Source organism: Pleuronectes platessa, chromosome 11, assembly GCF_947347685.1.
Source record: "Pleuronectes platessa chromosome 11, fPlePla1.1, whole genome shotgun sequence".
In the NCBI taxonomy this organism is placed as follows: domain Eukaryota; kingdom Metazoa; phylum Chordata; class Actinopteri; order Pleuronectiformes; family Pleuronectidae; genus Pleuronectes; species Pleuronectes platessa.
In genome coordinates, this window is record NC_070636.1 from 26,522,020 (window position 1) to 26,643,915 (window position 121,896).

The following is a 121,896-nucleotide window of genomic DNA, read 5'->3' on the forward strand; positions in this document are numbered from 1 at the left end:
CACTTCCAGGAGTTTTTCCTGACAATAATCCATCAATTCATTGACCTTCAGTTGTTCTTCAATATTTACCATTATCAATGCTGCTAAAATCTTTATCTTGATGATGTTCTCCTTTACACTTGACATCTATTGCACTACTGTCCGTCCTGGGAGAGGGATCCCTCACATGTGCCTCTCTCTGAGATTTCTATGTTCTTTTTACCCAGTTAAAAGTTTTTTGGGGTAGTTTTTCCTTACTCTTGTTGAGGGTTAAGGGCAGAGGATGTCACACCATGTTAAAGCCCTATGAGAAAAATTGTGTATGTGAATATGGGCTATAAAAATAAACTTTGATTGATAAGTGACAGGGTAGCTTGTTTCTGTTTTCTTCAGGGAGGCTTTTCGCATCGTGTCTTGAGATGACATGAATTCAGAAAGTTTCCTCTTATAAAACTCAGGTGGCTTATCAACATGACTTTCATGTTTTCTCTGGAAATACCGCAGATGATGTGCTGGCTTCATGCAACTGTTGGCTAATCTCTCTCCACAGAAAAAAACACAAAGTGTAAATAACCTAATCTATGTGATTGTTAATATTGTTGAAGTGTCTTTCTGTTATTTTATTGGGAAATATTTGCTCGCTTTAAGGTCACACAATTTCATTTCCGTTTTGCATGAACGTTTTCGCATTGAGCCCTTGTTCAGCGTGCATGATGTATAGCATATAGCTTAAAACTGTCAGACTCTCCTTATGTATAAATACCAGTGAACTACAAAAGTCTAACTAATGAAATATTTGAACTATGAACAGAATGAAAACTATATTTGCTTATATATCATATCCCCATAAAATTCATAATATGTAGTATACATCATCATGTCGTGCAGTATTTATAAAATGCAATTATATTTGTATGCTATTATATGAAATATCTGAATACAGTTTTGAGATTTTTAAGGCAATTTCTCTTTTGAATTGACCATCTTAAATTCGGTCATATTTGTTGATGCAACAAAAATATACATGGATTCTGCATTTTTCCCACATTTGTACAGAACCAACAATGGCTACATTCATTCTTAGACAGAACCAGTTGCCCCACCAAGCCGTTCTTATGAACATTTGCATGTGACAGTGAAAACTTCACAGAGTGAATCTTTTAGAAGAACTGACTACTCAATTCAAGGATGAAGCAGTGTGAAGTTCTTCACCGGTGAGCTGGAAATCCAGAAGATGTATGATGATCTTAAACCAACAACATGAAAGGTGTTAAAGCTGATCATGGCGTCTCCAGATTCTCCAGCAGAGAATCAAAGTTTGCGTTTTTTAAATCAGTACATAAGGGGATTGGATGAAATAGGCCTCCGGAAGCTGTTGAGATTTGTGACTGGGTCTGTTGTTATCTGGATTAAGGAAATTAAAGTCACACATGCACATACATGTGGCCTAACTTTGGAGCTGCCGTCAACTTCAACTTCACTAAACTGTTTCTAACAAATGGTTGATGAACATTCGATTAATGCACTTGAAGGACTACTTAACCAAAAAAATTTGCTAATTTTTTTACTGCTTTTGTATATTTTTCCTCTAAATATACCAGTTCAGTACAGTTTTGTAGACAATTTGACACTCTTTAACTTGTACAAAAGACATAATCCTCTAAAATGTTTATATGATGTTGTTGGCAGGAAGTCTTTTGTGTATTTTCTTGTGTTAGGGTGTCCAAGATTTTACACTGAAGTAGAGTCAACAGCCCTAACGCAACAGCCTGGGCTACATACTACTACTTTCAAAATTCTTGAATTAATTAAAAAAGGTTTTAATCTATTGTCAGTGGCATTGCTGACACTTTACGGAGCATCTGTTCAACACTGTGATTCTATATAAAAAAAACTAGACATATAAACAAATTGAGTTTGTGTTCAAACTAAATATGTCTTTACTGCGGATAATTACCAGAAATGGTATTTGACTATTTACTGTAATCATGTATTTGTTGTGAAACTGGTGTATCCTGTCTTAAACAGCAGAATCCTGACTTTGGATAACTGCATTGGATAAAATCCAATCTAATTTACTACAGAGAATCTTTTAAGTAGACATTTCCCTGTTAGTTATTGTTGTGATCAGATACGGCTGCATGTTGTATACACTAGGTGGCAGCAGTTGTTAAATATGAGTAATTAAAGAAGCAGAAAAGATTAGAGTAAGAAGACAATAAGATGCACATATATGTTGCTTAGGGCATTGTATAATAAAGTTACGTGGGACTTAAACTCAGCCTTCAAAACACAAACTTAACAGTTATGAGCGCTTGTATTGTGAAAAGTTTGTGATCAAACATGGGTTAATTCAAAAAGAAAAAAAATGTAGGCATACTTTAATTAGTGTTGAAATTAGGCTTTATTTGTTGATGGTGACATTGTAGCCACACTGCAAATGAATAAAATATTAGGACGAGAGACCACATTTTATTAGGCTGAATAAGCAAAATTGGCCTGCTTTTATTTAAACTTCTCCAAGATAGTTGACTTATCACCAGCAAATTATAGACAATATATTTCAACTACTAACATCATCTCTACATCACCAAATTCATGTAATTCTTTGGTGGCAATTAAAATAACTCGATGAGAAAAAGACAAACAGAAAGATATTTCCTAAATGCTTAAATAGTTAATTAAACACTAAATCACAGAGGAGAAATGAAACTGTTGCACTGCTCTGTATTACCAGGTGTGGCTGATGCCAAACACCACTGGACCGTGGCCAGAAGTGTGGGTGTTTGAAGGCTTCAGCTCATAGACACCCGTCCTAAGATATTATAACCTGTTTGATTTATGGATGATTATGCAAGGTGAACCAAAGTGTGTCAGACCCAAACGGTTATGGTCCATAGGTCCACCATGAGGACAAATTTGCCATTTTTGGCAATGACAAAATGTGAGACGTTTATTTTCAAAACTGCCCTAGTTATCTTGTAGAGTTGTATAATTTTTCCATAATGATGAATGAAAAGAGATTTTAACTACATTTACTGAACTACTGTAGCCTACTTAAGATACAATTTAGGATCTTGTTCTTGTTTTACTTCAATATTTGCATTTAGGCTATTTTGTGCTACTTTATTATTTTACTCCCCTACATCTCAGAGGCAAATACTGTCAACTGAATTTGTTTTGGTTAGTTCCTTTCCAGATTCAAAACCATCTAATGGCAAAACTATCTGAAAAAACAACCCCTCTCTCACCCACCAAGCAGAAAAACAACACCGGCGCCCCAGGGAGATGTACCAAGGAAAAGTGACGTGTGGCCCCAGCGCTTCGAGTGAGGAGGGCCAACTGGACCTAGATGAGGACGAGACCTGAGAGAGAACAGCACGACGGTGACACAGGATCCCCACTGTGGTCAGAGGACAATCCATGTCTTCCAGGCGATGACAAGCACGCCATATCCCCCACAACACAGCAATTAGGAGCTGGAAATCTCCAACAGTGTCACTCATGTTCCCAAACACTGACGTGTTTACTGACCTTCAGTTACTTAAACAACAATCCTTCTAACTCAGCTCAACTCTTTTTCTTAAACAATCAACATAACATCACAGTGAACATCAACATTTACTACCAGTCCTTTATAGTATTCTGGGTATTTTTTGGTATTAAATCTTTTTTTAAAAGACCGCCTGTGATGCTTAATTTTTTTAACAATGGAATTAACTTTTTTATTTCCGGTAATATAGAAAAATAACCTCACACACGTGTAACATTACACCATAGACAAAACAATGTATTAAAACTTTAAATTATAGGCTACATTTCAAAAGCAAAAACAATTTTTCTTACCTCTATTACTTCGAGACATGTGAATTGTATCAGACTTTTGTTTAGGAAGACACCTGAGAAGTGGCCAGACTCTTTTGAATCTGCAAAAAAGTCCATCCAGAACTGTGCAAATTTAATTCCTTAGGAATCCCCACCAGTGCTAAATCCGTTGGTCATGATTGCTTGCGCCATACAAATAGCATCTGTTTGAAAATGATTATATGTTCTCTGTCCCTTGGTCTGATCTTATTCAAGTAGCAGTCCCATTTCTTGATCACACCTGATCAATAAAGTATCCAGCAATTAACTTTAAATCACTACTTGTAGAGCCTGCAGTAAAGTGAGCCGTCATGTGTGAAGCCAGCCGCCCCTTGGGCTTTTGTTGCGTGTCTACTGGTGCCTTATACTGTAAAGCGGTATAGATAGTTGGAGCACCTAAAAATTACGAAAACACAACTATAGCAGTTAGAACTGACTAATGTTGGTCTTCAAACCACCGTCACAGGGAAATAAATAGAATTTGAATCATCAATACATGCGACTGTCGCATTGATTAATAATTTTCAAGAGTTTTGCTTTTATGTGTGATTAGTAGTTAACGATAAACGATTTATTTACTTTTCAATTATGAGTCACCTCTGGATGAATAACGCATTCTCACTCGTTTGCATTCTCAGTCGGTAGAGTTGACCCGAAACAATATCTACAGCGCCATGCTGCGACATTTTGACGAAGCAACATTTACTATCATTTCGAATAGTAGATGGGAATCATTGCTAATTCACAGAATAAAAATATACACTTTGTTTGCTCTGACATTGTCTCCTCCTTAGCTAAGTCCCGTTGTGCCTTATCCCAGCTCACCCCTCTCTTCTCCTGAGGTTGTACCATTCTCTGCTGTTTTCAGCCATTTGGCTTCGGTAGTCAGCAGATTATAAAAATAAAAATGTAATGTTCTTTGTTTTTCACGAAGAGAGAGAAGCGCATAGGTCACGTGTCCTCAGCCTCCTGACTCACGATTACCTGTAATTCATACGAATTCTAGTGCATTACTTTTCGTTGCACATATCACTGTGAACATTTTATGTAAATCGAATGAACAAAGCTTCATTCCTGTTGCCAGTAGGTGGCGCCATCAGTATTACATACAGACTAATAGATCTGTTCAAGTAGGGACTCTGATGTAGCGTGAGCAATTTTTTGTCGATTGAACAATGTTACAACAAATACATTTTCACACTGATCAATAGGTAGTGCTATGACCCTGCACTTATTTTAATATATGGAGTTGGTCAGGTCAGGATTGTGAGTATAGGTCCGAAGTTGGGGGCCGGTTGGATAATGCATAGCAGATACAAAGTGCTTCCTGTTTCATGGCGAATCAGTAGGTGGCGCTATGACAGGCTGTTCTGATTATCTGACAGACGTTTTGTGGTGATAGTACAATGAAGAGTGGAGTTATGACAACATCCTGTCCTTTGGCGAAGGATGATCCTTCAATGTGTGAACGAGCTCTTCAGCCCTGGGGAAGAAAATTTGTGCCTTGGGCCCATGGTTTTACACTGCCCTGTAGTGACCAATATTGCAGCTGCCGCTCAACCACCTTGATTTGATTCATCAACCTTTAATGCCACACCAGGATCAGACTGTGTGAAAAGAACGCAAAATTCGAGGTAGTTTATATAGCTCCATCATGTTGCGATGACATTCCCAGAAGTTGAAGTTAATCTGATGAAAGCCCTACGACAAGTTCGTCAAAGTAAAATGTATAAAATGGCCAAAATGGCGGGCTTCCTGTTGTGTCTAGCATATCTATTTTGTTTGTTATGTAAAGACACATGGCCCTACCGATTTTTTGTATTTGTGGGCCGATCGTAGTGCCGGGGCTGCAGTTTAGGGGGCGCGGTGGTGGACTAGTGGCAGAAAGCTGGACTATGGGCAGAGAATCCAACGGTGATCTCTGGTTCGACTCCACGGAGTGACAACACAAAAACATACCTGAACGGACAACACCTGGAACTATTCCCCACTGTCTAAGTGCCTACCACACCCCACTGTCTAAGTGCTCCTGAGCAAGGCACATTACTCCCCCAATTCCTGCTCCCCGGGCGCTGTGAATGGCTGCCCACTGCTCTGTGTGTCCTCCTGTGTTCACCAGATGGGACAAAAGCAGACAACAAATTTCCCCCCATTTTCATGTTGTGTGTGTGTGCAATAAATATCTCATATAGTCAGTTATTTTGCCATTTTGCCCATTCCTTAAAACCATATGAATGTCTGCAGGGGGGGGGCTGTTAATACACAAATGTAGTTTGAGTGAGGATGAACCTTGAACACCGAAGTTACAGGAATTTCATGTGTCACTGCAAGTTGATGAACTTTAACGCCATGCTACTAATATAGCATTTGACGAAAAGTCACAGTAATCTTATGCCTTCATTATAAATGTCTTAAAGGGGACATATTATGCCCATTTCACCACATTTGATATGGTTCCTTGGGGTCTTAATGAAATGTCTGTAACATTTTTTGGTAAAAATACCACAAGGATCATTTAAACAGCACCTTTTTACTCTGTCTAAAACAGCCCTCCTGAGATCAAGCTGTTTTGAGGGCCCCGCCCCCCTCTCAGCCCGCCCGCATCTTACCCCACCCCCTTTCACCCCTCCCCCCTCTCATGGAGGTGTAGGACATAACGTTTTTTACCTCCATTAATTAGCCTGTGTGTTTGAATGTGTTCTCACTACAGAATGCATTCAACATCTATAGGGCAGATTATGGGCCTTTATGTCTAAGAGGAATAGAGCAGTAAGTTTTTTTTTTTTTTATGCATGAGATATCATTCATTTCTGCAATACAAATATGACTGAGGAATAAAATACATAAATTACTCTTCCCTGTGTATTACTTTGCTAACTGCTCATCTTACACGTGTCAATTGTTAACATGTTACATATCAAACATTAAAAGCACACAACTGTTTCTATAAACTTTTATTGTCAGAAAGATTGCTAGAAAGAATGCCACAGAGCTTTTAAAAAATAGTTATTAAATGTACTGGCTGGGACAGAGGTAATAAATACAAAAAATACCAAGTATAATGAAAACATTGATTTCAAAAATACAATTTGTGCCATCAGTAGCCATACTGTAAACAAAGGAACACTTTATATTTGTGTGTCACCTTTATTCTCTAAATACAATGTGAACTTTGCTCAGCCGTTACAGGTATTTGTCGTAGAGAAGCTTTGTTAGCTGGTGTTGAGGCTATCTGGGCCAGAGAATCAGGGTGGTCCTGCCCTCCTGCTCGGTGCTCCAGATACGCAGAGTGTTCCCTGATGCTCAGGGAAGTTATACAGGGTTCAGACCTGCCCTTGATTGAAACTCGACACATAGCTGGCTATAACTTCCTGCTTGTCAGGTTTCTCATACTTAGCAGAGAGGTCCTCAGGTTTTGAGATCTTCAGCAACTCATTCACATATGGGGCCGGGTCCGGAAAAACCTGGTGAAAGATGAGGTCCAACAGGTTATCCACATGCTCTGTAATACAAATTGAGGGGAACATTTTGCACTTTTTGTATTTATTATTTTCTTTTTATAATTATTTTATTCTATTTATCGTGAAGACGATAAATAAATGGTCTTTAAATCGTGAAGACAATTTAAAGACAGCAGTTAATCGATATGTTATTTATGTTTCACATACTGTTTGTACACTGTTTGGCTTTTAAATAGAGCCTGTGAGAATCACGGAAGGTTGCATCTGCTTTCACTGGCTTTTCTGTGCACTCGCCCTTCTTATATATTACATCTGTCCCCCGCCGACACACAGGACACACCTCAAACAGCTCCAGGAGGCAGTTTTCATAGACAATATATGTGGGTGTCTTATGAACAGGGTTGGGAGATTCCATTCTATTAGAACGACAAAGATTTCACCAAAAGGCTGCAACAGCTAAAAAAGTGTAGGATGGTAATCTATCTGATTATTGAAATGTTTAGATTAAATATTGAGTCACTCACGTCACATCTGCTGACTCAGTCAAGACTGTGATCGAGTCATCAGGATCATATATAGCATCCTGTGGCTCTCCGAAGTCCATACTGCAACAACTTGGGTTGTCCTGTCCCTCCTCCAAGCGAGGTCTCTTACAGCTGAGGTCCCAACACCGACATCAGTGCAGCACAGTTTTCTGTGTGCCTATGATAAAACAGATAAAGTATCCATGGAGTCACAACAAATGAGATTCTGTTACAACTTTAACACGGAGACACAATCAATGACATGATGAAGTAACTGAGGGTAAACCAACCTGTACTTTTGTAGTGAGGTCGCAGTGTTTTCATAGAAAGCTGCGTGCCATGTGTGCGCATCTTTGGTGGGTCCGTCTGGCATGCTACGTGATGTAGCCTAGCACCGTGAACATATGTGCTTGCCTGAACACCAAAAGCAGCAATGTTATTCATGTTTGTACTACTGTCATGCATACAAGGATACAAGGGTACATTTCCCCAACTAGGGCTGGTAATGAATAATCGTTCTAGTCCCGCACATTATGACAACAACATCCTCCGGTATCTTGAACGAGCGCTTGTAGCAGCAGCTGTAGCTGGAAGTTAGGTTCGTGAGTGTTGTGCTCTCCACGCTCTTTCCCTCCGTCCGCTCGCGTGTCCTCCCTGGATTACTGTGCCGCCGATTTTTTCCCACGGCAGCACTGGGCTGGAAGTTAGCTACAGCGCCAGTAGCAACCTTAGCAGCTACTGACGGCCGGCGGCCGCGGCAGCTACGGCCGGCCGGTGGCAGTGGCAGCTACTGGCGGCCGGCCGGCGGCCGCGGCAGCTACAGACGGACGGCAACCGTGGCAGCTACTGACGGCCGGCGCAGCTACTGGCGGCCGGCGGCCGCAGCTAACTTCCAGCCACAGCAGCTACTAGGCACACACCAGCGGAGTGGGGGAAAGCGCGTGGAGAGCACAACACTCATGAACCTGCCGTGCGAACACCGTTCGACGCCGTCTTCTCGCTAAGACTCGCCAGCCGTCCTCGATTAATTGTTCAATAACGTTATTAACAGTCGAACATGAAAACTCCTGTAAAGTCTCTACCTATCCCCCACCACTACATACTAGCCCCCCACCCCCTCACACACGGCACAATATGCTAACGGCACTAGCCTCCACACAAAATGTCTAAAAGAAGCAAATACCAGAATTATTTAAAAAAAATACTTACATTTCCCTCGTCTTCAGTATTGCGATGGAAAGATGGCACCGACCCCTCTTTCAATAACAACCTTTTAGAGAATCCAGCGTTATATTGGCCCAGGTTGATGAAACAGTCCGATTCAAAGTGGTGGCAGGAACGTTGCCATCATATATGAACTCAATCCATCTCAATCTTGTGTCTTCTGAAGCTGGAGTCACATGAAGACATTTGTGCAGCCGACCACTGAGCATCTCGGTTGTCGAAATTGATTCATGCTGCTGTTAGCTTATCCAAGTGTTTCCAAGGCCAAGGCTTGCAAGAATAAAATGGCGGACACCAGTGGACCGAGCTTCTATAAAGTGGGAGGGTCCATCTAGGGGTGGGTCGAGTGGTAGTGGGGGAGTGCATAGAGCAATGGGGGAATGTACTAAATGGGCATTTTTCGACTATGACGTCTATTTCGGTGGAAATTCCATTGGACGCACTTTAGCACATAGTTTCTGAAATAGAGGAACCACAACAAATCGCGGGAGTAATTTTTTTCCAGAGTTTTTGGGACGGTAGACATGCCAGATACCCAAACTAATGTGTAGAAGCACTACAAAAGTGGAATTTTCATAATATGTCCCCTTTAAGACCCGTTTGACAGTTTGACATGGTTGAGGTCAGCGGATGAGGAGGAATACATCCAAGTGTAAGACATACAAAAATCAAAACATTTTCCTGTTGCCACCAGGCGCTATGATCTTAAGTCATCATTTCTGTGTAGATGTCATTAGGCCGGGACTCCTGTCTTACATGTCTAGTTTGGACACAATCAGATCCATGTATGTCTGAGATACACAACCTTGTGTTTCGAAGGCGTGTCATCAAACTTTGACGCCACGGTCACACGGTATGACAAAAACACCAAATTTGAGGTAGTTTATATCTCCATCTTGCTGAGATGACATTCATCTTAATATGAAGTTGATCTGATGAAAGCCCTGGGACAAGTTCGTCAAAGTAAAAAAGTGCAAAATGGCCAAAATGGCCACTAAATCAAAAATGGCAGGCTTCCTGTTGTGTTTTTCACAATGCACTTATAAACTTTTTTGTGTCTCTGGTCATGATTCACAGGTCTACAGATTTTTGTGAAGATCGGTGAAAGCTAACTGAGGGGCTCCTCCTTACATGGAGCTGTTGAGCCATTTTGCCACGCCCATTTCAAATTACTCCAGAATACAATTACTTTTTGGGGTTTTGAATTCCCTGCTAACTTTGGTGAGAACTTGAGCATTTCTAGGCCCTGGTAAAGCCCAAAAGGGAAATAAAAATCCTTCAAAATACAATAGGGCCTCCCACCGTCGGTGCTCGGGCCCTGACTATAGAAAAATATGAATGGAATTTAAATAAACTGAAAATAAAGTAATACAGTTACTATCACTTTCCTCTGATGCTAACGTAAAGATTTTCAGTAGAAATTCAAACCATAGAATACACTTTACAAACCTGATTCTTCAATATCTGAAGAGCCATTTTTTGTCAACATTAATAACTGTGCCTTTTTTACTTTTGATGAAATGTAACAATACGTACCAAAGAGGATGTTTTCTCTGCAGTGGGTCTCTCCTCACTTTGCCATCTGTCACTTGGGTATCTCCTGAATTGCGCTAGAGAATGTAATACATAATAGTTGTATTAAAAAATGACATATTACACATCACAGTTATTGTTAACAACATGTATTAAGTATTTCATTACAAAAATTTGTTAATCAAAATTTCTATCAATAAATAATCAAAGTGTTGTATTCACCTGGCCCAAAAAAAATATGTTTTTTGAATAGAAGTAAAAATGAAAGATGAATTACCTTCTCGTGATCAAGGATCACGAGAAGGTAATTCACGGAGCTTCACACGATTAACCAGTGTATTGGAAACCTACAAAACTTGCAGACATTTTTCCAAAAAACAGCTGGACTGTGCACACTGTAGTCCTTTATATTTGCAACGGTTTCAGAAAATGTATACATAGTTGATACTATTTCTTCCAGGCTTCTTTTCAGGCGTCGTGCCTTTGAAATTAAATAAGGCAATAAAGCATTTACATGACCAAATGTTTTGAAGCAGTAAAGGATGTTGTGTCAGTGAAATATAAGCTATTTAAAAACATAATGACTGGTAATGCTATAGTATTATAAAAAGTAAATACTTTTTATATTGTTTGAATGTATTTTGCGTAATACTTGACTTTCTAAAGTTGGTTAAAGTACAGAATCTGAAAACAAAATAAATAAGTAAACATAAAAAAAAAAACATGATGCAGTGAGCATGTTCAGGACTGTAGCTCATGTTTAATTTGATATAATATTCTAAGAGATATATTTCAAACACAAATAAAAGAAAGTAATACAAACAGGAATGTCCAGAAAAAACATTCTCCACATTTTTTTACAATCATCCCAAAGCTATGTATGACCCAGGCTATGGAAGCGTCATCCGAATCCACAGGTAGCATTTGGAAAACGAATCGGCTACTTGTTTCATTTTCAACTTATTAGACGTTACCTTTGCTAGCAAGAGCTACCATGTACAACGTCAGTATATCACCTAATGGCGTAATAGGAAGTGGACGCTGTTAAATGTTTGGCTATAAAATTGAAACTTCGGAGTGAAATAGCGACATTGTTTTCCAATGTCGACTCTGCTCTCCTTCACATAAACTTTTTTAAAAGACACGGCTGATTGGATTCTTATCTGTCCTTTTCACTTGGCCTACTCATCTTTTCAGAATGATAGTAGCCTACCTGCTCAACAATAACTTGAAACATTAATTGCCTAGATGCATATACTGTATTAATCCCTCACTATCCAAGTTTACTGTCGTTTTCCCAATTTATCCGCCTTACGTGTCCTCACCACTAATCACTCGGGGTCAGCAGACTGTCGCGAGAAGTGATTGCGTTAGCCAATGCCATTGTGCGTAAGACCATCCCCTGCCAAATTTAGCTGGTCCACTATCCTAATTATTTTTTTTAAAACAAACTTTTATCAAATTTGTGCAGGGAGGGGCGAGCGGAGCTGTTCAGCAACAAGGTGCTGAAACTTTACAAAATCACGCTAACTGTCTATCAGTGCAAGCCCAGGAGTAATGTCACGACTCTGAGCATGCATTACCATGGCTATCTCCAATCAGAATCAGAAAGTATTTATTGCCAAGTAGGTTTACACCTACCTAGAATTTTCTTTGGTATATAGGTGCATACAATGAACATAAAACATAAAAACACAATAAGTACGTCACATAAGAAAAACTAAAATATATACAAGACATAAAAAGTTAAATAAAAAGTAAAATGCAAAAAAGGAGAGAAATGTGGATGTGCAATATGCATTGTGCAATGTACTGTTATGTGTGTTAATGTAAAACAGACTTGGGGCAGGATGAGTGTCCAAGTCAGGTGGGGGTCCCGGGCTTTGTTGATAAGGCCAACTGCAGCCGGGAAGAAGCTGGTTTTGTGGCGAGAGGTTGTGGTCCTGATGGACCGCAGCCTCCTGCCGGAGGGAAGCACCTTGAAGAGTTTGTTACACAGGTGGGAAGGATAGGCTACAATCTTGCCTGCACGCCTCAGGGTCCTAGAGGCAAACAGGTCCTGTGGAGATGGCAGATTGCAGAAAATCACCTTCTCAGAAGAACGGATGATACGCTGCAGTCTGCCTTTGTCATTGGCAGTGGCAGCAGCGAACCAGATGGAGATGGAGGAGGTGAGGATGGATTCGATGATGCAGGTGTAGAAGTGCACCATCATTGTCTTTGGCAGGTTGAACTTCTTCAGCTGCCGCAGGAAGTACATCCTCTGTTGACCTCTTTTGGTGAGGGAGCTGATGTTCAGCTCCCACTTGAGGTCCTGGGAGATGATGGTGCCCAGAGGGCGTAAGGACTCCGCAGTGACAACTGGGGAGTCTCCCACTGTTTTCAGAGTATTGAGCTCCAGGTTGTTCTGATCACACCAGGTCACCAGATGGTTAATCTCCCACCTGTAGGCGGTCTCATCCCCACCAGAGATGAGCCCAATGAGGGTGGTGTCGTCCGCAAACTTAAGGAGTTTGACGGACTGGTGACTGGAGGTGCAGCTGTTGGTAAACAGGGAGAAGAGTAGAGGGAAAAGAACACAGCCTTGAGGGGAACCGGTGCTTATTGTCCTGGAATCGGAGACATCCTCCCCAGCCTCACGTGTTGCCTCATGTCAGACAGGAAGTCAGTGATCCACCTGCACGATGGTGGTGAAGGCAGAGCTGAAGTCCACAAACAGGATCCTGGCGTAGGTTCCTGAGGAGTCCAGGTAATTGAGGATGAAGTGAAGGGCCATGTTTACTGCATCGTCTACAGACCTGTTGGCTCTGTAGGCAAACTGCAGGGGGTCCAGGATAGGGTCAGGGATGGCTTTGAGGTGACACAGCACAAGGCGCTCAAATGCCTTCATCACCACAGAGGTCAGGGCGACAGGTCTGTAATCGTTGAGTCCAGTGATCTTTGTTTTTTTGGTGACAGGGATGATGTTGGAGGTCTTGAAGCAGGCTGGTACGTGGCAGGTCTCCAGTGAAGTGTTAAAAATGGCTGTGAACACCGGAGACAGCTGATCAGCACAGTGTTTCAGGATTGATGGAGAGACAGAGTCTGGCCCGGCTGCTTTGCGGGGGTTCTGTCTCCTGAAGAGTCTGTTAATGCCCTCTCCAGGATGGAGAGAGACACTGTGGTAGGGGAGGAGGGAAGGGGCTCTGAGGTGGGAAGTTGTGGAAAGGCGCAGGCCTTTGCTGTGGTTGGGGAGGTTCAGCTGATGGGCTGGAGGGTGATGTCACGGGGGATGGTGTCAGGACTGTCCCATTGCCTATCAAAGCGACAGAAAAACTCATTCAAGTTGTTGGACAGGCTTGAGTCGTTAGTGGAGTGGGGGGCTCTAGGCTTACAATTTGTAATCAGCCTAAAGGCCTATGTATGGTACTCCGAGTCCGTTACGGATGGATGGATCGGAGGGACTCTTTTTCATTCATGGTTCTCCGAACTTCGGGTGCTGAAAACCATTTAAGCCTGAAACATGCTTCTGCGTTTTCACGGGCCCGTAAGCGCAAGAGCCCTTCCGGGTCCCTTACGTGCTTATGTATCCCTTCTTACGTGCTGACGGGCGTCGACCCACTTTTCTAAAATTTACGGCAAAGCTCCGCAAGCTCACTCAGCCCGCAAGGCTGTGATTGGTATGCTCTACATCCCGTCTGGAGCTGCATTTCCGGTTTCATGCCCCATAATACAGGCAGAAACAACGGGAGATTTAGAAGAATGAATATGGACCAAATAGAAGAGCGTTTGGCAGAAGAGATCCGAAAGTATGTCCACTTGTATAACCCGTCACTGACTTGCGTATTTGTCCGCCTGAAAAAGGCTACAAGGAGCCGCAGTAGCTATGTAAATAAACAATCGATGAAGAAGAAAGAAGGCGTCTCTCAGGTCGTCTTCGACAAAAAGCATTACTCCGCCTAGTGTTCTGGCGCGGAATTGCTTTGTAAGACGCGCAACGGTTGGGGAAGCATGAATGACAACGGGTCTTGCGCCACAGCGGCGTGAAAAGACGCAGACGCAGTCGCAGAAGCATGTTTCAGGCTTTACCGCCAGAACAGTAGGTGGTGCAACAGAAGACGAGTTTAGAGAAGCCTACCTCATGGTGTATGTAGAAGAAGTCCACGATTGTTTATTTACCTCCTCCCAGCTTTCCTCACACACAGTGAACGATGGAAACTAACAGAAAAAGGCTGTTGATGAAGTTGGAGCTGCTTGACATGGAAGAGGACTTGCTTGGCACGAGCTTAGAGAATCGTAGTTGACTCTGAACATGCGTAGAAAGGATGGGGTTTAGCTGAAATAAAGTGAGACCCAGCGGGTCAAAATGCTTATGTCATCGTTTCTTAACGCAGCGGTTCCCCGGTCTTGTTTCCGAACTGTGTTGCTAATTCAGTATCATGAAAGCCGTGGAATTAAAGTCGTGACAGCGGGGTTTTGCACTGTTACCACCGCAGTGGCCGATATGACAGGGCGTTATAACCGTATGTGACCGTACACACCGTTATTGCTCTAACCAGCCACCGTAAGCCGGACCACTCCGCTGGCTTAACACACTTGTCACATTAATCGTAGAATCGTAGTTGTGTTTGGGTTTATTGTGCTATAGGGAATGAAACACGAAGTTTGAGGTCCGGAAATGTGAGATTCCGGAAATTATGTCATTTGGAGCGGGCGCTCCACGGCGGCGAAGCCGTTCCCATGTGGCCGTGCCCGTCAAAACGGAAAGCATACATAGGCCTTAAGCCCTCTCCAGACAGAGGCAGAGTCATTGGCTGAGAACTGGTGATGGAGTTTCTCAGAGTACAGACGTTTTGCTCCTCTCACCTCCTTGCTAAACCTGTATTTTGACTCTTTAAACCTGACTCTGACTCCACTCCTGAACGCCTCTTCCTTCTCCAACCTTAACTTCAGGGGTTAATTTGTGCCGGATCCTGCCGGAACAGGATACAGCACCTCTTGGTTTTGGCCTGCCCGTGTTCCGGGACTTATTTGGGCTGATCCGGTACCTCTCGTATAGAAAAAAATATTAATACAGAGCTGCCAACTCTCACGCTTTCGGCGTGTGACACACATCCAATTTCTCACGCCAAAAAAAAAAGTCATTTCTTACAAGTGGCCAATACGTCGATCGCGAAGGCAGAGTGGGCCGGCGCCGCCACGCCCACCCCCCCCTGACAAGAGGTCCGCTACATCGTCCAGGGCTGGGGGTGGCGGCGGCGGCTAAAGACACACCGCCGCTGATGTGACGTTTTGTAATAAATCTCTAATTTGATTTTTGTGTTTGCAACTTGTGTTTCTGCTTGCGCGGCTATATTTTGGTCACCCCCGACAAAATCTCACTCCAAGGTTTTTTGAAAAGTTGGCAGCTCTGTTAATATTAAAAAAATGTTAAAAAAATGTATAAAATAAAACAATATTCATATAATAATTTACAGAACAAATCCCATGAATTTCATGTTGTTTATTAAGATAAAACGACGTAATTTGAAAGACTCGGAGATCTGTTGTTGATGCACCCCGCTTCGCAGACAAAAACTTTTGAAATTTGCCGCATCTGGTGAGCAAGCAGCAGAGAGGAACAAAGAGTTACCTGTTCAATGCAAACATGTCAAAAAGACAGTTGAATTTACTGTCCTTTTTCAAAAAGAAGGAAGAGTTGCATGACGCTTCGAAACGAGTTTGAAAAGCCTCGACAAACGGCGGCAAGGGCAGTTGCAGCGGTCATGTTGACGAGCAAAACCGGCTGCAGCAGGAGACTAGCGCCGCAACCGCTAGCCAGCTTCACCGACAGCTAGCCAAGCCAGGGCAGGAGGCCGGTACCGCGGCAGCAGCAGGTCAGGTGCCCCGCCAGCTGGAGCGGGAGCTAGCTACAGCGCCAGCAGTCACAGACACACGCAGTAAAACCCGAAACAGGGAGGAGGATGAGAATCCGGACATGGTCTTGATGTGGGGTGTTTTGGACAACTATATATGGTGAGCATACTGTCTATTAATAGGCCGCCGTGCCAATCTTTAAATAATAATAATGGAAGATTTATGTGATTTATTTGAACTTTTATTTGTTATGTTTTACAAGTTAGATCTATGTTGAGAAATTAATTGCTGACTGTAAGTCCCACCTGTGTTGATGTGGGCATTTGCCTGTGCTGTGCAGTATAGCCTAAAATAATTGTAAATTATTGTCATAAAATTTATACCATGGATATTATTTGAAATTAAGGCTTGTAAGTCCCACAGCATTGTCAGTGGGCATTTGCATGTTTTTTTCAGCACTGTTTTCTGTATGCGTTCCGGGACCTGTGCCCGTCTCGTCATCCCTCTTGTCATATGTACTTTGCGTTCCGGCACCTTGTGATTTACAAATTAAGCACTGCTTAACTTTTTGAGTTTGGCTGTGAACAAGGGTTTGTCATTATTGTAAATCACCCTGCTGCGTGATGGAACACAGTTGTCCTCACAGAAGCTGATATAAGAATTCACAGTGTCTATGTACTCATCCAGACTATTAGTAGCAGTCCTGAACACCTCCCAATCTGTACACTCCAAGCACGCCTGAAGATCCTCCACAGCTTCACTGGTCCACTGCTTTGACGTCCTCACAACAGGTTTGCAGAGTTTAAATTTCTGCCTGTATGCAGGAATCAAATGGACCATGACACGATCCGAGAGTCCCATGTCCGTGTGGCGGTCCGCTCTGAAAAGTTGGAAGCCAGCTAGCTGCAGCGCAGAGTCCGGTATCGATCCACACAGCCACGTCTCCGTGAAGCACAAAACGGAAGATGAGGAGAAGTCTCTGTTTTTACTAACTAGTAGCTGGAGTTCGTCCAGCTTGTTGCAAAGTGAGCGCACGTTGGAGAGGAATATTCCTTGAAGCGGTGTGCGATTAATTAATCTATAATCTCTCTTCCTCAAGGTGGCACGCATAGACACCCCGTTGTAGTATTTTATAACATGCTGGATGCGTGACAACGTCCCTATGGGGACTTCATGCTTCAACTGGCCCAAGAGCTGCGCGCAGAGCGGATGGCACTACTCGTGTCATTGCCCCTCGCTGGTACAGAGGAGCGGAGGAGAATGACCTGCATGGTGAAGGCCCAATGCAAACAAAACACCACCCAAATATGCTAATATCTTTTTCTAATAGGCCTTCAGAGCGAAAACAAGTCCTTTTTCCGATTTTCGTTTTTTCGTTTCAAAAGCACTGGACAACACAACAAGGATAAGCACAAATTACAAATCAGACATTAACTATCAGCTGGGCACGTGAGTGGGCACTCACAACCTCTCAAGTAATATTTTTAATGAGCTTCCAAATATGGTTACATTAAAGGGGACATATTATGCCCATTTTACCACAGTTGATAGTGTTCCTTGGGGTCTTAATCAATCAATCAATCAATCAAATTTTATTTGTATAGCCCGTATTCACAAATTACAATTCATCTCATAGGGCTTTAACAGGGTGTGACATCCTCTGTCCTTAACCCTCAGCAAGAGTAAGGAAAAACTACTTAAAACCCTTTTAACAGGGTAAAAATACGTAGAAACCTCAGAGAGAGCCACATGTGAGGGATCCCTCTCCCAGGACGGACAGAAGTGCAATAGATGCCACGTGCAGGAAAACATCATCAAGATTAAAATCTTCAAGATTAAAGATTAAAGTCTCTAGCAGCATTTGGGTTAGGGTTGGGGTCCATGGTCAGCAGTCCATGGTCAGCAACCATCCAGACCAGACGCCACTCCAGTCCTCAGTCACCGTCCACCGCCGCCCACCAGGACCCATCACGAGCCACTACCGCGGTCCTGGTCCACCGCCCGTGCCCAATGCCAACGCGACACAGGGTCCGCCACCAGCACCACGATCAGCCCACATTAGGGATGGGCGTTCGATTAAATTGTCTTCGTCGATCGTCGGGAGAGTTAATGATGAATTTTCGATTAATCATTCATATTTTCAAGTTCAAAAATTCCCTATTTATAAGCTACATTAAAATGCAGTGGGAAAAAAGGCGTGTTTCCTCATTGAGATCTTTATTACAAGATGAACAAAATATGCGCTACCCTCGTTTTTTTTCCCTCCAAAATAAAATAATAATAATATAAAAAAACATAATGTTAAACAACAAATATATAATACTTAGGTCTGACAGGTTTTGCCAAATGTAACTCAAAACTATCAAACAAGGTACCGAGTCGAGAAAGCTTCATAAAAATAACCAGTAACTCAGATACAACTTCAGCACCAGCCTACGGATTTGTGTTGAGAAAGATGAGCATGATAACATGCTCTGGGGTCAGACGCGAACGCAGCCTGGTGACCGTCAGTCCAGCCGCCGTAAAACTCGCTCTGAGGGGACTGACGTCGCCGTGATACACAGGTAGCTCCGTGCTAACTTGGCTAGCCTGGCCGCGGCTCGTTTCAGACAACGCAGGCTCCTCGTCTCCCCCAGCCTCTGGGATAGCTTCGCAGTGTTGGCAGTGAACCAAGTCATTTTTTAACTCAAAATGGTCCCATGCAACACTTCGCCGTGACCTCTTCATGTTTACTTTGGAAATGGAACTACACGGTAACTCGCAGCCAGTCGCAGGTAACTGAGTAGGACTGTGGCGTTTTTTTCAAACACTGCCCCCCGTGGTCAAATGTGTAATTAGCGAATTCCTCGATGAAAAAATTATTTCATCGAGGAAATTCTTAATGATCAATTAATCGATCGTCGATTAATTATGCCCATCCCTAGCCCACATAACTCAGAATCCGCCACACTGGATCCAACACTGCGACCCCCGGTGCGCGATCCACAAACCACAATCCATGGTGCGGCCACAGAGGCCCTGGATCAATGGGTGATAAAGCAAAGGGATTCCGGGGAAGGGGGATAGGGATGGAGAAGAGGAAGGAGAAGCTGGAAAGAGAAGCTTCGTGTGTCATGTGTCATAAAATAAAAAAAGTTACGTTCTTCCGCACTAATTAGCTCTAACTATAAGCTTTATCAAAAAGGAAGGTTTTGAGCCTACTCTTAAATGAAAAGATGGTATCTGCCTCCCGAACTGAAAGTGGTAGATGATTCCACAGCCGAGGGGCTTGATGGCTGAAAGCTCTGGCTCCTACTCTACTTTTAGAGACTTTAGGGACGACAAGTAGGCTTGAATTCTGGGAGCGGAGTGCTCTAGTGGGTTTATAAGGTACTAACAGCTCTTTGAGGTAAAAAGGCGCTATATTATTAAGGGCCTTGAAGGTGAGGAGAAGAATTTTTAATTCTATTCTAGATTTAACTGAAAGCCAGTGTAGTGATGCTAATACTGGAGAAATGTGCTATCTTCTCTTTGTTCTCGTCAGGACACGTGCTGCGGCATTTTGGACAAGCTGTAGAGTCTTTAACGACTTACTGCTGGAGCCTGATAATAAGGAATTACAATAGTCCAGTCTCGATGTAACAAAGGCGTGGACTAGTTTTTCTGCATCTTTTTGTGAAAGGACATGTCTAATTTTTTTAATATTACGCAAGTGGAAAAAAGCGGTCCTACAAATTTGTTTTAAGTGACTATTAAAGGATAAATCAGGATCGAAGATCACTCCCAAGTTCCTGACTGTTTCATTGGAAGCAAGGGCAATGTCGTCTAGCGCAGCTATATCATTAGATAATGTATCTCTAAGGTGTTTGGGGCCAAGTATTATAACCTCTGTTTTGTCTGAGTTTAATAAGAGAAAATTGCGGGTCATCCAGGTTTTTATGTCCTTGAGACATGTTCGAAGTTTAGTTAATTGATTACTTTGTTCAGGTTTTATTGACAAATATAACTGGGTGTCATCCGCATAGCAGTGGAAATATATCGAGTGTGTCCTGATAATGTTTCCTAGTGGAAGCATAAATAATGAGAATAAAATTGGGCCGAGCACAGAGCCCTGTGGAACACCATGGTTAACTTTGGTGCGCACAGATGACTCATCATTAATTTGCACGAATTGGGAGCGATCAGAAAAATACGATTTAAACCAGTTAAGGGCGGTTCCATTAATGTTAATTAACTGTTTGAGTCTTTGTAATAAAATTTGATGGTCAATTGTGTCGAATGCTGCACTGAGATCTAACAGAACGAGGACAGACACAAGTCCCTGATCTGAGGCTATTAAAAGGTCATTAGTGACTTTTGCCAAGGCTGTCTCTGTACTATGATTGGCTCTAAACCCCGACTGAAAGTCTTCATATATATTATTTTCCTGGTGAAACTCACACAGCTGATTGGCTACAACTTTTTCTAAGGTTTTAGACATGAAGGGGAGATTAGATATTGGCCTGTAATTGGCTAAAACCTCTGGGTCTAGAGTGGGTTTTTTGAGTAGGGGTTTGATGACAGCTATTTTAAAAGACTGTGGTACATAACCTGATGATCAATCAATCAATCAATCAAATTTGATTTGTATAGCCCATATTCACAAATTACAATTCATCTCATAGAGCTTTAACAGGGTGTGACATCCTCTGTCCTTAACCCTCAGCAAGAGTAAGGAAAAACTACTAAAAACCCTTTTAACAGGGTAAAAATACGTAGAAACCTCAGAGAGAGCCACATGTGAGGGATCCCTCTCCCAGGACGGACAGAAGTGCAATAGATGCCACGTGTAGGAGAACATCATCAATAATCAAAGTCTCTAACAGCATTTGATGAGGGTAGACATCCCGAAGGACAACCCCAACATGATATGCCAAGCAGTCCCGCTGCAATCACAGTCCATGGTCATCAACCATCCAGACCACGATCCACCATCCAGACCAGACGCCACTCCAGTCCTCAGTCACCGTCCACCGCCGCCCACCAGGACCCATCACGAGCCACCACCGCGGTCCTGGTCCACCGCCCGTGCCCAATGCCAACACGACACAGGGTCCGCCACCAGCACCACGATCAGCCAACATGACTCAGAATCCGCCACACTGGATCCAACACCGCGATCCACAAACCGCAATCCATGGTGTAGCCACAGAGGCCCTGGATCTGCGGGTGATGAATCAAAGGGATTCCGGGGGAAGGGGGATAGGGATGGAGAAGAGGAAGGAGAAGCTGGAAAGAGAAGCTCTGTGTGTCATGTGTAATAAAATAGAACAAGTAACGTTCTGGCGCACTAATTAGCTCTAACTATAAGCTTTATCAAAAAGGAAGGTTTTGAGCCTACTCTTAAACGAAAAGATGGTGTCTGCCTCCCGAACTGAAAGTGATAGATTATTCCACAGCCGAGGGGCTTGATGGCTAAAAGCTCTGGCTCCTACTCTACTTTTAGAGACTTTAGGGACGACAAGTAGGCTTGAATTCTGGGAGCGGAGTGCTCTAGTGGGTTTATAAGGTACTAACAGCTCTTTAAGGTAAAAAGGCGCTATATTATTAAGGGCCTTGAAGGTGAGGAATAGAATTTTAAATTCTATTCTAGATATTAACTGGAAGCCAGTGTAGCGACGCTAATACTGGAGAAATGTGCTCTCTTCTCTTTGTTCTCGTCAGGACACGTTCTGCGGCATTTTGGACAAGCTGTAGAGTCTTTAACGACTTACTGCTGGAGCCTGATAATAATGAATTACAATAGTCCAGTCTCGATGTAACAAAGGCGTGGACTAGTTTTTCTGCATCTTTTTGTGAAAGGACATGTCTGATTTTTGAAATATTACGCAAGTGGAAAAAAGCGGTCCTAGAAATTTGTTTTAAGTGAGAATTAAAGGATAAATCAGGATCAAAGATCACTCCCAAGTTCCTGACTGTTTCATTGGAAGCAAGGGCAATGTCGTCTAGCGCCATTGGGAAAAAATTTTGGCCCGACCGGGCCAATCAGATTGTCAGGGCGGGCTTTATACGATGATTGACAGATGATCAACGGTGACGTAATCAACCACGTCATCAAAGTACGCTTGGGTTGAATTCGTTTTCAACAAACATCAACAAACATGCCTGCCGCTGGAGAGCTGAGCTCGGTAGATGCTGCGATTGACTCTGTTTTAGAAGAAATCGACAGCGCATTAATTTTGAAAGATGAACAGAGAAACGCTATCAAGGCATTTGTTAATCGCAAAGATGTGTTTGCCGTCCTTCCTACGGGATTCGGGAAAAGTTTAATTTATCAGCTGGCCCCGATGGTTGCGAAGAAGATGGGACACAATGACAACCCAGTGGTCATTGTGGTTTCTCCTTTGGTCGCACTCATGGAGGACCAAGTGAAAGAGGCGACCGAAATGGGCATCACGGCGATGCAACTCGGCGTGCACGACGAGGTGGACATTACGAGCGGTCGTTGCCAGCTCCTTTTCGGAAGCCCGGAATCCTGGCTGCTGAACAAGAAGTGGAGGGACATGCTAGGCTCCGATGTTTTTCAAGCCAACGTAATGGGTATCGTCGTGGATGAAGTTCATCTTACTTACAAATGGTAAGAGAAAGTCTTCACTGTCTGACTTAGTAAATAACTCACGATGTCGTGATATGAATCAAATGTTGTAAACATAGTATCATAGGTGTCGATGTAAGTTCGCTAACTCAGACTTAGTACAATCATAACGTTAGTCTCATTGTAGCGAAATAACTGAACAAATAACAGTTCAAACATTCATAACAATCTACTCTTGTATTTCTTTCAGGGGTCAGGCTGCAAAAGGGCAGACACCATTTCGCGAGAGCTTCGCCGAGGTTGGGAGAACTTAGATCCCTAGTTAAAGCTGGTAAGTTTGTACAAAACAATAGACTTTTTGCATGTTCAGTCTTCGATGTTTTTTACACTTAGTGTAATTCACCACCTTACTTGAAATCGGTTGCATAGTTACAGGAACGTAGTCCACTTCTAAACAGTTCTACAAACCACTCCCCCCCAAAACCGTTTTTTAACCATTTGCATTCGCACTGGCCAAGTGGCCATAGAAAGTGGTTGCCCATTCAGTTGCAAATTGACCATTCATTGGGGTGTTGCTTTGTATGTACCCACACACCATACCCGTACTGGTAGTCACTGTACCCCTTATAAGTGATGTATTCTTTTGAGATGTCAGTACGGTCATCAAAAAGGAATACATTTCACTTTTTACATCTTTTATATCTTTTTATTAAGATATGTTTATGTCTAACTAAATGTTACTTTGTATAAATATTGGAAAAAGTGAGTAAATAAGAAGTAAATAAAACTTATGTGTGTTGTATTTATTGTGTTTAATGTTTCTATGTTTGCACCAATAACTAGAGCAAATTCCTGGTAGGTGTGAACCTACTTGGCAATAAATATCTTTTGATTCTGATAAATGATACTAATGATCATTTCTTATTTTACTGTTACTTATTGGTTGCTTATTGTACTGCCATTTTTTCCAGGTACACCTGTGCTGGCATTGACTGCTTCTGCTGATCGGCAATCCAGAGCCAGGGTTATGAAGCAGCTGCAGATGGACAATCCAACCATTTTTGCTCTGAGCCCAAACAGAACAAACATCAGACTGTGTCTGATTAAAGTACCTGCCCATACACTGGACTGCCTAGACTGGATTGTGAGGGATGTTAAAGAAAAAGGCATCTCCATATTGCCAGTAATTATCTACTGCAAAACTGTGAAGGCAGTTGGCAGAGTGTTCTGCCATTTGAAGGGGGAACTCAGTGAAGATTCCTGGGTTGACCTCAGAATAAGAACAGAGTGCTGTCATCTCTGAGTGGACAGGGTAGCTGCAGAGTTGTCGTGGCAACAACAGCTCTTGGGATGGGCTTACATTTTCCCAACGTTACACACATTGTGATGTATGGGTTACCAGATGATGTGGAAGCAATGGTTCAGCAGGTCGGGAGGGCAGGCAGAGGTGGGTTGCAGGCACATGCGATTGTTTATGCTGTCAAACAGCCTACAAAGCTTGACCCAGCAGTTAAGACAGTACTTGAGACTGGAGTCTCTAGTTGTCTGCGGAGAGCTTTGTACTGCAATTTCGAGGAACACATCACATCTGTAGATCCAGGACATCTGTGCTGCACCCACTGCCATTCTGTTTGTTCTTGTGAACCTGAAGGTTGTGGGGAGCCAATCCCCAAATATGAACACTTTCAAGGGGAGGTTTCATCACCTGACAAACACAGAATGGTCACACCTGAGGACAAACTTTTGATCGGGGAACTGTTACAGACCTACAGGAGCAGTTTACTTCGGGACCATACAAACATACGACTTTACACAGTCGACACAGCCTGCACTGGTTTTGGAGATGAACTCATTGATGCGGTTTTAGCACAATGTACACAGATATTTGACCTGAACTTCATTATCCATAATCTCCCTATATTCAAACTGGAACATGCAAAAGAAATACTAAGAATTATGCATGAGGTTTTTGATGACATCGAACAGAGTCAAACTAATTTGTTTGATGACAGTGTTGTTCAGGATGACCGTGTTCAGGTTGACATATTCTACACTGGTTACTTTGATGAAGAGGATGAGAATGATGTGATACAATCATCACAAAGTAGCTTGGAATCAGGCTTGTCAATGTTGATTATCTCAGACTAGCTTCAAATTCAGCCTCAAACTTCTAGCTTCAGGGTCCTGTTGTTGTGCAAAAGCTTTTTTTATCTCTGTTATATTAATACTTTTGAATAAAATTTACATTGTTTATACTTTTCTACTGGTTGGTTTTTTTTGCATTTTAAAAGATAAACAATGAGACATATGTCAATAAAGATTTTTAATATCTCCACATAAATAGGTAATGTTTAAACATATATTTTGGACATATAACCAATAAGAAAACACACTAAAATAATGGTTTCAAGAATGTGGACACTAAAAGACACTTATATTAAAAAATAAATCAAGAATTATTTACAATGTCACTTATGAAAAAAGTATTTACAAATGTAATGCCATCAACATCACCATTCCACATAACTATTTAAATAGGGACATTTCTCCAGTCTTTCACTTTGGACTTCATCCATTGCCATAATTCCCTGTAATTCAGCTTTACCAATAAGTTTTTCTTGAAATTTGGGAATGCTTGAAACTGTCTGCCTGGGTGATTTTCGAAAAGTCAAGTCCCTGAAAACGTTGACCAGGGTTAAAATGTCCTCCTGTTCTCGAGCTACATGGTGAATGCCAGTCGGCCTTGTCCGCTCCAGCTCTATGTCTGTTTTGTCCATCAGCTCTTTGAGGATGCCAATGGTCTTACTGATTCTGGCTGCTGACATTTCTGACAGGTTTGGTCCCAAGCCACTCATAAATGATTTCAGAAAATTGTTCAGGTGTTCCAGATGGAGGTCAAGAGGAATATTTTCCCCCTTTCCCCCTCTACCATTCCAAAACCTGTTCCATATCAAACTGTGTGCCATGCGTGGGGACAGTGTGACGTTAACCTGCAGTGTTAGTAGGAAGGTGCTATAGGCATAATGGCCATGTCCATACGCTTTATAGAAAAGCAGGGCAACTTTATAAAGTCTCATTAGCCTCTCACCATCCCCTTCTCTTACTGCGTCCTGCATGTTTAGCAGGAAGAAGCCAAAGCCAAGTCTAGCTTCTGTGTGTTGTTTTTGGTGATCTTGGTCTGCTGGACTTGCATGTTCTGGAGAAGAGTCTAATGGAGCCACAAGATTGTGTTTCTTTCTCTCATGTGTTTCCCTTGCCTTGACGTACATATACACATTGCCACACCCGTCCGCACGACACGGAAACTGCTGCCTCTGCCTTTGCTGTGTCGAAGGCTGCCTTTGACTTGCAGCTTCTGTGACGCCTGTCATCATGACAAAGGTGTCCACAACCTGTCCAACACACTCATGCAGCCAGCTCCTCTTCAGTTCTGGCAATCCGTAGTTGACATCCACTGGGACAAACCCATCTGGATTTTCTGTTAGCACACAGAATAAAATGTTGAACTTCTCACCACCAGTAGTGTAAATGCAGATTTAAGTCAAATAATATTGGGTACTAACTTTTATCAAAGTGAATTACAATTTTAACAATTAACCTTAATAGTAGTAACAAATAGATACATGTATTTATGTGGTAAATGCTAGTTCTCAACTATGAATGTGATGCCAAGTGCCAATTTACCTGTGACATCCTCCAACCCAAAGTGCTCCATTGCAGCAGCTAGGAAGAGTGCAGTTGTGTCTTTATGCACAAATTCCTTATAGGCATTGTAAGCTGCATGGGGACCTTGTTTTGCATTGCTGCACCTATGTAACAGAAATATGTAGTTTAGCGAATGGCTGACATAGTTTTCTCAGTGTTATTCTGTCCATCTCTCACAGACATTTACATTTATAAATTTAGTAAACAACTTCATCCAAACTCATTTATTGTTACATAATTATAAGGTCAATTATATAACAAGGGTAATGAAATAGGGCATTGAACCCACAACTTTTTTGCATGCCGAACCGGTCCGTAACCTCTACGCTACCACTACTTTGCTCACGCACACACACACACACACGTTTAAAACAGTCTTTCACAAGCTTTATAACTAATAATTGTACAGTATGTATTCATGGTATTGCAGACGTTGTACCTCAACTTCGTCATGTTGGCAAGAAGTGTGCCATGGTCTTTTGAGGATGCACCATCATAGAAAATCCGATGATAGATCTTAATCAACATTGAAGACTTGTGATTAACAAAGGATAAACATAACTTGACACACAAGCACTTGAAGTAATCTATCCAACAAAATCATCTAAAGTAGTGGTGTGATACTTTCATTTTGTTACTAATCAACATTCTTCTATAGTTTGTTACTCACTTCAAAGAGGTTTCTGATGGCATGCCAGTCCTCAAACTTAAAGATGAGACCTTCCAGTCGGTCTTCCTTTGTAGCACCATCTGAGAAGGCCCACTGTATGTTTCTGCAGTTCCCCTCAGTCAGCCGGTCACCTCCTACTAATACAGTTGACACCCCGTCCGGTCCCTTTGGCACATACCTAAATGGAGTACACACAAACAAGTTTCAATAATGCCCTTCTCCTGCCAAAGACTGACAGTGGAGCCTGATTATATTCTTACTCTTTCTGAAGGTGGCGAAGTGTGTCCACCAAATCTGACGTTTTGTTCTCGTCTTTGAAGAGCAGTCCCAGAGGGTACTTTGAGAAAAAAAAAATGAAGTGACATTGCAGTAATGTTTGAGTTGAAAGTATGTGTATTTAGTTGTTTTTTGGCAGATTTAACTCATTACTTACATCAGTGGAGCACTTAGCCATGTCCTCTGTATATTGATGTGGCATGTGGTGAACCACTAATTTCTTGAAGGGTTTAAAAACAGCCAGGTACTGGGTTAGGGTGCGGCTCCCAAGAACAATGAACTCACGTCGCATATAGTCCTGGGTTTCTAGTCCGGGGAGTGAGTTGCAAAGGTAGTACTGAAGGATGTCACGGTCCGGTTTGTCATTGCTAAGGTGATATGTTGTGATTCTATCTTGGACTGCAATATGATGAATCCAGTGTATTGATTTGTTGCTGTGGAGGGTAGACTGATGATGTGCACGCATGAAAAAGTCCAAATTGTCAAATATTATGGAATATGTTGGTGGAGGAGGGGGACGTGTGATCGGAAAAACCGAGGAGCTGAAGCCCAGCTCTGCTGCTTCGGGGTCACATTATCTGTTGAAAGGCAGCGTAGCTATTTCAGAGTCATTTATGCTTTGAGCCATTTCATCTGCTGGAAAAGAAAAAAAGTAAAAACAATTACGAGACTTATTATTATTAATGAAAAGATAGACACATAACATTCAAGATGACACAGCATGTGATGCGTTTGTTGTGTTACTATATATCAGTCATTTGTCATCTCACCTGACAAGTGAATCTCTTCCATGCTTTCACGAACTGTGTTAGGTGGCCCCTTCGGATCACTTGTGCTGTGGTCTTCGCTGGTGTCCACTCTCTGACCAACATCAATGTTCTCTTCCACTTCAGAGTTCAGGAAAACTTCATTCTGGACCTTTAACATTTTTAGAGAATCCCCACATAGGAGTGCCAACTCCTTCTGCTTCTCTACAGAATTTTTGTAATTTGTTGTTATGGCCATTTTGCTAAGCCTTTCAAACACTGCTTTTTTCGCCCCACCATGATGTAGAATACTACATAGGTAGTATGCAAAGGCTGACAGGCGTGCTTCTCTCCCTCTCAAAGCAATGGAAGCTGCTGCACAAGTTGCAGTTTGAGAGTGGTTGGTGACAGTTGTGAGAATTGAGAAAAGGAATGGTGAAAAACATTTTAGGTCTGCCTCCAAGCTGGTAAACGAAAAGGCTTTCAGATCATCCAGAGATGACTTCCACAGGATGAAACCGTTGATTGGATTACAGATATGCTTGCATTCGTTGCTTATTAGCTCCAGGATATGAACCTTTATTTCCTCAACTAGGTGTTTATGCTTCAACATTAACTTTGCAGCTGTTGTCCATTTTTTTTTGTAAATGCTGTTCACTATTGAGGCTTCTTCTGAATGACATACCTTCCCAACAGTCTGTGATGGGTAATGGGTGAAAACCTGAAATACAAGATCATTTATCAGTGTGAATAAATACAGTATAGCCTAATAAGTATAATATGCATTGACAATACATAGGAATATACACACTGTTAATACAATAAACACGACTCACTATACGACACACAAGGTTATTGTCATAGTCATATCATAAGAAGTATAAATGTATCAACAACAAGCTTACCTCTGTAATGCTTCTTCGCGTTGTGGTACCGGTTGGAGTTGACGGATTGGGGCAGAACTTCTTCAGAGCTCTGGGCGTCTTGGAGGGAGTAGGCCCCCGCTCTCTTTTCTCTGATGACTCAGATGAACACGCTTCTTCAGCCTGGTCTCCTTCGTCGTCTGTCCATTGTTTAAACACGGGAAGGTCGCGTTCCAACCGTGTTATCAAGTTCTTACAGGGCCGACAAATGCGACACGATCTGTTCGATGTGTTGTGGAGTCGTAATCCCAAACGGAGAACTTGTTCGTTCGTGCGTTCACCTTTATTGTTCTTCTCAAAAATGCTGGCCGAGTTGGTAAGTTGTCCGTGTATCCGTAAATTCTTTTTACAAAACCGGCAAAAATCGTTCATCTTCTTCTTCTACTCCTTCCAGTGTGCGTGCAGTTAAGCTCTGTTGAAAACACCTGTGCGTCGCTTAGCATACGTCACATACTACGTTGCTCTGATTGGTTGTAGGTCTATCCAATTGAGCGAAGAGGAATTTTACTTCCTGGTCAGTTGAAACACGCCCCATAATTTTTTCCCAATGGAGCGACTCCAGACCGAACTGCCCGACCAAAAATGTTGTGTGCGGGGCTAAAGGCCGAATTATACTCGTGTTGCACGGACGCACGCATGCACGCAAGACACGCAACACGCCCCTTTCGTGCCCTCTGCGGGCTTGCGTGCGTCCGCCAATTTTTCTAACTACACGACAAAACGACGCGAGCCTCACGCAGCCCGCAAGGCTTGTGATTGGTCTGCTTACTACATCCCGTCCGGAGTCTAGTTTCCGGTTTCATGCCCCACAATACGCGGAAATCACGGAAGATTTAGAAGAACGAATATGGAACAAATAGAAGAGCACTTGGCAGAAGAGATCCGAAAGTATGACCACTTGTATAACCCGTCACTGACTGGCCGATTTGTCCGCCAGAAATAGGCTATTAGGAGCCGGAGTGGCGATGTAAATAAAGATTCGACGAAGAAGAAGACGTCTCTTCTTTGTGTGTTTTGTTTTCGAAACAAAACGTTACTCCGCCTAGTGTTCTGGCGGTGAATTGCGTTGCAACATGCGCAACACGTGAGTGAAGCATAAACCAAAACGAGTCCGTTGATGCAGCTGCGTGGCCTTCCGCGGATGCAGTCGCAGGACTATAATTAGGCCTTAAGTTTGTCTGGCATCCAGGCTAACTCCAGACCGAACTGCCCGACCAAAAATGTTGTGGGCGGGGCTAAGTTCGTCTGGCATCCAGGCTAACTCCAGACCGAACTGCCCGACCAAAAATGTTGTGGGCGGGGCTAAGTTCGTCTGGCATCCAGGCTAGTGGAAAGTATGTTTTTTCACAAAAATTTGTTTATTGCATGTAAAAGTAAATTTTCTTGCTTTGAACTTAATCAACTGTTGTGTCAAAACAAATTGAATCGGGTAGAAAAACTTATATCATACATGTTGGTGAACTTCCAACATATAAAACCATGTGATTGATGCTAGCTGAAGATTAGCCTGAATTGATAAGAGATGTTGATTTTCTAAAATTGTGGCTTCGTGGTAAATTGGGACAAATGCTGTGGGGTAAAGTGGGACAGTGTCTCACTTTACCCCACCATGAAGCACAAGTTAAGTTTAGTCTTAAACATATTTTAGTGTTATATTACATTATATATGTTTTATTTTTAATGTCATAAACATTGTAGAAAAGCCATCATGCCAAGAAACTACACCAGGAAAACAACCTGGGGCCAAACACCCCTCGCAGAGATGGAGAGTGCAGCCGCTGAGGTCATGCAAGGAAAGAAGTCCTTAAGAAAAGCTGGAAGGGAAAGAAATATTGATAAGACAACCCTCAAAAGATTCATAAAGAAAAAGGGAAAGTCAAATCAGCCTGGGGTGCAGTAGCTGAGGTAAAGAGAATATTCACAGATGAGATGGAGGAGGAGCTTGCCAAACACTTGAAACAACTAGCTGACCAGTTCCATGGCCTTGCTCCAGTTAAGTGCCGTGAACTGGCATTTGAATACGCAGAGAAAAACAATATCCCTGTCCCTGCCAATTGAACAGAGAAACAATGTGCCGGTAAGCTAGGGTGTGCAAGAGATCACATGAATCATAATAATCATAAATGTGCTTAATTGACCAATCCCCATGATTCTGTTACTAGTCCGATATTAGTGGTTGTCAATCTAGCTGTCGGGATTTTAACTATGGTAGTTTTAGAGTGGAAAAAGTAAGTGGACTCTTGGGATACAAGACCACTTTTTTTAAAACAATCATATTTTCACTGCCCTTTGTCCTGAAGACATTCTGATCATTTCCATTGCTGGAAAACATCCTGAATTAATGGGAAATGTACAAATTTTACTGATATATCAGTTAAGCTCGCCTAGAGGGGAGCAAATGTAAAAAATGTCCCACATTACCCCGCTCTCCCCTACTGCTGTAAATACGTGCACAAGCCACCATTCCAGAAAGTGCTGCAATTTTAAACACAAACTAGCAGCAAGATAGCGGTAGCTCCCCACAAACAGCTGTTTTCTATTATACCTGCAGCTTCTACCGGGGCGACACACAAACACAGAAGCTAGCGTTAGCTCGCTGCTGCTACCCGTAAACAAACACCGACACGTCCCCGGAAAAAACACCAACACGTCCACCAGAAGCGAGCCCGCGGACATCACCCAGCAAGCCCGAGCTGAGGAGGGGGCTGTGGCTCGTAACTTACCCCGACCGCAGGCTCCGTTTCCTCCCCCTCTCACCCTGCTCCCCGGCTGGTTATCGTCCCCCCTCGGCTAGCTCCCCAGCTAACACCCGCCGCCTCAAGTTGAGGAGGCTGCTGTGGCTCGTAATTTTCCCTGGTCTCCTCCTCTGCCAGATCTCCGCCTCCAGAGGGGGGGGGGGGGGGGGGTATGCCATGTAGACCGACTGTGACGTCAATTCTGGTCGTATTCCCATTCGACGCAGTCTAGCGTATAGTTTCTGACATAGAGGAACCACAACAAATTGCAGGAGGTTTTTTTTCAAGAGTTTTTGGGACGGTAGACATGCCAGATACCCAAATTAACGTGTAGAAGCACTACAAAAGGGGAATTTTCATAATATGTCCCCTTTAAGAATACATTGATCCATTTTCACAAACTTGCCCTTAATTTTTTCATTTACTTTGCTCTAGAAAATACACGTAAATTTATCTCAGCATAGTCAGAGACTCTACAAACAGGAATCCACTGGAAATTACTCATAACTTACTAAGGAATATTTTTAATCAGCTTCCAAATATAGTTACAATATGTATACATTGGTCCATTTTCACTGACTTGCCCTTTAATTTTGTCATTTATTCTGCAGTAAAAATACACAAAACTTAATCTAAGCATTGTCTGACACAACAGGAACCGGAACACACTAGAAATGACTCATAACCTATTAAGTATTATTTTTAATTAGCTTCCAAATATGGTTACACTATGTATACATTGGCCCATTTCACAGATTTGCCCTTTCATTTTCTCAGTTATTCTGACGTAAAAATACACAAAATCTTACGCCGGTGATCTTTTAATCCATGTAGATCAAAAACAACTATCTTAAACAACAACTTAAGTATGTCAGGGTGTAGTGCATTGTTACATTGTGTGCTCTTGTTTTTTTAGTTCTTGAGAAAAAAATATTAAAATCTAGCACTCAAATATCAAATCAATGCATTTATTAGGCCAATAAATGAATCAGCATATTTAAAGCTTACAGTAAATCATTACATCACAGTGAAATCCTTATTCTGCCACCACAGCAAAGTTATCAAACTGAGCCAGTTCAAATGAGTGTGTTCCAATTGCAGCCCAGCCATTGTTTGGAGTGAGAACCACAGCGTTCTTCCACAGTGGGTATCCATTCAGCTGCCCTGACGCATACTGGCCCTGCAGGACAGAGGGAGCACAGTGACAAGTTACAATGGACAATCTGCTTGCTCAGCCAGACATGCACAAGCAGCTCAAAGTGTCATGTATTTTATGCAACATGAACTTTTTACAAGACAAGCTCCAAACATCACAATTATTTCAGAAAGAGTACATTTAACACAGGTGGGATGAGGAGAGAGGTTGGCAAAGTACCTCAGAGAGAAATTGTCAAATGTAAAACATTTTGACCTGATCCGTCAAATGATAGGTAGAGCAGAGCTCATACCTCCACAGTAGGGACTCTTGCAATACCGCAGGCTGAAGTTTCTGGACCTCAATTGTAGCAAATTCACAAGATTAGATAAAAAAGTAGCATTTATATTACATTACATTTAGCTGACGCATTTATCCAAAGCAACTCACAATAAGTGCAGCAAGTTCCTAAAATTCAGCTTCCAGTAATCCATTTCATTAGGTGGCGCTAATATGAAAACCATAGGGTCCCGTAACTGCAGCCTCAGTTTGTAGCCTAATTATTACTTGATAAACTGGTGAAAATGTAGAAAAAAATATAATTGAGGTTATAATATCACTGATCACATCACAGCACATGCTCGGATTACACATCATTATATTGCTACTGGCTGACATGATAGGTGGCACAATGCCTATGAAACAACAGTGAGATTTTATCAGCGGCTGTGGCTGAGGGGCGGTTGTGGCTGAGGGGTAGAGCGGTCATCCTCCAATCTGAATGTCGGCAGTTAGATCCCCAGTCTTCCCCATCTGCATGCCGCAGTGTCCCTTGGCAAGATGCTGAACCCCGAATTGCCCCTCATAGAACAACAAAGTGCTGCTAATAGATGCACTGTATGAATGTGTGTGTGAATGGGTGAATGTAAAACTGTACTGTAAAGAGCTTTGAATGGTCATCAAGACTAGAAAAGCGCTCTATAGATACAAAACCATTTACCATTTATGTCAACTTACATTTTACAGATTTATGAATGACTGCACACTCTAGGGCTGTCCGTTTTTACTAATATAAAGTTCAAACTGATATAGTATGACAACATTTTTTCAATATATTCAAAGCCAAAGTACTTTAAAACCTCTATGATGTTCTGGTTGCCTGATTGTCAGCTAGCCTTTTCCATTTTAAAAGCAGAACAATGTAACATTAGTGACTTACTTCACTGATAGGTCAAGAGGGCATGCATTTGGTTAAGGTGACAAGTGAACGACCTCTGCTGGATCAGGAGACAAGCTATAGTCCAGGCAAAGTAGCGTTTTACAACCGACTAATTGTAAAATAATATTTTTCAGCATAGATTATTTCTATGGAGGTGTCCAGAAAAACCCACTAAAAGTCCTTAGAAATCCTAGTTAAGGAAATATGTTTAATTCTCATCAACCTGTGCCAATAAGGCCAGGCAACAATACATCCCAATGGGGCTATGTTTTTCCTTTACTCTTATCAAAATGAAACTTTACACAATGAAAGTAACAATGAAAAGTAAAAAATGTTGTATTACAAGTTTCTTTGAAAATGAATTTTAATATGCAAATGAGCTATACACTAATCGAATATGCCCAAAATACACTCCAATAGGCTTAATTTTTTCCTTTACTCCTACCACAATAAAACTTTGCATAGTAAAAGTATACACGAAAATTTACTTTTTCTGTATTACAAGTTTCTTTTGAAATGAATTTGAATATGCACATGAGCTCCACACTTATTGAATATGTCCCAGTTTGTATAGGCAGAAACACCATTCATATGTATTAAAAATACATCGGCCCAATCTTCATCCAATCATCCCACTGCCAATGGGTGATGGCAAAGCTGCTTTTAGACTGGCCTCTAACCTAAAAACTGTCTGGCTTGGTAGTACCTGCCAGGGGTATAACCCCCTCCGGTATAGTCTTCAGGGTCACGGAGGCAGTCTTTTGGGTCCATACATTCACTGCCCCCTTTCCACTCCATCATTTGGTAAAAGACCCGAAGATTATGGAACTTTGCAGCTGTTGATGTTGGAGGGAGAGTTTGAGGTTCCACTGGAGATGAGTTCTGAGTTACTTTATCACAGAATCGCCTGTATCTCAGCATATCCAGTGATTCATCTTTTTCACCCCCATACAGTGATACTAGAGCTATTTCACCTGCTGCAATGATGATGCCTTTTCCCACATTTTCCTGTGACTGGCTGGACACCTTAGCTTGTTCGAGAAAGCTAGTGTCATTCTTTATTCTTTCGTGGTGGGGAGGCTTGTGTGCCTCCGTGAACCTGAAGACTATAGCGGCGGGGGTTATACCCCTGGCAGGTACTATCAAGCCAGGCAGTTTTCAGGTTAGAAACCAGTCTAAAAGCAGCTTTGCCATCACCAATTGGTAGTAGGATGATTGGATGAAGATTGGGCCGATGTATTTGTCATACATATTAATGGTGTTTCTGCCTATGCAAATTAGGACATTCAATAAGTGTGGAGCTCATGTGCATATTCAAATTAATTTAAAAAGAAACTTTTCATGTATACTTTTAGCATGTAAAGTTTTATTGCGGTAGGAGTAAAGGAAAAAATTAAGCCTATTTGGGTGTATATTGGGCATATTAGATTAGTGTATAGCTCATTTGCATATTCAAATTAATGTTAGAAGGAAAAAATTTGCCCCATCGGGGTGTATTGTTGCCTGGCCTTATTGGCAGACATTGATGAGAATTAAACATATTTCCTCAACTAGGATTTCTCAGGACTTTTAGTGTGTTGTTCTGGACACCTCATAGAGTTTATCTATGCTGAAAAAAATTATTTTACAATTAGATTTTTGGCTCCAAAATGAGTTACTTTGCCTGGACTACTACTTCAGAAGCTCTTATGCGGTTCTAGACTGTATTTAACAGGTCACGTTCAAATTGATGTTCAAACTTCTAAAAAAAAAATGATAGCCATACAGATTAATGTATGACTCCAGCAGCAGTACAAGCTGCAGCACAACAACTCTTGACACAATTACTATAGATAATAGCAAGTAAACCTAGAGTATGACAGTGATTTCAGCGAGGTTGACATCAGATACATGACTGGTTGACATCAGTGACATATGGTGTGCTTGCTAAGGGTTCAAATCTTTTTCAGCACTATCAGGTCCAGAGCCTCACACATTCATGAGGATGTCACAAAGTCATCAGTGACAGACAGTATTAAAGCAGAATACAAAGCTATGGTATCAAACAGAAAGAGCCATCAGCCAAGTTGCAGATATTAAATAGCAACTTTACACAAAAATTACTTGGAACGTTTTCATCACATTGTATTATCCACATTTGAAAGAACTGTGAAATAAAGGTTTTTATAAAGATGTAAAATCTTCACTTACTTTCACAGTGAGTGACAAGGTGTACCAACCATATGTTCGTGTACCAGACTGACCCTCTGCAAGTACAGTCTGACCAGCTGTTGACAACAGTGAACAAAGTAGGTCCATCAAACACATGTGGAATTCAAGTAATTGGGGGACTGATATATATTTGGAAATTTCCATTTAATATTTTTATGTGGAGACATTGTCAACATTGCTTTGCATTTTTAGTATGAGTATGTCTAATGAAGCAAAGAGTGATGCTACTGACCAATATCGTTGGTAACTTTGTAGGTGCCATCTGCAAACACCCAGAAGAAGACTCCGTTAGCGCTGCGGACTGACTGCCCTCCTTTGTCCACTCTGGCTGCTATGAAAACACCACTAGTAATACTCTCCATGAAGACATCACATGTAACCGTCAGGTTCTGCCTGTAATATAAACAGATTCAAGTCTGGGATGTGACACAGTCAGGTTGCCATATTTGTATAGGTCAACAGGTATTAGAAATGTACACTCAACAAAAAAACGTAAGGGAAGACATTTATTTTCACTCCCATTTTTTCACAAGTCAAAAGCAAAGATCTCAGTTTCTTCTGTGCACACTAAAGGCTTATTTCACACAGATCTGTTGTAAGCTGTATTATTGAGCACTTCACCATTGCTATGATAATCCATCTACCTGACAAGTGAGGTATATCAGGATGCTTACTAAAGAGCATGATTATTGCATAGTTGTGCCTTGAACTGGTCCAATAAAAGGCGACTACATGGCTGTAGCTTAGGGAATGTGTGTATTAGAGTATGGTCAGGCATAAGCTAGGGACAACAAACACATGTGCTTTTTATGGAAATGTGATTGCACAAGATACTGTGATGAGATCCTTAGGGCCATTGTCGTGCCATTAAACCGCCCCCATCACCGCATGTTGCAGCAGGATAATGCACAGCCCCACGTTGCAAGGATCTGCACACAATTCCTGGAAGCTAAAAACATCCCAGGTCTTCTATTCATTTATTCATTTATATTTTTGTGTACATTAAATTAGCATCATCTCACCACAAATAATCTCCTATGACGCTGACGGTCTGGTCAGCATCAGTCGCCCATGTGACAGGTCTCTCAGTAAGAACCTGTCGCAAGGTGAAGATGTGAGGTCCAGGGTCAGTCAGATTGATGTAGTATTCAAACACGCCTGTTTGGTCAGCAAAGTCTGGAGCTTCAGTGAATGGTGGGTTTCCTACAGGATGTTAATACAAAGATAGTACAAAGCAATGGTTTACAAAATATAGTTTATGATGTGGGTACATTGCCAGACCTAATGCCTTTCAATGAATTTTCCACTGCTACGCTTAAGTTCAATATTTCCTGCACCTGCAAAGACTCTGAAAAGAGTCTGAAAATCATCTATTTGAGGCAAATTAAGTAATGTGTAGAAGTTCCATCATTATTTGGGTTCGGTTTATTATACTTACGAACATTAAAGTTATCCTTGTAGACTTTAGGGAAGCGTGCTGAAGGAGGTGGGTTTGGGTAACTGCCTTTTCGTCCGGTTGTAATGGTAGTTACTGTGTAGACCTCATCTTCAGCCACATTTAATGTGAATGATCCATCTAATAACTAAAATTGTCAAAGTTGTAAAAGACAAATTAGACCTTTTTAAATTCTTAGCTCAGTGTATTTCCGGCAAGAAGATTGCAGGTTCAGATGATTCTGAACTGTGCCTTTACCTTTACAGGAGTAAGCTTCTGAAAAAAGACAGACTTTTTTGTCTTGAAGTTAAACTGTGACCGCCAAACTTGCAACTCCTTGATATAGGCCTGAGAAAAAGAAGTAACCTTGAATAAGAAAAAAATAATCACTCAATAACTGTTTTAGCACTTTGATGAGAAACTCAGAGAAACATACAAAGGTTCCCTTCAGCTGGAAAGTTGCATTCTGGGAGGTCACGTTGAATTGAGGAAGTGGAGGTCTTATGCACACTGAATGATCCCGAGTCTGTGAAGGAAAAATCCAATTATGCAGAGTAAGAGCAGTGTTATAATTTTTTCTCATATAGATATTTTAAATCTGGATATGCCAGTTTGACTGCTGTTTTATTTTACAATTGCTTTTTTAAAGAAACTTCCACTTCAAAAGACCTTTATTGTTTATTTGAAATAATATACATCAGACATTTGCCCATTTGAAAATAATTAAAATGTTGTACCTAAATGTGCATCTAGCTCACAATACAGCAGCCAGGTTTGTCTGTCACTAACAGGAGCCAGTGTAGCAACAGCTGAAAAGGGTGGATGCATGTTGTCATGTTTTCTTTGAGAATGAAAACATAAAGCTTTCACACCATGTTTTAACATTTTGCAACTTTTTATTCCTTAACTTTTGTCTCACACACCCAATGTTGTCTGTTGTCCACATCTTTCCGCCTTTTCATGTGTGGTACAAAATGATTTAACCACATCTTGATGCAGAACCTCAGGGAATCACCATGCACAGTATTAAGAATACTTTTTGTGGTAATTGTCAGACTTCCTGTCGCAAAAGTGAGTTTTGATGACACAACATCATGTGTTGATGAAAGTAAATGTGTTTGGGGTTCAGTGGTTTGCTGTGGTGGTGAAACTTGCTGGAACCAATGATGATTAGTAAAATTTGTTTTAAAGTCGCAGTGATGTTAGAATTAATGGTTATTAGTTGAATTAGGTTAATAATTTTGATTGTGACATTATGACTTCTGGGAGGGACTGATGTATTGCTTTATTATTATATGTATTGTCATAAATTCAGCTAATGGAACTTTCTAACATGGTCACATATCATGAAGGCATGCTATGATTCTGAGTTACTTGTTTCTGAGGTTCTCAGGCTTTGTAAGTGCTATTCCATGTGTTAGGATCATTTGTCCCCCTCTTTGGATTGATCTTTGACCTATCGTAAAGTATCTGACCTGCTAAGGAAGGATCAAAGATTTGGCGGGAGACTTCAACTTGAAGTTACTAAAAACATGTCCAAATTTAGGCATAGACCCTATGTGCTACGTCATTGTATCTATAGTTCTGTTGTAAACACCTCCTCTTTAAAAGATCTTGCCTGGCGGAGGCGAGCCAGATTTTCACTATCTGGCCTTTGTGATTTCTCCGGGCATACCATGGAGCCCGTCTGACCTGTGAAACTTCTGTGTAATAAATTCTGTTATGCTGCAAGTTCTGGGTCCGCGTCTCCTCTCTTCAAACACCAACTTCGACAAGACACTGCTGCTTCAAAGATACGACAGTATTAAGCTAAAAACCTGAGAGCTGAGCTTCCTTTAAACCCTATGGCTCTGCAGACTTCCTTCTGTGAACAGCTACACCCTTAAAAACTTATTTTTAAAGTGATTACTTCAAATCAAAGAACAATGATGTCAAAACATTTTAAAGATAAAAGTTAAAAAAATGTGTTAAATAGGAAAGCCTAACTTGCCATAGTTTCCACGACAACAGTGAGGTTTCCACTTCCATCAGTAAGTGCAACATAACTTCCCCCTTGTGCAAGATGTCCAACAGTCTGCAGGTAAGTCCACCCTGGCTGGGTGAACTGTGTGGTGTGGGCTATAAGGGAAACAACAGCATGAAATGATCAAGTAATTATTAAAGCATTTCAGAAAAATAAGGGCTAAAAGAAAACACTTGATTTTGATGATATTCTTTTCAGAACCAAAAGTATTTTCTAAGGTGCCACAACATTCAGAGGTCCTGTAACTGTCCCCTATCCGCAGTAGCTTTTCTTATCAGCTTCATTTCAGTTATTTAGAATCTGCATCAAACCTGTGATCCAGATTGGAGATTCCACCACGTAGTTGCCACTCCATGGCTCCTCAGCCGTCATCAGCCCATCTCTGCCAAATGGAAGTTCCTGATAGTAGCTGGCCACCAGGTTCCAGGAGATGGTGCTGAAAGAAGATACACTATCAGGGACCTGACAGCTCACTCCTCATCTCACTACAGTTGGTAATTCTTAGTCTGCTTATGATTTTTAAATTAAATATTTTCTCTTTCTGTGATCAAAAAGTTCACGAATTCATGTTGTTAATATTTTGAAAATGAAAGAATAACTTATTTAGGCATACTGGCGAGTAGATGAGTGAATTTTTTTTTTTTTGTTGATCTATACCTTTAGAGTTCATCACACACGTTTGCTAAATTACAAAGAGTTGCTTATGGGTTTTCTTACGCCGTCATGTGACCATTGACGTAGTTCTGGTTGAGGATGCGAGCCCAGCAGCCTCCTCCAACCTCATCGTTGAAGGTGCTGTAGTCCTCGGACGACCAGAGCTTCTTCTGCGTCTTCAGGGCGTCCGTCACTGTGTTGGTGCCTGGGTAATGAGCCCTAGAAGTCACACACATTCAACACACAAGGTATTTAATGTATTGTATACATTCATGAGTTTCCCATTTTGGAAATTAAACATCTGTGCTCAGGAACACAAACTGGTTGATATTAGATGTGGTCTAATCAACCACTCAATAGTCCCAGAGGTAAAATCCATAAATTAACATCTCCACTGGGAGATGAAGGCAGACACAGGATTTAAGTTCAAATTGCTGAAACTTTTTATTTGACATTTGAGATCTGAGCTTGTTTAAATGATAAGCAAAATACTTATGACACTACTAAAGACAATCATCAGAGGTATCAGACAGTGGATAAACCATCTTATTCAAACAGACTCAAGACTAAAACCTTGCGTCACCTGAACAGTTTTTTCCCCATGGCAGTGGGGCTCACAAACAAGCCCCCTGCATCACACTGACTCTGCTGACCCCCCCCCAGCACATAATTTATATCTCTATATTATTGGCATTATGACCAATCTATGCACCTTAGAACCGCACGAAACTCTTACTGTATATATTGTTGTTCAATATTGTTGTAGTTTTTATATTGTTGTTTTAAATTGTTGTTTGTATATCGTTGTTTTTTATACAGTGCACCAACCACACCAAGGCAATTCCTGTATGTGCAAATATACATGGCAATAAAAATAATTCTGATTCTGATTCTGAACATATTGAAACTTCAACAGCTATTGAAGTGTAATATCTGACGAACGATCAGGGTGACTATAAATCCATACTTTCTGTACTTATTAAACTGTAATGAAAGCTTTTCAGTGAGCTGATAGATGAAATTTGTATATTAAGGTGGTGTGTGTGAGTCAAGTAAAAACATAAAGCGAAGGAGGTTGTCTCGAATATTGATTTGCATTTACAGTAGCCAATAGAGGTGAGCATCTTCACTTTGTGCACTACTTTGCTGTAATTTGCAAATTCAGGTTTTCGATAAAAAAAATAATCTGACTAGAACATGAGTGCTATGACAGTGGACAGTGCTCTCCACACTGATTTTACATTAATTCCGTTTAGAATTGTGTGCTGCAAATAAGGCTTAAAAGGACAAACTCTGATTTTAGCCTTTACTGTATCAAGGTGCCCCCCGCCCCCCTAGCAGCGCCACTGCACTGAGGCGTATTACTCCACAGGTCATCAAGTGAGTCTGCTCCTCTGATGTTATCTAATCACTCACACTTGGAACTTATCTGTGATGTTGGCTCTTGACTCCAGATCGTTCTGGTCACTTTAACCCTGATGTCCTAGCTGTGCGAATCACGTAATGTGTTGTGTTGTGTCAAGCAGGAGAATGTGTGTGCACGGTGTGTTTAAACACATGTCTCATAATCGCAACAGTTAATCAAACCAACACAATGTAAACGTCAGAAGGAAGATAAGGCAGACTCTGCCACAGGACAACCAGACCTTTAATGAGCGTCTGGTCCTCAAGCAGCGCTGGTTATAATTATGCATCGGCGGGACATCGCTAAAACAATGAACGTAGCAAAAAACATGAATCAATTATGCTCTGTCTTTGCATCGAAGAATCGAGAAATTTCCACACCTCTAGTAGGAGCACTGAATGTGCAGAGAGTTGACATTAACTAATAGTTCAACATGTACAGTGCCTTGCATAAGTATTCACCCCCTTTGGACTTTTCTACATTTTGTCATGGTATAACCACAGATTAAAATTTATTTCATCGTGAGTTTATGTAATGGACCAACACAAAATAGTGCATCATTTGGAAGTGGGGGGAAATATTACATGGATTTCACAATTATTTACAAATAAAAATCTGAAAAGTGTTGAGTGCATATGTATTCACCCCCTTTACTGTAAAACCCCTAACAAAGATCTGGTGCGACCAATTGCATTCACAAGTCACATTTGCAAGTCACATAATTAGTAAATAGGGTCCACCTGTCTGCAATTTAATCTCAGTATAAATACACCTGTTCTGTGACGGACTCAGAGTTTGTTGGAGATCATTACTGAACAAACAGCATCATGAAGACCAAGGAGCTCACCAAACAGGTCAGGGATAAAGTTGTGGAGAAATATGAAGCAGGGTTAGGTTATAAAAAAATATCCAGAGCTTTGAACATCTCTCTGAGCACCATAAAATCCATCATAAGAAAATGGAAAGAATATGGCACAACCGCAAACCTACCAAGAGGAGGCCGTCCACCCAAACTGAAGAGTCGGACAAAGAGAAAATTAATCAGAGAAGCAACCAGGAGGCCCATGGTTACTCTGGAGGAGTTGCAGAGATCCACAGCTGAGGTGGGAGAATCTGTCCACAGGACAACTATTAGTCATCTACTCCACAAATCTGGCCTTTATGGAAGAGTGGCAAGAAGAAAGCCATTGTTGAAAGGGATCCATAAAAAATCCCGTTTGGAGTTTGCCAGAAGCCATGTGGGAGACACAGCAAACATGTGGAAGAAGGTGCTCTGGTCAGATGAGACCAAAATTGAACTTTTTGGCCTCAATGCAAAACGCTATGTGTGGCGAAAACCCAACACTGCCCATCACCCTGAGCACACCATCCCAACAGTGAAACATGGTGGTGGTAGCATCATGCTGTGGGGATGCTTCTCTTCAGCAGGTACAGGGAAACTGGTCAGAATAGAGGGAACGATAGCAGGACAATGACCCTAAACATACAGCCAGAGCTACAAAGGAATGGTTTGGATTAAAGAATGTTAATGTCTTAAAATGGCCCAGTCAAAGCCCAGACCTCAATCCAATAGAGAATCTATGGCAAGACTTGAAGATTGCGGTTCACAGACGGTCTTCATCCAATCTGACTGAGCTTCATCTTTTTTGCCAAGAAGAATGGACAAACCTTTCCATCTCTAGATGTGCAAAGCTGGTAGAGACATACCCCAAAAGACTTGCAGCTGTAATTGCAGCGAAAGGGGGTTCTACCAAGTATTGACACAGGGTGGTGAATACTTATGCACCCAACAGATGTCAACTTTTTTGTTCTCATTATTGTTTGTGTCACAATAACATTTATTTTGCACCTCCAAAGTACTATGCATGTTTTGTTGATCAAACGGGAAAAAGTTTATTTAAGTCTATTTGAATTCCAGTTAGTAACAGTACATAATGGGAAAAAGTTCAAGGGGGGTGAATACTTATGCAAGGCACTGTAAATTCATTACGATAGCCATCTCTGTATCATTGAGGACTTCTCACCACCACATTTGACTAGGCCTAAGAGCTGAACTACTAAATTGGACAGCATAGGTCCCTGTCCACTGGTCGCTAACTTTTTGACTCAGTTAAATTCCAGAAAGCATTATCATTGGGCGCATTTTAGAATATAGGACAAAATCTTCTGCACAATTTAAGTTATCAACTAACAGTAGTTGTTAGCAGTTGTTAGCGACCACCAGCCAAGTTTGGGACACAATATCACTTGTGCATGTTAGCATCATCAAGTGTTTTGGCCTTGTAAACAACGATACAGGCTTAACTTGAGGATAAACTGAAGTTAAGGGTAAAGGCCAATGTATGCTTCTCCGTTTAAATGAACACGGACAGATAGGACCGCCCTCTCCAACGTGGAACGCCCTCTGCGTGCCTCTCCGCGGCTCCTCGCAGAGCTTTTCGTGCAGCTCTCATTTTTCTAACTACACGTCGAAATGGCGGACAGCCCACGGATAGCCCTAGGCTGTGATTGGTCCGCTAACGCCAGCATTTCGGAATGGAAACTTCCTGTTCCATTCCCTACATCACAATAAACCAAAATCACAACTACGACTCTATGATTAATGTGACAAGTGTGTTAAGCCAGCGGCGTTGTCCGGCTGACGGTGGCTGGTTAGAGCACTTACGGCATGTGTCACATGAGGTTATAACGAACTTTCATAACGGGGCTAGCGGGCTAACCACCATGCTAACTGCGGTGGGAACAGCGCAAAAACCCGCTGACTTTAATCCCACGGCTGTCATGACACTGTTTCTCAAACACCGTCAGGTTAGAAGCAAACACTTGGTAGTAGTTAGTATCGGGTGTCCCTGCTGACTGTGTGTGGAAGCTGGGGGGAAGCTAGCTGCCTCCGTGTAGCTTCAAGCTGTTGCAGCTGTTGAATTAGCAACGCAGTTTGGAAACAAGACCGGGGAACCGCTGCGCTAAGACACGATAACAAAAGCATTTTGACCCGCTGGGTGTCACTTTATTCAGCAAAAACTGTAGCGTCATCAACATCCTTTTTCTGTTAGTTGCCATCGTTCACTGTGTGTGAGGAGCCGGGAGGACGTAAATAAACCAGCGTGGACTTCTTCTATATACCTCATGAGGTAGGCTTCTCTAAGCTCGACTTCCGTTGAGCCATCTACTGTTCTGGCGGTGAATTGTTTTCGGAACAAAAAGGCTCGTAGAACTATGAATCAAAAAGGGTCCGTCCGCTCCGCCCGTCCGTCCTTCCGCAACGGACTCGGAGAAGCATACTGAGGCCTTGAATCTGAATGACTACTGGCTTGTATGGAAGTACTATGTAAGCCATGTGGCCCGCTGAGTAGATCAGACATCTAGTAGGGTCAGGAACCTCAATTCCGTGACCATTCTCTGGCTAATATGTTTTGACGACTGATTTGACTTCTTTACACCTTTTGTAAAAACATTTGGCCCCCATTTCCCTCGCAAAAATGTCGGCCTTTTTCGCTAGAGGGCCGAATCAGAAATGGCAGCCAGCACCATCTTGTAAAAGTAACTTTTTTACCAGAGCACCTAGAATAATGTATGAATACAATTTTTTATTTAATTTGGCCATAAGGATTGTGATTCTGACATAATTTTGCCATTTAGACATCCTGTTGACCCCAAAATCCAAGATGGCCACCATCCGGGAGAGCAAAAATGTAAAGTTTTATACACAAATCAGCCCCCAGGTGTCCAGGAGATTGGTGATGTATGGCCTTTTTACATTACTTATTATGGAAGGACAAAAACAAAGAATATCAGAAATAAGTTTTATTTAATAACTGTTACGAAAAACACTTGAAACATGCCAATAAGAATTCTTTGTACCCCAATAATTTTACCTTTTGGTCATTAAAAAAAGACATAAAATTGTAAATTACAGGATGCTTTCATATTGTTAAATGCTACACATTATTCTAACATTCAAACTGGTGAATAATAAGGACATTGATATATATGATTAGTCCGAATCAGAGCATTCTGCCTCACTAGAATCTAAATCACCACAATCCGATGAATCCCATCACCTACTCTGCACATCATCATTTTCTTTTCATCACAATCATACTCGCTCTCATCTTCCTCGCTGTGTTCAACTGGCCTTGATGCAGGTAGATGAGTTGGAAGAGCAGGTCGTGTGTAGCAGACAGGGCGACAATGACCATCCAGCAACTCCCATCCATGTCTTATTGGTAAGGGGTTGTGCTTCAGGGAGGGATGGCGTACTAGATATGCCAAGTAGTTGGCACGGAGGCAGTGTTGGCGTAAGCTATCTTCATCTGGGGGTAGACAGATGAATGATTTATTTTTCATGCTCTTCCACTTCACTGCACGGGCCTCAGCCATGGTGCTACTCTTGTGGTCACCATATATGACATGTCTGAACTTGAATAGCTCCTGTAACACCTCCTCCTCAAGGTCAAGGCTATCTCCGCACTGTGAGAACTGTTAGCATCACAACCTGTCATACAGTGCAGCTGCACAATGCAGTCTGCCAGTTCGTGAGTTACCAGATCACTGCAGACTGTCGTCTCCTCCTTTCTCTTGATGTAGAGCATACCAGGCAGTTGCTTTGAGATAAACGCTGCTGCGACATAGGCATCAGTATCAGCAGATTCAATTACAACAGGTCCACTATAGCCTGACTCTCGCAGCACTGCGTAAGTGGAGAAGAGGATGGTGTCTGCCTCAGATGCATCAGATGGCGGTGGTCGAGTGGCAGAAACTTGGACTATGGGCAGAGAAGGTCTCTGGTTCGTCTCCGGTTCGACTCCACGGAGAGACAACAAAAGACGAACCTGGATTGATCTGTCCAAAAATCCAAGAGTCTCCCTGCCCTGTCTAGTGCCCCTGAGCAAGGCACCTCACTCCCCCAACATCTGCTCCCCGAGCGCCGTACATGGTCGCTCACTGCTCTGTGTGTCCTGCACCAGATGGGTAAAAAGCAGAGATTAATTTTCCCTACCTGCATGAGTGTGCCTTTGCATGTCTGTGCATGTGTTTGGGACGAATAAATGGATCTTAATCTTAATCTTAAATGCATCGGTTGCTGGGTTGACAAGTTAGTAGAGTGGGAGCCAACAGAGTAAACAATCTCTGCATCAACAGTTTGTACAATGTCGGTCAGGTAGCTGCATATACATTTTTGTAGACGCCCATTGTTACTAAAACTACAAAGCAGCGTGTTATATGCTCTGGCAGAGGGAAATGGATCATCCAATTTCATGTAGGTGTTGGGGATATGTGCTTTACCCTGTGCCCGCAGGTCTCTCTCATCATCTTTAGTTGAGTTTGCTGTATCGTATGGGTCATTCACACAGATGATATGATCAGCACGACGACGGCGGGCAAGGATGATAGATACTAGCTTGTAGACATAGTCTGACCACGTGTATGGTGTGCTATCTGTCTTCTGTCGGTATTCTGTTGATGGTGTAGCCATTCTCCAGACCATTCCTATGTCGATGAGAGCATTGTATGGTTCCTGTAGATTTACAGATTGCAGACACAGCTTCTAGAGGAGTTGGCTCTTCTGTGTCTTCATGTATGTGCTGTTGTAGTTAAATAAGGCCACACATTCCTTGACAACACCATGTTCAAACAACTCAGGGAGGTCCATAAGTTGACTGACCTCAACCAGGTTGATAACTGCATTCAAAGCGCTTCGCTCTATCCCAGCAGCTCTAACTTTGAGGCCCTCTCCAGGTTTCTCCTTGCCTGGCTCCTTTCCAAATGTCAGTTTTTTGCTCAGAGGGACAGGTGCATAGAGGGATTTATTCTTACTGAACACCCGCTCTTGCAAGAAGCATGTCAACTTCTCTTCTCCTGCAGCATGGGCTGTGTTGAAGTCTGCAACAAGCGCATCAGAAGCAGGCGTGGCTGACTGCAGGGTGTGGAGTGTAGGTGAGGCTGGGTTAAAAAATGTTATGTCTTTTTTTAATGACCAAAAGGTAAAATTATTGGGGTACAATGATTTCTTATTGGCATGGAGTGCTTTTCGTTCCTTTCTTAAGTTAGTTATTAAATAAAACTTATTTCTGCTATTCTTTGTTTTTGTCCTTCCATAATAAGTAATGTATAAAGGCGATACATCACCCATCTCCTGGACACCTGGGGACTGATTTGTGTATACAACTTTACATTTTTGCTCTCCCGGATGGTGGCCATCTTGGATTTTGGGGTCAACAGGATGTCTTATGGGCAAAATGATGTCAGAATCACAATCCTCATGCTCAATTTGCCACAAAAAGTGTATTCATACAATATTCTAGGTGCTCTGGTTAAAAAGTTAATTTGTGTATAAAAAATTCTCCTGGAACCGTCACCTTATCGTGGTGGAGAGGTTTGCGTGTCCCTGTGAACCTGAGGGCTGTGTTGTCTTGAGCCTTGTGCTCCTGGTAGGGTCTCTCATGGCAGAGTGGTCTCAGGTGAGGGGCCAGACTAAGAATGGTTCAAAAACCCTCAATGAATATCGACGGAAGAGGAGATGTGACCCGGCCCGGAGGAAGCCCGGGGCCCCCGTCTGGAGCTAGGCCCAGACGGAGGGCTCGATGGCGAGCGCCTGGTGGCCGGGTTTGCCACGGAGCCCGGTCGGGCACAGCCCGAACAAACTACGTGGCACCCCCCCTCTCTTCATCTCATGGGCCCACCACCTGTGGGAAGACCCGTTGGGGTCAGGTGCGCAGCCACATGGGTGGCAGCGAAGGTCAGGGGTCTCGACGGACCAGACCCGGGCGGCAGAAGCTGGCTCTGGGGACGTGGAACGTCACCTCGCTGTGGGGAAAGGAACCGGAGCTTGTGAGGGAGGTGGAGCGCTACCAGTTAGATCTGGTGGGGCTTACCTCCACGCACAGTCTCGGCTCTGGTACCGTACTCCTGGATAAGGGTTGGACTCTATTCTTCTCCGGAGTTGCCAAGGGCGTGAGGCGCCGGGCGGGTGTGGGGATACTCATAAATCCCCGGCTGAGCGCCGCGGTGTTGGAGTTTACCCCGGTAGACGAGAGGGTCGCCTCCCTGCGCCTAAGGGTTGTAGGGGGGAAAACTCTGACTGTTGTTTGTGCGTATGCACCAAACAGCAGCTCAGAGTACTCGGCCTTCTTGGAGACCCTGAATGGAGTCCTGCATGGGGCTCCAGTAGGGGACTCCGTAGTTCTGCTGGGTGACTTCAACGCCCACGTGGGCAACGATGGAGATACCTGGAGAGGCGTGGTGGGGAGGAACGGCCTCCCTGATCTGAACCCGAGCGGTCGTTTGTTATTGGACTTCTGTGCTAGTCATGGATTATCCATAACAAACACCATGTTCGAACATAAGGGTGCTCATAAGTGTACCTGGTACCAGAGTACCCTAGGCCGAAGATCAATGATCGATTTTGTGATCGTGTCATCTGATCTGAGGCCGCATGTTTTGGACACTCGGGTAAAGAGAGGGGCGGAACTGTCAACCGACCACCATCTGGTTGTGAGTTGGATAAGGGAATGGGGGAAATTTCCGGATAGACCTGGTAAGCCCAAACGAGTAGTGCGGGTGAACTGGGAACGTCTGGAGGAGGCCCCCGTCCTAGGTATCTTCAACTCACACCTCCGGCGGAGTTTTTCTGGCATTCCTGTGGAGGTTGGGGACATTGAGCCGGAGTGGGCAGTGTTCAAAGCCTCCATTGCTGAAGCTGCGGCGGCTAGCTGTGGCCTCAGGGTCTTAGGTTCCTCAAGGGGCGGTAACCCTCGGACACCGTGGTGGACACCGGTGGTCAGGGAAGCCGTCCGATTGAAGAAGGAGGCCCGGGATATGATATCCTGGAGGACTCCTGACTCGGTTGTAGGGTACCGACAGGCCCGAAGGGCTGCAGCTGCTGCCGTGTCGGAGGCTAAGCAGCGGGTGTGGGAGAAGTTCGGAGAGGTCATGGAGAAGGACTTTCGGTCGGCACCAAAGTGTTTCTGGAAGACTATCCGGCACCTCAGGAGGGGGAAACGGGGAACCATCCAAGCTGTGTACAGTAAGGATGGGACTCTGTTGACCTCAACTGAGGAGGTCGTCGGACGTTGGAAGGAACACTTTGAGGAACTCCTGAATCCGAATAACACGCCCTCTATGTTGGAGGCAGAGCTCGAGGTTGATGGTGTTTCGTCGTCAATTTCCCTGGTGGAGGTCACTGAGGTAGTCAAACATCTCCGCAGTGGCAAAGCCCCAGGGATTGATGAGATCCAGCCAGAAATGCTAAAGGCTCTGGGTGTTGAGGGGCTGTCATGGTTGACACGCCTATTCAACATCGCGTGGGAGTCGGGTACAGTGCCAAAGGAGTGGCAAACCGGGGTGGTGGTTCCCCTGTTCAAAAAGGGGGACCAGAGAGTGTGTACCAATTATCGGGGTATCACACTTCTCAGCCTCCCTGGTAAAGTCTACTCCAAGGTGCTGGAAAGGAGGGTTCGGCCGATCGTCGAACCTCAGATTGAAGAGGAACAATGCGGTTTTCGCCCCGGACGTGGAACTACGGACCAGCTCTTCACTCTCGCAAGGATCCTGGAGGGGGCCTGGGAGTATGCCCATCCGGTCCACTTGTGTTTTGTGGATCTGGAGAAGGCGTATGACCGGGTCCCCCGGGAGAAACTGTGGGAGGTGCTGCGGGAGTATGGGGTAAGGGGGTCTCTCCTCAGGGCCATCCAATCTCTGTACTCCCAAAGCGAGAGCTGTGTTCGGGTCCTCGGCAGCCAGTCAGTTTCGTTCTCAGTGGGTGCTGGTCTACGCCAGGGCTGCGCCTTGTCACCAATCCTGTTTGTGATATACATGGACAGGATATCGAGGCGTAGTCGTGGTGGGGAGGGGTTGCAGTTCGGTGGTCTGAGGATCTCGTCACTGCTTTTTGCGGATGATGTGGTCCTCATTGGATCATCGGCTTGTGACCTTCAGCACTCACTGGATCGGCTGGCGGCCGAGTGTGAAGCGGCTGGGATGAGGATCAGCACCGCTAAATCTGAGGCCATGACTCTTAGCAGGAAACCGATGGATTGCTTACTCCGGGTAGGAAATGAGTCCTTAGCCCAAGTGAAGGAGTTCAAGTACCTCGGGGTCTTGTTCGCGAGTGAAGGTACTATGGAGCGTGAGATTGGCCGGAGAATCGGAGCAGCGGAGGCGGTATTGCGTTCGCTTTACCGCACCGTTGTAACGAAAAGAGAGCTGAGCCGCAAGGCAAAGCTCTCATTCTACCGGTCGATCTTCGTTCCTATCCTCACCTATGGTCATGAGGGCTGGGTGATGACCGAAAGGACGAGATCGCGGGTACAAGCGGCCGAGATGAGTTTTCTCAGAAGGGTGGCTGGCGTCTCCCTTAGGGATAGGGTGAGAAGCTCAGTCATCCATCCGTGAGGGACTCGGATTAGAGCCGCTGCTCCTTTACTTAGAAAGGAGTCAGCTGAGGTGGTTCGGGCATCTGGTAAGGATGCCCACTGGGCGCCTCCCTTGGGAGGTGTTTCAGGCACGTCCAGTGGGGAGGAGACCTCGGGGAAGACCCAGGACTAGGTGGAGAGATTATATCTCAACACTGGCCTGGGAACGCCTCGGGATCCCCCCGTCAGAGCTGGTCAATGTGGCCCGGGAAAGGGAAGTCTGGGGCCCCCTGCTTGAGCTGCTCCCCCCGCGACCCGACCCCGGATAAGCGGATGACGATGAGATGAGAAAAATTACATTTTCGCTCTACCAGATGGTGGCCATCTCGGATTTTCGGGGTCAAGATGATGCCTAAATGGCTAAATGATGTCAGAATCACAATCCACATGGTCAATTTGCCACAAAAAGTGTATTCATACATTATTCTAGGTGCTCTGTTTAAAAAAATGACTTTTCGAGATAGTGACGGCTGCCATTTTGGATTCGGCCCTCTAGCGAAAATGCCGACATTTTTGCGAAGGACATGGGGGCTAAATTTTGTTTAAATGGTCTATAGATGTTAAATCAGTCATCAAAACATATTAGCCAGAGAATGGTCACGGAATTGAGGTTCCTGACCCTAGTAATCATTACCTCTTTGCCTTTTAAACTAAAAGCTGTCCCATTTTAGACATAAACAGGATGGAGAATATCCCTTGTATGTTCTAACGCACTAATTAATGCCTACCACCAGTTGATGGTAGCGGATGTTAATGACCACCTGCGATTGTTAGGGACATATCTTCAGTTGTGTACCTTAGTGTCATCAGGTGTTTCGGCCTTTTAATTACAAGACACTCTCCTAAGGCAGCTCCACCACAGGTTGATCAGACCTGGGTGCATGTCGCTAGCATCTTGGGGCCCTGTTGGGATCTTTCCTCCTGATCCCGAGCCATTTGCTGCTGGTTCTGCATGTGCGATGTATTGTTTATGGCAGGGGTGTCCAAACTACGGCCCGCGGGCCAACTAAGGCCCGCCATACATTTTTGGCCCGCATCAATGTCTTAAAATATAATATATTAAAAATATATATATTATATATATATATATATATATATTATATATATTATATATATATATATATTTTTTTTTTTAAACTAACAATTTAGTATCACTTAAATATAGCACTTTATTTTGGACGAAATTTTACTTTCTTGATTCTTGTTGTTCTGGGTTTGTACCCTCGGGGGTTGATGCACTTAAGGCCGGCGCATGCTTCTGCGTTTTCAGAGACATCCAAGAAGGGGTACGCTCAAGAGCCCCTTGCGTGCCCCTTCTGTGCTTGCGTGCGTTGCCCAATTTTTTTAACTATACCACAAAGCTACGCAAGCCTCACGCAGCCCGCAAGGCTGTGATTGGTCCGCTTACTACAGCCTTTCAGGAGTCACATTTCCAGTTTCATGCCTCATGATACCGGCAGAAACCACGGAAGATTTAGAAGAACGAATAGGGACCAAATAGAAGAGCGTTTGGCCGAAGAGGTCCGAAAGTATGACCACTTGTATAACCCTTCATTGACGGAATACAAGGACACGCAGATGGCTTGCAATTCGTGGAAGGACATCTCGGCTAACGTCGGTTATCAGGTCGATGAAGGTACAAAGCTGTGGAGAAAGATCAGGGACAAATTTGTCCTCCAGAAAAAGTAATAAAGTAATAAACAGTCGACGACGACTGCCACACACAAAGAAGGCGTCTCTAAGGTCGTCTTCGACAAAAAACATTACTCCACCTAGTGTTCTGGCGGTGAATTGCTTTGCAACAAGCGCAACCCTTGGAGAACCATAAATTAAAACAAGTCCATCAATACAACTGGGTGATAAGTTGCAGCCGCAGTTGCAGAACCATGCGCCGGCCTTTACTGTAAGTCGCTTTGGATAAAGGCGTCAGCTAAATGAAATGTAATATAATGGACTATGGCCCACTGTATTGCACTTCTCAGCCCTGACTTGCCAGCTACCCCTCAGAACGCCGCCAAGCCCCCCCACCCTGAGCGACGCGGTTGAGTCGCGCTGTCATTAGGCCGCTCCAGGGCAGGGGGCGTTGCGACGTGAGTGGCCCAACCTTCAGATTTTTTTCTGTATGTGGCCCTCGGGACAAAAAGTTTGGACACCCCTGGTTTATGGTCTGCTACAGGGCTTGTCTGTGGAATGACAAATATATTTGGATGTTGCATTAAAACCCCTGCAGACAATCTTCACCGGGAAAACTATGCTTTCCAACCATGTTGCTCTGCCTCAAATGCATTTATGGACACTTGGATGACAACACGTGAGCAGTATGGAGACGTGTCATGTTTTTTCTGTTGTTTTACTACGTCTGAAGAATCAGTCACTAGTTACTTCAATTGTATTGGTTTTGACTGCAACAATGTTTACCCCTGAAACTCCGAAAGTGTTTAGTGGACTCAAACATTTTACCAACTCCTCATCGGCATAGTGGTGAGTAGATAAGTGCATTTTCATTTTTGGGTGAACTATCCCTTTAACTAGGTGTGATATCCACTGTCTTTTATCCTTTGACATAAGATGTTGCTATCTATGTTAATACTGTAATATTTTTCTATTTTGTACAAGTGCGTATGTTCAACAGCCTACACACATGCACACCATCAGTAACAGTTATAGCCTAAAGGGAGGCTCTAACCAAATACCACATTGATGACCTGCTCATGTCTGAGTGTACAACACAGAATGCACTGAATTTGAATTTATTACATTAATAAATTGTCTCACATATAAACAGCTATCGCTTTGAAAATCCTGCAACAATGCAACAATTCATCATCAATTACTAGTATGAATCTGTAAACTGTTAAATTACTATTAAATCACTTAGTTGTTGCTACAACATTTTATTAACACTTAAAATTGTATAATTACATTTCAATAATTCATAAAAAAGTCTGGATTGGCACACGGATATTTGATGTCAGTCCAAGTAAATTATCTCAGTATCAGGACCAAACAGTGATAACAGATCAGACTAGTCACAACTCTAGTTAACACCACTAAGGATTTTTTTTTTTTTTTAGTTTTCATGTCATGTTCTGTCTGTCTGTTAGTTGACAGCATTACACAAAAACAATTTAATGAATTACCACTAAACATGGAGGGAGGTTGTTGTAGGGGGTCAGGAAACAATTAATTATATTTTTGTGAGGATCTCGATTAAGGCCATTTTTTTGTCAAATTTTTTTTTTAGACTCTAAGGTTGCGAATATTTTTACATTTTCACAAATTTTCCAGCATTGCTCTGGATAGAAAACCTCAAGCCTAGAACTATTCAAATTTGTACAGTATCATATTATGTTGATCATGCAGGTAAAGCTTTCAGAGAAGCTAATTTAGCAAAGTATTTTCCGACCGAATCATAGAGTTAGAAACAGATTGAAAACAACAAGCTTCATGCTCAGAGGATCCTACCCTATCACGTCTACAGCTTTGCTCAGCTCAGGATCAAGCAGCAGTGACAGGGCAATGGGCTCCCACAGGTTGTCACTCGCTATGATCCTGACCCTCTCCAGGCCATTTTTATCCAGGGTGTATCGCAGCAGCTGGTACAGCCAGTCACAGGAAGAAGGAGAGCACAGGAGACATGAATTCAGAGCTACACAACATGGACTTGGTTTTACTTTACAATATTTGCGGCTATCATGTAAAACATGCAATAGGAGTCAAAAAAAAATCTCACCTGAGGACTGTTCAGTCAAATATTAATTATTTACAATAAACGATGAATAATAATACTGAATGGTAGGGGTGTAACAGTACAAAAAAAAACATTGTTCCATGATTTTTGAGGTCATGGTTGGGTATATTTTCAGTAAAGCAGAAACAAGGAGCATAAAACATAACATTGTTTTGTTTTTCTTTTCTTTTAATTAAACACTGTTTAATTGAACAGACTATTGCTGTGTCTTTCTTGCCTTAAAAAGTCAATTTTTTACAATTAAATAGTAAAATAAATACCGATTAAGGTGCAGCATGTACAAAATCAACTGTACTTAAACTGTATTGTTATTGTATTCAATTTAGCAGCTTTAAGCTTCACTTCAGAACTGTGCTAAAAAAATAAGTAGCACAACCACGAGTAGAAAATAACGAGTACGAACCGACCAGGACAAAGGGAAAGACAGAGGCTTATATACACAGGGAAGGCAGGGGTAATTGGCCACAGGTGCAACACATGAGGAGTTAGACAGACAATCACCAAGACAGGAAGTGAAGACAGAAACAACCCACAAGGAACAGAGAATACAAAATAAAACAGGAAACAGAAACAGAGTGCACACATGAAAACAACTTAAAACACAAAACAGAGATCTAACAGTTTACAAAATACACTTCACAAAATCTAAACTGTCAGATCATTACACTGTTGAACTGTTTAGCTGTGCTGTACTTCGTTTGTTATAGCAAATTTGACTTGAGTCCTGTAAAGTGAACCTGACCATGAAGTTTATGCCGAGGACAATACAGGACAATACAGAAATTCAAACAGGTTATGCCAAGGTTGGCGCATGATGATATACAGTACATCCGGAAAGTAGTCACATCGATTCACTTATTCCATATTTTGTTATGTTACAGCCTTATTCCAATATGGATTAAATTCATTTACCCCATAATGACAGTGAAAAAAGTTTGTTTGAAATTTTTGCAAATTTATGAATAATAAAGAACGGAAATATAACATGTACATAAGTATTCACAGCCTTTGCTCAATACTTTGTTGAAGCACCTTTGGCAGCAATAACTGCCTCAAGTATTTTTGAGTATGATTCTACAAGCTTGGCACCACTATTTTTGGGCAGTTTCTCCCAATATTCTTTGCAGGACCTCTCAAACTCCATCAGGTTGGATAGGGAGCGTTTGGTGCACAGCCATCTCGATCAGGTTCAAGTCTGGGCTCTGGCTAGGCCACTCAACGACATTCACAGATTTGTCCCGAAACCACTCCTTTGTTATATTAGCTGTGTGCTTAGGGTCCTGTTGGAAGATGAACCTTCGCCCCAGTCTGAGGTCCAGAGCGCTATGGAGCAGGTTTTCATCAAGGATGTCTCTGTACATTGCTGCATTCATCTTTCCTTCGATCCTGACTAGTCTCCCAGTTCCTGCCACTGAAAAACATCCCCACAGGGATCCCTTCACTGTAGGGATGGTATTGGCCAGGTGATGAGCGTTTTCTGGTTACCTCCAGACATGACCCTTTGCATTCAGGCCAAAGAGTTCAATCTTTGTTTCATCAGACCAGAGAATTTGTTTTACTCATGGTCGGAGAGTTCTTCAGGTGCCTTTTGGCAAACTCCAGGCAGGCTGTCATGTGCCTTTTACTGAGGAGTGGCTTCCGTCTGGCCACTCTACCATACAGGCCTGATTGGTGGAGTGCTGCAGAGATGGTTGTCCTTCTGGAAGGTTCTCCTCTCTTCCCAATGCAATTAGCTCTGTCAGAGTGACCATCTGGTTCTTGGTCACCTCCCTGACTAAAGCCCTTCTCCCCCGATTGCTCGGTTACGCCGGGTGGCCAGCTCTAGGAAGGGTCCTGTTGGTTCCTAACTTCCTCCATTTACTGATGATGGAGGCTATGTGCTCACTCACTGTACCCTTCCCTAGATCTGTGCCTCGATACATTCCTTTCTCGGAGGTCTACAGACAATTCCTTGGACGTCATGGCTTGGTTTGTGCTTTGACATGTACTGTTAACTGTGGGACCTTATGTCGACAGGTGTGTGCCTTTCCAAATCATGTCCATTCAACTGAATTTACCACAGGTGGACTCCAATCAAGTTGTACAAACATCTCAGGGCTGATCAGTGGATACAGGTCAGTGGATAACCCTAACCCTACAGACCAGACAAACACCCTGTTCCAACTCCACTAGCCATAGTGATTAAGACCAATATGGTACGAAATGATAAAACCTAACAAGAGAGACAGAGACAGTGCTGAATTATGAATAACTATTATTCCATTTAAGAAGGTGGAGCATAAGGAAAACATTAGTTTAATTACAATTGCAAAATTTACTGAAAGGTTGTTTGGTATTTTCTTACAAAAAGCTCCAGAAAGAGAAGAATTATGGGGGGCTCACTTTCTAACAAGTACCTGACAAATAGATTGTCTGGATGAGACCAGAACCTCAGTGGCAAGTAGCAGACTTGCGAATGCTGTTTGAAACCCCAAAAGTGTTTTGTTGGCTCAAACACTTAACCCATCCCTCTATCGGCATAGTGGCGAGTAGATAATGAGTATTTTTTGGTGAACTATCCCTTTAAGTGATGAGGGAGGGTCTTCAAACCCTTGTTTGTCTTTTTTCTGGAAAGACCACGAGCCCTGCAAATCCGGTCCTTCTTTAAAGTTGTCCATAAGAATTTGAGTCCTGTACGCAGACAAATAAATTCCGCACCAGCACTGGCTGCATTTGTACAGTACACATGTTTACCAAAGCGAAAGGCCCGTCCTGAAAATCATCGGTTCAGATACATGTTACGTTACATTACATGTCATCTGGAGGATGCTTTTATTATAAGCGACTTATAATTAGTGCATTCAACATCTATGAGGGGCCGTTTAGGGGTTATGTATCTTTCCCAAGGACACTTCGGCATGCAGATGGGGAAGACTGAGGATCGAACGGCCAACCTTCTGGTTGAAGGAAGACCATTTACACAGCCACCCCATGTACCGTTACACCCCTACTGACTGGAAATGACACAGCGGAATAGAGGTTGTGGGCTGGAAAACCTCTATAATCTTCATCCAATCATCCCACTGCTAATGGGTGATGGCAAAGCTGCTTTTAGACTGGCCTCTAACCTGAAAACTGACTGGCTTGGTAGTACCTGCCAGGGGTATAACCCCCGCCAGTATAGTGTTCAGGGTCCCTGAGGCTGTCTTTTGGGTCCATACATTCACTTTCCCCTTTCCACTCCATCATTTGGTAAAAAACCCGAACTTTGCAGCTGTTGACGTTGGAGGGAGAATTTGAGTTCCACTGGAGATGAGTTCTGAGTTACTTTATCACAGAATCGCCTGTATCTCAGCATATCCAGTATTTCATCTTTTTTCGCACCCATACAGTGATACTAGAGCTTTTTCACCTGCTGCAGTGATGATGCCTTTTCCCACATTTTCCTGTGACTGGCTAGACACCTTAGCTTGTTCGAGAAAGCTAGTGTCATTCTTTATTCTTTCGTGGTGGGGAGGCTTGTGTGCCTCAGTGACCCGGAAGACTATACCGGCGGGGGTTATACCCCCGGCAGGTACTACCAAGCCAGGCAGTTTTCAGGTTAGAGGCCAGTCTAAAAGCAGCTTTGCCATCATCCATTGGCAGTAGGATGATTGGATGAAGATTGGGCAGATGTATTTGTCAAACATATGAATGGTGTTTCTGCCGTTGCAAATTAGGACATATTCAATAAGTGTGGAGCTCATGTGCATATTCAAATTCATTTCACAAGAAAAAGTAACAAAAAAGTTACTTTTCATGTTAACTTTTACCATGTAAAGTTTTATTGTGGTAGGAGTAAAGGAAAAAATTAAGCTTATTTGGGTGTATTTGGAGCATATTTGATTAATGTGTAGCTCATTTGCATATTAAAATTCATTTTCAAAGAAAGTTATAATACAATTTTTTTTTACTTTTCATGGGTACTTTCATCGTGTAAAGTTTCATTTTGATAAGAGTAAAGGAAAAAAATAGCCCCATTTGGGTGTATTGTTGCCTGGCCTTATTGGCACACATCTCAGATTGATGAGAATTAAACATATTTCCTCAACTAGGATTTCTGAGAACTTTTAGTATGATGTTCTGGACACTTTATAGAAATGAGCTATAATGAAAACAATTATTTTACAATTAATTCGATTTTTTGGCTCCAAAATGAGTTACTTTGCCTGGACTAGTAACCTTATATGCAGCAAAGTTTGTTAAAGACTTTTTTTAATGAAGTTTCAATCTTTATTGTCTATATTTTCAGTCATTACATGCCTCGAACAACCTCAAGCTAAATTTAAAAGCTGTTTGCTAAATAAGAGCAATTGAGAATTTGTGTCATTCATAATCCGATTAATCGTTACAATAATCGATGACTAATCGACTATCAGAATAGTCGTTAGGTACAGCCCTAATCCAAAGTTTTGTTTGTTTTCTTTGGAATATTAGCAGCAAATCTGTAGAATGGTCATATATAATAGTAATACAAATAGTTGACAACATATTTCACACATACTCACTTAATATTGGAAGAGTCGAGTCATCATCTACATCATATTACTTTTTCAGGAAAATAAATATTTGAGCATGGCGAAATAACTTAAGTTATTATTAGCAGCGACGTAAATCTACTACCGCCTTGCTGCAACATTAGTAGTGGAGATACGAAAATGGATATTGTAGATTGAGGAATAAAACATTTTAGGAAAAACAATTAATTTGATTAATTTTGTTCTGCTCAGCCCCATTGATTTTTGTATGTGGAATTGTTACTGTGATCAGTTTACAGTAATCCCATGTTAAGATGAAGGTGATAGCAGCAATATAGCATAGTTTGCAACTTCAGAATCAGTGGTCAATGCTTCATAGGGAAAATAATAAATCCTCATGCTTCTATCTTCCTGGATAGTAGCATTAACATAAACAGCTCCAGTCAATGACTGAACTTATGTCTTTCAGTCCAACAGGAATAACAGCCACAAACATCCAGCTCATAGTTAAAGAGGAAGGAGTCGACAGACACAGTCCACTATGATCCAAATGTCCCTCAGTGATCTCACAGCACATGGAGACAATCCACTCATGACTATACATTGTAATTGCAGCACTATTGGGTCTAATGAGCATTTTTTTTTTTTAAGCGTATAATTTCATGCCACCCTGCACAGGACTTCAAGTCGACTGTACTTACCCAATCACCTCAATAGAATCATTGAGGGGTGGATCAGCAATCATAGATTTAGCGATGGTCCAATCACCGTCTGCTGCAATGATGCCAAGGCCAGTTAGACCAACTTTATCCAGAGTGTTCCGGAGCACCTTGACAACAAAGACATGCTCTCAGAGGAACCCTGCTAGCTGTTGGTGGCTGTTTTTCTCCATCATCACTGAAACTAGGTTTACACATAATGCACATTTTTCAGTCAAATCAGTGGAAGGACATTGAAAGAGTTTAGTATTACCTTGATGTACTTGCTGTTGTAGATTCGCTCATTCCAAATCTAAATAGAGGAAGGTTAAAGTTTAGTTACATTGCAAACCTGTCCAAGTTCTGTTGCAACTGGCTGTTGAAACCCAATATTTACTCAACATAAATATTATGTATTGTTACATAATAATTGTTTGTAACTTTTTTATGGAAAAGTGTTGAAATGAAACTCAACTCAAAGGCCCGATATTGTGTAAAATAATTTTTCTGTGCTGTTACTATCCAATATTACCACACGCATACCACACCCATTCTGCCCTGCCTTTCATAGGCATCAATCAATCAATCAAATTTTATTTGTATAGCCCATATTCAAAAATCACAATTCGTTTCATAGGGCTTTATCATGGTGTGACATCCTCTGTCCTTAACCCTCAGCAAGAGTAAGGAAAAACTACTAAAAACCCTTTTAACAGGGTAAAAATAAGTAGAAACCTCAGAGAGAGCCACATGTGAGGGATCCCTCTCCAAGGACAGACAGAAATGCAATAGATTTGTGGTGTAGGAAAACATCATCAAGATTACAGTTTTTAGCAGCATTGATGAGGGTAAACATTTGAAGGATTACTTCAATACCAGTGTTTCCCCCAGTAAATGTCTCAGTCAAGGTGGTTAGCAGGTGGCGGTGCTGTTGGCGCGGCGCGTAGCGGCGCGGCGAAAATTTTTGGGGGTATTTTGCTCAAAGATGCCAGTACGCATGAATGAAATAAACAACTGTTTATTTCAATATAAATAAACAACAGTAGGTACAAATGTTGTGGAAAACATGCAGACACTACAAAATAAAATTAAAGAACAGTGCAAATTAAATACAAATAATGGACAATACACTTAACTTTTGTATGCACATAAAAGGGCAAATTCAACTATTTACAGCCAGGGAGTCAGATTGGTGAGTCAGAAACTTTTTGGGGGTTTATTTAATAATAAAGTTGGATGAATTGATACCGAGTGCAATCCATTCTGCATTTTATATTCAATTGAGCAGTTGTGTTTTCATTGTTACTGACGGACAAACCTAAGCTCTGCAATGTGGATAAATGGTTACATTCTGATGCTGGACAGGTCCATGGGGCATATGCTACTGGTACTATATCTATTAAGATAAAGTTTATGGAGTGGAGTTGCCATCAGTTATGCTGTAGTCCTACATAATGATGAATGCTGTCTTTTATTTTTAAGTTGAATAGAAGTAGTACCGGTAGTTTGAATCGGCGAAGGTTTGACTTGTTGCCTTACGTTTATTCTGCCCTCGGTGTGAGGGACGGGTCCGTTAAGTCGATGGATGCGATGTTTAATCATTTAGACCAAACTACAGTAGGCTACGGGCAAACCTGAAGTCACCGTCGTGACATTTCATATACGTCCCGTCTGTGTGTGTGAGTGAGTGAGTGAGTGAGAGAGAAAGAAAGAAAGAAAGGGAGGAACTTATTTGAAATCGGCCGTGCGTGCCTGTTTGATGTTTATTGTTTTTGATTTAACAATATATAGGTTTAGAGAAATCTGGCTTTCAGAACTCAGTGCCTACCCACTCACTGACCTCACCGCACGTCACTGGCGGTAGATTGACAGGTGACTATGATAGACTATGCAACAATATATTCAACCACCAGATGTCGCCGTCTCAATTACACTCAAAAAACTTTATTGGCACGACTAATGTTGTAAACAGTATTACCTGAGTATTATCAATGCCATTTTTTTTTTTTTTTTTCAATACATTGGTAGTCAAGGCGGGGCCCTAGTCTTGTTAAGGCGGCCGCCTTAACAAGATAGTGCTGGGGGAAACCCTGAATACTATATGTCAAGCAGTCCTGCTGCAATCATAGTCTATTGTCAGCAGCCAGCAAGATCATGATCCGCCATCTAGATCGGATCCACTATAGTCCACAGTCATTTTCCACTGCCGCTTATTAGGATCCATCATCAGCCGCCGATATCGGTCGTGGTCCACCACTATTATATGATGCCAACGCGACACAGGATCCGCCATTACCACTACGATCAGCCCTCACGATGTAGAATCCGCAATACTGGATCAACCATTGCGACCTCTGATGCGCGATCCACAATCGTAATACGTGGTGCGGCCACAGCGGGCCCGGATCTGCGGGGGATAAAGCAAAGGGACTCGGAGAAGGGGTCAAGTCAGTAACATGTACTGATGAGATATGACTTTCTTCGATGTGATGGGGATGAAGAAGAGGAAGAAGAAGCTGGAAAGAGAAGCTCCGTGTGTCATGTGTCATAAATTCCCTTTCGGCTTAGAGTCATCAGGGGTTTTTGCCCTGTAATCAATGATACAGGCCGAACTTGGGGGTACACTGAGGCTCAAGGTAAATCTGACTGGCTACTGGCTTGTATGGTAGTACGATGAAAACCATGTGGCCCACTCAGTAGATCAGCCATCAATACCACTATGCCTTTTTAAACTAAACGCTTCCTATTTTAGAACATAGGAAAAAGTAAAGTTTTCCCGCACTAATTAGCTCTAACTATAAGCTTTATCAAAGAGGAAGGTTTTGAGCCTACTCTTAAAAGAACAGATGGTGTCGGCCTCCCGAACTGAAAGTGGTAGATTATTCCACAGGAGAGGGGCTTGATGGTTGAAATATCTGGCTCCTACTCTACTTTTAGAGACTTTAGGGACAACAAGTAAGCCTGAATTCTGGGAGCGGAGTGCTCTAGTGGGTTGATAGGGTACTAACAGTTCTTAAGGTAAAATGGCGCCATATTATTCAGGGCCTTGAAGGTGAGGAGGAGAATTTTTAATTCTATTCTAGATTTAACCGGAATCCAGTGTAGCTATGCTAATACTGGAGAAATGTGCTCTCTTTTCTTCATTCTCGTCAGGACACTTGCTGCGGCATTTTGGACAAGCTGTAGAGTCTTTAACGACTTACTGCTGGAGCCTGATAATAATGAATTACAATAATCCAGTCTCGATGTAACAAAGGCGTGGACTAGTTTTTCTGCATCTTTTTGCAAAAGGACATGTCTAATTTTTGAGATATTACGCAAGTGGAAAAAGGCTATCCTAGAAATTTGTTTTAGATGTGAATTAAAGGACAAATCAGGATCAAAGATCACTCCAAAGTTCCTGACTGTTTGATTCGAAGCAAGGGAAATGTCTTCCAACGCAGCTATATCTTGAGATAATGTATCTCTAAGATGTTTAGGGCCAAGTATTATAACCTGTTTTATCAAGAGAAAATTGCGAGTCATCCAGGTTTTTATGTCCTTGAGACATGCTCGAAGTTTAGTAATTGATTACTTTGTTCGGGTTTTAATGACAAGAATAACTGGGCGTCATCCGCATAGCAGTGGAAATTTACCGAGTGTCTCCTGATTATGTTTCCTAGTGGAAGCATATATAATGAGAATAAAATTGGGCCAAGCACAGAGCCCTGTGGAACACCATGGTTAACTTTGGTGCGCTCAGATGACTCATCATTAATTTGCACGAATTGGGAGCGATCAGAAAAAAAAGATTTAAACCAGTTAAGGGCGATTCCATTAATATTAATTAACTGTTTAAATCTTTGTAATAAAATGTGATGGTCAATTGTGTCGAATGCTGCACTGAGATCTATCAGAATGAGGACAGACACAAGTCCCTGATCTGAAGCTATTAGAAGGTCATTAATGACTTTTGCTAAGGCCGTCTCTGTGCTGTGACTAGCTCTGAACCCAGACTGAAAGTCTTCATATATATTATTTTCCTGGAGAAACTCACACAGCTGATGGACTACAACTTTTTCTAAGATTTTAGACATGAAGGGGAGATTAGATATTGGTCTGTAATTGGTTAAAACCTCTGGGTCTAGGGTGGGTTTTTTGAGAAGGGATTTGATTACAGCTATCTTAAAAGACTATGGTACATAACCTGATGATAATGACAGATTGATTGTATTAAGTAACGAACTAAGCATATGTTCTTACTTTGCTGTTGCAAATAAAGGGACGTTCAGAGATAGAAGTCGTCTGAGCCATGTTTTAGCAGGCCCACCTGGAGCTGAGCTGGAATCAGAATCGGCTAATCAGAATAAGTTTAGAAAATACAGTCCTTCTGTATTTTCATCTAATCCTCACCAATATTTTGGTCCTTCTAGCTGGAGTCTTTACTCCAGGATAAAGATACAACAATACAGCAGAGAAGCCCGTCCAAAGACATCCACCACTTCATATGGATGACTACGAAGTGGACTATCCAAGCCGTAGTACACAGGCAAACACATACCATGAGCACAGTACGAACATAGGTGAGAAGGGGATGAGCTTCTATCAATGGGGGGAGATGCCCCGAGGAAACTTTCACTACTCATCATCCCCCCAATACCCACCCTGGGCTGGAAGGGGCTGGGGATGATAAGGGAGGGGAACACACTGCCAACACTAGCCATCCATAGGGTCTTTGAGCAGCTTCAGTTACTCAGAGACAACATGAGGACGCTTGTCGAGAACATACGCAGCCTCAAAGAACGAGTGACAGGTGTAGTTAGTTGCTCCCCTGAAAAGGCACAGCCATGTCCAAATGAGTGGCCCACCTTTTATCCCCCACCAGTCCACTTCATGCCAGCAAAGGCCAATATCATTGAAAAGGAGTGGCTTGAACCGACACCACCTAGGCCAGAGTCTGAATAACACCCAGTAAGAGATGATGCGGTCAACCTCCTGGGCAATGTGATGCATGAGATCCAGGGAATCTAGGTTAATACCACATCAGGTTCTGCAAACCAGAGCAGATCAGCAACCAAGAGCACTCTGCCTCCTTTTAGGGAACGTTCATTCCATGTGGGCCTGCCTCATAAAGAGCCAGGACATGAAAGCCTCCTTATCATCCTCCACAGTCCAGCTCTACACCACATCAGTGTTATTCAGGTCCCCAGACCCTTCCATCTACAGCGTATCCCCCCCTCCTTCACCAACAGCCTTCAGCCGAGAACAACCCTCCTGGGCTGGGAATCTGTCTTACAGGCAGTCACATAATGAGCCCCAACTAGAAGAGTCTACGTATAGGGAACCCAAGCCCACAATACCAGACTTTAGCAAGCGATACCCAAGTCAGTTTGCACAGTTGAAGTTGCACTAGAGAACCCCCTGCCCGCCGATGGAACAGAGCCGTGTAGCAGACTCATACCTCCACTCCCCTACTCCATTGTCAGATACGGGCAGCCACTGAGGAGAAAAGCATGTCATGGATGCACGCTGTCAGCCATGGTGACATGGCTGCAATTGAGAGGTTTTCCCTACATACAGATCCAGTCACTGGTGGGAATACTAAAGACCCTAGGTCCACAAGGCCAGAGTGAGCTGGCATGTTGATCTCATGTAGCACGTCTGCTCAGTAAGCTTCCCCCAGACAGGTCAGACTTTTGTCACTGTATGTTCTGCAGCCCAGTCAACACGTACATGCTTCAAAACAAAGGGAATAGCAGCAGACCTCCCCATAAGAACTATCAGACAGGATGTCCAAACCCTGCGTTGAGTCCCTGTGGCATTCCATGTGTTGACCGGCTCAAAACCCAACAGGAGTTTTCTCATCACCCTTGCTTGCCCTGGGCCAGATGCTGGGAGAGATTGCAGCCATGCAGATTGAACAGGCTGAGTACAATTGCCCGTTCCTTGGGGTGTTCCAGACCCAGACGAGAGGAAGTCTGGCATGCTGGAGCAAATCCTCTCCTGGTTAATGGTCAGCACGGGTGAGAAATCATCGAGGGGGCTGAAGGGGGTGACCATTAGGTCAATGTGGATTCTGGCTGCACCCAGTCAATGATTCACCAGAACCTGGTTCTACCCGGGGCTTTGGTGGAGGCACACTGGTACCCAAATTACACCCAATGGAAAGTTATCCCACTTAAGCAGTCTCTATGAAACTCTATGCTTTGCCTTTGATCTATTGATGAAAACTGATGGTCACATGGTGACCAGAATTGGTTACTTACTTTTATATTACTTCTTAAAATACATCTTTAAAAATAAGAAGCTTTGTCTATGTCCATGTCTTGTATTATGTGTGACGTTACTATAATTTTTTACTCGTAAAGCACTTTGTTACTTGTATATTCTTATTACTATTATTATTTTAAGATAAAAAAAAGTTGCATACTTTCTAGTGCAGCCACTTTAAAAGGGCAGTTTCATTCTACATAACATGGCACTTGACCAGGAGGGACTACTAAGTGCTACTCGCATTGAGTAATAGCAGTTGGCACTAGGGATGGGCGTTCGATTAAATTGTCTTCGTCGATCGTCGGGAGAGTTAATGACGAATTTTCGATTAATCATTAATATTTTCAAGTTCAAAAATTCACTATTTATAAGCTACATTAAAATGCAGTGGGAAAAAAAAGCGTGTTTCCTCATTGAGATCTTTATTACAAGATGAACAAAATATGCGCTGTCGTAATCTTAAGCAGCGGAGCCGACAGCTAGAAGCCGGTGCTACTAAACACAACTGACCGTCGTTTTTTTTTCCTCCAAAATAAAATAGTAATAATATAAAAAAACATAATGTTAAACAACAAATATATAATACTTAGGTCTGACAGGTATTGCCAAATGTAACTCAAAACTATCAAACAAGGTACCGAGTCGAGAAAGCTTCATAAAAATAACCAGTAACTCACATACAACTTCAGCACCAGCCTACGGATTTGTGTTGAGAAAGATGAGCATGTTAAACTGCTCTGGGGTCAGAGGCGAACGCAGCCTGGTGACCGTCAGTCCAGCCGCCGAAAAACCCGCTCTGAGGGGACTGACGTCGCCGTGATACACAGGTATCTCCGTGCTAACTTGGCTAGCCTGGCCGCGGCTCCGGTGTTTGCGCTCCCCTCGTCCGTGTCAGACAACGCAGGCTCCTTGTCTCCCCCAGCCTCTGGGATAGCTTCGCAGTGTTGGCAGTGAACCAAGTCATTTTTTAACTCAAAATGGTCCCATGCAACACTTCGCCGTGACCTCTTCATGTTTACTTTGGAGCCAGTCGCAGGTAACTGAGTAGGACTGTGGCGTTTTTTTCAAACACTGCCCCCCGTGGTCAAATGTGTAATTAGCGAATTCCTCGATGAAAAAATTATTTCATCGAGGAAATTCTTAATGATCAATTAATCGATCGTCGATTAATTATGCCCATCCCTAGTTGGCACACAGTGAAGTAGAAGGTTTTTATTTCCGCCTGAATATTTTTTAATAAACAGATGCCTGCAGATGACTAGCTGGGACTTATGAGCTGGAAAACACAATGGGACCCTAGCATGAAGCCTTGACTAGCCCAACTTCAAATTTGATAACAATACCACAGAAAATGATTATTTGACAGATTATTTCCTAAGTGCATGTCTAGGCATTTTTTCACAAAGGCCATTTGGAGACTCCAAAGGACCCTTTGTAACTATTGTAACCAACCAGGCTAAAAAGGCAAATTTTACACTCAAAATCATACTGTTATAGCCTGGATGCCAGACGAACTTAGCCCCGCCCACAACATTTGAGGTCGGGAAGTTCGGTCTAGAGTCGCTCCGTTGGGGAGAAACTATGCCCGAACAGAAGCTGTTCGGACCAATCAAATTGTCAGGGCGGGCTTTATACGATGATTGACAGATGAACAACAGTAACGTAATCAACCACGTCATCAAAGTGCGCTTGGGTTGAATTTGTTTTCAACAAACATGCCTGCCGCTGGAGAGCTGAGATGTGTAGATGCTGCCATTGAGTCTGTTTTAGAATACATCGACAGCGCATTCATTTTGAAAGAGGAACAGAGAAACGCGATCAAGGCATTTGTAGATCAAAAAAATGTTTTTGCCGTCCTTCCTACGGGATTTGGAAAAAGTTAAATTTATCAGATGGGGTTTTGAACACGTCTCTTGTTTGTCCCTGACCGGCTTCTTCACGTGAACGAGCTCTGATCTCAATGTGTGTCTCTGAGCAAGTGACAGTTCGGGCGGCGGAGCCCCGGGATCTGTGTGTGTGTGCTGCCGTTCGCGAAAAATATGCGCGACAGGCACAACACTGTTCAGGGAGCCACTGCAGAGGAGCTGAAGAGCCGCCCACAGCTTCACAGCCTCGGGTTGCCGACCCCTTGCTATGGCGAAAGAGCGATTTGTTTACTGCTCCGCCGTTAAAGAGATGCGGAAGTTAAAACATTGGTTCGCCTTTAATATTAGTTTATGCCTCGTGGGGCCCGCCACACAGTTTGAGAATCACTGCTCTACCCAGTGGATCCCCCGTCCCCCCCCTTGTCCGTTCCCTTTGGGAGACCCAGAGATGAACTGTCCTCCAAGCCCCCTTCCCTCTTCTCACACAGCATCAAGCTGGGGCATCTGCAGTTGCAGGGGGCGCGAATTTGCCAATTCCCCACACAGTGATATGATAGATAATAGAATGCTGCATCGCGAGCAAGATCCTGGCCAGATGCTCGTATACTACATTGCTCTGATTGGTTGTAGGTCTATCCAATTGAGCGAAAAGGCTTTTTTTTTTTCTGCTTCGGTTGAAACACGCCCCATAATCACAGCCCAAAAGAGTGGTATCAGACTCATATTCTGACTAGAATTATGAGTATGACAACGTCAGGCTAATACTTTTATATAAAAGGAGACAAAACCGGTCATATGGTTTAAAATGTATACAAATAAACATCTTTCATATATGTAGCTAAAACTGCTGCTGCCCCCCCCCCCCCCATCATATCTAGGGCAGACATGTGGAAATCTCTTAACCGGATCAACAAACGCAAGGCACCTGGACCTGATGGCATCCCTGGCCGAGCTCTCAAGGTGTGTGCAGATCAGCTGGCAGATGTGTTCACAGACATCTTCAACCTGTCACTGCTCCAGTCTATAGTCCCTGCATGTCTCAAGAAGACCATCATTGTCCCTGTTCCCAAGAAAACTAAAACCCTCTGCCTGAATGAATACCGCCCAGTAGCACTCACTTCCATCATCATGAAGTGCTTTGAGCGGCTGGTCCAACCATTCATCACCTCCTCCCTCCCTGACTCTATGGACCCTCTTCAGTTTGCCTACAGGTCAAATAGGCCATCTCCCTCACCCTCCACACTGCCCTCTCCCACCTGGACCAGAGGGACACATATGTGAGAATGCTGTTCATTGACTACAGTTCAGCATTCAACACCATTGTGCCCCTGAAGGTCGTCACCAAGCTCAGAGACCTTGGGCTCAACATCGCCCTCCGTGAGTGGATCCTGAACTTCCTGACGGGCAGACCACAGGCGTTGCGGATCTGCAGCACCACATCCTCCACCCTGACTCTTAACACCTGTGCCCCCCAGGGCTGCGTGCTTCTCCTGTACACCCTGTTCATGCATGACTGAGTGGCCACCCACAGCTCCAACACCATCGCCAAGTTCGCTGATGACACCACTTTCATAGGCCTGATCACCGTCATCTTGGTGTCAGGACAACAACCTCCAACTCAACGTCAGCAAAACTAAGGAGCTGATCGTGGACTACAGGAAGAGACAAGGATTGGAACACGCCCCCCTCTTCATCAACGAGACCACGGTGGAGAGAGTCAGCAGCTTCAAGTTTCTCGGGGTACACATCAGTGATGACGTGACCTGGACCCATCACACAGACTCCATCAGGAGGACGACCAGGCAGTGGTTCTTCTTCCATTGCAGGCTGCGGAAGCTCCACATGGACTCCAGGATTATCTGCAACTTCTACAGGTGCACCATAGAGAGCATCCTGACTGGCTGCATCCCCGCCTGGTATGGCAGCTGCACCGCCCTGAACCGTAAGGCTTTACAAAGGGTGGTGAAGTCCGCCCAGCACATCACCAGGATGGCGCTACCATCCATGGAGGACCTCTACACCCAGCAGTGCAGGAAGAAGAGCCGCCGGATTATTAAAGACCCCTTTCACCCCAGCCATAAAAATGTTTGCCTGCTGCCGTCTGGCCGACGGTACCGCAGCATCGGGGGGCCCGCACCACCAGGCTCAGAGACAGTTTCTTCCCCCAGGCCATAAGACTTTTAAACTCCTCTGAACTGCAATAACTCCACCAAACCAGCACCGTGGCATATTTGCACTACTGCACAATTGTCGTTTTATTTTATTTCTCTCTTCATCTGTAAATATATATATTTAGATATATATATTTTATTTTCTATTTTAAATGATTGATATTCTATTTTATACTATTTCTATTTTATTTTTTTGGGTTGTAATTTCTTGAGCATTGCTAGAAGAGAGCCTGTGACTCAAGCATTTCATTGCCAGCGACTGCTTAATGTTATTGTTGTGCATTTGACATTACAAATCTTGAATCTTGAATGTAGCAGTCACGACGTCGACGAAACACGGGCGCACGATGCTCTGGGACCAGCTGGACACTGAACAATCGGTTGCAATTGGCTCAGCCTTTACACGTCAGAAGAGGGGCAGGCTGTTTCCAACAACAAGGTGCCTCATTGGCTATTGCAGGCTCAAGGCCAATGTATGCTTCTGCGTTTTGACGGACACGGACAGATAGGACCGCCCTCTCCAACGTGGAACGCCCTCTCCGAGGCTCCTCGGAGAGCTTTTCGTGCAGCTCTCATTTTTCTAACTACACGTCGAAATGACGGACAGCCCACGGATAGCACTTGGCTGTGATTGGTCCGCTAACGCCAGCATTTCGGAATGGAAACTTCCTGTTCCATTCCCTACATCACAATAAACCAAAATCACAACTACGACTCTATGATTAATGTGACAAGTGTGTTAAGCCAGCGGCGTTGTACGGCTGACGGTGGCTGGTTAGAGCACTTACAGCATGTGTGTACGGTCACATACGGTTATAACGAACTTTCATAACGGGGCTAGCGGGCTAGCCACCATGCTAACTGCGGTGGGAACAGCGCAAAAACCCGCTGACTTTAATCCCACGGCTCTCATGACACTGTTTCTCAAACACCGTCAGGTTAGAAGCAAACACTTGGTAGTAGTTAGTATCGGCTGACCGTGTGTGGAAGCTGGGGGGAAGCTAGCTGCCTCCCTGTAGCTTCAAGCTGTTGCAGCTGTTGAATTAGCAACGCAGTTTGGAAACAAGACCGGGGAACTGCTGCGTTAAGACACGATAACAAAAGCATTTTGACCCGCTGGGTGTCACTTTATTCAGCAAAAACTGTCGCGTCATCAACATCCTTTTTCTGTTAGTTGCCATCGTTCACTGTGTGTGAGGAGCCGGGAGGACGTAAATAAACCAGCGTGGACTTCTTCTATATACCTCATGAGGTAGGCTTGTCTAAGCTCGACTTCCGTTTCGCCATCTACTGTTCTGGCGGTGAATTGTTTTCACAACAAAAAGGCTCGTAGAACTATAAATCAAAAAGGGTCCGTCCGATCCGTCCGTCCGTCAGTCCGCAACGGACTCGGAGAAGCATACTGAGGCCTTCAGCCCATGCCAGCCCCGATTGGGTCAAGTTTAGATTGACAGCTCACTTGAACCAATAGGATATGGCTATCCATCATTTTGAGATCTTTGTTTACGTGCAAATAGAAATTACAAGTGAGAGTACGTCCCAGTTTACACGGAGGAGGTGGCTGCGCTGATATTACGCAACAGCTGACAGTGGCTACTCTTGATGTAATAGTGTGTTTTGGACTGATTATGTTACTGGATTGGATCGTCTGGACCTTTTGGCAATGTACCAACACCGTTTTTGTTGGAATGTTATCGATCTGTGGATTAATATGAAGCTTCTTAGGTGAGTCGCGTCGACTTTGTTATTGTCTTTTTTTCTACTTAAGGTCTGACTGAGATGTTGATTGTACCGGCTGTTGTGATCGGATCTTGAAATGGTTTACATTAGGGATGTCCGATAATATCGGTCGGCCGATAATATCGGCCGATATTAGCCTATTTTTTTAATATCTGTTCATATCGTTATCGGATTTTCCACCGATAATGAAAACCGATTATAATGCCTGGGTTGTGCTGCCGCTGCTGCTTGTTGGGTCCTGACATTTACCGGCGCGCAATTGATGACATCAACAAACCGCACCTGGAACCAAAACAACAACAGAAGAGTGTGGTTAGTGTGGCTAACAGGTTGCCCGCTAGTTGCTTCACAAAATGTCTGCGGTCTGGAATTTTTTTAACGTTTCACCTGCGGATAGCAGATTTGCGGTTTGTAAAGATTGTGAGGCGCATGTCATGCGAGGGGGGAGCAAGGCTTCGTCATTCAACACTTCGAATTTAATCTGTCACATTAAGAAGAACCACCCCGAGGCACACGAAGCGTTTTTGCAGCAAAGTAAGGCAAAACAACAACGAGGAAAGGACTCCCTGCAGAAAACAACGCAACTGTCGCTCAAACAGTCAGCAGAAAAAAAAATGAAATACAACAAGGAACACCCGAGAGCGAAAGCTATCAGCCAAAAAATCATGGAGTGCATTGCACTGGATAATCAGCCGTTTTCAATCGCGCAAGACGCCGGATTCAGCAAACTTGTGGAGTTCCTCGAGCCGCGCTTTGCCATGCCCAGTCGCAAGTATTTCTCTGATGTTTGCCTCCCCGAGTTGTACAGTGTTGTTTATGAACACGTCGAGAAGCTAATTTCTGATGCTGTAGCCATTAGCTTCACGACAGATATCTGGTCTTCAAGCGTTAGCCAGGTTAGCATGCTGAGCTTGACGGCTCAATGGCTGGACCCGGACTTTAAGCTCGTCAAGACTGTGCTTCATTCTCAAGAGTGCCGTGGGTCTCACACGGCACAAGCGATCACATGTGCCTTTGAAAATATGTTGTTTGAGGGCAGAAAGAAACGGTTTATATTTGTAATGATTGTTTTAGCCAAGTTATGGACAGTTACATATGGCCCATCAATCTTTCAGCATCATTTTCTGGACAGAAGGAGAACTTTGTTTACTACTCTGGAAGGTTTGAACTGAACTGTGTGCCTTTCTTGTTTTTATTGCACACCACATTAATATTACAGGTTGTGTTTTTGCTCATGTTTAGCAGGGCTGATTGAGCCCAGTTTATATTTTAAATTGACAAATACTGTATTAGTCCAAGTAATGGGCTAAGGACTGAGTCTGTCTCTAGGCTATATCTTTGCACTTTTATTTCCTTTGTGTGCACTTTACCTCATTCCAAAAGTGTTGTTTGTTGTACCTCATAGAAATTTGTTTTCAGTAGGCTGTCCTACACTACACATGTTTACTTTAAATGCTGTATGAAGTTGTACAGGACAACAATGTTGTTGTTTTGTTTTTTTACAATTTGTGAAGAAATCAGATTTGTCCTAGTTGTAATGGGCATTGTCAGGATGATCTCAGGAAAAGTATGATGATCCAATCTGTTGACAAAATGTTAATAAATATGGAACTTTTCCATAAGTTGAAGTAGTTTCCTTATTTTTTTATAGACAATGTATGGCAGAAAATAATGTGATGGGACCTAAAATTAGTCTGGGGGAAAAAATGCCTGCATATGTATATCGGTATACCATATCGGTTGAAATCGGTATCGGAAATTAAGAATTTGGAGAATATCGGCTATCGGATATCGGAAAAAAGTCAATATCGGACATCCCTAGTTTACATCAGTGGTATCAGAAGAATCTTAGCTTTCTAAGTATATGTTGCATTAGTACATAGCTGTACGACGCAGTTCTGTAAATAACAGAACTGTTATTTAATAATAATATAATAAGCTGATCGGTAAAACAGCGCACCTGGATGGCGCCCTCGGGGTGATGCCCTTTTAATTTACTACATACCCCAACATACTGAATATCCAGATCATGGTACTGCTTGGCACCAAGGATCCACTTCACCACATATGCTGCAGTAATGTCTGGGAAGTCATAGGGCCAGTCCTTGCCATGGCCAACCCAACCAGGAAATGCCCAGGGTAACCCTGCATCAAGAAACACACACACACACACACACACACACACACACACACACACACACACACACACACACACACACACACACACACACACACACACACACACACACACACACACACACACACACACACACACACACACACACACACACACACACACACACACACACAGTTGAGGATGCTTTGTATACCACCAATGAAAAGTATAATGAAAAAAAATGGCTCCAGCTGTTTTAAAAGATAGGATAAAAATAAAAAATGAAAGAAAATGTATGAGTCCGACAACAGGGACATTTGCAGTGCTACAGAAGCAAAGACCATAGTCAAAAATAGACATCCGAAAAGTTAAGTAATAAATATAATAAGCAAGGTTTATAATCCATGGAAATATAAAAAAAATACAAAATAAGAATGGAATAGAAATATATACAGTGTAAACAGAATATGTACAGTGTTAGAATATGTACAGTAAAACAGATTGCACATTAGCTATTAATTGAGCAGGAGGAAATGGCAGTTAAAAAGTGAAAGCTTAGGCTAAAGTGCAGTCCAGAAATTGGTGCATATTGTCAACTTAGTGCAACCACAACACATCTTACTGCTGCAGGAAGGAACTTGCATACATTGTAAAACCAAGGTCTCGAAAGTTGTGTCATATAACAAATAATATCTCTGAGGTTTTTTAAACTTAAAATGGCAGATTTTTTTAAACAGGCCTATATGGCCTTGATATCCATTTAGAGAAGTATAAGGCATATTTCGATCATATAATCAGTTTCTCAGTATTATATGATCCACCTTTCCTTTGGATTTTTACCTATCAGCAGTTTATTTTTGACGTACAGAGCAGCACAAAAAATAATACCTATGAGTGTGATGTTGGGGTTCCTCTTCCTGGCTTCTTTCATGAGCCACCACTCGTAGCCTCGGAAGTAGTTCTCATCATTCTCATAGTGCATGTGGGACGGCTCTGTTCCATCTGAAAATGGTTATAATCCATTGTAATTCCAAATGTAAAATCATGTGACTGCTAGGGGTGTGCGGTATAAGGAAAATATTTGATATCGAAAACGTTGTTTAATATCATTATGACGATATGACTTGCAAAAAATAAACATAAACAGTCTCTGCCTATGGACACATAGACCACAGAAACTTCCACAGCCCGGTCAAAGCACCACAAGTCCAAGTGCATCAAACTAAACAGAGCGCTCCCCGCCAACTACTCCCGCTCCATACTTTTGCAAAAAAACAATTACATGTTTGTTTGTGGGTATGTATTTGTGCGTGTGAGATAGGAAATTATCGAGCAAGCGGCTGATGAATGCGCTGCTTTGAAGAAAGATCTAACTCATTAATAAAAGAATCGATCATTATGTGATGATCATCAGTGTGTGCGCTGTTACTTCCCTGAGGGTCTTGGATCATAAATAAGCTTCATAATTATTTTATATAATCAACCACTCATAGTGATGAATCTGACCCAGGAAAACATGATGACTAGAATTTTCCACAGTAGAATTTAGTTGGTTGAGGCGGAGCGAGATATGACGGAGCCGTGTCGCTCTGTCAAATCTGTTTTAAAATTCTTATTTCTCTCTATTCTATTCTTATTAACTTCTTCCACCAATGATTCACTGGCGGAAAAAACCCGTCAATGAACTTATTGTCTTTCATTTATCATCTAAAGCGGCAAAATATATTGACATGCAGTGCATTAATACGTGTTGCATGGATCATCATTATCGATAATATTCAATAGTGTGAGCTCGCACATCGTTAAAACAACAATTAAGATATTATCGTAGACGATATATATCGCACACCCCAACCGACTGCATAGCTCAAGATAAAAAAACATTAACGATCCCACACCATGGAATTTCACTTGTTACAGCAGCAGATAGTTACAACAAACAGCTAGACAAAATATTAAAAAGGCAATAGAATATAAATAAGAACTACAGAATACATACATATACATACCTTTCACAATTAAAATATATTGTAAAGAGATCTACCTGAGTAAAGCGCAGTGGCAGAGGATGATGCACAAGGATGTACACTGTATTTGTGCATTAGTATAAGGAGATATTGTAGCGTTAAGATGAATTTGTACTCGTTGTAAAAAGGGGGCACCAGCTCCTATCGGAGTAAATAATAATAATATGTCTCAAATGAACACACAATGCAACGATAGACACAAAAGTAAGAGATTTATTGACTAATAACGACGAGGAAGATAATATTTACAAGGATGATGAAAATGAAACATGGAATAAATTAAACATCTGGATTTAGAAATGGTTGGGTGATGGTGGAAGATATGTTAAACTGTGGTAACGTTAATGGCAACAAATCTACAAGTAAGTGAATTGGTCTACGAAGGTAAATTTAGACATTGTAATTCTGGAGATTGTAACAATATCAACCCAGTGATTAATAGAAATCTCCCAAAATGTAAAAAGATTACAGTGATAGTTCACCGAAAAATGTATGTTGGGTTTTTTCTGTTGATTTGTTATGTCCGAAGACGTCACAATTAGATTAAATTGTATCGCATTCACCTGCAACAAAATTTATCTCTGAGACTCTAGAAGTGTTTTGTGGTCTCAAACACTTCATCCGGCCCCTCCATCGGCAAAATGGTGAGTATATAAAATGTTTCCGTGCACTATAACTTTGAGTCTCGATGATAATTTACAGGTTAACAAAAACAGTATTCAGTGCAAACATTTTCTAATCAGCTGACTATTGATTTGGCTTAAAGAAAAATTAATCCTTATATATACACATAATTTTGTTGTTATGACAGAAATACGCTATATTAACTTAGTGTGAGAGATGCGTTAACAGTTGCAAAAGTGCAAAAGAAAGAAGATGAAGTGTAAGTCAAAAGATTTAAAGTATGAAAGTGTGAAAACAAGTGAGTTGAGTCTGTCTAACTAAAATTGTCCCAAGGGGTCAGGCGTTGGTCATCGCTTGGGGCAGTCTTTTGAAGAAGTTGTGATTTTGAATTTTTGAATTTTTTAACCAATGTGTAAAAGGTAAGTGTAGGAGCCAAATTAACCTTTATGTTGACTCTTATGTTATCTTTCTTTATTAGTACGTGCATGTGTGTGTATGTAGGAATGAATGAGTGACACTATGCCCATAGGTGTTTTTGCCCCCACCTAGAGGACATCTGAACAGGACCTGAGAGGGGACCTGAGAGGCTGAAGGTGGGGCCCAAGGGGGAAAGGCATAAGGAGCCAGCAGCCAGAGCACCTGGGGTGGCTGAAGAAGGCAACAGTTTTTTGACCACGTGCTGTGACGTTCAACAAGGGAACTGTGATCTACAAGAGACTCTTTAGTTTAATGTCTTTTAGTTTGTTTCAACCAACTTGTAATCCACCTTCCTGCAATAAACGGTCAAAGGGACCAACTGGACTCACCTCTACTCCTCATCTTTTCTACAAGCGTCAGAACCTAAACCGAGCTCAGCCCCCAGTAGTAGTAAAGTAGAAATTGCTGGTACAATTTAGTCAAAAAAACTGCCTTGGATGGATGTACTTGGAAAAGAGGAACATTGGATGGAACTGGATACTGGAACAAAGGAAGTTCAGGTGTGAATTCAAGTGCATGTGCCACTATGGAGTGGTAGATGGCCAAGATTGAATCCGGGTGAATCCACAACAATCGGTATGTTTATGAAGAAACTCTGAAAAATAATCTTGTTTATTGTCTTAAGAAGAATCATTTTTGTGGAATATTGAGTTATATTTTTGAAGAAAAAAGGACTTTTGAGTTAATCGAGTTGAACAAAGAGCTTCAGTTTCCAATATGGCTGACCATGCTGTTGATGCTGAAAGGCAAAAAGAAATGTTTGAGTTAGAAAATAAGACGAAAGAAGCAAACAAGTTAGAAAGAATAAATTGGCTGCTTTGACTCGCAAAATGAACAAGATGACTGGACTCATGTCTGATCCAGCAAACCTGGAGCAAGTAAAGAAGAACTTGCAGGAATTTATATTTATGTTGGAGGAGTTTAATGAATTACACAAACAATATCAAGAGCTTTTGTCAAATGATGAATGTGTCACAGACACAGGACATTGGTATGAACCGAAGAGGATTAATATTGAGGAGTTTAAGACCAGGGCTGATGAATGGATTCAATCGTGTCCTGTTGTTGCACCTTCCACAGAGAAAGAGGGGGAAATTAGTCCCAAGGACAGCATCTCTTCAGTTAGTAGGGGATCTAAAAGTTCAAAATCAAGTTCAGCTTCAGCTTATCTGGTGGCACAGGCTGAGAGGGCAGCACTTTTAGCCAAGGCTGGTGCTATGAAAGAAAAGCATGCTTTAGAAGAAAAAGAAGAACTTTTAGCAAAAGAAAGAGAAAAAATTAGACCGCAAATGGAGACTTTGAATTTTGAAGGTGAATTGTCTGCTACAAATGCCAAGCTTGCAGTGTTTGCTGGTGCTGAGGAGAAGTGACTTCTACCCCAGCTGATGGCATGAACGTGTACTTCGAGGAAAGGAACCTGGAACTCGCCGACATGGATACACTGCAACAAGTGGCTAACACAACCAACATGTTTGAAGAAAGGATTGTTCGACCAAAGGATCGAGCGAAACATGTACCTTTGTTTCAAGCACGCAGCAGACAAGGTGAACTGGATGACCGTAGAGGACACTGGTTACTCCAGGAAACCCCAGAGGCCGTGGGTCCAGCTCAAAGGTCACAATCTACATTGAATCTGCAGGCAGATCGTGCAACTCAAGGAGGTAATGATGTTTTGAAACCTATTAAGGAGAAATCCATCGATCACTCTGACAAAGTTGAGCTCAGAACAGAATACAGACCGCTGGTTGATCTTGTAAACTCCCGGGCAGATATGGCAGGTCCTATGCTGCCTGAACAAGAGCAGTACAGGTCATTACAGGACAATGTAGATCCCATTAATCTAATTGCGATCTTGAATAGACCAAATGAAATCACGTCTATGCTTCTCAGACAGCAGCAATTATCTACATTGCCACCTAAAAGTGTTACTGTCTTTGATGGAGATATCTTAGAGTTTAGGTCATTTATGAACTCTTTTGAACATAACATTGAGAGTAAAACAGACAATGGACAAGACAGATTGTTTTACCTTGAACAATATACAAAGGGCCAAGCTAGGGACTTAGTAAAGAGCTGTCAGCACATGGATGGAGATCAGGGTTATCTCAGAGCCAAATGCTTGTTGCAGGAACATTTCGGCAATGAGTTAAACATTTCCACCGCTTACATTGAGAAAGCTCTTAATTGGCCAATCCTGAAGCCTGAAGACCCAAAGGCCTTGAATGATTATGCTCTGTTTCTGAAAGGATGCTGTAATGCCATGACAAAACTGGATTACATGAGTGAACTGAATGTTGCCTCTACCTTAAAAGCCTTAGTCATGAAATTACCCTTCAAGTTACGGGATAGATGGAGGACTAAAGCTCAGGAGAAACTGGATGGCAACAGCAGGATTACATTAGCAGATCTTGAACAGTTCATTGAGAAACAGGCAAAGATATGTTCCAACCCAGTATTTGGAGAAATCCCAGATTCAGTTGCAAGTAGGAGTAAAAGGCCAGAGGAAAGAAGGCCCATGTTTAGGCCCAAGGTTAATTATCCAGCTAATGTGGCGGCAGTAACCACTCCAGTGACTTCAAACATGGACAGTGATATCAAATCCCCATGCCTCTGCTGTGATGGTGCTCACAGTCTGGAGCACTGCTCTGACTTCAAGAAGAAAACACACAGGGAAAGGTTGAATCTTTTAAAGGAAAAGGCCCTCTGTTTTGGATGCTTGCTTACAGGACACAGAAGCAAAGACTGTCATGCGCGTCTGTCATGCAACATCTGCAACCGAAGCCATCCCAGTGTGCTTCACATCAACTTTCAGGTCAAAGGTGAGACCTCAAATTCAGCAGAGCCCCCAAAGAGCATCAAAGAGGTGAGGTCCAATGTTTGTCGGCATAATGGGGCCGGGAACTCTAAATGTGCACTTTCAATCTTACCTGTTCAAGTGAAGTCTGTGAAAGGCAACAGGATCAGTTAAACGTATGCTTTTCTTGATCCGGGCAGTTCAGCAACATTCTGCACGGAGAGGCTGGCGCAGAAATTGAGCCTGGAAGGGAAAGCAACAACTGTTTTGCTAAAAACAATGGCACAAGAAAGGCCTGTCAGAAGTACGTTGGTGTCAGGTCTAGAAGTGAGCGAACTCAAAAGCAACAATTTTCTTCCTTTACCTGAAGTCTTCACTCAAAGATCTATGCCGGTGACAAAGGACGACATAGCAACACAGGCGGATTTAAGGAAATGGCCTTATATCAGTGAAGTCCAATTACTCCGAATAGACATTGATTTACTCATTGGCATGAATGCAGCAAATTTGATGGAACTCTGGCAGGTGATCAACTCACAAGAAGATGGGCCCTATGCTGTAAGAACCCTACTAGGATGGGTAGTCAATGGTCCATTGGGAGGATGCAGTAACGTTGTGGACAAGGCCACAGTGACTGCTAATAGGATCTCCCTTGTTAACCTGCAAGACCTTCTGGTGAGTCAATACAACACTGATTTTAATGAGAGAGCCTATGACGAAAAGACTGAAATGTCAGTAGATGACAAGAGGTTCTTGAACATTGCCAATGAAACTGTTAAAGGGATAGAGGGTCACTACAGCATTAACTTACCTTTTAAAGCTGATAAAGTAATGATGCCTAACAACCGTGTGATTGCAGAGCAACGCCTTTTGAATCTGAAAAGGAGGTTCAAAAGAGATCTGAACTATCAAAAGGAGTACGGAGAGTTCCTGAGTGATGTCATTCATAACGGTTATGCTGAAATGGTCCCCCCAGCACAGGTGAACAGAAATGATGGGAAAGTTTGGTATATCCCTCATCATGGGGTATATCACCCAAAGAAGAAGACCATCAGAGTAGTGTTCGATTGCGGTGCAACATTTCAGGGAACATCCCTCAACTCTGAACTACTCCAAGGCCCAAATCTGACAAGCACACTGATAGGAGTGCTCTCACGTTTCAGGAAAGAGCCAGTAGCACTGATGGCAGACATACAGGCCATGTTCCATCAGGTCAAGGTCACAGAAGGTGATACAGACTTCTTGCGCTTCTTTTGGTGGCCAAAAGGAAATATGGATGATGCTCCTACAGAATTCCGAATGACTGTTTATTTGGAGCGGTCTCTTCACCCAGCGTTGCAAACTTTGCACTCAGAAAGACTGCACAGGACAATGCAGGCAACTTCCCTCCTGAGGTAACAAAGACAATAATGCAGAACTTTTATGTGGATGATTGTTTAAAATCTGTGCCCACAGAAAAGGAAGCAGTAGAGCTGATCTCAAACCTCACAACAGTCTGCCACCAAGGAGGATTTTATTTATCAAATATTTTGGGGAGTCAGTGCACAGCCAGATCCATCATTTCTCTGATGCCAGTGAACTAGACTATGGAACAGCCAGCTATCTCAGAATGACTAACGCAAAAGGAAAAGTCCATGTAGCATTCTTGATGGGCAAAGCGAGAGTAGCTCCATTAAAAAGACAGACCATCCCGAGGCTGGAGCTAGCCGCAGCAGCTTTGTCAGTCAAAGTGGACAGAATGCTCAAAGCAGAACTACCATCAACAAGAGATAAGTCAGTGTTTTGGTCTGACAGTACAGTCGTGTTAAAGTACATTTCAAATGACCACACTCGCTTCCACACCTATGTGGCGAATAGGACATCTAGGATTAGGGAAGCCACACAAGTGTCTCAGTGGAGATATATTAACACAAAACAAAACCCTGCAGACGACTGCTCTAGAGGGGTGAGTGCAGAGAGGTTCATGAGGAATCAAAGATGGATCTGTGGACCAGAGTTCCTCTGGTCATCAGAGGAGGATTGGCCAAATTAACCAATAGACAGGAGTCACTTTTGTACGGATGACCCAGAGGTCAGGAAATCTGTAACAAATAATTCCATCATGCAGACATGTGAAGAAAAGCCAACAGACAAGTTATTCAATTACTTTTCAGATTGGCTGAAGTTGAGAGTAGCTGTTATGGATAATGAAAGTGAAGAATGCATTGAGGCACTTGGTGAAGAAAAGAAAGGACTCAAAGGAAAACTGTGAGTATCAAATGGCAACCAGAATAAACACAAGGTCCGTTAAGTTTAACATGAAAGAATCAATAACAGTTGAAGATCTAAAAAGAGCAGAAAATACAATACTTACCTATGTGCAGAGACAACGTTTCCCACAGGAAATCAGCATACTGCAAGAAGGAGCATCCTGTGTGAGAAAAGGCAGCAGCATCTACAGACTGGATCCGGTGCTGGATGGTGGCATCCTCAGAGTAGGTGGACGTCTGAGGAGATCAGCAATGCCAGAGGAAAGGAAACACCCTGCCATTCTGGCCAAAGACCACCACGTGTCCACTCTGATCCTGCGCCACATCCATGCTCAAACGGGACATGGAGGAAGGAACCATATGCTATCCCAGGTACGAAAAACATACTGGATCGTAAATGCAAACTCTGCTGCACGAAAGGTTCTCTCTCACTGTGTGACTTGCAGAAGGAACAGAGGACAACCTGGTGAACAAAAGATGGCTGATCTGCCAGGTGAAAGACTTGTCAAAGACTTGCCACCATTCACGAACGTTGGTCTTGACTACTTCGGCCATTTTGAGGTGAGAAGGGGAAGGAGCATGCTGAAAAGGTATAGCGTCATCTTTACCTGCATGACCAGCCGAGCAGTATATCTGGAGGTGGCCTGTTCTTTAACCACAGACTCGTGCATCAATGCCATCAGACGTTTTTTGTGTCGAAGAGGCCCCGCACAACACATGAGGTCCGATCATGGCACTAACCTTGTAGGTGCAGAAAGAGAGCTGAGAGAAGCACTTCAAGCCATAGAACACAGAAAGATCTAACAAACTAAGGAAGGAGGGAGTTCAGTGGAGCTTCAATCCCCCCACTGCCTCTCACCATGGTGGGTTCTGGGAACGCCTCATCCAAATGATAAGGCACGTCTTATGTTCAGTATTGAAGCAGCAAACTTTAGATGATGAAAGCCTAACTACTGTTTTCTGTGAAGTTGAGGCAATTCTCAACAGCCGGCCTATAACAAAAGCATCTGATGACCCACAAGATTTAGAAGCCCTAACTTCCAATAACATACTTCTGTACAGAACTAATCCACTTCTGCCCCCTGGAGTCTTTTCAAGTTCTGACCTTTACCACAGAAGACGCTGGAGACAGGTCCAGTATATATCCGAGCTATTCTGGAAGAGATGGCTGCTAGAATACCTCCCTCCACTCCAGGAAAGACAAAAGTGGTCAAGAACCAGAAGAAACTTCGTCCCAGGCGACGTTGTACTAATAGCAGATAGCAATGCTCCTCGCAGCTCCTGGCTACTGGGAAGAGTCTTAGAGGCCAAGCCTGATGCCAGAGGCCATGTCCGTGTGGTGAAGCTGCAAACAAGAACAAGTGTACTGGAGAGGCCAGTGTCCAAAACCTGCTTACTGCTCGAGGGTGATGACAGTTCCTTTAAGGAAATCCTGAACAATGAAAGAGTTCAAGATAAGTGAATTTATTTATTTTGAGTTCATATTTTGAGATTATTTTAAGATTGCCATACTAGTGAAAATACATGAACTGCAGATAGAAATGGCTCATAATTGTCTTTGCCTCTACAAAAACAATTAGGGGCCAAATTAACCTTTATGTTGACTCTTATGTTATCTTTCTTTATTAGTCCGTGCATGTGTGTGTATGTAGGAATGAATGAGTGACACTATGCCTATAGGTGTTTTTGCCCCCACCTAGAGGACATATGAACAGGACCTGAGAGGCTGAAGGTGGGGCCCAAGGGGGAAAGGCATAAGGAGCCAGCAGCCAGAGCACCTGGGGTGGCTGAGGAAGGCAACCGTTTTTTGACCGTGTGCTGTGACGTTCAACAAGGGAACTGTGATCTACAAGAGACTCTTTAGTTTAATGTCTTTTAGTTTGTTTCAACCAACTTGTAATCCACCTTCCTGCAATAAACGGTCAAAGGGACCAACTGGACTCACCTCTACTCCTCATCTTTTCTACAAGCGTCAGAACCTAAACCGAGCTCAGCCCCCAGTAGTAGTAAAGTAGAAATTGCTGCTACAGTAAGGTTACATATTCTTTCTCCACCATTACTAGGGCTGCAAATTCCGGGATTATTCAAAGTTGAAAACTTTCCATGGGGGTTACCAGGAATAAACTGAACATTTTGGGGTACTAACTGTTTTTACCTTGGCATATACAGAAATAAATATAAACATTTAGTTGTCATAAGCAGATGTGCATGCAAAAATTACAAATACAAATTAAATTATAAAGTGTTTTTTTGACTTAATCCTATTGTGAGTAGAACATTAATGTATCGTTAAAAATACATGATTGTTGAATAAAATAAATGTATTCCCTATGACCCCCCCCTATTTGGTTTACAATAGCTAGCTACATCCTTTTCAAAGAAACACGGCTTGTGCTGCATTCCATACATCTTTAAATTCGAGTTTTGAATAATGTTTTTATTGCTCAGCCTTTAATCTGCGGTAATTACTTTAATTATCGATAAGTCGCCCAATGTCCTTTTTTGAAGGCCGCGAGTAATCGAGGTGATGGTGTACTTTTGTGTGGACATACATACATCCTACTCTCACTGCTGTTAAGAGTTAGCCTACTGTATACAAATAAACTTGGTATTAAAATGAACATGGCTTCAGTTTAACATGTAATCAATATGCTAAGTCAGTGGTTCTCAAAGTGGGGGGCGCGAGGACACTCTCCAGGGGGGGCGCAATGTCACAGACAAAAAAAAAGACCGCTGACCTGTCACTGGTTAGTGAAAGCTCCCTCAGTGGCGAAATGCTAAGGGCCGGACTGACACACACAAATCAAAAACTGTTTCGTTCCTGATCCACCAATCAAGTACGCTTCCAAGTATAAAAGTAACTGCAGGCATGGTCAGCGCTCACCCTCACTGAGACGACACCCTGCAGAGTTTGTGCGATTGCTCTTGTTTCCTATATAATTTAGATATTCATTGCTTTATAAACAGTTTTTTTAAAGACTCACTCCTTCCTTAGTAATACCTTCCTGCACTTGCAGCAGGCCTATTCGTAGCATATTCTAACGAGTAATTTGCTCCACAGTCTTTTTTTAGAAAGCTCATAGCCCCAAGAGCTAGCCTTCTAGCTAGTTTACTTCTTCCAACTGCAGCTAGCCCTTTTGTCCTTAGCACCTACCTTTACATCTTCAATCATCCACCGTGTTGCAACAAATAAAACACCAAAAGCTTATGAAGAGGAGAAGAAAATACACAGGCAAGTGTAGGCTTACTTTGAAATAAATTAAACACATAACTATGTAGGGCTATTTGAGTCCTCCCCATATTTGTGGGAAATGTATGAAATAAATATATTTCATACATTCATTTTGAAATTAATAAAAACATATAGCTGCAGCCTAATATCTTAAAGATATATTGTAGTTGGTGAAATGTGAAAACAAAAAATGAGAGCAGGTCAGACTGGAGGCGAACACAGATACTGAAGCTCGGTAGAAACCACCTGCAGCTTCTGCGCTGATCTCTGAGCAGCTGAGACCAGAGAAACTCTGTTTTCACTGTTTCCATAGTTAAGAAGCAGCCGGTCGGTCAGTGACCGGCTGCTTCACGTGAACGAGCTCTGATCTCACTGTGTCTCTGAGCGGGGCGGGTCCCGGGGACCGATAAGCTATCTGGGAGCAAACACACGCACGCACGCACGCACGCACACACGCACGCTCCTGGACCTCCATGACGGCCTGATACGATGACGTCTTAAAAAATTATTGAAACTTGGTCAACCACCAACATTTTCGTCTCGTCTCGTTAACGAAAGTTAAAATAGATTTAGTCATAGTTTTTATTTTCAAAGATCCGTTTTCCTTACGTCTTCGTCTCGTCTTAGTCATGGTAAAAAGATCGTTAACAAATATTTTTCGGCATAGTTTTCGTCATCGAAATTATCACTGCTATGGACAAGTTTCTGATTAGTAAAAGTCAGGCAACCGATGCGCCAGTTGCAAAGAAGCCAAAGCTTCGCAAATATGACGAGAGCTATTTGCAGTTTGGTTTCACCGCCACTGGCACCACTGAGCAACGTCCTCAGTGTGTTTTGTGTGCCGAGGTGCTGGCAAATGACAGCATGAAGCCATGCAAATTAAAAAGGCACCTCGACACCAAACAATCTGACTTGAAAGAGAAGCCTGTGGACTTCTTTAAAAAAGGTAAACGTGATGGCCTCCAGCAACAACATTCCCCCATCTCCAAGATTAGCACTGTCTCCAAGCTATCTATCTATATATTGTGGTGTAGTTGAGGGCGGTGGTGGCGGGGGGTGGGGGGCCCAAACTACCCCTAACCAGCTTTGGGGAGACCCAGCTTGCAAAAGTTTGAAAAACCCTGTGCTAATTAATGACAACAGAAAGTCATAGGTTTATGTTTCTGGCAGACAACGTTCCCAACTAGCTGAATCCAGGGTCCAGCTGAGCTAGGCTTGCCTAGTCTTGTTTTTCAACTACTCAACTAATCCCTGTTATAGGCTAACTTTTGCAAAAAATGTGTTACAATTTCCAAAGTTCCCGAGCTTAACTTCCCATGGAAAGTTTCTGGGAATTGTCCGCCCCTTTGCAACCCTAACCATGACCTAATAAAAATTCACTGTATGGCAAACCAAATGAAAAAACTATGTAAAACATGAAGTGAATAACACAAATATAGATTATCTATAGGTAATCACTGAAGGATCAGTGTAAATAAATATTAAGTTATTTTGAACACAGTATAATGAACTATTATAACAGAGAAACTAAAGCTAAGGAGTTGCCAGTTCTGCCCGAATAATCCACACTGCCAGGCATATATCTGGTGCGACAGGTTAAAAGCAGTTTCTTTAGATGAAGCGCAACAAAGGGTGAGTACAAAATGATACGGCACTCATGTTCACCAATTTAACATAAATGCTGAACATATGTGTACGTACGGGTCTCAAATTCTGAGAGACAACTTTAGAGAAAGGCCGGATGTACTGTAGGCTCGTGGTCATGGCGATCGCAGACAGACAGGATTGTGAAGTCTGATGTGTGGGAACACTTCAGTTTCACAGTCAACTATAATGACGACGGACCAAGACAAGTGGATCGCACAAAAGCAGACATTGCGCTTCTGCTATCGGACATGTAGCTGGTAGCACATAGAACACGCCAACTCATTTGAAAAGGCATCATCAGAAAATGGTTTTTGGCCTTAATAAACATTAAGCAATATTTTTAAATAAAAAGTAACTGAAAAATATGAATTTAAGTGTATTTATTCAATTAACTAAACATTAGGTAAATATGCTTTTTATAAATTGAATGTTAGCAAATCAAGTAAACTTTATTTGACTTGATCACATAAGGATACTATGCCTCTGTGCGAGAGCAAAAAGAAACGTCATGTCGTCGCCGACGTGCACTAACGTGAGCCCCAGCCTTGGCCGTAGACTAGGCATTTGTACTGAGCAGGACAAACATGGCGTCCACTTTATCAGGTAAGTCCTCTCGTGTGCCTACTGTTGTGGTGTAGCAATATGCTATTTTAAAATGTGCAAACACTATGTTGATAGGATGGTGAATTTACATATGTCTAAGAAAGCAGAATGGCCCGTATAGCTAAAGGCTGGCTAGCTCTGGCTGCATCATGGCCGGTTAGCACAAGTAGCCCGAGCTAGTAGGCCATTACTGCTTTGACCCTGGTTTACGTAGTCACACTGGTTGTGAAATGTGCCTGACTACATAGCAGCGTTGCTTCCAAAGCAGAAGACCTACTGTGGAAAACGAACTGCTAGTTAGTTTATTGACGCTCAGCTATCTGGCTTTGAACTAGTTAGAAACACAGCTTAGCTCGGTGTTTCGCTCTGTGTTTCGCTCGACCCCATGAAATGTAGCTCTGGTTGTGGTACACTGCGGGTCTCGTGTAGTCAGACTGCTAACTTAATGTTAGCGACACAGCTTCACTCGTTAGCTCGTTCTATAGCGCACCAGCTTAACTACGTCCAGACAACTGCGGGCGAACGTACGCACTTCGACTAATGTGAATAGTTAGGCTAAAAACACCTGCAACACCACTTCACTCGCTGGCTCGTTGTACTTAGGGAAAGTCAGTCAAACTACATCCAGACAACGACCTCTGCAGCTGGCAATTTCTCATGCTTGTTGGAAAATAACCTTGTAATATTTTCCTTTACTTTCAGTTACAGCATCAAAGAGCCAAATCAAGTAGCTCAAATCTTGACTTCCTGTATGGGAAAATCTGTAGTAAGTCGGTAAGAGTTGCTTAAACATTGCAAGCTAAAACATGGCCATCATGGGAACATGTTCAGGCATCCTTGCCCGTACTCTTATTGTCCTTGCACATTTAGACTATGGAACAGTCTTTTGAGTCATATATACCGTAATCACCAAACCCAAACATTTTCTAATCCATTTGAGTTATCTACATTTTCATGTCAGTTGTGTATATGTAATGAGCTTTCAAATGAACGAGATTACTTAAGAGATGCAAACGAACATTTACAGAGACGTGAAACTCTTACATGGCTATTTAAAGTGAATTTAATAAAGTTTGGAATAAGGCTGTAACATAACAAAATATGGAAAAAGTGAAGCACTGTGAATGCTTTCCGGATGCATTGTAGCTACACTGAAAAAGAGACCTACTCGATGCATTGCATGTATTGCAAAAACTGCGGTCAAAGCATTGCGGGGGAAATGCGTCTGTTGTTTCGACATCAACATTCAGAATTGAAACCCTTAAAAGAGAAACTTGTCTAAAAAGCACATCTTGGGCCTTGACAGGTGCGTCGCTGGCAGAGAAGCTCCTCTCAAAGCAGCGTTTCAGTGTCAGGCAGTGGCAAATCAAACAAATGAGGAATCAGATATGATGATCAAATTTAACACTGCTTACAATATTGCAAAAGAGGAGTTGCCCTTCACTAAATTAAAATCAATGATAATCCTCATGAAAAAGAATGGATTAAATGTCAACCCCACTTATGCCAAAGACACTGCCTGCGCACAGTTCATCAAAGTTATTGCTGACTCATTTAAAAAAAAAAAAATTCTCGCAAGATCGCGGATTCCATGTAATTTCATATTTATGATTGATGGAGACAGACATTTCCACGAAAGAGTGTGACATCGTCTATTGCCGCATCCTTTGAGTTATATTTGTTTGGTTTATCCATGTATTTGAGTTATTCAAGCTCTTAACAACTAGCACTTTAAGTTTGTTTTATCATCGAAATGCTCTGCGATTACAATAAAAAAAAATTCTTCGCCTTTACTCCTGTTTAAATAATTTACATAATAAGATATGGATTTACCTATGTAGATGGGAAGTGACGCTGAGAAATTAAATATTGGGTGCACCTAAAATATGTGGTGTTGCACCTAATGAAAAGTTTAGGCGTACCAGTGCAACCAAGGAAAAGTTGGTCTGGAGCCCTGCAATTCTGTATTTACTTTTTTTACAAATATAAACTGTTATTTTCCTTATGTTTCTCATTTGGATAGCATTTCTGGAGAACATGTTTGTCAGAGACTTTTTATTATAAAAGGGAGACTGCACTCACTTTTACAATGGGAAATTGACATGCTATCAGCTAATCAAATGGTCAGATTTTGTGTAGCTGCACGACTTCGGTATTGATGAATTGTAAAAGTAGGGAGTAACAGCTCAATAACAATGGTGCTAGCCCAGGAGAGACAAGTGTTGGACTATCCAACACCTCAGAATTGATATAGGTAAAAATTAGGTATGTTTTAAAACATTCTCCATAGCTCGACTACACGCCTGACACAAGCTGGGTCATAAGCAGGGCCAAGTCTGTAGATTTTCACTCTAAAAAAAAAATCCTCCTTAGGAATGAATGTTTTCATGTGTATCTTTTTTCTCTCACTGTTTATCCTTATAACAATCAATCAAATTGTATTTGTATAGCCCATATTCACAAATCACAATTTGTCTCATAGGGCTTTAACATGGTGAGACATCCTCTGTCCTTAACCCTCAGGAAGAGTAAGTAAAAAACAACTCTGCCGCTTCAAGCCAAGTTCCTGGCACAACTGGACAAATACACAGCTAACTTATTGAAGGTCTTCAGCAATAGAGGAGGACCCCCTGGAAGGAAGATATGATTCGTCATGGCGCCAACAGCTAAGGCAAGTGCATTACACTGTTGCGTTATTGAAATTATGTCTTTTAGTAAGTAAAATCTTTCTAAAAAACACTGGTAACACTCTACATATTTGAAAACCTAGAATTTTTTTTATGTTAAAAAAGATAACTTCTGATCAAATCTAATAGTTCAAACAGAGAAGGATACATTGTTCATTAAGTGTCAATAAATTAACCACTGGGGTGGTTATGATAGAAGAGGGTTATGAACAATTTCCTGCAAAATGTGTGTGTGTCTACATCAATGAGGACAGCAACACTCTCATAAAGGAGTACTTGGTTGGTAAAGGCATTTTACTGTAAGCTTTCAGCATTAAACTTGCAATGCTTTCTTTATTTCAAAATTTTCAATTCATTTTTCACCATTAGAATGTCAACGGTGAGGAAGCTAAGGGGCTTTACATGATTCGCAAAGAAGGTGAGGATGAAGAAGACAAGCCAGAGGACATTGACGTGTTGATTAAGGGTGTGGATGGAACTGCTATGCGACCTGAGAAGCATTTCCTTTGGTTGTGCCATGCTGTTTGGACTGATTTACACACATGAGCTATCCCAAGGAACTCAAATTTACATTTGAATTCTTTCAGAAAGTGTTGATGAACTTGTTGATGGCAACCAACTGTCCCCAAAGGTCCAAACACTCAAGATGCTTCAGTGAGCTCACAAGTACAGTGCAGGGGTCGGATTTATAAAGGATTGCGTAGGATTCTTACTAAAAGTGTGCGTACGCACTAGGGCTGCACGATATGGGCAAAATATGATATCCCGATATTTTTTGGCTGAATGGCGATATACGATATATATCTCGATATTTTCTATAGAGTGGGTTAGATGGTTTTTTTTAAGTCAAAAGCCACATGTGAGACGTTGCAAGCACTTTTAATAAAACACAGATCAGTATGACTGCAACATATATCAACATGTGATTTTGTATAGTCATTTTCACCAGAATGGAACATGGAACTCTGGCTGGCACATGTGCCAAGTGCAAGAAAGGTAAATTGAATGAACACATGAACACATGAACAGAACAGTTTTTATGCTTCTTAACAAAATAAATAAAATCTTTAAATCTCTTTGACAAATTATGTGGTGCCAACATCTAACATTGTGTGAAATAACAAATATATTAAATAGTTTTAATTAAATGAAAAGGGTTAAGATTTTTCTTCTCCTACAGCTGTGCAAAGAACAAGAATGTAAACAGAACAAAATTACCAACAGAACAGGCCAAAAAAACGTTTCTCATTTGCAGTGCTCTTATATTTTACAGGTTTTGTGCAAGGAAAACTAGTCTATCAACCGCCTCAGGCTTCAGGGATGCCCTGTGACAGTTGACAATGTTGCCGCTGCAACTGAAAACCCTTTCAGAAGGGGAACTGGTTGCTGGTGCGCAAAGGTACTTTTTTGCCAGGAGGCTCAGTGCTGGAAAAATATCGGCATGCATCTTCCACCATTGGAGAGGATCTGTGTCGTGGTCGATGATAGCTGACTGTAAGTAGCTTGTAAGCTCACTTTCAATCGCCTCCCTCTGTGTCAGCCTGGTGTTGGTGGCTGTTCTCTGCTTGAAGAAGCTGGCCAGTGACTTCTTCTTTGTGGATGGTGGTGGCATTCCTGGTTCCTCTGGCACAGGGCCAGCCGGGTCCGGCTTACCGCCGCCCAAATCAGCCTGCAAGGCCTCCACCTCCAACACAGCTCTGTGTTTCAGTGCCTCAACTCTTTCACCTGGGATGTATTGGACCCTGAAACGTGGATCCGCAAGTGATGCCATATCCAAAAGGTCACTTGTGTCTGGGTCAGCATACTTGGCATTAAGGTAATCCAAGATTCTGGTCTTGATCGACCTACACAGCTCACTATCATCCTCTTCCCGTATTAGGAGACTTGAGTTGAAGAGGTGTAGCACAGGCCTGACGTAGGAGAGGGTGACATACTCTTCACCGGAGAGAGCGTCTGTGAAGTCATGAAGGGGCTTCAGGACTTTCTGGACTGCCTGCAGGACCTCTACGTCCTGCCAGTTAAGGACAAGATGTCTCGACTTCTTGTCAGCAAACAGGACTTTGGAGAGGGCTGCCTCTTGCTCCAGGACCCTGCTGATCATCTGCTGTCTCGATCCCCAACGTGTGGCTGACTCTGTGATGAGCTGGTGAGTCGGTAGACCCAGCTGAATCTGCACCTCAGCCAATTCTCTCCTCCGTTTCCAGCTATAGGAAAAGCTGCTGACCATTTTCTTGCACAGCGCAATGCACCTTGTGATGCGGTGATCATCCATGCCATGTCCTGAAATAAAATTGTTAAATATTTTAAATCATTTACTTTTTCATTTAACCTTTTAATTTAAACAATGTCTTAGAAACCTGTTAAGTAGAGTACGCCGTGTTATTTTATTTTGTTTTTGTATTCACTTTTTCAATTGTGTGTTCATGTTCTTTAATAGAAAACATTTAAAATAAAAGTATTTAAAAAATGTAATTCTTCTTTGATTTTTATTATCTAAAAAAGGAAGATCACCTGTGTTTAAGAGGGAGGTGTGTGATTTAGATTTTATGTCAAATTCAAACACCATTTAACTGTGTGAAAAAGTTGTTATGGCAAACAACCGTTTTAAAGCATGCACACATTTTCTCTTCCCTGTAACTATTACTTTGCCATTGTACTCACCAATGGCCAAATGAAGTCGGTGACCAAAGCATTGCATCCTCAGCCATTTTAGCAGTTGGGCCGCTTTAACAACGTTGCTCCCGTTGTCGGTGGTTATGGCCACCAGCCGCTTTTCCTCCAGCTTCCAGTTTGAGAGCGCATCCTGCAGGGCTTCAGCGATGTGCTCTCCGGTGTGATCTTGAGGAAAGTAGCTGGTTTGGAGGCACGCCGACTCCATTCTCCAGTCCTCGATAAAATGAACTGTCAATGACATATACGGCTCGCAGGTCCTACTGGACCACATGTCGGTAGTGACCGCAAAATATTTTACTGTTGCGAGCCGGGCTGTCAGCTTTTGCCTGAGAGTGGTGTACATCTCTGGCAGCACTTCTTCAGAGAAATAGTTTCGATTTGGCAAATTGTACCTTGGGTCCATTGTTCGGAGCAACTTTTTGAAACCATCCTGGGCGACCGTTGCGACCGGGACCATGTCTTTTGCAATGTGGTAGGCTACCGCTTTAGTGATCTCACGCCACTTTGCGGTTTTCTTGTCATATGGCTCACCACGAGTGAAGGATTCTTGCAATAGACATTGTTTTGGGGCAGCCGCAGAAGATGCTTTCGCGGTCGGTGATGCAGCAGCAGCAGCACAGCCACGGAGTTTCACACATTCCTCGTATTGCACTTTGTGCCGCTGCTGCAAATGGTGGAAAAGATTGGTCGTGCTTCCACTTTTGGACGCAACTGTTTTGTTGCATTCCCTACAGATGACCTGCAGCTGCTGCTCATCTTTTTTTTTAAAACCAAACCATTTCCATATGATGGAGCCGTTGTTTCTCCTTTTAGAAACAATTTCGTCTCGCTCCGCCGTCTCGTTTTTTTTATCGGGATCCTCCATGCTTGATTTGTTGTGAGGGGGTGGTGGGGGCGGGAACGACGCGTCTTTGCAATCGGCACGTTCGGAACGACAGAGTGGGAGGGGTCGCGGTTGCGCTCACAGTCTCCCAAGGCAAACGCAGACGCTTGAGGCGAAACTGACCATTTTAACGCATATATCGATATAAACGATATTGTCAAATCTTGTATCCCCGTGGAAATTATATCGATATATCGTACATAGCCGATATATCCTGCAGCCCTAGTACGCACACCTGAATGCAATGTTCACAGTCCACCTGGAAACATTCGTACGTGGATCTGCCTCCAAATCCGCCCTCCACACGCCCACATTCAACCATGAATGGTCAATAGTCAAAGGCACGAACATTAAATTATGCCGCTGACCAATGGGTTTCCACCGTGAGTCCTGACGGAGGCACGGCATCAAGCAATGTGAAGAGGAAGTGAAACTTTCTGACACTGACATCGAGGTGTTCGTTAGTGAGGTGAAGAGCGATTTTATGGAACAACAGTGATGTCACTAATAAAGAAAATACACTGATACTCTGCCGCTGCTGCTGTGGATGACACAATGTATGAGATCAGACATCGCTGAGCGCTCTCTTCCTCCTCGTCCTTCCATTCGCATGCACACATCACGCAGATCCCCGGACCACTGTCACGGCAGTATTTATTTATTTAAAGAATCGGACCGATTCCCCCACATCTGTGGATCCTTACCTCTACTGGGATATTTTTTGGTAAGTGTCTTCATTTCTTAAGTGATCTCCTGTGCGCTCCGTGCGCTCTGTGGCACGGTCACGTTCACTGCAGCGATATGATGATACACGCACAGTGTTAGAAGATATTATTAAAAACTATTAATGACTCGGCTCTGTAACTCCCCTGTTAAATAGAATCTGAACGTAATTTGCTGTAAGTTGTTTTATATATTTTTTAATTAAAAGGCTCGGGTGGAGCAGATATGTCGCGCGAGCAAATCTAAGCTGTTGGTTTTAATGTAAATGATGAAATGGATCAATAATCTGCTTCAATTCAACACCTCATGTCTGCATCTCCACTCTACCGTCTCCAAAACGTTCGTACGCATGGGTCAGAGTTTGCTTAGAAATACGCACATTTTCCCGTCAAGTTCTTTTTTATAAATCCCAACTTTGGCGTGAAAAGTGGCGTACGCACATTTCAGGCCCTGTTTTGTGCGTACGCAACGGTTATAAATCCGACCCCTGGACTATTGAGCTAGCCACATTTTGGCTTGTTGGACATTGCCATTTTGATTAGCTTGTAAATCACTAGAAGAACCCCCCCACTCCCTTCACTATGGCATGTAGTTTTGATGTATATTCTGGTTGAATCCTTCAAGGAATGATTCTTACATCAAGGATTGATAATTCAGTCTTGTTCCTTCATTGTCATCTGTGGTATTAACACCCTGGAAAGCCTTAAATCTCTGTAATCCAGTGATGTTTGTGTTTCAATACATAACTGAGCATTGTGCCTTTATTCCAGATTGTTCTACTGTACTTGAAAGCCTTTTCTAAATGTAAAATGTCAACTGCAATTCAGTCAATAAAGTTTGCAGAACTGTGCTTGTATGTGTTGCTTTGTGATCCACTACAAGGGATGGAATAACAAATTTGAAATGCATTGCTTTTATGTATAATACTTGAATAAACACATTATGTTTACGTAGAAATTCCCCTTAACTTTATATGTAATAACTTATTAATAACTTAAGGTTAAAGTGGAAGTTTACATTATCTTAATTTATTCAAATCTGACTTAAGTTCTTTAATGTATTTCCACTGACTGAACATGATAGAAATATATTGCATTGAGTGTGTCCCTTTATACCGAACTTTTGTAATAAAATTACATGGAAAATGTTCATGTAATTGATATACATAAAGTCAATGTTTTATGATAAAAACTGACAGTAAGGTAGAAACATTATGTCACTAACCAGTAGTCTGAGCATCTCCTCCGATCTCCACCTTCAGTATTTGCAGAGAAGCTCCAAAGTTTGGCTGAAGACAGAGAAGACGACGCAGGAGTGAGACTAAACGTAGGTTCAGCTTTATGGCAAACTTGAATCAGAACTCACTTTAAACAGGAAGTCTAGGACCTGGCTGCGGTACGGCTCTGCGTAATTAACTAGTAACCGAGACGTCGCCTGGAGGAAGCCGGAGATTCAGCGTTACCTTCATACACATTCAAGCTGTTGACTTTCCTGAGGAACCAGGAAGTGGATGGGAAACAGGCTGTACTCACCCCTCCGCCGCTCAGACCTCCAACTCCGTCAAACACCCGCCCCAGTCCTGCTTTATCGTCTAGCACATAAGCGTGCGAAGAAAGACAAAGACCCAGATACACAGTGAGGAAGAGGACAACAACCGACACTCTATGTACCATCCTGCCGCTGTCCGTCTGTAGGCTACATGCGCGCGGTGTGTGTCACATGACAGCGCTGCGGGTCGGTCACATGCTCTTTTAGAACTCCCTGTGGGGCGAGGGGCGGGGCGAAGATAGATAGATAGATAGATAGATAGATAGATAGATAGATAGATAGATAGATAGATAGATAGATAGATAGATAGATAGATAGATTACTTTACAATACAATAGAATAAAATAAAAATATTGAGGTACAAAGAATAAAAACAGAAACACAAGATAAATAGGTAGTTAAGGTGCAGTGGCAAGATGATGGTAATGGTACTCATGATATGCTGGTAATGTTATTGTTAGACAGTATATAAAAATAGTACAGTATATATAGTATATAATATAACATAATATATATTTATATATGATAGTAATTATACCAATATAATAGCAGTATATAGTAATAATGGCAGCAACAGTATATATAATAATAATAGTAAATATAGTAAATATAATAATAATATTAACATGAATAAATATGTGTATATAGACTTATATATACAAAGAGTATGATATAATATGATATGATATATAGTAGAGGTATAAATATAAGTATTTGACTATACAATAGATAATACACTATGAGTGTGAGAATATGTAGACAGAGTGTGCAAAAGACAATTTTATTGTAAAAAATGATATATAGTATCAATATGGTTTATATTAACACATATCACATATGATGTGAAGTAAGTGGACCAGTATATGGAGCGGAGTGTTGTACAGGGTACACAGTGCAAGGAGACAGGTATATTTAGTGCAGTTCTGTGATGGTGGCTCTGACAGAGGTAGATGAGTTGTACAGTCGGGAGGAACGATTTCCTGTATCGTTCCTTAGAGCAGCGGGGTTGAATGAGTCTGTGGCTGAAGCTGCTCCTTAGCTTGTCCAGTGTTTTGTGGAGGGGGTGAGAGGGATTGTCCATGATTGCCAGCAGTTTTGCCAGTCCTCCACCACCTCCTCCAGGGTGACAAGCTTAGAGCCAACCACAGACTCTGCCTTCCTAATGAGTTTTTTCAGTCTGTTGGCGTCCTTTGCCTTGATGCCCGCACCCCAGGACACCACAGCAAAGAAGATGGTGCTCGCCACAACAGACTTATAGAACATCTGCAGCATCTTGTTGCAGACATTGAAGGACCTGAGCCTCCTCAGGAAGTAAAGCCGGCTCAGGCCCTTCTTGTAGACGGCCTCTGTGTTGGTGGACCAGTCCAGTTTATTGTCCAGTGTGACACCCAGGTACTTGTAAGCAGGTACCACCTCCACATCCGTCCCATTGATGCAGACAGGAGAGGGCAGGAGCTTGTTCCTCCTGAAGTCCACCACCATCTCCCTCGTCTTCGCCACGTTGAGCTGCATGCGGTTCTCCCAACACCACTTCACAAAGCGGTCAACCAGGTCCCTGTACTCAGCCTCCCCTCCGCCCTCAACACACCCCACAATGGCCGTGTCATCAGAGAACTTCTGCAGATGACACGTCTCTGTGCAGTGCTTAAAGTCAGCAGTGTATATGGTGAAGAGGAAGGGGGACAGTACAGTTCCTGGGGGGCCCCGATGTTACTGATCAGACGATCAGACACACAGTTCTGTAATCTCACAAACTGTGGTCTGCCCGTCAGACAGTCATCGACCCAAGCGATGAGGGGAGCACTCACCTGCGTGCCCTCCAGTTTGGCCTTCAGCAGTCTGGGCTGGATGGTGTTGAAGGCGCTGGAGAAGTCAAAAAACATAATCCGGACTGAGGTGTTGGGTCTGTCCAGGGAGGAGTAAGCCTTCTGCAGCAGGTAGATGATTGTATCATCAACCCCAACATGGGGCTGATACGTAAACTGCAGGGGGTCTTGTGATGGGCACACCAGCGGTCTGAGGTGGGCCAGGACCAGTCTTTCCATGACCTTCATGATGTGAGAGGTCAGTGCCACCGGCCTGTAGTCCTCCAATGCAGCAGGACGTCCTTTTTTGGGCACTTGGACCAGGCAGGATGTTTTCCAGAGTACTGGCACTCTCTGAAGGTGTAGGCTCAGGTTGAAGAGGTGCTGGAGAACTCCACAGAGCTGGCTTGAACATGCCTTCAGCACACGAGGGCTGATGCGGTCCGGTCCCGCAGCTTTCCTCGGTTTGAGCCTCTCCAGCTCTCTCCTCACCTGGTTGGCTGTGATGTGGAGTTCAGACTGGGGGGTGGGGGGTGTCCGTGGTGGGTTTGAGGGTGGAGGGTGGAGGTCAGGAGGTTGCAGGAGGTGGTGGGGGGCTGTGGGTCATGTGAGGATGTCCTGGGGGTGGGAGGTGTGAAAAGGTCTGTGGTGAAAGCCAGCGGGGGGGTGGGGGGCAGGGGGTGATGTGGGGAGGTGGGGGGTTGTTGCTCAGAGAAGCAGTAGAGGCAGTCGTAGAGGCAGTGGAGGGTCCGCTGGGGGTGGGGGGGTCGGAGTTGAACCTATTGAAGAACGTGTTCAGCTCGTTCGCACGTCGTTCATTCCCAGCTGCTCCCCCACCTCTCCTCTGGAAGCCGTTGATCTCCTTCATCCCACTCCAGACGTCCCTGGTGTTGTTGTCCTCCAGTTTGTGCTCCAGTTTTCTTCTGAAGTTGTCCTTGCTCTCCCTGATGCTGCGCTTGAGCTCCCTTTGTACCCGTTTGAGTTCGGCTCTGTCCCGTGATCTAAAGGCCCTCTTCTTCTCGTTGAGAAGGGCCTTCAGGTCGCTTGTTACCCACGGCTTGTTATTTGGGTAGTGTTGCGGGTGGAAATCAAAGGAGAGGAGTCGTCGTTCTCAAGTTGAAGTTAAGCAAGTTTATTCAGAGGTCACAGGTCAGGAAAACGCGGTGTCCAGCAATTGAACATGCATGGGTCTCTAGTTCTACGCAGGAGGCTGCACAGGAAAAAGGACGCTTAAAACAGAGTGCGCACATAGATTATATCCTCTTGGAATGTCACGTGATGAAGATGTCGTACGTGCACTCCGTTGTCGTGGTTACCAGAGGTGATAATGTTGCTGTATCAGTGCAGCTGCGTTAGTGTGCTGTCTGGGAGAGATTGTGGGCCAAGGTCTACTCACTGTCTCTGTGCGAACTGAATCAGGGAGCTGGGATGTGTGATATAAAGTGTTGACTATGAGTATGGTTTAAGGAATATATGTGGTGTATCAATATGAGTATGTATTATGTGTTTGGTGTATGTCAATATGTGTATGTGTTATGTGTTTGGTGTTTGGTGTATGTCAATAGTAGCAGCGGACCTCTTTAGTGGGGATGGTGTTGTCTATGCAGAACCCAATATACTCAGAGACACAGTCAGTCAGGCCATCAATGTCCTCACCATGTGGCTCATACAGAGCATCCCAGTCTGTGGCCTCCAGCGCTCCACGCAGTGTTGGCCATGGCCTCAGGAGATCATTTCCTCACTGTCCTCACTGTGACTGGGTGCTGCTGAACCACAGGCTTGTATGACGGTGAGAGCAGGACTAGGTTGTGGTCTGACCTGCCCAGTGGTGGCAGGGCAGTGGAGCTGTATGCATCCTTAACATTTGCATACAGCAGGTCCAAAGTCTTATTTTCACGGGTGGCACATTTGACAAACTGGAAGAAGGTTGGGAGTGTGGATGAGAGGGAAGCATGATTAAAGTCACCTGTGATGATGATGAAGGCCCCGGGGTGTTGTGTCTGTAATCCTGCAGTCACAGTGTGGATGACGTCACACGCTGCTTCTGCGTTCCCAGATGGAGGAATGTAAACAGTGATGGCGAAAACACCTCACCACTTTAGGAGGCACTATTCGTAGAGAATGCGGCCTACAAGTGAAATTTTTTTGTATAACCACTGTACAAGGAACAATGTGGACCCTACGCATAACAGAAGATACGAACAGACGACAGGTTTGTCTAAAATTCCCCAAAAAACGAAATCACACTAACCATCAGTTACTCACAGCAATTACAGCAAAATAGATTCTATTGAAAATAAAGGCAAAGCAAACTGAAATGTTGAAATTATATAATAACATGGGGAATATACAATTAGAGAAAGATGAGCCATAAAATTTATAATTGAATAAAAATTTAAGTTGAGCAACTAAATGTCAGTATATGATATTCTACTCATTATCAAATCGCTTTTGTCAGTGAAAAACACAACAGCTGATATAAATGTAAACAGCTGAGTAGGAGAGAGAATCACTTTAAATGTAAGTGTTAAGTTGACACTTTTCGAAAAATTTGTTGTTCATCCTCTTATTTGACTTATTGTAAATAGGCCTATGCATCGCAAACTGTTATACTCAGAGAAAAGGGACTGAATGTATACAACCAGTACATGACTCAGACACACTGGAGGTTGCATTAACAACAAAGTAGATTTACTTACATCATGGAAAATATAGGTGTACAAATAAAGGCTAGAATGTATACAGGTACAGGGGATAGATGAGGGCTTAAGTTTCCTTGTAAGAGGGTCGGTTTACAGTGGACAGTGGACTATAAAGGATCTGGACTGTGTACTGGACTCTACACTGTTGAGATTGCCAAACTGAAATGACCAGCCCTGGTCTCACGACAATTTCCTACTTGTATCACCAGCGTGTCACACCCATCATTACATTTGACCTATAGCACTTCCTGCAGCTTGGTCAACTTCATAGCTAGCGATGAAGTTTTATCACCAGCATGCAATGAATCATTGATTCGTTTGGCCTAAGAAGGATCCTCTCACTGGGTCCTTTGTTGCTCAGGAAATAGAAAGATAAATGTCTTGGCCGTCTTTGAAGGACCCTTCGGCCTAGTTGTGCTGCTGTGATGCAATCAGTTTTCAATTGCAGCCTTTGAAGGATGGGGCCCCTGAGTTGAAACTGTGTAAATGATATATTACACAAAACATATACAATATATAACAATGTGCACATTCTGTACTAGTTCATTAGGTTTGCAGAGTGATCAGACAAATTGTCACATTATAAAAGACAAAAGAAAATTTAAAAAATAAACAAAATTCCAAATCCAAACTTACATAATTCCTTACGTTTTATACTTGCAAATAATACATACTGACTGTATATGCATGAAAGAATAAACATTATTCATCAGTCGTTGAGATATTTAACTAAGTAATTTTTTTAATGGCCACATTCTTTTGGCTATAGAGTGTATGTAGACAGGAATATGTGCATGTGAGAACAGTTGCTAGTTCGATTCAACCTTCTGGTTCATGTACACTGATTTCCAAATTGGCAGTGTTTGAATGGGATGCACTTTATAAGCAATTTATATATGATCATTATTAATGGTGAATGTGACTAGAGGTGTGTAGCACTTTAAGTTGCTGTACTCAGTGATGTCTGTACATAAATACACATGCACTTACCATAACCTGAAAAAAAAATCCTGGCCAGACATTAATAAAAACATCCTTACATTAGCCAAGTTCCTCCACCTCTGAATACCCAGAGGAGAATACCCAGGGGAGAGTGTCGCCTAGGAGATTGAGCGGGTGCTCTGCAACAAGAAGGTTGCCGGTTTGAATCCCACTCTATCCCATCTGCATGCCTAAGTGTCCTTGGCAAGATACTGAACCCCTAAATGGCCCCTCATAAATGCTGAGTGTTCTAAAAATGTAAGTTGCTTTGGATAAAAGCGTCAGCTAAATGACATGTAATGTAAAGACCTCCATATCCTACAACAGAAGACATTTATTATGTTTCATTGACTCTCATGTTAACTTCATTTCTTTCTCTACTTCAGCCTTCAGAGCATTCCTCCTCTGCTGCTCCTTTGATTGCAGCTCCTTTGAAAGTCTCCTCTTCTCTACCTTTAACGCCATTATTGCTTTTTTGAACATCTTTGTGGTGTAACGCTCATCATTCTCATAAGTTATTCTGTTAATTTTCTCCAGGAGCTGGTCAATCTGTTCCTGGAACTCTCTGAGTAACTCCACTCTTTGAAATAAAGTTTTCAATAGTTTGTTTCTTCAGTTGTCCCCATGTGTGAACAATACTAGTAGATATTTACACAGTAAAAAAAAAACAGTAATATAACAGAACTTTACTTTTTATTTCACCGATTTTTTCTGTATTTTTAAAATACCATTAATTTTACAAAAAGAGACTGTGATTTTACATGTCAAATGTAAAATAACATGAAATTACTGTTACTGTGAAATACAAATACATAAAAAAACAGATATTTCTGTTTTACTACAAAAAAAACATTTAGAAATACACATATTTATTGTTAAAATACGTTCAGAAATGTATCGTAATTTCACAAATATTTGCCTGTTATTTAAGGGAGTAAACTGTAAAATTCAACTTTAAAACTATAAAAAAATAAGAAATCATTTAAAATTACTGAGAAATTAATGTAAAATAACTATTTAATTTGTAATTTTACTAGAATTTCTTTGTTATTTGACTAATATTTTCATTGAAAATAACCACAGTTACTGTAATTACCTAGATGGTAACATTTATTAACATTATATTAACATTTATTTTGAAAGGACATCTGGAGAGAAATAGGGAAAGGGGAAAGCTTGACAGGGTGAATAATATGCAGAGCAAAGAGTTGGACTTGAATTTAGGGCTGCTGCAGGAAGGACTATATAACCTCTGCTTATGGGGCATTAGCATTACCAATTGAGCTGCAATTAAATGCTTTCAATAAAGCATTTCACTGATGGAGATGCTGCTACTTTATTGCAGCTGCTGCTTCAGTACTGAAGCAGACAAACTATTTGATGACTGGATGTTCTTGTGTCACTCGTAGCATGCTCATATTGTCAAGGGCAGTTTATTAGCCAGACTGTAAGATGCAAACACAGTCCCATTAACACTCAGACATTTGTGTATAATGTTATTTTTGGTGCTGATTTTAATCCAGGAAAAAGTCTGAGTCTGCAGTCTGAGTATGAATGACTTGTCATGAGTTTCAAAAGGAATTCCTGCAGACCCTTGCTCCTGAATGACCACTGCCATCAGAACCACTCAACCTCCTAAGATATACCTTCAGCATATGCATATATGTACTGCAAACGTTAACGTTAATGTTGAGGTTAAAACTTAATTGCCAAGTGAAACTGCATGCATCATTTTCTGCTTTAGTGGTGGCAGTCCACATTTGTGTACTTTATCAACTTAATAAAACAGCTTGTTCCTTTAAAGCACATTTCTTACTGAAGTCAAATCGCCTCATTTAAGTTAACCATATTGCGTCTGACGTCAGGACGTCAATTTCGGTTTTCCCCGGCGGTATTTCTGAGGAACTCCTGACTGCAGCTCGCAGATCGAGGAGGAGCTTAATTTTCCCTAAATGTGGGCTGGTCTAAACGTTTAAGCAAAAAAGCGGGAGATCGTATTTCCGTCTGAGTCCATAATACTGCGCGCTTTTCTGCCTAGAGGTAAGTTGCCGCTCTCTGTTCGTGTACATTGTAAACTAATGTATGGATAGACCAACAAGTTGATAATTAAAATATTCATGCAAGTAACATGAATAGGCCTAATGTTTATGTCATGAGGTCGTTTGAATAATAGCATTTAGGCAGTGTTTTTCCAGCTTTTTTAACCCTTTTGTGCATGGCGTCCACATATGACGACAATTAAATAAACTCCAATATTTTGGGCTTATCATGGTAATATTCTCTAAAACCACATTGGTGAAATATATTTCGTGAAACATTGAAACCTGATTTAAATTTTGCTTTTCCCCTCCAGATTTGCCTACATTGTATCGCCATCCTACCACAGCTCGCACACGCACACTGCACAACCACATTGCACCACATTGCACCACATAACACACACATTACAAAACCAACAGTTATTTTAAGAACTACTGTCTGTCTGTCTGTCTGTCTGTCTGCCTGTCTGTCTGTCTGACTGTCTGTCTGTCAGTCACTGTCAGTGTCCTGATTTTCTCTGGTCAGGTAGGTTCACTGCAATGCTTAAAAAAAATCATATTTCATATCCAGGTTTATAAAAACAGTAACTAATGCGCTATATTTGTGTGTGTTTCTACCCTATAGTATGTCTGAGAGAAATAAAGAAGGTAATCAATAAATCATTCACTGGAATTAGAGTATGATAAGGCATAATAACAGGATTCCAATATCAACATCTAATGCATGGCCTTATTCTTTGCATAGTGCATTACATTTTGAAATTGGAATTCTGCATTGACAATGGTCAAAATAAATGTAATGAAATACATTCCTTTATTCATTATGTGTGTCCATTTGTTACCCACAGCTACTTTGATTGACCTTGTGTTGCCTTCATACATGTGCGTGCGTGTGTGTGTGTGTGTATGTGCGTGACAGGTGTCCCACTGCGGTCCATCCCGCTACATGGAGCCCCACATCCTGGGCTGGAGGCCTCTCATGCTCAAGCTCAGGCTCATTTGAAGTATCCTCTTCCTGAGGCCACCCCCGATGACGTCAATGTGGTAAAAAAGATAACAATTTCAGTGTCAATTTCAGATGGTAAAAGTTATGTTTTAGCAGGGGTTTAAGTGATGCTGTGCCTTTTAATGTTTATTCTTTTCCCCTCTGATATATAGAGACACATTACTATACTTATGGATGGTGATACACCAAACATTAATAAGATCACCAACAGTGAACTGTTCCACTGTCCCTTCTGTAAATACGTGGGTGCAAAATTTAAGGTCGACTACCATGTAAAAGGCCATTCGTCAGTGAAACACAAAGGTGCTTATCTAAAATATTACACAAATGAATTACTTTGTATTTTTTCACAAGTATGAATCTTACTCCCTCAATTCCTCTCTTACAGAGTTCACAATAATCAAGTGTGGATTAAGTTGTCGGACGGCAACACATTTTCATTGTTGCTATTGTGCAGCAACACTTAGAAATCGATCGCAATTGGTAAGGCACCTACAAATACACCAGGAGGAGGTGCAAGCTGCAGCCCCTGTACAGCACTTTGTGGCCCCCGCTCAACTCCCTCAGCTCCCCGTGGCCCTCGCTCAGCTCCCCGTGGCCCTCCCTCAGCTCCCCGTGGCCCTCCCTCAGCTCCCCGTGGCCCTCGCTAAGGTCGCTAAGGTCCCTCAGCTCCCCGTGGCCCTCCCTCAGCTCCCCGTGGCCCTCCCTCAGCTCCCCGTGGCCCTCCCTCAGCTCCCCGTGGCCCTCGCTAAGGTCGCTAAGGTCCCTCAGCTCCCCGTGGCCCTCCCTCAGCTCCCCGTGGCCCTCGCTAAGGTCCCTCAGCTCCCTGTGGCCCTCGCTCAGCTCCCATTGGCTCCTGCAGAATGTTCCACTGCCACTAAAGCATCAAGTGAGCAAAATAAATTCTGTTGTCCTCATTGCAAGTTGATTTTAAACAAAAAAAACTTCAAAACACACAGCAGGAGAAAACACACCAACCTCCTTGAGACAATAACGAAGGACAGATTTTTGGCCTGTCAGTGTATCGATGGCACACATGGTGTGTTTGCAGTTGAAAAATCTTTTTGTGGTCCTGCAACACCCATACATGTAATCAAGAATATGTGGGGGCCAGCACAGAAGATCATCTGTGAGGTCGACCAGTGTCGTTTGAATGCTGACTTTGCTCAAAGGAGCGGGATGTTGCCTTTCGAGTGCCACCACATCCAATCATTATTGTATTGCCCACGCACTGACGGTCAAACCGTGACACTTGCAGGTGAGGCCTTGGAAAGAATGGTGGAAAACAAGTGGTTTGGTGAGGAGCGTAAGGCCGGCCTCTTGCGTTTCCAAAAAAATGCTGATGCTGAGGGTGTGCCTCTGTCTGTGCACTTGACTGTAGGTGGTCCACCATCTAAATTTCATATATCTGTTTATGAAAAAAAGGTAACATACCACAGCAGGTTGGGAAGAGTTATTGTGGCATATGATGCAAAGCAAAACACCTGGCATTGTCCCTGCTCTAAAGCGAGACAATCCTGTATCCATAAAGCTGTTGCTAAATGGCATCTGTTTGTAACAAAGAGGGAGCTTTTTAGGAAGGTGAAGAGCACAGAGGAAGAGACACTTAATCTTACCGAGATCAGCACAGTCCAATACGACAGCGACTCTGAGGACAGTTATCCACCAGATGACAGAAAAATCGCAAGGATGCTTAAATACCTCCTCAACAACAAAAAGCTCCCGGCAAATATACCCCAGGCTCTCATAGAGCAGTCGAGAGAGGGGAGAAGAGACGACAGCTTTCCTAAGCACCTTATCCCCAGAGAAACAAAGTGTGTAGAATGTGAATACACACTCTGTGAACATCTGATAACAGCGAAAGGCAAGATCCTGACAAGCACAGGTGTAGTTGAAGGTTGGTACCATCACAGGTCTTTCTATTGTGTTCTTATCAGTTAATGGGTGACATAATTTATATGTAGCCTACATGAGAAAAAGAAAAAAATGTTTCGACTAATCTCAAATTACATAAAAGCAATAATCATGATCTTTGGTTGGACTGTGTTTTTAGGAATATCAACATACAGGAAATCATGCCTGAACTGTGGCATGATTTACAGATACCAGGAGTGGGAGGAGGGTATCCACAACTTTGATGACCACATCATCCTGTCTCTGCACTTGTGCCCGATGGTCAGGAATGCACTACAGGTACTCTTTCTCTCTCTCTCTCTCTCTCTCTCTCTCTCTCTCTCTCTCTCTCTCTCTCTCTCTCTCTCTCTCTCTCTCTCTGTCTCTCTCTCTCTCTCTCTCTCTCTCTCTCTCTCTCTCACAGACACACACACACAAAAAAATGTGGGGAGAATAATAATGTCAACGGGACTTAGATGTGCTTTGCTACCGCAAGCACACTAATGATAAGATATCATTGCTTGTTCCTCTTTTATTAAAATGTATTCATTACAGATAATTTCTGTAAAATAAATGACGATTGAAGATGCAACTCTTACAAAATATATTACTTTTATTTTGAAATGTTATAACATTGGAATACTCCTGTTTCTCATAATTTTCCAGACCCATACAGCTATAAGCAAAGTGATAGAAATTATAGAGACAACGAAAAAGTTGTCCTTTCCAAACAAAGAAAGAGTATTGCAGGCATACCTCCACTTTGAGGCCCTGACCGACCATGAATACACGTACAGTTGTGTGTCATGTGGAAACAACCCAGCAGTTGTTGTTATGGACCTCCACAGAAAAGGGGTTTTCAATATGCCAGGTGAGTTATGCTATTATTTCACATATGTTAGCTTCATTGTTTGTATAGCACCTTATCTGTCTCTGTATTGTGTAACATCATATTACCCATGCCCTTGTATAACCATGCATCAAAATGTCGTGTTCGGAGTGTTTTTTTAGTGATTGTGCTATGAATAACAAACTATTGTTTTAACAGTGAGTGACATCCCAAGTCCACCTGAAGGCTATGATGGAAATGTTGACATGGACCATTTCTGGAACACTGTGGCCACAGAAATGCTCAGTCGGGGATTAATTCCATGTAAGTCTCGTCAAAAGACAGAACAGCTAAAGAACAGTTGGAGAGAGAGTAAAGTATATTAAAATGTGTTTAATGTTGTGATTATGATAGCTAATACTCATCACATTTGTTCACAAAGATGGACGGAAGAACCCTTTTGTTGTGCCACCTGTGGTGTCCTGTCATTTTAGTTTGTTAATTTCAGTCTTTGTGTTTTCTACTTCCTGTTTTATTTTGTAGCTTCACTTTCACTGTCTTGTTCCAGCTTCTCGGTGTCTCACTTCCTGTCTTTGATTGTCTTCCCAGTCCTCATGTGTTTCACCTGGGGTTAATTGTTCCTGCCTTCCCTCTGTGTCTTCTTAAGCCTCTGTGTTCCCCAAGCCCCTTGTCGGTTTGTACTAGTTGTTTTCTCCCCACGTCGTGAGAAATGGTTTGTTTGCTCCTGCTGTTTCGTCCAGCTTCTCCTGCTTCCTCGTTCCTTGTTCTCAGTGCGCCTTGTCGCCAGTGTTACTTTTGTTAGTGCTCTTGTTTTGTTTTTGTCTTGTTTAAACCCTTTTTATTATATTAAATACCTTTTGTTTGTAACCTCTGCATCCTGGGTCCATCTCCTCCTTCAAACCGTAACAGAACAAACCGACCAAACTATGGAGTCAGCAGAGGCTAGTTTTTTTAGTTTTCTTTTCTCAAACCCTTTTGAGGGAACCCGCCTTCAACAGAGGTCTGCAGTTGGTGGCGGAGGTCGGAGCAGTAACCCGTATTACGGAACCCGCCTGGCTTTTGGTGGACCCCCGCAGCCTTCAGCAGAGGTCTGCAGTTGGTGGCAGAGGTGAGAGGACTAACCTCGCACCCGTAAAGCCAGCTCGCAGGCACCATCCCCCAGCCGTAGTCCTCTACGCTGGAAGCGACGGGGTTTTTTGGGGACCCCCCAACCTCAAGGGGTTTCCTCTGGCTGATTGCGGACGTGAGAGAGGGGGGATCCACAGCCGAAGCAGGGACCAGCATGCTCACAGGGACCAGCCACCTACAGTCCCGACTGGGTCGCAGTCCCCAGCTCCACGCCGGAGGCTCTCAGCTGATGTCTCTCATTCTTCGACGTCAGTGGTCCTCACAGCGGCGTCTGCTCCATCACCTGCTTCGGTTCCAGCTCCACGCCGGAGGCTTCCAGCTGATGTCTCTCGTTCTCCGACGTCAGTGGTCCTCACAGCGGCGTCTACTCCCGCACCTGCTCCGGTCCCAGCTCCACGCCGGAGGCTTCCAGCTGATGTCTCTCGTTCTCTGACGTCAGTGGTCCTCACAGCGGCGTCTGCTCCAGCATCAGCTCCTGTGCCTGCTCCGCGCCGGAGGCTCTCGGCTGACGTCCTCTGTGTTTCGGCGTCGGAGATCCTCGCGGTGCCAGCTCCGCACCCAGCTCCCGTGCCTGCTCCGCGCCGGAGGCTCTCGGCTGACGTCCTCTGTGTTTCGGCGTCGGAGATCCTCGCGGTGCCAGCTCCGCACCCTGCTCCCGTGCCTGCTCCGCGCCGGAGGCTCTCGGCTGACGTCCTCCGTGTTTCGGCGTCGGAGATCCTCGCGGTGCCAGCTCCGCACCCAGCTCCCGTGCCTGCTCCGCGCCGGAGGCTCTCGGCTGACGTCCTCCGTGTTTCGGCGTCGGAGATCCTCGCGGTGCCAGCTCCGCACCCAGCTCCCGTGCCTGCTCCGCGCCGGAGGCTCTCGGCTGACGTCCTCCGTGTTTCGGCGTCGGAGATCCTCGCGGTGCCAGCTCCGCACCCAGCTCCCGTGCCTGCTCCGCGCCGGAGGCTCTCGGCTGACGTCCTCCGTGTTTCGGCGTCGGAGATCCTCGCGGTGCCAGCTCCGCACCCGGCTCCCGTGCCTGCTCCGCGCCGGAGGCTCTCTGCTGACGTCCTCTGTGTTTCGGCGTCGGAGATCCTCGCGGTGCCAGCTCTGCACCCAGCTCCGGTCCCTGCTCCTGTGCCTGCTCCGTGCCGGAGGCTCTCTGCTGACGTCCTCTGTGTTTCGGCGTCGGAGATCCTCGCGGTGCCTGCTCCGCGCCGGAGGCTCTCTGCTGACGTCCTCTGTGTTTCGGCGTCGGAGATCCTCGCGGTGCCAGCTCTGCACCCAGCTCCGGTCCCTGCTCCTGTGCCTGCTCCGTGCCGGAGGCTCTCTGCTGACGTCCTCTGTGTTTCGGCGTCGGAGATCCTCGCGGTGCCAGCTCCGCACCCTGCTCCCGTGCCTGCTCCGCGCCGGAGGCTCTCGGCTGACGTCCTCCGTGTTTCGGCGTCGGAGATCCTCGCGGTGCCAGCTCTGCACCCAGCCCCAGTCCCTGCTCCCGTGCCTGCTCCGCGCCGGAGGCTCTCGGCTGACATCCTCTGTGTTTCGGCGTCGGAGATCCTCGCGGTGCCAGCTCTGCACCCAGCTCCGGTCCCTGCTCCCGTGCCTGCTCCGCGCCGGAGGCTCTCGGCTGACGTCCTCTGTGTTTCGGCGTCGGAGATCCTCGCTGTGCCGGCTCCGCACACAGCACCTGTGCCTGCTCCGCGCCGGAGGCTCTCGGCTGACGTCCTCTGTGTTGCGGCGTCTGAGATCCTCGCGGTGCCAGCTCCAGTTCTTGCCCCACGCCCAGGGTTGAGGCCGAAGCTCTTGCCCTCAGCACCTGACTGGTCTTCGGTCCACCTGCCCATGCAGCCCCCGTGCTGGGCTCCGGACCGCCCTTCCGAGCCTCAAAACTCTGTCCCTGAGTGGCCATGGCGCAGCCCTCCTGAGCCTCAGAACTCTGTCCCGGAGCGGCCAAGGCGCCGCCCTCCTGAGGAGCTCCCGTGCTTGGCTCCTGACCGGCCTCCAGGTTGTCCAGCAGAGCCCTTGAACTCTGTCCCTGAGCGGCCACGGCGCTGCCCCCACGAGCCTCAGAACTCTGCCCTTGTGCGGCCACGGCGCCGTCCTCCTGAGCCTCTGCGCTCAGCCCCGAAGCGGCCACGGAGCCGTCGGGTTGAGACTATGTACTTTGTCCCTGACCGGCCTCCGGGCCGTCCTCCTGAGGAGCCCCCGTGTTGCGTTCCTGTCCGGCCACGGGGCCGTCCACCTGAGACATTATGCCAGGTTCCGAAGCGGCCACGGAGCCGTCGGTCCGAGAACCTGGGCACGTCCCGGAGTCCCTCCTCCGGTTCCCCCCTCCTCCCTCCCGATTCGGTGCTTGTTATGGACCGTCTGGAATCCGGTCCTTGAGGGGGGGGTACTGTGGTGTCCTGTCATTTTAGTTTGTTAATTTCAGTCTGTGTTTTCTACTTCCTGTTTTATTTTGTAGCTTCACTTTCACTGTCTTGTTCCAGCTTCTCGGTGTCTCACTTCCTGTCTTTGATTGTCTTCCCAGTCCTCATGTGTTTCACCTGGGGTTAATTGTTCCTGCCTTCCCTCTGTGTCTTCTTAAGCCTCTGTGTTCCCCAAGCCCCTTGTCGGTTTGTACTAGTTGTTTTCTCCCCACGTCGTGAGAAATGGTTTGTTTGCTCCTGCTGTTTCGTCCAGCTTCTCCTGCTTCCTCGTTCCTTGTTCTCAGTGCGCCTTGTCGCCAGTGTTACTTTTGTTAGTGCTCTTGTTTTGTTTTTGTCTTGTTTAAACCCTTTTTATTATATTAAATACCTTTTTGTTTGTAACCTCTGCATCCTGGGTCCATCTCCTCCTTCAAACCGTAACACCACCAAGTTATAATCACTGGGCCCCCTGGATTGGCCCACACACCCGGAGGTCAAATTCTGTGTTGAACACAGAATTCGAAAAATTGCAAAGCCCCAAAACGGATGGAGATGATAACTTTAATGATGATGAAAAAATGAATGAGGAACGGCTCACAGATGAGCTTGTGAACCTGAAGGTGAATGAGTTGATGAAATATGCCAAATCCACTTCTTTGTGCTAATAAAAAATGTGTTTATGCTATATTAACAATATCAACTTAATTGCATGTTCACAACAGGTACAGGAGGTCAGGGCACTGTGCAAACAGTGTGGTGTGGATGATAAGGGGTCCAAGATAGATATGGTTATGAGACTGTCTGACAAAATGTCTAGTAGAGTCACCTACAACAAGGTGTTTGAGAAAGTGTGGGGTGCTTCTGGTAAGTGAAATGATATGGAATGTTGAAGATATTTTCACTTTGTTATACATTGTTGTGTTAAAGAAATTACTTATCATTATGTAGTAGGTTAGCTATACATGCTCCTAATGTCAGTTATTACTGTTTTTTTCTGTTTCACAGGTGGTTGGGCAGTAATCACTTGCCCATGTGGGGTTGTCTTTTCAGTAAAATTCAACCTTAGAGCAGAGAGTCCACGTGACTTTGTCGACCTCTTGCTGTCCTGGAAACACCTCCCCAATGTGGCTGTGTATGATTATGCCAGGGGTCTGGCACTGCATGCCAACCACAGGCAGCCAGGAATATTTGCCCCTTTTCAGGGAGGGTTACTGGATCCCACCCCAGAAAACGTGAAGCAGGCCTCGGAGGGAAAGGTCCATGTCAGCTTGCCCTGGCTGAAATTTCAAAAAAAGCCAGCTGACAAAGATGGTCACCCTCTTACTGGATCTTCACAGTATTTTGCTTTAAACGATGTGTTCCACCAGGGGAACAGCAAAGACCAGTGTGAAGTTCTAAGAAAACTGGAGCTTGTTCCTGAACTTGCTGGTCTAATTAACAGCCAGTGTGCCGAGCAGCTGTTTTCAGGGATGAGAAAAAACAACTACTTTTTAAATCAGACAACCCCATCAACACACATTTTTCTACAAAGAAACATTCTCCACCATTACAACATGGCAAGAAACCAAACAATCAAAAATCAGTACAGCAAGATTGTTCCTCTAGATGTTTCATTGCAGTTTGACACCCATGGAAGGGTAGTCTTAGGTATGGAATTGAATAATTATGCACATTTGTCGTCTTCATCTACTTTAGACAATAAAGTTTGTTGCATGTTTTTCCTATAGCTCACTCCCCATCAGCTGCGATGTCAACTGGGTCATATGGGAAAGAACAAGAAGACTCTCATGAGTATGAGTCAGAAGTAGAAATGCAGTGTGACACCCTTGGAATGGTAGTCTTAGGTATGGGATTGAATATTTATGCACATTTGTCGTCTTCATCTACTTTAGACAATAAAGTTTGTTGCATGTTTTTCCTATAGCTCACTCCCCATCAGCCGTGATGTCAACTGGGTCATCAGGGAAAGAACAAGAAGACTCTCAAGAGTGTGAGTCATGGCTCTATTTTGCACATCAATCAAATGAGAAATGTGACATTTCACACTTAATTTAATTTTTCGGTTGTTGCTTTCTACACTAGTAAATGATGACAGTGAGCAGAGACCTCATGGACACTTCCCTAGTCTCCACAAGTTTTCAGCACACAGAGCATACTGGGGACAGAAACTCCAAGTTAACCATTGTGCCACTGTGGTTATCTATGAATGTCACTCATATAATCATACATGTATAAACACTTTGTTTTCTTGCACTAGCTGTCTCATGTCTTGGATGAGACCAAAAGTCACACTCAGCACCTTGCAATGGTGAATAACATCATCCTGACCCGCTTTGACTTTTGGACTCTGGGTTTGCAGCAGGACATGGAGGGAACGGTAGGCATAGAGAATGTGCTGTGCTGATATGGTTTATGTAATATTTTTCAAAATCTTTCAATAATTTGTGTTTATGTGTTCTACTAGATCCTGAACTCTTGTCTCAAAATGATTGAGAAGGTAGTGTAACTCCTGTGAAATATTTAATTCAAAATGATTGGATAGTCTAGTTCAACAGTCAATATATTTTGAGAGTAAGAGATTTAGCAAACTTTCTCTGTTATAGAGAGTAGAGAACCTGTTTGCTGCAGACAGCTATGTCATTTCCTCTTGGTTCCCACCATCATCGAGGAATCCCATGGATTACCTTCCGGTAATTTGTTTAAAAGTTTTGCTTTATTGAGTGAAGTTTGAGCATTTAATATTCAGCTATCGTTGTCTTTTTACAGGATAATGCAGCCAGTCTGCAGTGGATTATTTTCCCAGTGTCCGTACCTGGACATTGGACACTCTGTGTAAATACCTTTTTATATTTTCTTCCTTTTTTTTCTTTACACAACAAGTTGCTCATTGCTGATTTGAATGTTTTTCTATAATTAAATCCATGTGAGTTCTGCTGGGATTCCAGGAACATTACACAACTCACTGCAACTGGTTATATTTGAATTGAAATATTTAACAGATACTGAGGCCACAGGCTAGGGAGATTTTCTTCCTAGATTCCCTCTGGGGCAGCGGTTGGAGAGATGAGAGTAGAACCAGTCTATTCAGGTTTTTAGGGCAACTCACATAATCCCATCTGGACAGTGGTAGTTCTGTTTTAAACCACTTGTCCTTTTGTTGGTTTTAATCAATGGTTCTGTTTTTATTTGATCTAAAATATTCCATTCCATATTCCAACAATTTTCATTCCTTAAACAGATGGAAACAGAACTATTTATCTTTTTGAGTTGGGCAGTTCTGTTTAAGCCCGTTATGAAAACTTTTTTATTTGAAGTTCCAACCTCTTCCTTCTTCAGTTCAAGCTTTGTTCCAAGCGTTTATGCATGCTTTTCAATCAAAAGTTGATTGAAGTTGAGTTACTTTTATTTACTTCGCTTATTATTTGTACAGACACGTAGCTCACAGCCTCTCTTCTGGCCCCTGGAGAGAGCTTGGTGTGGATGATGTCCAGGTGAGACATTACATAATAGCATTTGCTAACTTTTTACTATTTTCTTGCCATACTTTTATTAAAATACATTGTTCACACCTCAGGGCCTAACAAAGCAAGAGTTCTCCAACAACTGCGGCGTGTTTGTTTTGATGGTAAGACCTAATCAGCATGTTATAGCATTGCTGTAAAAATGTTTGCTTGCTACATTAAAACCACATTAATTTGTATTGAAAAAAATGTATCATTGGGAATACGCCTGACATTATATTAACCAGTACCTCTTGACTTACAGTACACTCTGTACATTGTAATGGGGGCCAAGTGCGATTTCAGCGAGGTATGTGTAAATCGTGACATATTAACATCTTCCTGCATTTCCTTCTTCAAAGGAAAACATGCTGCAAATTAGGAGATGGTGGTGTCTCACTCTCCTGCAGAACTTCCCCATGCCGTAAGTGCCCTGAATATCACACTTTTGAATCAAATCACAAAAAAAAACAGTTTTACTCACTGTCAACAGACCAACATGAATGTTTTCATAGTGAATGTATGTTGTCATTAAATCACTAAGGTCTGAAGAAGACCGATTGCAGGACAGGAAACGGCGACGAGTGGAAGGAGGGCTACAGGTGAGAGGTCATGTGATTAATTAGTCTTGTAGTCAACTATTGCTAGACCAAATCGTAATCCCTCCACTTATTTCAATTATCTGTTTTACATCTTGCATTGTTATTGTGCCTATAAGAACTGCAATCTGTTTCCTTTATAGACGCTGGGAAATTGACAAACTGCAAACCGGGAACAGGGTTGGAAGGATGGTGAAAATAAAAAAAATCAATGATGCAAAGTCTTCTGTCTGGTTTATTTGACTTAGCTAATATAATTGAGTGTTCAAAATAATATGTGTCTGGTTTTTATATATATTTATTTATTCATTTTTCATAGTAAAAAAAGACATTTGACAAGTTAAAAGTATGTCTCTAAGTCATTGTGCTGTGCTGTATTGACGTTTGAGAATGTGCTGCCGGATCTGCGCCACAAGATGGCGCCCCCGAGCTCGAGCGAAACGTTTAGACCAGCCCACATTTAGGGAAATTTAAGCTCCTCCTCGATCTGCGAGCTGCAGCCAGGGGCACTTGGTATTTCTTCGCCCGATCTCCGCCATCTTTCTTTTCAAACAAGCAGGTAAGTCAAATGCACGATTTTTCTCTTAACATATATTAAATGATATATCATGTAAGATATTAAATTGTCCCCTGAATATGTTATGTTTTCATAAGAGCCAAGCTATTATATAATTCTATTAGTCATGCTTGTTGCGGCGGCCCTCATATTTACGTCGGGAAGTACGGAGTCGAGTCTCCCAGCATGAAAGCACCACAGGTAACTCCTTACGCTAAGTGTTCATATGCGGTCACTTCGGTTTTTGTGTTCTACAGTTCTGGTTAGTTGCTCCGTACTTTCACCGGGGACGAGTCGGGGCAGCTGCAAAACAGGTGTTTTAACGCCGCATGAGCTGAGCGTGACTGGCTCAGCTCATGCAGCGTTAAAACACCTGTACACACCCACTCAGGCCGGGGCAGACCGGGGCAGGAGACAGAAAGGACGGCGTATATTCACATCAAGCTAACTCTGTGAACCAAGGATTTATTTCACCCAGACTAGAGTCGGTGAGTTTGGAAGACGTGCGTTTTATTGTGGGTTAACATCAAGGAGCTAGCGGGGCTAGATGCTAGTGTTAGCCTTAGCTAGCCGTTTGCCAAGTTCTCCGACGCCCTAGCGAAACACTCGTTTAAAACCGTCCCCGGTGTCTTTCTTCATAGAGCCTGAGCCCCAAAGTTTGACATTAAAGTGCATCTGCATCTCTGAAAATGTCACCGGGCTCAGCGGCTTCACTCCTCCCTGAAGTTTGATGTTTGTGGACATCTGTGATGGCCCCCTGGTTTCGCGCACATCTCCCCGCTGAAACGGTCTGGCGGAGAGGGGCTGCTGGGGAGACTGGGTGCTTCGGGTGGTCGCGGCGGCCCTCGTATTTCCGTCGGGACAGACTGGAGACTAGTCTCCCTGTGTGAAAGCACCACAGGTAACTCGTTACGCTAAGCGGACTCAGTTCAGTATTTCTGTGCCAGGGCGACATGACATCCTTTGTATTAATGTTGGGATGTATGGAGATGACGGCGATAAGTGCTCACTGTGTGGAAGCAGCGCAGTCTACAATGAACCTACATGTAATACTGTTTAATGTAGGTTCATTGTAGACTCTTTACACAGCTCTAACTAGACGCTGAATAGAAACGTACCCATTTCGTCCAGTATTAATGGACTTTTATATTCTTAACATGATTTTGTTCCTGACGTTCCAGGTGGTTACTTGAGCCCAGGACACAAGATTAACCTAAGGTGAGTTAAAATCCAAGAATGAAGAGCTTCATTTCCATAGAATGTATTGTGACTCTATGTACAGGGCAGTGTCTTCTGAAGTGAGCAAAATAATTCCAATAACCAATAATGCTTTGAATGTACATTTGAGATGTGTGTATTGCTTTCAGACGAGTTTGACAAATGTCAGCATTTCCCTCAACCTCTATGGAGGCCGAAAAATGACGTAAGTATAAATAAATAAAGGCATAACAAATAAATAAGGAAATGCATAAATAAATAGGACATACATGATGAAATGTCTTACATTTATTTCCACATTAATAAATTACCATTTTATTATTTCTGTATTTCTGTGTCTGCATGCTAATGAGAAAGGTGGTCCTAACTAGTGATGTGTCCTCCCGTGTCGAGGCTTCGAAGCGTGTGTCGAGTAATCGAGGATGATTTTTATGAAGCGCGTATCGATGCTTGTGTTGATGACGTATGTGATGACGGTCGAAGCCTCGCGAGCCGGCCGAGCACGTCACTGATTCAGGAAAGGGTTCGCGGGTTTGGTGTGCAATTCAAAATAAAAGGAGTCGTGAAACGCAATGGATTCCCCCCCACACTACTTTGCTTGGGACTTTATTGTGCGTTTGCTTGCAATATATTCTGAGTATTGCAGGGAGGAAAGGAATTTATTTCCTAACTTGTACAAACTTGCGGTATCTTTTCTTTGTACCCCAGCATCATCTGTGCGCTGTGAAATGATACTTTCTAAAGCAGGCGAAATTATTTCAAAAAAATGAATCCGCCTGAAACCCAGCACTGTTGAGAAGCTGTGGTTTTTAAATAAAAATAAATTAACTGTTATCCATTTTTTACGTGTACGTGTATTGGCATCACAAACATCATTAATTTGTTTATTCAATTCAAAGCTTCACACACCAAAGCCATGGTTTCATTATAATTACATTACATTTAATGTCCACTTGATGGCGCAGTAGAGCAAATGAAGCACCATGAAGCTTCGGCCCATGAGCGAACCAATTGGATGGAAAGCTTCAAAGCTTCATGAAGCTTCATCTCGCCATCACTAGTCCTAACCTATTCTCATGGAGGATTGGTCACAGTAGTGCCTACAGAAGACAAGAGGTCCTAAACAAAAAGCCCAGCCTAAAGGATTTCAAGGACAGATGACCTGCACTATTCAATCAAAGAGCGGTAATTATGGAACTGAAGTGATCAAAGTTTCTCAGCTTTTGTATTAATTGGTAGTCCATAGTTTCTGTATTAGTTGTACTTTTTGGTGTATTTATATTTTTGTGGTTGTATATTCATGCTTCTGTGGCTACTTATCAAAAACCTAAGGTTGTGTACCAGTCCGTTTGTGTAAGGATACCATATCAATTGTCATTTGTTTAAGATCAACGAAGAGTTCAAGAGGCTCATGGCTGTTCCCCTGGAGGAGAAATTCATGGCCCAGTTAGATATGCACTCCAGTGAGCTGATCAGAGTCATCCGTTCCAAAGGAGGAGCAACACGCCACAAGATTGCTGGCATCATGCAGATTTTGGACCAGGTAGATGTGTATAATCAGAGGAGATCCTGATTTTTCTTAGTAGCTAAGGGGGGTGTCACAGGTTATCTGTATCATTTATAGATACATAAACATGGGCAGACCAATGTTGACCACGTCTTTGATTTACAGGTCCTGTTTTCAGCTGTAGGAAAGCTACACCATTGGACTCACATTTTTCTTTTTTTTATGAAAATCTAGAATCACGTATGCCTCTTTTAAGCAGATGAAAGAGTTTAGCTGTAAGAGTTAAGATATCTGTTTTTAGAGATTTGGAAAATTAATCAAGATAACTTTTTCCTAGGCTGAGGATATTCATCTTTTGGAAAGTGTCTACTGAAAGCCCTCATAATATTCCTTGGAGAAGATGCAGATGACCTGATCAAGAAATATCTTGTAAGTTTTAACACAAATATGCATGTCAGTCCAGGGGACATACATAAAAATCCTACACATGGTGCATTTTAGTTCTACCTAATGCATAGTAACATCAACCTAGCTTACCGAAAACCTCTGCATTTCACATTTGAAGTGCTCCAGAAAATCATCATGCAGCTTGAGCAGCACAAGATGTTCCAAATGGTCAAAAATCTCTACGGCAAACTCCTAAGATCACAGTAATACACACTACCATGTAGTGCCAGCTTTTGTTTGTTTGTTTTTTTTGTTTCAAAACCAGACAGTCTTTTTAATTTAATTGATTTTTGAATTTTGCTGTAATAATGGTTACCCGTTAAGTTAAATAAAAATACTGAGAACGGGAAATTGTAGCGGTTGTTGTTCAGCTTAGTCTCATTCAAACACAACAATTCATTTAAGCCCCTTTTCCCAATGGCCAAAAACCAGTTTAAACCATTTAAAATTAAAATAATTCTGGTGTAATTATATAGGTGAGCTTGGTTTTTAAGTTGAAAGTCCATTAAATATTCAGAAAATCTTTGTAAAAGAACACAAAACTAAATTTACAATAAACAGTTAATTTTGCAATTGTAAACCCAATATCTAAGTTAAGTTTGACATGTTTTGAAAGATTAATGAAGTTATTTTGTGTGTTGTATACTGTTATATTACATCTAATATAAAGTAATATACAGCCTTTTTACATAAAATAATGCCATTAAAACCAACTAATAACAGCACATTTCTGTAAATTTAAGCTTTATTATGCATATTACAATGTTTATGTACCATCTTTATAGGTAATTTCATTGTTTTAAAACAAAAAATGTTTCTAATTAAACGTTAAAAACAACCTGAAAGTAAGGCAAAATCTTGTTATATTACAACTATAAAATGTATTTTAATTATGGAAAATAACCGTATTTTTATGAGAAAGTAATTTTCTGTCAATTCACGGTATTTTTTTGGCGCCCCAGCTGTCGGAAAATTACCGTTTTTTTAAGTTTTTTTTTATAACAGTGTAGTTGACTCCTCACCAAAAGTACTTTGAATTATCTTGACAGTGTCTTTCTCCTCCTTGGTGAACCTGCCAAGGCTCAGAACCACCAGGAATGCATGAGGACCTGGAGCAGACAGAGAGATACATGTCTTGATCCTCTTCAATACTTTTCCACTGGGAGAAGTGCTTCTTCATTACAATGAACTCACCAGTTTAAATCCTGGAATTAAACACCATGCACACACACAACAAAGGAGGAGCAGTGTGTAAATATGGAGCATGAAACCAGTTGGCAATATATGCTTTTGATGGTGGGTGTTGCCGTGTGTTTCTTATCTGCATGAAGTTTAGAGGGGGAGAGTGTAAGCCAAGTTATTTTCTCCAATTGACAGATGCCATTCTAAATGCCTCACTTGCAGACAATTGGTAAATGCTAACCAAGCCGTTGAGCAGGAGTACCAAGTAGAGCCCATGAGTTGGAATTGCTGGTATCTTTCTTGGGACATTTACATCGTCATGGGCTCAACTTTTGGGGGATTTTTGGGCAGTGATAGTGCACTGATAGTTGTTTTTACGGGACAAATCAAGCCTATATTTCTCTCCTGACGGTTTATCAATGGTATATTATTTTGAATCAATATCTTGCAGATATAATATATATATATATATATATATATATATATAAATATTTTTGTTTGTCTTTTAACGCAGCCTTGAAACAATGTAACCCCTGAATTGAGACACAATTTAAATAAGCGAGGTGTTGAGACGTGTAACAGCACATTGCTGGTTTGACTATTGGGGATTTGTTTACAACAAGAAAGAGTGCAGTAATAATTTATCATCAATAATTTAATAAATCTGCTGCAGTAGAAGACTCCAAAATTGATTTCCCAACGTTCCTGGTCACAGTTCTTGCTTACACACACCTACCACTCACTTGTTCTTATCTCCTCCATCAGTCCAATAACATTTCATTGTTACATTTTTTGCCAGACTGTCTACTGAGCCATGGCATGTTCTCTTTTTGAACATATATCTGTGTATCAATTAACAAAATCAATTAGCAAAATCACATATCTGATACATTTTAACTGACATGTTAAAGTGACATGGCATGACATATGACATTTTTTGTGATTTAGTAAGGAGAATAAGGTCAAAGGGAAGCTACGCAAGTCAGCCACTAATTTCTACTACACTGAAAAAAGTGTAACAAAGCTGTTGTTCGTTTAATATGTTTTTTTTTTTTCATTCCAATGAATAAAAAAAAATACTTTGCTCAATTAAACTAAACTTTCTTATTTATGTGTATGGTTTAATCCAATTTTTTTACTTTACTATAATGTAAACTGACAGGGAGGCACCGAACTGATTTTTTAAATTTTAATCAAATCATTTTTAATTGAGTGATTCGCACATGCGCTTTCTTTAAAATTACTGGCGGCAACCTACTTCCGATGTGGTGAATAATATCAGTCCCTACGGCGTTGTGGTAAGGTTAAGGTAAG

At 42.8% G+C, this 121,896-nt stretch overlaps 4 protein-coding genes and 2 long non-coding RNA genes across 12 annotated transcripts; 3 read left to right on the plus strand and 3 right to left on the minus strand.

Annotated features, from left to right (window-relative positions):
• Positions 1-25,201: 25,201 nt before the first annotated feature.
• LOC128450848 (uncharacterized) lies at positions 25,202-31,928 on the minus strand. The gene is made up of 7 exons (XM_053434577.1): positions 28,395-31,928; positions 27,782-28,260; positions 27,609-27,685; positions 27,349-27,526; positions 27,118-27,194; positions 26,658-26,782; positions 25,202-26,451 (listed from the first exon to the last, which is right to left on the minus strand). The coding sequence occupies exons 2-7, from the start codon at positions 28,088-28,090 to the stop codon at positions 25,484-25,486; spliced, it is 1,734 nt and encodes a 577-aa protein (XP_053290552.1). The 5' UTR covers positions 28,091-28,260; positions 28,395-31,928; the 3' UTR covers positions 25,202-25,483.
• A 1,054-nt stretch (positions 31,929-32,982) lies between these two features.
• Positions 32,983-96,978, minus strand: galcb (galactosylceramidase b). 6 transcript variants are annotated; one of them, XM_053433846.1, is made up of 18 exons: positions 96,764-96,977; positions 96,597-96,665; positions 96,456-96,519; positions 75,501-75,614; positions 74,502-74,641; positions 72,746-72,778; positions 60,743-60,781; positions 54,989-55,119; positions 40,769-40,924; positions 40,363-40,487; positions 40,019-40,146; positions 38,465-38,554; positions 38,287-38,376; positions 38,032-38,176; positions 37,616-37,796; positions 36,826-36,986; positions 36,573-36,649; positions 32,983-33,208 (listed from the first exon to the last, which is right to left on the minus strand). In XM_053433846.1, exons 1-18 carry the CDS (start codon positions 96,902-96,904, stop codon positions 33,065-33,067), a joined length of 2,028 nt encoding a protein of 675 aa, XP_053289821.1. In that variant the 5' UTR covers positions 96,905-96,977; the 3' UTR covers positions 32,983-33,064. The 6 variants fall into 6 exon arrangements, with proteins under 6 accessions (XP_053289821.1, XP_053289822.1, XP_053289826.1 ...); XM_053433847.1 differs by lacking the exon at positions 54,989-55,119 and adding an exon at positions 60,472-60,599; XM_053433851.1 differs by lacking the exon at positions 75,501-75,614 and having other exon boundaries at positions 96,764-96,978.
• Positions 91,816-96,446, minus strand: LOC128450424 (E3 SUMO-protein ligase ZBED1-like). Its single transcript, XM_053433852.1, has 2 exons — positions 93,614-96,446; positions 91,816-93,232 (listed from the first exon to the last, which is right to left on the minus strand). The coding sequence occupies exons 1-2, from the start codon at positions 94,488-94,490 to the stop codon at positions 92,220-92,222; spliced, it is 1,890 nt and encodes a 629-aa protein (XP_053289827.1). The 5' UTR covers positions 94,491-96,446; the 3' UTR covers positions 91,816-92,219.
• An 8,243-nt stretch (positions 96,979-105,221) lies between the features above and the next one.
• Positions 105,222-105,875, plus strand: LOC128451563 (uncharacterized). The gene is made up of 3 exons (XR_008340124.1): positions 105,222-105,350; positions 105,465-105,615; positions 105,701-105,875. It is a non-coding gene; the product is annotated as an uncharacterized LOC128451563 (long non-coding RNA).
• Positions 105,876-106,077: 202 nt separating this feature from the next.
• On the plus strand, positions 106,078-114,079 carry LOC128450385 (uncharacterized; the record flags this gene model as incomplete). Its single annotated transcript, XM_053433795.1, has 12 exons — positions 106,078-107,209; positions 107,366-107,505; positions 107,872-108,076; positions 108,254-108,358; positions 108,477-108,513; positions 112,025-112,193; positions 112,296-112,437; positions 112,579-113,220; positions 113,301-113,407; positions 113,537-113,563; positions 113,831-113,950; positions 114,038-114,079. Coding segments are annotated over 12 exons (2,868 nt in total), but the record flags the coding sequence as incomplete, so codon positions are not given.
• Positions 114,080-116,171: 2,092 nt separating this feature from the next.
• LOC128451562 (uncharacterized) lies at positions 116,172-121,545 on the plus strand. Of its 2 annotated transcripts, none has more exons than XR_008340122.1 (6): positions 116,172-116,231; positions 117,410-117,446; positions 117,596-117,651; positions 118,834-118,989; positions 119,291-119,382; positions 120,450-121,545. It is a non-coding gene; the product is annotated as an uncharacterized LOC128451562 (long non-coding RNA). The 2 variants fall into 2 exon arrangements; XR_008340123.1 differs by having other exon boundaries at positions 120,481-121,545.
• The last annotated feature ends 351 nt before the right edge of the window (positions 121,546-121,896 follow it).

What these genes read in the sequence shown, in the direction of transcription:
- LOC128450424 (XM_053433852.1), bottom strand. Translation starts at nt 94,490, where the DNA reads ATGGAGGATCCCGATAAAAAAAACGAGACGGCGGAGCGAGACGAAATT. An exon ending in CCGACTTCATTTGGCCATTG is followed by an intron (nt 93,233 to 93,613) that starts GTGAGTACAATG and finishes ATTTTATTTCAG; the next exon opens with GACATGGCATGGATGATCAC.
- LOC128450848 (XM_053434577.1), bottom strand. Translation starts at nt 28,090, where the DNA reads ATGCGTGCACATCATCAGTCTACCCTCCACAGCAACAAATCAATACAC. An exon ending in TGGCTAAGTGCTCCACTGAT is followed by an intron (nt 27,686 to 27,781) that starts GTAAGTAATGAG and finishes TTTTTCTCAAAG; the next exon opens with TACCCTCTGGGACTGCTCTT. An exon ending in CCATCAGAAACCTCTTTGAA is followed by an intron (nt 27,195 to 27,348) that starts GTGAGTAACAAA and finishes ATGTTGATTAAG; the next exon opens with ATCTATCATCGGATTTTCTA.
- galcb (XM_053433846.1), bottom strand. Translation starts at nt 96,904, where the DNA reads ATGGTACATAGAGTGTCGGTTGTTGTCCTCTTCCTCACTGTGTATCTG. An exon ending in AGGAGATGCTCAGACTACTG is followed by an intron (nt 75,615 to 96,455) that starts GTTAGTGACATA and finishes AACCATTTTCAG; the next exon opens with ATGGAACAGAGCCGTCCCAC. An exon ending in AAAGCTGTAGACGTGATAGG is followed by an intron (nt 40,925 to 54,988) that starts GTAGGATCCTCT and finishes TGTGACTTCTAG; the next exon opens with GGCTCATTACCCAGGCACCA.